The sequence below is a fragment of the Gracilinanus agilis genome, chromosome 3 (genome assembly GCF_016433145.1).
Source record: "Gracilinanus agilis isolate LMUSP501 chromosome 3, AgileGrace, whole genome shotgun sequence".
Classification (NCBI taxonomy): Eukaryota; Metazoa; Chordata; class Mammalia; order Didelphimorphia; family Didelphidae; genus Gracilinanus; species Gracilinanus agilis.
In genome coordinates, this window is record NC_058132.1 from 353,594,955 (window position 1) to 353,700,700 (window position 105,746).

Below are 105,746 nucleotides of genomic sequence, written 5' to 3' on the forward strand. Positions count from 1 at the left end.
TGAAGGGGAAAGGAGGAGCATGAATCATGTAACCATGTTAAAAATGAATATTAATAAATGTTAATAAAAAATAAAAAATAAAAAAAAGAAAGTACACTGTGACTATTAACCATCTGCTTATTGAATGAAGAAAAAGCCTTTTCATCTGTTGCTGAGCCAGAACTCAGTATCTGTGCAAAAGACCCTATCAAGTCAAACTGAGGGCTCCCTTTCCTTGTTGGTAACTGAGACAAGGACTTCTGTGAGCCTCCTAGTAAGAGGAAAAAGACCTAGGACCTATTCTCCCCACCTTGGCCAAAGAGCACATGGTTGATCCTGTTATGACTATTTTTTCCTGCACGCAGGGGAAATAATATTCAGCCAATAATTAGGCTATGGTGGATTTGAAAGGTTGAAGACCACCAGAGGTTCAGGAACTGGAGCCTCTATACAAGAGTTAGCCAGTACCTTGATGAGCCTGGTGCATCAATGACAGCAATGAGAAACAACCTGCTTAAAAAAATTTTTTTTAAGTTTATTTTATTTTATTTCCATGAAGAATATTTTTCTTTATTTATATGTACTCCCTACCAACACTTCATAGACCAAATTAAAAAAAAACTTGAAAAATTAATCCATTGGCATATAGCCAGCAAAACAAATCCAAAAATGTACATCTCTTTATGCATTTTGAGTCCATCAACTTTCTGCCAGGAGGTGAGTGATGTGTTTTATCTTTATTCTTTTGAATATATTATCTTTCATTACATTGATCAGATATCTAAAATCTTTTAAAGTATTTTTTTCTCTATAACATTGTTATCATGATATAACATATAAAGGCAGCTAGATGGTACAGAGGATAGAGTGTAGGACTTCAGTTAGAAAGACTTAAATTGAAATCTTGCTTCAGATACTCCTCTCTGCGTGATCCTGGGCAAGTTATTTAACCTCTGTGTGCCTCAATTTCCTCATCTGAAAAAATGAAGAGAAATCAATATTACCTACTTCAGAGGAGTGTTGTGAGACTTGAATGAGTTAACACTCATAAAGTACTTTTCATTCCTTAAAGTACAATATAAATGCTCTGTTATTAAATTGTTCTCCTAATTCTGCTTACTTCACTCTATATCAGTTCTTAAAGGTCTTCCTAGTTTCCTCAAAAATCATATCTGATCATTTCTTATAGCACAGTAATAGTTTTTTTACGTTAATATATCACAATTTGTTTAGCTATTCCCCAGCAGGAGGAAGAAAACTAAGGAAAGTCCCCTTAGTTTTCCATTTTTGATTAACACAAAAAGAGCTTCTTTAAGTATTTTTATAGACACATAATTTCTTTTCCTCTTTCTTTGGTTTCTTTAGGCTATAGGCCCTAGAAGTAATACTACTGGGTCATATAGTACACTCAGTTTGGTAATTCAGTTACCTTTTAGGCATAGATACGAATTAATTTCCAGAGTGCCTGGACCAATAAACAGTAAACTAGTATGCATGTTTTATCTCATCCCCTCTAATATTATTTTTTGTCCTTTTTTATCAATTTTAGCTGTCTGATTGGTATGAGTGCTTTAATTTACACTTAATTTCACTTGCATTTCTGTAATTGATAGTAATTTAGATAATTTTTCATATAATTATTGATAACATCTTCCTTTTACAAACTCACTATTCACATTTTTCACCATTTATCTATTGGGGAATCACTCTTAGTTGTATAAATTTGAATCAGTATCTTATATAGCTTGGATAGGAGATCTTTATCAGTATAATTTGCTGCAAAGTTTTTTTCCCTAGTTTCCCATTTCTCTTCTAATTTTTTTTTTTTTAAACCCTTGTACTTCGGTGTATTGTCTTATAGATGGAAGCTTAGTAAGGGTGGGCAATGGGAGTCAAGTGACTTGCCCAGGGTCACACAGCTGGAAAGTGGCTGAGGCCAGGTTTGAACCTAGGACCTCCTGTCTCTAGGCCTGACTCTCACTCCACTGAGCTACCCAGCTGCCCCTCTCTTCTAATTTTTTTTATTAGTTTTGCTTTAAATTTTACATAGTTAAATTATTTTTACCCTATGGAATCTTCTCTATTACTTGTTTAGGCATGAATTCTTCTCTTATCTGAACTTTTCCTTTAGCCATAGGTCCAAAAGGTAGTTTCTTTATTGCTCTGCTAATTGTTCAAGAAGGGAACTTTTATATTAGGTCATTTATCCATCTGTTTGACCCAGGCCAGCTTCTGTTCAACCTGAGACCCTTGCAAGTAAAGGAGAAACTCCCTCCATGGATTATGCCATCTTGAGAAGTAAATTTGATTGGGTGAATGTTTTGAAATAATCACTTTACATTTGAGCCCATTCTTGATTGGGGAGGTGTTTTAATACTTTGATTCTTGCTTTATTCTTCAGTTAAATCTGTCTTTCTCTTCTTACTTCCTAACTTGGAGGCTGGATTCTATTTACTTTACTATGTTGCTTTTCAGGACTGGGAAAAGTTCAAAAGAACAAATATTGATGTTAAAATATTTCTTTGTCTATGATGTATTGGTTTGCTAAAAGAAGTTAAGAGAGTGAATAAAATCATGAAATTAAATGTGACCCTGATCTTCTGGACCTTCCAAATGATAAAAACCTCCTTCTCTATATCTCTTTTTGAACTTCTTTCAGCTCACTTTTGTATATTTTTCAAACTGTTTCATTGGCTCTTTTCTTTCTTCCTCATCTTTTATCAGTGTCATTACTTATCTACTTCTCCTCCCCCCCAACAATTCTATTTTTGAGATGGTGGATTTGATAGAGAATTACTATAAAGTTTGATAAAATTTAGAAAATATGCTACAATGTAAATTTTTTATATAGTTATCACAAGTTTTGATAGTAATAGGAATAAAGTATAAGAGAATTTAAATATAAATTTGAGAAAGATTTCATGACAATGAACCATTGATTTTGCTGAATGACCTTGCCTCTTTGTGTTTAGAATCAGAGATCTCTGAAAAACAATTACATTTTAATTAAATCACAATTTAATTTTAATTTCAAAAATAGGCATAAAATAATCAATTCCAAGAGTCCTTTTCAACTTTACCTTCTGTAGAACTTTAAATGTACTCCAACTGGATTAGACCACCAAGATAACCGAAAACCAGTGGTGGAGAAGTACTGGAGCCAGTCAAGTTCCAAAATAGACCTTCAGGACCTTTTCTATGCTCTCCATATCTGAAAGGTCCTGACTCAATTTTCTCTGGCAACCACAAGATCATAGCCCACCCTAAAATAGAAGATGAGGGCTAAGCAGTAATACTAAAGTCTATTGTTGCTAAAGAAATCAATATAATATATTTGGAAGCCAAACATATGTTTCCCTGAGAGAGTTGTGACAATGTATAATGGATGTGCCTTGGGAAGACTTAAGCATGTGTAGACATTCTTTAACTAGTTAATGGTCTGCTAACCACATGATTAGGAAAACCTCTTTGACAGGCTGCAGTGGTAAAATAGGAACTGAGAGCACCTTCAAAAAAGGCTTTAATCAGCCTTATCAATCCATTGTTTTTTAAAATTTAATTCTTAATTTTAATTTTTTTAAATCCTTGCTTTCCTCCTTAGAAATCAATACTGTGTATTGGTTCTAAGGTAGAAGAATTGTAATGGTAGGGAATGGGGGTTAAGTGACTTGCCCAGGGTCACACAGTTAGAAAGTGTCTGGGGTCAGATTTGAACGTAGGACCTCCCATCTCTAGGCCTGGCTCTTAACTCACTGAGCCACCCAGCTGCCCCCAATCCATTTTTTTTTTTGTTCCTGTTCCATCTTGCTGTAATTCTTTGACTCTATCACTGAGTGTCTGATGAGAGACACTTAGGAGAAAGACTTTGGACCTCTCTCCCCTACCCTATCTCCACCACTCCTCAAGGCCAAGTAAAAATGGGCTTCCTTGGTTCTTTGCCTACCTCAGAATTTGCTATTTTCCATTTTACTTGAAGAATATTAATCTGGAGGCTTTGATCTTGTGAGTTTTGAACGGTCAGGAAATCTAGCTTCTGGTCCTCTGATTCCTAGTTAGTTAATCCAGGTTGCAGTTAATTGAGCATCATGAGCTGAGGAGTAAAGAGTGACCTTTGGGACCCTATCCAGTGGTAGCAGAGAGAGATCTTCATCTGGCAGTTATGTCACATCTGGATGGGAACTTGGTGGCATGGATAAGCTAAGTTAAGCCCGCTCTCCACAGAGTTTGAGGTGGGATAGAGGAGAATATACCCCTGAAGTGTTAGGGATGGAATGTCTGTACATTTGTTTTTTCTTCACTTTTGAAGTAAATATTCCTTTTAAAAATATTAATTGTTGTTAAATGTTAAGTAGAACTGGACTGCTAACAGTAGGGGTTGTGGGGTGGGCAGTTAGAAATATCCAAGAGGGGTTCTGGGGATGGCAGCAGAGGAGATAACCTTCAAACGTCTCTAAGAATCCCAAGGGAGTGAAAACAAGTCAGGAACCCTGACTCGAAAAGAGTTAGCAAGAATATACTCACTAGCAGTGAACAGGGAGAGGATGCAGAATAATCCTTTAAAAAATTTACTGGCATAGAACTAAGCAAAATGGGGACCAGCTTGGGGTTGAGAGCACAACATGTGAATCTACACAGGGAAGGAAACTTAAAGACTTTATAACCACACTTTGAATACCTGAAAACTCCATTCTCAATGGCTTGAAGAAAATGTAAGGAATTTAAATTAATGTTTGGACTAAATGTATGAGGATTCTAAGATAATACTTTGGTCACTGATTTTAAAATTAATACAGCTCAAGTCAAAATGACTTTTAGCAGCTTTTATTTACAAAGAGGTGGAGAGAGTGAAAGTAGAGAAATGTAAAAGAGGGTAGAGTAAGAAGTCTAGTTTATCACCCTAAATGTTGTTCCTGTTTCCAGCTCAACCCACACAGGGCTCGTTAACCCCTCCATTGAAGAACATGGTGAATTAAGCAAGGATTCAACCCACGCAGCCTTCTCCAAGAAGAGGAAGCCTCTCCAGAAGCCAGGAAAGGAGGGTCAGCTTTTCACTCACCAGGAGAAGATCCAAAGGGAGAAGATCTAGGAACAGTCTTACTAGAAGCAGTCTAAGAGCCAGAATCTTAGGTCCAAGTGCAGCCAAAGACCAAAGTCCCAAGAAGTCCCAAAGGAGAAGATCCTCCAACCCAAAAATTCAGGATGAAGACCTCTTGCATACAGGAAGTTCATCATCTTTTATAGTCCTTTTTTTACATCCTTTCCTGTCCCTTCTTCCACTTTATGGGAACCAATTGCAATCTTTAAATATGCTTAGCGGGGTCAGCTGGGTAGCTCAGTGGATTGAGAGCCAGGCCTAGAGACAAGAGGTCCTAGGTTCAAATCTGGCCTCAGACATTTCCCAGCTGCGTAATCCTGGGCAAGTCACTTGACCCCCATTGCCTACCCTTACCACTCTTCTGCCTTGGAGCCAATACACAGTATTGACTCCAAGATGGAAGGTAAGGGTTAATAAAAAACAAACAAATAAATAAATATGCTTAGAACTGTCCAGGAGGGCAGTGTTTGTAGGTTCCACTTTTCATCCTATAAGGATATAAACTCTTATCAAAGGATTCCTGAGTTTCTACCTGATTGAGTTGAAAAGGTAGAGTTTTCTAAGTGGCTTTTGAACTCCCCCACCTAGTGCCAGTAGGGGTGTTCAAGTTTTGGTTGATTAATTCAAAAATAGGCAAGGGGAGAGTCAGTTCCAACTTCACAGAATCCATTATCATAAATAAAGCCAAATGCATTACTTCCAAAGCCTCAAGATAATATTTTGACAACTTTCATAGATAAATATTTAGAAGGTAAAACACATATCTTACAGAATGCTTGGCTTTCTGGTTCTTTTTTCCCTGCCCAAGGTTCTTTGGTTAGTGAACTCAAATAATTAGGGTAGTGGCAATAGTTCCTTAGGGGGTCTGATGTCAGGAAGATCTTTGCCTGTGTAAGAGTACATATAATCTCAAAGCAATCCTTCACAGCAACATGATCCAGACTTTCTACAGATTAATAATTTTAGGGGTAAATACACTCCAAAGTAAAGAAATTAAAATAAAATCAAAAGCAACCTAATTTCTTCTTAGATAAATTAGGCAATGCTAAAATCTGGCCTCAGTCACTTACTAGCTATGTGACAATGGAAAAGTCACATAACCCTTATTTGCCTCAGTTCCTCATCTGTAAAATGAGGACACACTGGAGAAGGAAATGGCAAAGCATTCTAGTACCTTTGCAAGAAAACCCCATGGAGATATGATTGGGGATGCTGACTTTAAACAATCACTCTATTGCAAATAGTAATAATATGGAAATAGGTTTTGAACAATGATGGCTCAGAGTAATTGCTCATGGGATCTAGGAGGGAGGAAGAGGGAGAGGAGGGAAAGAACATGAATCATGTAAGCATGGAAAAATTTCTAAATTAATTAATTAAATTAAAAAAAAAAAAAAAAGAAAACCTCATGGACAATATTGTCCATGCGGTCAAATAGAGTCTGACACAAATGAATGACTGAATGATAACAAATGCAAGAGGCCCTTTTATTTGATGTGTAAAGGAAAGCTTCAAAGGGAAGGTCATGTGACTTATTAATGGGTGATACTCAAGAAAGCTGTAGGTACAGATAAGAGAAGGAGTCTAGGACAGCCTGACAATCCCTTCTTTAGAACCAGTTATCTCTTCTCTAATTCTTTCCCTGCCAACTCCTCCTTTCTGTCCTACTTCTTCTCAGGTGCTGTTCAGGCACCATTTCTGCCAGGAAATTTTCTATTGTGTTTCCATTTGTTAGTGTTCTCTTTTGCTCCTGAAATGAGCTATTTATCTATATAGATCTTTGATCTCCCAAGGAGAATGGAAAAGCAGAAACAATTTTTGCCTTGGTATTGCAAGTGCCTTACACAGAGTAGGCAATTAAAAATGCTTCATTAGTCAAATTAAATCATATGCAGTAAGAGATACAAAGATAAATATTACACTCCTTTGTAAGGAAGGGAGGAAGTTTGGAAGAGAAAACTCTTTGAAGGGTTCATGGGTAGGGAGCACCTTAACTGGTCCTTAAAGGGTGACCAGGATTTTAACAGACAGCAACTGAGGGGTCAGGGGAATCTTGGGAGAAAGTGCATGCAGTTTATTGGACACTGTGAAAACAAGAGGAGAAAGGAGCAAATGGCAAGTGGTTATACCATTGTTACCAATTACCAAGTGGTTATATATACCAAGGTGTTAAGGGAAATCATGGAAGATGATATGAATTTTTTAGGCACAGCAACTCTCATATGATCTATTAAATTACAGAGGGTTTGTGATTGAATCATTGTGAGATTTTATCACTGTGTAATTTCCTTACATTCACAAACTTACAAAACCTTAAAGGATTGAAATAAAATTTTATGTCAGCTTCTTCTAAGTCGTAATATTTTTATGTGTCCAAATGAAATTTCTTAAAGATCATTCTTATTAAATTAAGTTAATCTTATTAAAGATACAGAGAAGTCTCAAAATGTGATTTGAGAACTCCTCAGGGTCCCCAAGACACTTTCAGGGAGTCCACAAGATCAAAACTATTGTCATAAACATAAAAAACAAACAAAAAATTTTTAAATTGTGCTGGCCTTCTTCTTGGCTTTATTCACTTTTCTTAGTGATATTAAAATATTCTTTTTGAGGATTTCTGTTAGTTTTGCTGCTTTTTGCATTTCAATTGCCCTCTTATTTTGACCTTTTTTCTCACCCATCTTCCTTGAATCTCTTTTCCTGTTTTTCCATTAACTATCACTATTTTTAGTCTCATACATCAGAATGATAACATTTCTCATGTTCAAAGCTGGTACAGGCCAGTACAAAGAAGAATTTAAGTAACTAGTCAGGATGAATCATAGAGTAACAGCTGCCTTACTATTAACAAACTGTATCATGTGCTATATTTGTGATAAAACAACTAACAATCTGAGGTATGATATTTCATGGTGTCATGGCTCAATTAAACCTTTATTCCAATCTAGGTCATACCTACTTTCAAAAAACTCAGTTTTTGTCACCCGAGAAAAGGTAGGAGGAAAGGCAGGGGGGATGCCTTGGTCCTATTAGTGGAATCTATTTCTGAAATCTATTTAATACACCCTGTTCAGGGCCCCTGTTTGGAACATACTTTCAGAACATGTGTTCTGAACACCTGGCCCTGTTTCTAACCTTTGTCGAGTCATTGCTTATGCTTATAAAATCAGTAGGGCCTAAGACCTCAGTGGCTCAGACCAAATGGGATGTGTGTCTTTAGACCCTGGCGTTTGTAACCTACAACACTTAAAAATAAATCCAGTATTGTTCAAAAAATCCCCCCCAAAACCTCAGTTTTCAAGGACATGCAAAGTCCATATAGTTATTAAAGATGCAAAATTCTAAAAAAAGACTTAAGAGAAAAACAAATGAATGAATTGAATTGAAATAGACCTAAATCAAAGTCATCAGTGACAATATCATGCAAAGAAATAATTTAACTTTTATAAAGCAAAGCAGGGTCAGGTGAGCAAAATCTAGGAATTGGAACAATATACAAGAAATAGCCAGGTACCAATCAAAATACAACCTAAATCAAGGAATTTTAACAGACTGAACATGCTTTTAAAATCTGAGAACAAACCACAAAAACAAATTGCTTTGAAGAACTAGAAACGATTGCATTTTCATGTACCCCAAGGGTGACAAATTGTCATAAAATATATGTGTTGTAGGATATTGCTTCTGCTGTAGAATCCAGGTTAACAGAGAGATTCAGTCAAGAAGGCACTGACCCATTCAGGGAAGAAATGACAGACTGGAATACAATTAATAAGTGGATAATAATAAAATCCTGGCAAAAGCTGATAGGTGTAATATACTTCTAAAGCTATTGATTGAACTAATCTATACAATTGTAGGAGTTAAATTAATGTTCAATATTTCAAGTATTATTTTTTAAAGTTTATAATCTAACAAAATAGAACCAAGTGACTAAGTTTTTCTACCTGCTCAAAAAGTCTGCTCCACCAAAGCCTCAATAGGAAGGCAAAAGACAGAGAGATGAACCTCCACTCAATTTATAACCTGTCTACATCAGCACGTAACAACAGGAAGTGAGTGGGGTTCTGGGAATCATAGTTTTGCTGGGGATCGAAGTTTTTAGTGTAACAGATTTTAATTACACAATTCTCCCTGAGATCCTTTGGAAGACTAGTCTCCCCAATGGATCTTGTAAACATAACCAACTTATAAATTACAATAATTTGGGGATAAAAGGGAAAGGGAACAAAACCAATGATTGCTAGGCACATTGACAAAAAGCCAATTAGGGGGCAGTCCCCTTCAGCACAAGAGTATACATACAAAATAAATGTTTTCCATAGTAAAGGTTATCAGGGAGTGAATAAGTCTGCTGTGCCTATGTTAGGTAATGCTCCATCTTGAAGCTGATTGTTGGTTGAAAGTGAAAGTGCATGCGGGGAGGCTTTTCCTATTATCTCTGGCCAACAACATCATAGAGAGTTAAAATATATCTCGAACATTAGAGAAGCTTTTCCTCCATCAAGTACATGGTGGCACAAACAAATCAAATTACTCCATCTCATAAAGCCATCAACAAATAACCCCTGGTAAAAGGAGGACTCCAGTGGTGACTTGAGGGAGAGATTCCACTTTGACCTCTCTCTCTCACCCTACCCCCACAGTGCAGGAGTCTCTTTTTACACAATCCTCCACAGTTCAAACTGCCTATTCACGTCTCAGAGGTGGATTTTGAATCTGTCTTGATCCTATTACTCCAGAGCTTTTGTTTTAAACTTAGATTCTGCTCTCCAGTTGACAAAAGCTCAAAGGGAATGAATAAATTTTCAGATAAAGAAATCAAAGCTATCAATAATCACATGAAAAAATGTTCAAAGAGCCTCTTGATTAGAGAAATGCAAATTAAAACAACTCTGAGGTACCACATCATATCTATCAGATTGGCCAATTTGACAGTAAAGGAAAATAATAAATGTTGGAGGGGATTGACAAAACTGAGACACTCTAATGCACTGTTTTTTGTTTTTTTTTAAAACCCTTGCCTTCTTTCTTAGAGTCAATACTGTGTATTGGCTCCAAGGCAGAAGAGTGGTAAGGTCTAGGCAATGGGGGTCAAGTGACTTGCTCAGGATTACATAGCTGGGAAGTGACTGAGGCCAGATTTGAACCTAGGACCTCTTGCCTCTAGGCCTGGCTCTCAATCCACTGAGCTACCCAGCTGCTCGCAGACACTAATGCATTGTTGGTGGAGTTGTGAACTGATCCAACCATTCTGGAAAGCAATTTGGAACTATGCCCAAAGACTATAAAACAATATATGTATAGCTTTTGATCCAGTAATACCACTGTATCCCAAAGAGATAAAAAAAATGGGAAAGGGCCTACTTGTACGAAAATATTTATAGCTTTGTGGTGGCAAAGAATTGGAAATTCAAAGGATGTCCATCAATTGGGTAATGGATAGTGATGGAAAACTATTGTGCTATAAGGAACACTGAACAGGATAATTTTATTTCATTTCATTATTTATTTATTTAAAAAAATTTTATTTTGAATATTTTCCTATAGTTACATGTTTCATGGTCTTTCCCTCTCCCCAAACTCCCCTAATCCCCCTTAGCCGATGCACAATTCCACTGGGTTTTACATGTATCATTGATTAAGACCTAATGCCATATTATTGGTAGTTGGACTAGAGTTATTGTCTAGTGCCATCAGCCCATGTGTTCAAGCAGTTGTTTTTCCTGTGTTTCTCCTCCCACAGTTCTTCCTCTGAATGTGGCTAGTTTTCTTTCTCATAAGTCCCTCAGCCTTGCTCTGGATTCTTGCATTGCTGCTAGTAGAGAAGTCTGTTATGTTCGATTTTACCACAGTGTATCAGTCTCTGTTTACAAAGTTCTCCTGGATCTGCTCCTTTCACTCTGCATCAATTCCTGGAGGTCATTCCATGAACAGGATAATTTTAGAAAGAGCAGGAAAGCCCTATGGGAACTGATGCAGAGTGAAATAAGCAGAACCAGGAAACCATTTTACACTATAACAGAAATATTGTGGAATGATCAGTTGTGATAGATTTTGCTAACAGTAATGCAGTGGTCCAGGACAATTCTGAGGAACTTAGGACAAAGAATGGTATCTACCTCCAGAGAAAGAACTGTCAGAATTGGAATGTAGATGAAAGCATGTGATTTTTTACTTATTTGGGTTTCTGGTTTTATATTATTCTCTTACAAAAATGAACAATATGAAAATGTTTTACATAATAATAACCCAGATTAAATTGCTTGCCAGCGCTAGGAAAGGGAAGGGAGATAATTTGGATATAACTTTGGAAAACTTAGTGGAAATTTATTACATGTAATTAAAAAATATCTTCATAATAAAAAATAAATTTACATTTTGGCTTAGTATCCATTCTAAGGGTTAGGCAATGGGGGTTAAATGACTTACCCAGGGTCATACAGCTAAGAAGTGTCTGAGGTCACATTTGAAACCAGGTCCTCTCAACTCCAAGCCAGGTTCTCACTGTGCTACCTAGCTGCCTGATTCTTGGTTTTTTAAAAAAACTCAGTATTCATACCACTTACAAGCCTGGTTGGAGGAGGCAATATGTCAAATTCATAGCAATATATACTAGGAAATATGGCAAGTTAGTGGCAAAAAAAAAAAAAGTAGGTTCAAAATGGTGCTTGCATGAGCACATTCTTCTTCTGTGTCAAGCGTTTTTGGAATTAGTTGGAGACTCCTTTGTTATAAAGATGGGATTTCTGTGTCTATGATTTTGCATGTTCAACAGTTAAAGGATTAATTCCACTTTTAAAAACCATAACTGGATGGCAGGATAGGTCCCAAAATAAAGGAATTATCACATTCTCTCTTACACTAAAAAGGACTACCTTTAAAATTAATGATCTAAAGCAAAACAAAGATCCTATGCTTGCATATAGTTTATTTTTTTCAATAGGTTTTTATGTCATCCAGTGTTAAAGATAGCTCAATATTGGATTATTTAGTTTAAGTCTTTTACACAGGAAATTGAATCCTATAGTGGTGAAATGACTTTGATCAGTGACTTAATTGGAGGTAGGACTTGAGCCTTGGTTGACTCTAATCCTAATGCAACATTTTATCTCTATAACCACAATCTTCCCTTCAGACATTCACTAAAGAACTACTCCAGGGCTTCAGGATGATACTAGGACTCTGGCAGGTCCTACCCAGTTAGAAAGGCTTTACATGGACTGACCATGTGTCATTTCATGAACAAGTTTCTAAGATTTATTAATAGGTTGGTTAAAAGTGGTTAATTTTTTAGCCATAGCAGCTCTTGAAGAAAATTCCAAGTCACACAGTGAAGTTGCAATACACTATTGGATAAGGTATCCACAATGATTTAAATTCCCTATCTTTTTTAAAATTTATGAGGCCAGGGCATGTTTGTAATGAAAAACTCATCCTAACCTTAATTTGATCTCATATTCTTGGCAGTTTCTTGCTTAATTCTAACCTTTTTGAGAAGGAATGATTTTTTATTTTATTTTTTTAAACCCTTAACTTCTGTGTATTGGCGCCTTGGTGGAAGAGTGGTAAGGGTGGGCAATGGGGGTCAAGTGACTTGCCCAGGGTCACACAGCTGGAAAGTGTCTGAGGCCAGATTTGAACCTAGGACCTCCCGTCTCCAGTCCTGGCTCTCAATCCACTAAGCTACCCAGCTGCCCCCAGAAGGAATGATTTTAATGGACACTAGGGGTTTCTTAGCTAGTATAAGAAAACCAGCTTTCCCAAAATTTTTTTAATCTTACTTTTCTTAAAATCTAAATTTATATTTTTTCAACATATATTTTATTTTGTCCCATTTTCCCTTCTCCAAAGAAAAATAAAATCTTTGCAACAGAAATGCATGATTGAGCAAAAAATTATATCCATTAGCCATATCCGAAAACATGCACTAATGCACTTTGACCATATCATCTTTTAAGAACCCCCACCTTAGAATCAATACAAAATACCGATTCCAAGGCAGAAGTGGTAAGTTAGGCAATGGGAGTTAAGTGACTTGCTCAGGGTCACACACCTAGGCAATGTCTGAAGTTAGATTTGAACCTAGGACTTCCCATCTCTAGGCCTGGCTCTCAATCCACTGATCCATCTAGCTCTCCCTAATCCTATCTAGATTTGAACCAGGATCGGATCTTCCACTTTCAGGTCTGGCACCCTATCCATTGTGCTATCTAGCTGCCCTGAATCACCCCTCTTCCTGGAGATGGAGATTTAGGATACTTCTTCATAAAGTCATCTGTAATCATGGTTGGTAATTATTTTGAATAGTTCCTAAGTCCTTTGACAGTATTGTTTTATAATGTTTGCTGCTGTTATAGAAATTGTTCTCCCAGTTGTGCTCTTTCCCAGTAGCAGTTCATCATACAAAAGTCTTCTAAGGCTTCTTTGAAACTTGTCATTACTTACAGTAATTATAAAGCCTTTCTCCATTGGATGGGTGACCGTTTAATTTCTAGTTCTTCACTACTACAAAGAGCTGCTATATATATTTTGTACATATGGAAGGAACCACTTTCTCCTCCTTTAACTTCTAGGATACAGGGTAGCAATGATCTCCCTGAATCAAATGGCATGCAGAATAATTTTTTGGGACATTGTTTAGAATTACAGGACCAATTCAGAGCTTCACCAACATGGGTAGTGGCCAGTTTTTTCAAAGCCCCTCCAAAATGTGTCACTTTTTGGCCAATGTTTTTCAATCTGATGGATTTATTGTTTTAATTTTAATTTCTCTAATATTTAGTCAGCTGAAGAAGCATGCTCCACCCCCCCCCAAGCCTTTCATAATGTGAATTTACTTTAGAAATTGCCTGTTTATATTTATTCATTTATCAAACAGGGAATTTTCTTGTTTTCTAAAAAAAAAAAAAAAAAAAAAAAAGCTAAGGAAGGTGAAAAAGAATAGAACCACCATTGGGCTTGAACTTAATTAGTTAAATAACTAAAGCACTTTAAGGCTTGCAGAGTGATTTGTAAGTATTTTTCTTATAACTGGCAGGTGATATCTTCATTTAATACATGAGGAAACTGGGGCAGATAGAAGTTAAGTAACTTACCCAAAGTCAAAGCTATCAAGCATCTGAAGCAGCATTTGAGCTGCTCTTTGACTCTAGAGGTGCAGCCTTCTGTCCACAGTGCTACCTTGTTGCTTACATTTACCTAGATCTAATTTCTATTTCTAACTCTGAAGCCTTGGACAAAAACAAAACATTTTAGGACTGCTGTATATGTAGAATTTGTAAAATGAGGGTGCTAGAGCATATGATCTGTAAGATCCCTCCTGGCTCTAAGAGCACCTGATTCTAAAGGTGACTCTTCCCTTACAAGTCAATTTTTTGTACTGTTTTGTAAAAATCTTTCTTTTCCTGAGAATTACTACTGACCCTTCTGATCTGATCTTTTCAGGTTCCTTATATTGTTGAAGAAATCATTTTCTGCCTTAAGTCACAGAAGTAATTCATACTCTAACCTATTTCATCAAAACTTTATTTTGGGGGAATGGATGCTTTCTTTTAGCAGTTTTAGATCGATATGCTCTCACTCTATGGCAATGCATTATCTAATGTCCTCAGAGCCTTTTCAAAGCAGTAAGAGATCAAGTTCCAGGCCTTTTATGTAATTTCCCATGTTTACTTCTAAGTAAACTAAAGTCCTTAAAAGACTCCTTTTTTACTTGCCTCATAGGTCTTCTGCTGTACTTGTAAAGATTTAGTGATTGTTTACATTTTCCTGTTAGGACAGAATACTGGGAACAGCAAATGGTAAGACTTGAGAATGTCTAGGTCTGTGTTGGTGAACCAATGGCACATGTGCTGGGGAGGGGAGGGGTGTTGGGGAGAGGAGGGGAGGGGGGCAGCGGCATGTGGACAACACCACTCAAGAGCCCTCTCTGTGGTAATATGCCCACTGTCACCCCAGCACAGTTTCCCAGAATTCCTTATTAGAAAGCCAGAGGTATGTGGAGCAGGGCTGCTCCCCTCCTCCTTTCCACACAGTTTGGACACCCAGTTTCTAAAAGGTTCACCATTACTGCTCTAGATGACATTTCTTTAAAATCACAAGAAACAGATTTTTTTTTTTTTTTGGAGGGGGAGAAGGCAGTCATTTTGGGACTCTAGGGATCACTGTTCAAATATTTTACTATAAGTCACAAGCTGTGTTCTCATTTCCTGACAACAAAAGAGTTCACCTGTAAAGTATTCCCAAAAGTATCGTTAGAAATTGGCTATAAATTTAAATATAATTTGTATAGTAGTATTTTAAGAAATCTGGTCATAAAAAGAGGAAAACTCAGGATTACTTTAAATCCACTTTTTATTCTCTCATAGATGAACAATTTTACACAACTTGTAACATAAAGGTAATGAAATCTCAAGGAGAAAAAAAGCAGTATTTCTGCCTCTTACTCATTCCTGAGATGGGGAAGAAATTTTTTAATGGGCACAATGTGAGTTTAACACTGGAAAAAAACACAAATTAAACTGGTTGAACTGGCTCCATTTGGGCCAGGTATAGCACAATAAATATAGAACTGCATTACTTTTTTTTTTTTAAAGATTGTTTTAAGTTTACCACACCCCTATGAAAAGAAAGAAGATAGTCCCCTAATCTGAAATTCTACAACACATGGTACAATAGTGAAGGGGCACCAACAGTGAAGGAGCATAGTTTCTCTACAAACTTCTCACACTCATACATCAACATTCTGAAAAGGAGATGCATACACTGGAAATTCAGATAACAATAAAATCTTGGTTACTCTTCCTCAGACCATTTATTACTGGCACAATCTCAGTTTGCCTGTTGGTTTGTGGTAGAATACAGAAGAATTTTGGAAATCTGGAAAATCCCTTTGAATTTGGTCTTAGGGCCAATGGGTAGGAGGTCACATTGGAAGCAAACTAATTAAGTGACACCATGAGGTCTCCAGCTCAATAACAATCCAATGAATATTTCTCTTATCTGGTAGTAGTATGTTGAAAAGGTTTCAAAAAAAGATTCATGGGAAGAACAATTTTCTTGAGTGGCAGGCCACCACAAGAACATGTATTGTAATGGATAAACAAAACTGCAAGTATAACTTCAACTGACCACACCTCCTCCTCCTTTGTAGGCTGACAAAAGAATACTGTCTGAAAATCAAACAATCTATCATGGCATAAAATAAGTTTCTTTATCTGGGCTATTACATCTTTCTGAGTTAGTTTCTCACTTCCAGAACTCCTCCCCCTTTCCTTCTAACATCTATTAATTGTGAAGCATTGATGCCAGAACTTCTGGCAAGTGACAGTTAATGGGAAAGTGCTGCTCCCAAGGGTTGCTCTGGAGTCTTTCTTCCTTATGTATGAGCACATTTTAAAATGTACACTAAGAGACAGAATGAAATGATTTTTTTCATATGACTCTTAGTTTCTCTGTGGAGTAGGATGTAAAGGCCACTGTCACCAACACCTTCAGGGATTAGCATCAAACACAAGAATCTACTATCCCAATCAGCCCTACAAAATGATGAAGGGGAACCTTTGATCATGTTGCTATGGCTACAAACAGACAATCTGGGTAATCTCTTGTGCCAGTAATGGGAAAAACCAGAGCCAGCATCACCAACCACAAGAAGGGAAATGCTCTTGGAAGAGGTATTTTTCACAAACTAGTAAACAGGATACTTAAATTATTTTTTTAAATTTTAACTTTTAAAATTCTTACCTTCTGTCTTAGGATCAATACTGAATATTGGTTCCAAGGCAGAAAATTGGTAAGGGCTAGGCAATGGGAGTTAAGTGACTTGCCCAGGGTCACTCAGCTAGGAAGTGTCTGAGGTCACATTTGTACCCAGTCTCTCCCATCTCTAGGCCTGGCTCTCAATCCACTGAGCCACCTAGCTGTCCCTTCCCCACCCAAAACATGCATACAATGTGGCAGACAGGTAATCGTTTCAAAGAACATGATTCTTGGGGCTGGAGCACATTTTTATAATCAAACTTTTCCTTAATGGTCCCAAGTAGTTATTGAGTCACCATTCTCCCTGCATCTCATTACTTGTACATACTCCACATAACTTGGAAAAGCCTACCTAGGTCTCTAAAATGGTTGTCAAGGAAAGAAAGGGAGCAAGAGTGGGGATATGTCCCTAGTGATCATTTGAAGCACTTAAAAAAAAATTCACCAGCAGTTCAGTACAATAATTCTCAATATAACATATTAACCTTTGGAAACACAGTGTGTTTCAAAGTATGATGTTAATATTAAGCTGGCAATCTGGCTCCCCTCACCCTTTTTGGTACTGCTTTAAATATTTTGCTGAGCCCCCAAACTGCCATTCAAAGCACTTACCCTACTTCAGGCACAACTAGAAACAGTATAATTCTCCACACTTTTTAAAAAATATTCCTGATTTTTATTAGAAGCAACCCATAATTGGAACAATGTTAATCAATCGCATTCCTAAAAAAGAAACCACTAATTTCCTGCATAGTAGGCAGCTAGCAAAATGCTAAGCTGCAAACACCCTCACCACAGAGAATGGTGAGTCATTTCATAGACTGAGTCCTTCTCAAAGACACAAGGGCAAGGCCTTTCATGCCAAAACAATTGCTTTAAAAAGGTACCCGTATTACTCCTGTTTGTAACCCGGGGAAAAGGAAAACTAGGAGAAAGAGGGAAAGTCATCCTCTATCCAAGTAATGTTAGTGTAGCTATTCCCACTTTGTACCAGAGATGGTCACATTCACCATATAGTCAACAACACTTCAGACAAAGAATCAGGGAGACCCATCAAACACTGAAACCACGGAATGTTCATTTTATGTAAGACCTACCAAATATGAACAGGAAAACAAGTGATTATATATATATATATATATACACACACACACACACACCCACACACCCTACACATACACACACAAATGTCCTGGTCTCAATGCACAATGAGGAAGCAAAGGGAAAGAGATGTTGAATTTAAGAGAAAAGAAGACATGAGCTGGCTGAAGGAGAGGAAGATAATCACAGTTCTAATCTTCCAGACTTCGGAATGCATTCTGCATGTCTTCAAAAAGCTGAGCATATTCACTCTTGATTTTGGCTTCACCCTCTTTCACTGGGTCCTGAAATCAAGATATAAGAATTTAAACAACTTTGGAAAAGTTATAAGCATTTAATAAAACTCTGAATGAAGTCAGTAAGCGTCATAAAATTATTATCCTTGGTGCTTTTCAAGAAGGTTGTGAAAGAGACACAAAAGAAATATGTTCTAACCAAAAGATAGAAAAACACCTTATTTTTGTCATGGCTTCTGACTATATACACGCAATGATTATGTCTTATTTTCAACAATACTTCAAAGTACTGATAACAATGGATGCAGCAAATAAGAGTGCCAATCTACATCCATCAAAAAAGTAATAATAAATTTAAGGATAATTCCCTAGCTTAGCACTCAAGGCTCCCCACAATCTGATACCACTCTTCCTTTCTAGATTTATTTCATACTACTTCACTTTATATACTCCATGTTCTGGCCAAAGAGCACCCTCATACAGTTCCTGTACTTGCTTATTTCTTTATCTGTTGAATGAGTGGGCAATTCATCCCTTAATCTTCAATTTCAATGTTACCTCTTCTAAAAAATGTGTTCTCTACTCCCTGCTCTCTCCCAAACCCATCCAGGCTCTCTGGCCTCATGTCTCCTTCCCTCCCCATTAAACCAGTATTTGCTGATCACCCACTCTGAGTAAGGCACTAAGTAGAACACAAAGATAAATATAGGATAACACTTGTCCTCTAGGAAGTTACAGTCTAATGGAGTAAATAAGATACATCCCCATAGCATTTTACATCTTTCATACATATACTATACATTATTTTACAACACTGTTATTTTCGGCATGATTCTGTCCACAGTAGGCACTTAATAATCAGCTGATACCAGGAAGCCACTATCATTCAAAAATATAAGTTAATTATAATGCAACAGTCAACAACAACAACAAAAGATTTCTTAGTAAAGAATACTGGGAAAACTCTCCAGAATGCCATATAATGTACCTTGAATTTCATGGAGGTAAGTCTGTAGAGAATTTCCCCCATATTTTCTCGGATAATGGCCCATGTGATTTTATTATCACTCTGGGCAGTCGTTTCAATAGCTCTTCGTGCCAAATCATAAAAAGCGATCATGTTGGAGAGTATGCCCACAGTCTTATAGAATGGGCAGAACCTAGGGTAAATGGAATAACACGATTAAGAGAACTAGCTCCAAAGATGTTGGGCTTAAATTTAGTTTAATATGAAACTTAATTCAAATGGCATCACAAAGTTAGTTTCATCATTTAAATCTCTAGAATAGTAAACACTGTATATTTTTAAACATCAAGGTGTTGGGAGATAAGATGAAGGAGGAAAAAGAAAAAGAAGGGGTTTTTGAGGGAGGTTTTGTTATCATAAGAAACTCAGATGAATCAATTTCTTTGTCTTCTCTATTGCATAGTAGCACCACATTTGCAGATATTTATTTTTCACAGCTAGAGTCAGATAGGAGGAAAGAGAATAGTACTTGCAAACATTTAATTACTCTCTGGGGGCTTGTTTTAGTGCTCTGCAGTTTAAGAAGTAACTCAAATGATAATAAATGAGAGATAAGGACTCCCTTGAGATAGTTGGACAAGGCTTAATGAATAACAAAGCAGCAGCCCAGACCTTTTAAAAATAACACAAGCTTGCTATAGACGAGTATGTGCTAGCTGCTTCAAAAAGGCAACTTTTATAATTCTAAAACACCATATAAATATATGGCTGACAAAAACTTTGTGGGATGACATTAACAAGATATATAGGTGCAGCTAAGTGGCTCAGTGGATTGAGAGCCAGGCAGTCTCAGGTCTGAATCTGCTCTCAGACACTTCATAGCTGTGTGACTGGTCAAGTAACCTAACCTCAATTGTGTACCCCTTACTGCTCTTCTGCCTTGGAACCATAACTTAGTATTGATTCTAAAACAGAAGGTTAAGAGTTTAAAAAAAACAAACAAACAACCCCAAGCCCCTCACCCCGACTCCCACAAAATACATAGGAAAAGAAGGCCATATCTCTAGGTTATCTATACTGGTGAAGGGAGAACACCATAGTAGTTAACATGAAGTGTTCATATCACCCACCTACCCTAACATCCATGGGTCACATATTTATGTACGCCCCCTCCAGCATGCTTTCCTTTAGACACATTGCCACTGATCATTCATTGACTGAAGAAAAGTATCTCACAGTACTAAATTTACATGAAAACAAAACAAAACAAAACAAAAAAACAAACAAACAAAAAAAAACAACCACTAAAGAAATCACCCTGGCTTACCTGTCATAAGACGAATATCCATTTTGCTGCAGGAAATCATCTTTGAGAAGTTTTGCTACCTCCAGAGTAATTTTATCCCCTTCTGCTAAAGAAGCCTACAAAATATCAGGCCCACAACACTTTAAATTGTAGAACAGACAATAGTAATCAAAGACATCATTTTAGTTGGATTTTCACAACATATGTAGTTAGGAACTCAATAAAGGTGTTGAGATTGCATTTAAAAAGACAGTTCAGGACTGCTTTATGCTTCTTGCATTTTGGCACACTTACTTATTAAGTAAACAGTGTTTGGACCTGAAATTTTTTATCTATCTTAGAAATATCCCCAGAGTTCCAAATTATGGTAGTCTGAAAAGTAACAATAGTAGTCTCCAACTAGAAGGGAAAAAAAAGGTTGCTGGTTCATTGTGAACATGGGTAGTGTGATAATTAGATTAAATCTAAAGATGGGCAGGGTAAATTTAATCTAATTATCACAACTTACCCAACCAAAACCCCTTTTTATCCATTACATTAGTATCAGGAAGAAAATAGGGTCTTTAGTGGAAGGGAAACCAGTATTTTTTTCTTTTTTGAAGTATTTTCATATATAGCATTATTTCCTTAACTGTAAAAGCTGATCCTTATTAACCTATACAAGGTTAATAAATTAGTACTTCTCTTAATTGCTTATTCCAAAGAACATTCCTGAAAGCTGTTATCAGTTGCAGCTTCTACACAGTAATGGCTGTTTACACACTAGAGTTTTCTTAATCAACTTTGTTCTTCATTCTTTCAATAAAAACTTATCAAGAGAAGTTTTGGTTTATTTTTATTCTGAACTAAAATAAAAAAACTCTAAATAAAATAAGCATTTCCATACACAAAATAGAAGACAAATGTACATGAATTTGTGAACTTCTATTATGTACAGCTGGCTTTATAATAAACTAATAAGTAATTTTCAAAATTCCTCATGTTTATGTTTAATTTCCCTTTGGTCTTTCTTCTTTGAGTACTTAAAAAAAAAGGATTCAATGACCCTCTTTCCTTTTGGCATTCTTATTGCTAGTCCCCTCTCTCACTTCTCCTTTCCCACAAACAGAAAAAAAAACTAAAACTCCCCACCAAAAACCCAACAACAAAAAAATCAATAGATGAAACAAAGGAAAAAACTCCTTTCTTCCTCCCCAAAACTGGGGGTGGAAAAAAGAAAAACATCTGAAAAAAATATATAAGGCCAAGTAAAACAAATCCCCCAAATAACCCTATCAGAAAATAAGACTTCTTTTTCTCCAACAAATTTGATTTCCAGATTTGTGTTTACCCTTGCTCTCAAGAATGGTGATATTTACAGAAGGCCTGAAAGCATGACTCAGATCAGCATGATATTAATTCCTAGACTGTAAAAAATATGGGCGTTTAAAATCTGTTTCAAGGGGGCAGCTGGGTAGCTCAATGGATTGAGAGCCAGACCTAGAGATGGGAGGTCCTAGGTTCAAATCTGGCCTCAGACACTTTCTAGCTGTGTGACCCTGGGCAAGTCACTTGACCCCCATTGCCTACCCTTACTACTCTTCTGGCCTTGGAGTCAAAACACAGTATTGACTCCAAGATGGAAGGTAAAGCCCTAAAAAATAAATAAACAAATGTTTCAAACATGTCATCCTACTATCTTAAAGAGTGATAAGCATTCAATAATAATATGCTAAATTAATAAGTGAACTGGCATGTGGAAATTTGTAGCAAGTAATTGATGAATGAGATGACATACATATATAAAGTCCCACCTATCTTAATAACAATAACTCTCACCCATTTTCTAAAATGTAGATGTTAATAACGAACCTTCCCCACAAGCTGTACAATTTCTGCCAGATCCTCTTCTTCCTGTAGGATCTCCTTGGCCTTGGTCCTCAGAGGAACAAATTCAGCAAAGTGCTTGTCATAGTACTCATCCAAGGCGCGTGTATACTTGCTATAGCTGATCAGCCAGTTTACTGAAGGGAAGTGCTTACGCTGGGCTAATTTCTTATCTAAGCCCCAGAACACCTGTCCAAAAGAACAAACCATGTTGAAGAGTTCTCTATTTAAAAAGACATAAAAATCAATTTATTCATATGTACTACATCCCATCCTACATTAATGGTTGTGTTGTGAACTGTAAATTGTATAGTAAAGTCATATTTCTATAACATTATCACTTGGCTCTCTAAAAAATTCAACATAGTCCAAAACAACAATAAAGTCCCATTTGATAAGAGTAGCCAATTCTCCAAGGATGAATCCTTGCAAACATTTTGTATATATACAGAAAATACTGACATAAAGGCCTTTAAGCAACAGATACAAATTTTAAAACACATATTTTGTGAAAACAATTATGTTCCTTCCTAGCTTTTCTCTGCCATTCACAGTAGACACAAAGAATAAGGGAAAAAATAGGCCATATATTGGTTCAAATATAGAAAGACTATTATGCTACAATGCATCTCATGTGCCCAGGTTTAATCAAGAATATTAGCGCTATTCAATATAAAGAATGCTTCTGAAATGTAGTTGGAATAAAATTTGTTATTCACTAATGTTCAGACCTTATAGCTTAATTTGATTAACACCTTTAAAGTTAATAGCTCAAAGAAAATTCCAATTCTACCAAAGAACATACCTGAACAATACCAAGAGTGGCAGATGTAACAGGGTCAGAGAAGTCACCACCAGGGGGAGAAACACTAAGAAAAAAACAGAAAAACAAATTATTACAAACACCCAAGAAGATTCACACACACTTTGAGGCAGAAACATGGAAACTACTAGGATTATGTCTTTATAAGATCTATATCAAAATATGCATACTAGCTTTATTTCTGGAAAATTAGGAACAGTTTCTATGTCCAATGATTAGAGAACAGATAAATCTCTATCACTCTAATGGAAGATTATTGCACCATAAAAATGACAAATAAGAAGGCACATAGAAACATAGATTGAATAATAGAATGAAAACAATATACACTACAACCCAAAACAAAATCTGATAAAAGATGAAAAGGCCTAGAGCAATTAAGATTTCATGGTAATTATTTTGACAAGACCATACATATGAATAGTGTGTATTTCCTTTTAGCAACGGGCAAACTGGTTTTATATGTGACTGTATTTCTTATTTGACATATTTTTACTGACATGAGTGTGTGTGTATGTATGCATTTTTAAGAGAAAACAATTACCTGAAAAATGCATTAAAAATTGATATCATTTGAACAGATATCAATAATCATATTTTGTGGGTTTTTTCCCCCTGAGGGCATCCATGAAAAGATTAAAGATCACCTACTATTTTTTAAGTATGAGATGATTATTTTATTGTTGATTTTCAAGATGCTTGAGGAGATAAAAGGGAAGTCAATGTCACCGTTCTTACCATAAAGATGAAGGATTTAAGGTATTAAATAATTAAAGAAGGACTTGGCTACATGGCACGTCAGTGGTAAAACTTGGAAAAAAAGCTATAGGCTTACATTTGTTTCCCTTTATGATAATATGGCTTTGCTTTAACACTTATAATTTCTCTAAGTTAATTTTAGAATACCTGATGTAATAAGTGGCAACTAGGTGGCACAGAACACTAGGTTCAGAGTCAGGAAGATATGAGTTCAAATTAGCCTCACATATGTATAAGGTGTGTGACCCTGGGCAAGTCACTTGACATTTGTTGGCCTCAGTTTCCACAACTGTAAAATGGGGACAACAGTACCTTCCCATCAGGTTCTTGTTGAAGATAAAATGAGGGAATATTGTAAAGCACTTAGCAAAGTGCCTGGCACATAAGTAGGGGCTTAATAAATACTTATTTCCTTCTTACTCTCTCCCTGTCCAAATCATTCTGCAATGGTTAGGGAAAAAATTACAAGGTGTTCCAGCATTTTGTGCAGCACCCAGCAAGAGACTGTGCTCTCTAGTAGTTTTTTTTTTTTAACCCTTAACTTCTGTGTATTAGTTCCTTGGTGGAAGATTTGTAAGGGTAGGTAATGGGGGTCAAGTGACTTGCCCAGGGTCACCCAGCTGGGAAGTGTCTGAGGCCGAATTTGAACCTAGGACCTCCTGTCTCTAGGCCTGGCTCTCATTCCACTGAGCAACCCAGCTGCCCTCTCTAGTAGTTTTAAAAGACAAAAAGTACTTAAACAATCAGTGAATTCAAAATAATTCTATAAAATCAATTGTGAAATTAAATGAAACATACAATGTTATAGACATTTAGTGAAAAGGGGAAATGAAGAATTTCTCCCATAAGGGCTAGGCAATGAAGGTTAAGGGACTTGCCCAGGGTCATACAGCTAGGAAGTATCTGAGGCTAGATTTGAATCTAGGACCTTTCATCTCTAGGCCTGGCTCTCAATCCATTGAGCCACCTAGCTGCACCCCCTCTTATGGGTTTTTGAGCAGTAAAAGGTGTTGTTGTTTATGGGAATTAAAGTCTAACAAAAAGTTCAGAGGCTCATAAATTCAAAATTCAAATCAGCAAGCTCTTTTGTTTCCAATTTCGCATTGACATTTAGTAAAATAAAGTACCTCTTTCCTGAATATATTAATACCAACATTAGAGACATGTTGAAGGTTTAAGGAAATTTAAGAGAAATCTTCAAATAAAAGCTGGAAGGTAGAAACCAAGTACTTCAGTGGTATAAACAAGTTTTTTAAATAGGTTAGACATACTTTCATACATTGGTCTCCATGACTTTAGATATAGGCTCTTTAGCTACCAAGAGAAAGTATTTTATTCTACCATTTTCTACTTTAAATTAAGACAAAGGTCAAAACAGAATGAAATCAACACCGAATAGGACACTATTGATACCCAATGGTAAAGACTAATATTTTAAGCAAAACCAAGATCTGACAAATTTAGTACATTTTAATTTCAACAATCAGTAGGCATGGTATGTCCAAATTCAAACAACAGTCCCCAAACTCCCAAGTCAGTAATAAGACATAGTGTTTAATGGAATGACTATGGGGCAGCAGGGTCAGGCTCAGTGGATTGGGAGCCAGGTCTAGAGATGGGACATCCTAGGTTCAAATCTGGCTTCAGATACTTCCTAGTTGTATGACCCTGGGCAAGTCACTTAACTCCCATTGCCTATCCCTGTTATTCTGCCTTGGAACTAATACTTAGCATTGATTTTAGGACAGAAAGTAAGGGTTAAAAAACCAAAAATGACAAAAAAAAAAAAGCCCCTTCGTTTGAAAACATAGATTTTGTATACTTACGCTCCTACAATGCTGACACTCCCTTCCCTTTCTGGATTTCCAAGACATTTTACTCGGCCAGCTCTTTCATAGAAAGAAGCCAAACGAGCACCAAGATATGCAGGATAACCACTATCTGCAAAAATCAGAAAGAGGGTCAGTCTTTTAAAATACAGAAGCATATACACCAAGTGCTTGCACTGAATAAAAAGGCAACATGGTGACTTACCAGCAGGCATTTCAGCTAAGCGCCCTGAGATTTCTCTAAGGGCTTCAGCCCATCGAGAGGTAGAGTCAGCCATCATACTGACATTATAGCCCATGTCACGGAAATATTCAGACAGAGTAATTCCTGGATTTAGGGGAAGAAGGGGATAAAAAGTTACAAGACTAATGAAATGACACCCAAGTTCATTTATCCAAAAACCACAAAAAATTTAAAGTAATAAATATAGATTAAGAACATGGTATTCTTCCACATTCTTTCTACTAATTCAATGAAAGCCTGAAATGATTTTTATTTAGGAAGGAAACAAGGATTTATTAAGTATCTATGATGTGTTAGGGACTTATCCGGTTAGCAAACATCTCATTTGATCCTCACAATAACTCTGTGAGGGAGGTGCTATTATTATCGTTATTTACAGTTGAGGAAAGGGAGGTGGCAGACTTGCCCAGGGTCACATAGCTAGGAAGTGCCTGAAGGGAGATCTGAATTTCAGGCCTTCTAGCCTCTGGGCCAAAAGCTCTATTCTCTGGACCAGGTAGCTCAATAGACTATCAACATTTTTTTTTTCTTTTGATAACTGTTAAATATCTCTGGCTTTTTCATCTAGGTGATTCTACTAGGTAATAGTTACCAACTTTTCTGAGTCTTAGTTTTCCCATCAGTGAAACAGGGATCATAAAAAAAATGTCTGTAGAGTATTTAAAAACTGATAGTACTTTCACAGACATTATCTTACTGGACATTCAAAACCACTCTCTACCTTATACAGAGAGCAGAGCAGATCCACATCAGCCAAGTGGGACCTGTCCAGTTAAATGATGCCATTCCTGAGGTCACATAGCAGGTGAATTTCAGGGCTAGCTCCTTGAAATATATAACCCAATGATCCTTTTATTACCACAATATTGATAAATGTAATATTCCCAGTGGCAGCTAGGTGGTGCGGAAGGGAGATCCTGGGTTCAAATCTGCCCTATACAGCTAACTAACAAATGGTCCTCTGAGAAATTTAAGGCAAGATTGCTCTAAAAACCAATCAGTAGGTGTTGCAGAGTTTGAATCTAATTACCAGCTGCGTGACCTTGGGCAAGTCACTTAACTCAAGTTTCCTCAACTGCAAAACAGGAATGATAATAATAATATCTACCTTCTGTGATTTTTATGAGGATCAAATGAGATAATATTTGTGAAACACTTAATGCCTGGCACATGGTAGAGACTATAGAAATCCTTTTCCTTTTCTGCCGGCAGTCTCTCAGGAGAGGGTTTTACATGAAATGATACCAATTACAGTATAATTTAAATCTCCTCTGCCTTCAGAGAGCATCTGAGAAACCACTTTTCCCTGGGGAAAGGGCTCAAAGAAAATCTGTAAAATAGTTAAATAAGATTATTATTTCCATTTTACAAATGAGGAAACGGAGGCACAGTTAATTGTGCTGGCAAACAAATTTCAATTTTGTTTCATTTCCAAAATAAACATGAAGAACGTACACAAAAAATTCCAAATTACTTATTTCTCGGATACTATTTCAATATTAAAACTGGAGAGGAATGAAAACATCTACCACCAAGTATTAATACAATTTCCCCCCAAAATATTAAATTATGTTTGTTAGTCTAGAAAAATCAGAAGTCAATCAATGGTTGAATACCAAACGATTACATAAAAGTAAAAATACAAGGCAGTCACTAAAAAAAAAAAAAAAAAAGGTTATTTGAACATGAACCAAAGATTTCAGCTATGAACATTTAAAATACATTAATATTCTAACAGTGTGTATGCCAAATTAGATGCTTTCAGAAAAATAACAATCACAAATATTTTGGGGGAGATTTCAATGTTAAACTCAAAATGATAAAAAGTGCTAGTTAACCTGTTATTTATATCTCTTCTAATTGGTCACCGTATTCATATTTATTTTGATAGCTTTTAGAATAGCAAATATGCCTTTTGGTTACCAAATGTATTGTCAAAAAAATTCCCATATGTTAACCTCAGAAATCCTGTTTTAAACGATTAACACTTCAAAAAAAAGGTGATTATCAAATTGGTGAGAATCATTACATTTGGCTTTGATAACTTGTGACCAACGTTTGTCTGACATGTGCATGTCCATATGCCAAAAATGTTAGTAAGCAGAACCAGGTAGAGGGGAAAATGTGAAATGCTCAATTGCATAAATTACAAAATAAACACATATGCTGATAATAGACTTTAGATATAGAGGGATCTAAGGATGAAAGAAAAATAATACAGAAGCAAAGCTTAAGGTCTAGCACTAACTAAATCTTTTGAGAAGAGATAAGAATGTGTTATTGGACTCACCAGTGTAAATAGAAGCTTCTCTAGCAGCCACAGGCATGTTGGAAGTATTGGCCACCAATGCAGTTCTCTTCATTATAGACTCCACCCTCCCATCAACTTCCATTGTTAACTAAAAAGAAAGAATCCAGTTAGAGATCTCCTAATTTCTAAGACAGGTAGCTAGGTTTCCCAGTAGATAGAGTTGCTGGGTCTGAAATCAGGAAGACCTGATTTCAAATGCAGCTTTAGATACTAACTGTATGACTGATGGGGGCAAGTCACTTAACCCTGTCTGCCTCAGTTTCCTCATCTGAAAAATGAGTTGAATAAAGAAATGGCAGATCACTTCAGTATCTTTGCCAAGAAATGGGGTCACACAACAGTCAGACACAACTGAAAATGACAACAGTTTCTAAATCAGATTGAGTCATCCCACTCATCCACTGAAACAGGTTTTAATTTCTTAGAAAACTTCATACATATTTGTCACTGATTTAAACCAATATACATATTGATTCTAAGACAGAAGATATGGGTTTAAAAAAGAGACAAAAAACAAAGCAAAAGAAACAAACAAAAAAAATATCCACAACCCCAACCAGTAGCCCTATGAATCAACAGAGGAGTGTTTAGTAATTATTAAATATCCTTCAGATTATTAATGAGATGATAGCAGTGGCCGTTCTGGCAGACCATGTAAAAAGATACTGAATCAAATCCTTCATTGATCATTCAGGATCACAATGGAGAATGAAGAACAATGTCAGGTATGTGGCTGGCACAATCCAGTAGTATGAGGTAGTTTAGCCCTTGGAAAGCTAAAAGAACTTAAGTCATAGCAGCCTTAACTTTCTACATAGTCTGACAAAATGGCCACTGACAATATCTCATTAACAATTTGATAGTTACTAAACATCCTGGTTTAAATGGAAATCAAGAAAACATTTTACAGGTTTGCCTTACAACAGGACTATAGATCTCTCAAGATTCAACACCCTATCTCTTTCACTAGCCTCTCCCCTCTGATCTGAGGGTTGTAAAGTACAAGAGTAAACTCCTCCCAAAGCCTTCCTTTAGAGAAGGTTCACTACTTTCCAAGGGAACTCTCCATATTCAATCGGCAACTCTGCTTGGTTTTTAGACCACTGAACATCCCCTTTCCATACTCCCTCCGCCCAGTTTCTTTTTGGTTTTTGTCTTTCCCATTCTGTTGTAAAAAGGGAATGGTAGAGCAGGGACTGTGTTTCTTTAAGAACACTAAATTTCAACTTTGCAAGTAAAAAATTTGTACTTCTATTCTTTTATCTTTTTCCTAAATACTGAAAATCATTACAAACTCCAGTGTTTGCTAAAATTATAAGAAATATCCATAATCTTTCCCTTGGACTTATTTGTTAAGTGGAAATTTTTCACTTCCCTGAAAGCCAAGAGGTCTTCTCTAGTCTCTGGTGTCTTAGTAGCTACAGTTTTCCATTAATCATGACTAATGATCACCAGTGGGGTTTCTCCCCATTATGGAGTGATGCTCTGTCTTGTGTATACTAACCTCTGGGAAGTCTCTGAGTACTTCAGACATTTCATTTCCTCTTTCTCCACAACCCACATAGATGATCACATCACTATTGGAATACTTAGATAAAGACTGGGATATCACAGTTTTTCCACAGCCAAAAGCGCCAGGGATAGCAGTAGTTCCTCCTTGTACACATCTGGAAAAAGAAAAGTTTCTAGATTATTCATTTTCTAGTGAATAGAAAAACCATACATTGCAAGCTCTAGATGAGTCTGAATCCCATTTGTGAAATTTAATGGCTGTAAAACTATTAATGAGATATTTTTACCATTCTCAGTCTTAGTTTCCTAATCAGGCACCACCATCATTTACATTCTCAGGCCCATGTGAGGATCACAAGAGAATACATGTAAAGCATTCAGAAAACTTAAAACTGCTATCTGAGGGACAATTTTTTTTTCTAATAAGGGCACATGGATAACCCATGGAAAGGTTACACAAACAGATCCAACAGAGCATGCTTACGGGAAAAGTGCATCAAGGACTCTCTGGCCAGTTAACAGAGGGTGATTGGCTGGCAGCTTTTCAGTGACAGGACGCACTTGACGGACTGGCCACACTTGGACCATGGTGAACTTCTCTTTTACGTCCTCAAATTCAAGCTCCAAGACAATATCCTATAAGAGGGCAACAAAATTTGCTATCATATTGAGTGTTTAGGGCATGCTTTATCACAAATGATACATTATAACATTTAATCTGATACACCTCGATAAGAACCACAATCAATTTGAATTATATTAAACTGTCTTGTTTTTTAAACATTTCATCCTTGTTAGGGATTAATACCATTACATAATTAGATATATGAGAGTAGAACAAGGTCTACTGGATTCCTACAGGAGTAGAGCTTCAAGAAGGCAAAATTTAGGAGGAAAAACGAACTCCAAAAATTTCTCTCGTCTCTCAATCAAGCCAAATAAGAATATACTCTGTAGCCCTTATTCTCAACACCAAACCTGTTAAAAAGTCCTAAGTAAAATGAAAATGACAAGAATTCTTGTGAAGCCTATGAAGCATTAAGTGTTAATTAAGGAATTGAAAAGGTAAACACAACATAGGGATAAAATTAACTTCCTCTGAAAGATACTTACTGAGGTATCGTAGTTTCCAGGTGGAGCAATGTATGACACTGTACCTCGGCTGCGTGGTGGCAACATGATTTTGTGGTCGATGAGGGAATTTTCATGTACTACTCCATAAATATCGCCCCCGGTGATATGACTGCCAACCTGGAAAACAAAAAATTGTTTTATTAATTTTAAAACGAATCAGTTCACCTCCACTGGCATAAGTCTGGGGTCTTGACTAGTTTGTAAGTATATCACTGCTATTATTAGAAGCACAGAAACATTCAAAATATGCTTTGTGGTATATGTGGGATTATACTCTAATAATACATCTCCTAGTGTCATTTTGTTCACTATGTATGATATGACCTCTTCCCCCTTTATGAACTTCTTTGCAGAAACATTACAAGATTTCGGTCACCAAGCCACAACATACCCGGAAGTTTTTAGAAGGTGTGAAATCCCATTTGATATCTTTACTAAGGGCAGATATATTGACTCCTCTAGGAATGTAGATGCTTTGAGTTTGTGTGCTGATGTCTTTTAAGGGCCTCTGAATTCCATCAAAAATGGATCCCATTATGCCAGGTCCAAGCTCTACTGAGAGAGGTTTGCCAGTTCGGAGTACTGGATCACCAACAGATACACCAGCTAGAAACAGTAAGCTAAGGAAAAACTTAATATGAAAGTTAAAAGAGTTTACAGAGGGATAGCTGGGTAGCTCAGTGGAGTGAGAGTCAGGCCTAGAGACAGGAGGTCCTAGGTTCAAACCCGGCCTCAGACACTTCCCAGCTGTGTGACCCTAGGCAAGTCACTTGACCCCCATTGCCCACCCTTACCAATCTTCCACCTATGAGACAATACACCGAAGTACAAGGGTTTAAAAAAAAAAAAAGAGTTTACAGAACTAAAGTACAACAGCTGCAATACATGTATGTGTGTATATATATATATGCATATAGGTAATATACGTACATATTATGAAATGCTGAAGTACCCTATTACAGAAGAAACAAAACTACAAATAAAGGACATGTACTTTAAAGTTTAATAATAGTGCCTGAAGTAAAGTTTGGTCCTTGGCAATAAGTTCAAAACTCACAAACTAAAGTTATACTTAGGAATCTTAAGAATTGAGAAATGATTCGTAAGAGGAAAGAGATGAAAACCACAGAAAAACGGAGGTAAAAAAAATTCAAAAACTGATGCTAAAATTCACAGACTATTTTCTATGGTATGTTTTCTAAATCAGCATGTTTTGAGCTATAGTTTCCTAAAAATCCCCCAAATTTATTGTTGTTTGGCCATGTCTCAATCTTTATGCTCCTTTGGTATTTTCTTGGCAAAGATTCTGTAATATTTTGCTATTCCCTTCTCTAGCACATCTTATGGATGAGGAAACTGGGGCAAAAAGAGTTAAGTGGATTGGCCAGAATCTGAGACCAGATTCAAATTAAGATCTTCCTGACTTCTTAGGCTGAAAAAGAAAATTAGCCACATTCAGAGGAAGAATGGTGGGAGGAGAAACACAGAAGAAAAACAACTGCTTGAACACATGGGCTGATAGGGATATTATTGGGGATGAAGACACTAAACGATAACTCTAGTCCAATTATCAATAATATGGAATTAGGTCTTGATCAATGATACATGTAAAACCCAGTGGAACTGTGCGTCAGCTAAGGGGTTGGGGGCTAAGGGGGTTTGGGGAGAGGGAAAGAACATGAAACATGTAACTATGGGAAAATACTCAAAAAAAAAAAAAATCTTCCTGACTCCAGGCCCAGCACTCACCACCCAACTTCACTACTATTTTCAAGGCTTTTATTAAGTTTCTTAGAAGCACATGGCTACAAAGAAAAACCAAACAAAAGCAGGTCATGACCTTAAGGATGTTCTATTCTAATTATGGGGCTACAACACACAAACACATAAACATGTATTTGATCATTTGAAGAATAAGAGAACAAGGCTTTCTATGGGAGGGAGCATGCAAGCTGACCCTTGAAGGAATCATTTTTAAAAGGAAATACTGTGACTTTTATTTCTTCTAAATCCATCACCTTTAGCAATTAACAGAATCATTGGTAAACTTTAAGACAATTAGAGTGATATGGCTAGAAGCCAGATTACAAGGGGCAATAGATTAAATGGAAAAGGGAGACATCTAATCTCATCTTAAAAAAAATTTTTTTTAAACCCTTTCCTTCCATCTTAGAATCAATACTATATATTTGTTCCAAGGCAGAAGAGCTGCAAGATTTAGGTAAGGGGGTTAAGTGACTTTCTCAGGTCACACAGCAAGGCCAGATTTGAACTCAGAATATCCCATCTCTAGACCTGACTGAGCCAATTAGCAGCCTCCTCCCCACATCTAATCTCATTATAAATGGAGTCAGAAGATGTAAAGAAGTTGAGAGTTAAATTTTCACATGACTAGGATAATAGTAGGAAGTAGTACAGATGAATGAAGTTTTTCCATAGGGGCCAAAATGGAAGGGAGAGTAAGCTTCCTCTTCTGGAGGGTACAGTCCTCCCCAAGATTCACTGAATGCTGTCCTACAACTTGCTGAATAGTCCTAGGGAGGCCTGGGCATATTTGTCTCACAGAACTCTGTGGAAAAATGGGCTACGTTGTACTGACAGGGGAACCATCCTCTGTGATGGTCCCTATTTCCACAAGACTTTTTATGCTGTCATTGCCTGCCACTAACCGTCCTCCAAACTACTCCTTACTCCACTGTTTTCTGTGTTACCATGCCGTTCTTTCTGTAAGGAGGTTCCAGGTGAAATTTTAGTTACTGATGATTTAAAGCAATGAGGAAACCATTTCATGGTCAATCCAGCCCAAAGTATTCATGATGGGCTTAAGCAAACAGGCCACCATTTTTATACCAACATCCTTGCAGAAGACGAGAAAAATGATAAAGGATCTTGTTCAAATTAAGTCCATCTATATCTTGATACTCAATGACTTGAAAAAGTGGTCTTACAGACAACCAGGTACCTCCAATATGTTCTGCAGCACCACAGTGTGTTAAAGCACAATATTCAACAACAAATTTTGTATACTTCCATATAACTTTATTAAAGAATAATGCAAAAATCTGGATTTGTCTTTATAGTTAAGTATACAAATTGGCAAAAATAATTAAGCCTCTTTTTTAGTTTGAAAATTACAAACATATTATACTGAAATGTAAAAAATATGGTTCTCAAAGGTTATAGCAAACATTTCCCAAAGCTACAGTTTCCATGCAATGTTTCATCCATTGAATTAAAAACAATGAACCATAGGTCTTTCCTCAGAGAAATCAATATTATCATGGTGTATTACTATACTAACATTAATGTGGTAGTTATTAGTTTGACTGTTTTCCTTAACAAAGTCATCATGCCACATCTAGGTTTAGTATATGACTTAAAACCAAGTTTTTTCATTTTAATAAATAGGCAATTCTTACGAAATCTTTCTGGAGAAGATGGTAACCATTCTTTTTAGTAGGTTTTCCCTTTTCTCTTAGCAGTTTGTTTTTTCTCTGTTTTTTCCAATCTATTTTGCTACATGTTAGTGAGGGGGATGTGTATGTATTTTAAAATATCATGCCTCTGTTTTATAAATTAAAATCTGTAAAAAGTCACATTTGTTGCTTCTGCCTTTGGCATAAAATTATTGATATTGTGAAAAGAGCAGTGTTTTTCTATTAATGAAAAGGATACATGTTTCTTCATACACCTGGATAGTAGCCATTTCACCTTCCAATCGAATAATCTCTCCAACAAGTTCACTGTGGCTCACTCTTACAAGTTCATACATAGCTGCGCCAGCCATGTTATTGGCAGTGACCACTGTTAATAAAAGAAAAACAACTGTTAGAGACTTTTATTTAAAATTAAAATATTTGAAGAATACTCAATAATTATAGTTAAAGCCAAAGTTAAACATGATATAACATAACTTTCTTCCTTGTGTCTAAAGAAGTAAAGTTGCAACTGTGGACCAAGGAGCATTTATAATAATTGGACATAAAAAACTCACTGTCAGGGGCATTGAGGAAAGGGGCAAATACATTTGTTTAAAAGATCTCTTAGATCAGTGATTCCCAAAGTGGGTGCTGCAGCGATTCCAGAGAGGCGGTGATGGCCACAGGTGCATTTATCTTTCCTATTAATTACTATTAAAATTTAAAAAAAGTTTAATTTCCAGGGGGCTAAGTAATATTTTTTCTGGAAAAGGGGTGGTAGGCCAAAAAAGTTTGGGAACCACTGTCTTAGATAATGTATATGAGAGTACTCTGAAAAGTAAAAAGTAAATGATACCAATTATATACACATAATTAATATTATTAGAGTAAATATCTGGCAATGGTTGAGAAAAAGATATTCTACTTAGTGGAATGGAATTATACACAAGCACTGCCAATTTAAAAAAAATTAAAATATGATAAAAATAGAAATTCAAGCTATTCCACAGTGCTCTAGTTGGTGGGATGTTGGACAACATTTGATATGAAATACGTCCTTCTGATTAAAACAGTACCTCATCATATTAACCTTATGAGTTCCTGGGCAAAGTTTGAATCTGCCATTTAAGATACACAGGCAAGACAACACTGCCAAGTAAACCAAATTGACAGATTGGTTGTTTTGTTTGTGTGGGAAGAGGTGCAGGGGAAGTGAAAGACCTACTTTTCCAGATCTAAATTGAAGTCTGATGCATTTGGTGAAAACGACATAATAATTAATATTCAATAAGGAATTATGGTGAAGCCTAGGTTTAATACAAGTATTATTAAGTAACTATCAGGGGAAGATACTATTAGTTATGAAGACAATCAGAGCTGCTATTCATCAGTCCAAATAGCAAATGAGAAATCAAAAATTAAACATCAGCCTCTATTAACCTGGACACTAACACTCTCATTGCAATGAACAAGAAGCTTTTTTTTTTTAAAGTATAAGCCAAACCCCCCAATTTTGACAAAGATTAAAAATTGAGAACTGCATGTGAACACAAGAACTTGTTAGATAGTTTGTTTTTTAAGTGTATATTAAAATTTATGAGGTGGTCCTTTTCTGAACTTTTGGTGTCTTTTCCCCCCTCATCTTAATCACTACCCATTAATTCATTCCACCAATAAAATCTGCTCCCCTCTCAACAAATCAGTAATGTCAAACAACAACAACAAAAAATCAACACATTGGCCATTATCTAAAATGTATAGGAGAGGGGGCAGCTGGGTGGCTCAGTGGATTGAGAACCAGGCCCAGAGACTGGAGGTCCTGGGTTCAAGTCTGACCTCAAACACTTCCTAGCTGTGTGACTCTGGGCAAGTCACTTAACCCCCATTGCCATACCAAACCCTTATCATTCTTCTGCCTTAGAACCAATACCCAGTATTGATTCTAAGATAGAAGGTAAGGGCTTAAAAAAAAAATAAATTAAAAAATGAGTTTATGTACTCATACGAGAACATGAAAAACTTTAAAGTCAATCCTTTACCTTGTTAGGAAATAAGGGAAAGGGAAGAGATGGTAAATTTTCCAGTTTAGCTCAAACATTGCTTGTTATATATATAGTACTGGACCTAATAACATCTGTTTTCAGATCTAGCTAGAAATGATTGTCAGAGATCAAAGGAACTTTTGAGAACATCTGGTACAATTCCCTCATATAAAAGAGAAAAATGACGCCCAAGAAAGTTAAATGACTTGCCCAAGATCATGGAGGGTCACAACTAAGGGTCGGAAATGAGATTTGAATCTGGGTCCTTTGCCTAATCAAGCTGGTGTGCTCTTCTTCCCACTGTGTTCCCACTCAACTACCTAGTTATTTTTTTCCTGTCTTTTATAGTTCAAAAGGCATTTCTGCTTGATACAGAAAACAGAAACAAAATATGAAAAGAATGGCTATTTTCTTTCTACTGTCTGGTATCATTTTTCAATCAATCTCCTTCTTCCCAGGAATCCTATCCTTCATTTCTTTCTATACACAGGACAATCCAGCTATACTGGCCTCATGTGTTATCCCTCAAACACATTATTTTTCCCACTCCCTGCCCCAGATGCTAGTGCCATCAATTCATGGGGGGAAGGGGCTGCTGATTCCAGTGATGGAGTATTTATTATATTATTTTCTATTTTCCTCAAATTATTTCATTATCTCCTGAGATCTCTTGGTCGAACTAAATCTTCTTTCTTTTTTCTTTTAATAAAATCTTTACTATCTATCTTGGAACTGATGCTAGGCAGAAGAGCAGTAAGGGCTAGATAATTAAGGGCAAGTGACTTGTCTAAAGTCACAAAGCTAGAATTTGTCTGAGGCGAAATTTGAACCCAAGACCTCCTGTCTCCAGGCTTGGCTCTCTATATGCTGAGCCACCTAGCTGTCCTTCTACTTTTACTTTCTTTAAAGTATCCAAAAAGTCAAATAGATATTATATCTCTGGTGCTGTTTCATCATGTGAATAATGGCATTTTTTGTTTCCGTTTGTAATCGGTGCATCCTAAAATTTTTATCAGAACACTTTTTTCAATTTGCCCAATGTCTTCCTAATGAATTGTTAATAGAAATGTTTCTTTGGCAACATTTCTATAGCTTTTCAGGGGGAGGCAAGAGGGTTGCAAGGAGCTGGATGTATAGGATTTGCTAAGCACAAAGTATTAGGGAAAGCAAGTCAGGCAGTGGAAACAATAACTGAGCAACACTGTGTATGTATAAGGAAGAGTAGGAGGAACTGAGCCTTACTGGAACAAAAATTCATGTTAGAAGTATAATAGTCAGTTTAAAACCTTGTTTAAAATCCTGTTAAAAAAATTATTTCCGTTAAGACAGAGTTAGCTTAAGGCTATTTTGAAAGGTCTTTGACAGTAGAAGTTTTTTCTCTTTGGCACAAAGAATGGTACATTGCATTAGGGACTGAAAAATTAGGTTTGTTGTGAATTAAACAGGCCGGCAGATCTTTTGAGCTTGGGAGCATAATTAGTGTCCCTTTGTGGCCTGATCTTGAAATCTAGAAATGGAAACTAAAACCTGCCTTTTAATTAATGAAAATAGACCAGGACCAATAAATATATTGCACCTGTGGCTGAGAGAGACACCTTGGTCTTGAGATGCTTTAATGACAAACAAACAAGCACAAAGACTAAAGACAGTGTTAGAGGGTTTTTAATTCTAAGCTAAAAAAAGGAATATATTGGTAAGCCACTATTTCAACAGCAAGGCAGTCAACAGTTTCTCATGGTAACCTTGTGGAAAAAACTGAGAGATGTAGGTCATATAATACTGCAGCTAGTTTGACTTTTGTTAAATATATTGGGGAAAATGTAAAAGTTCTACATTTTAGAATACTGGCTTCAAAGTGGAGACCATGGGGCAGTGAGTTTTAGCTGATTAACTCAATATAACCCAACAATATGAGTTGCTTCCTCCAAAGTCCTGGGGCAACTAGATGGCATAATGGACAGACTTCCCTGGAGTTAGGGAGACCTCAGTTCAAATTCAGCTTCAGACAGTGTGAGACTACAAAAGCAAGTAAGTCACTCTACTTTAAAACAAAACAAAACAACCCTTTACCCTCCATCTTAGAATCAATACTGTGTATTGGTTCCAAGGCAGAAGAGCAGCCAGGGCTAGACAATGGAGGCTGAGTGACTTGCCCAGTTTTACATAGCTAGGATGTGTCTGAGGTGAGATTTGAACCCAGGACCTCCAGTCTCTAGGCTTGGCTCTCAATCCACTGAGCTACCTAGGTAGCCTCAGTCACTTTACTTTTGCTTTGGTTTCCTACTCTGTAAAATGGGGATAAAACTTGTGAGGATCAAATGAGATAATATTTGTAAAACACTTAGCATGGCATTGTGGTACAGGGCAGGTGCTAGACAGATGTCAGTTAAGATCCATTATAGTATTTTGAAAGACAGGTAGCAGCTGTATCATCTTTTTCTAAAAGAGTATCTCTACCACATGCCAGAGATGGGACTTTTCCTATACAAAATGGAAAGCTAGGATGTCAGCTTTGGAAAGAGTTGCCATGTAATCACTCTAAAATGGATGCAAAAGAATTAGAGAACCAAAAGAATTCCTGTTTCCATCTAGTTATAAGATCTATCCTCTAAAGATTGTCTTATTCTTTATTATCTGTATCCCTAGCATATAGCCGAGTACCTGAAAGTGCCCAGTAAACGCTTGCTGATCATTGGCCATTTAAGTCTTGTGAAGAGGCATCTTTCTTTCTCATTCTCTACTGTGGATACTGAGTTACAACTTGATCAATTAATCTGAGCAATATTTGCCACTAAATGGAGGAAATGAAGTAGGGTAGAAGAAAATGTCAAATCTCTATATTTAAAAACTTCTCAAACTCACAAAGCCTTATTTCTAATTGATGTGATGACTGACTCTTAATTTTGAAGGTTCAAATTTTTATCGAACATCTATTACAAATAAAACTTTGTGAGGAAAAAAACTTAACCTGTTTTCTATCCTCAAGGAGTTTTCAACTTTGTTGTGAAGACAAGACTTATATGATCAAATAGTTAAATAGTTAAAAGACTTCAAAAACAATTAAAACACTTAAAGACAATAGAAAAAGGTTACATAATTAATGCTATAAAAGTTGAAAGGAATGAGAGATCAGCGAAGGCAAGGGGTGGTCATGTTTACCAACAAAGTAAACATATGGAATGGTTCTTAAAAGGCATACAGGATTTGGATAGGTAGAGAAGATGTCAAATGGTGGTGGTGATAAAGTAGCCCATGCATTTATATAAGAACTGTCACCACTGAAAGGAAAGAGCAGCACTTACCAGGTCCTGAGACTCCATACACATAGCCAAATGCACTTTCATGGTCTTCATCAATGATTTTGGGTAGTTGGGAGAAATCCATCTTGTTTATTCACCTACATAAAACAAAATAACAAACAAGTAGGATTTGGCACTGAAAGACTCTAGAGATATCACCCAGGCCATATTTTACAGATGAGGAAACTAAGGCTAATAGTGGTAGAACCATTTGTCCAAGGCCACCAGAGATGTAAGGCACAGACTGAAGAGTTGAATCTAGGCACCCTCACCCCAAATTCAATCTTTTTTTGTCAGAGCACTGCTATCTTGTATAATCAATATTTATCTGCAGATTCCCTCTTTCAAATTTAAAGACAAATTAGGGCTCTTAAAAGTTACAAATTGCTTATTTTCTGATGTAAACTTTTTTTTTTTTTTTTTTTTTTTTTTTTTTTAAACCCTTACCTTCTGTCTTGGAGCCAATACTGTGTATTGGCTCCAAGGCAGAAGAGTGGTTTTGTCTATATCATTGTAATTTCTCAGTCATATCCTACTTGATGCTAATCAGCTATGAAACAAATTACTGAACCTCTTTCAGTCTCAAGTTTCCTAAACCATAAAATAGGGATAACAATAGCATTTACCTCACGGGGCTCTTGTGAGGGACAAATGAGATAATATAGATAAATGTTAGATTCCTAACATAACAGTCCCATTGAGGATGCTAACTTGACTGATTAAGCAAACAGACCAATTCAAACATTCTATACCTATAGTTTCCCTACTTTTCTATCAGAAGACTATGTTATTTCATCCTCCCTTCTCCAGGGTCATAGGTTAATTTGAGTTCAACTACCTTTCAGTATTGGATTCACACCATTACCTATGATAGCCATAGTTGTTTTCTTTGAATAGGTCTCCACACCCTTGTTTCTCTGATTTCTTCATTGTCACTTTTATATTGACAAATATTTTATTAAACTAGATATGGACCAATATCTCATACTCTATATAAAGTTAAGGTCAAAATGGATACATGATTTAGACATAAAGGGTGATACTGTAGGTAAATTAGAGGAGCATAAAATAATAGTTTACCTGTTTTTAAAGTCAATTATATATTAATTAATCATTAATTAAGTCAAATATATAAGAATTCAAGCCATTCCCCAATTGATGAATGGTCAAAGGATACGAAGTTGTTTTCAGATGAAAAAAAATCAAAGTAATCAATAATCATATGAAAAAATATTCCAAATCACTTTAGAGAAATGCATATTAAAACAACTCTGATGTACCATCTCATGCCTATCAGATTGGCTAATATGTTGATGGAGTTGTGAACTGATCCAACCACTCTGGAACTATGCCCAAAGGGCTTTAAAACAGTGATCCCGACAATCCAGTAATAAAGCTATTTCTGAAAAAGGAGAAAAGATCTACTTGTACAAAAATAATTATAGCGGCCCTTTTTGTGGTGGCAAAGAATTGGAATTAAAGGGCTTTTCATTAATTGTGGAATGGCTGAACAAACTGTGGTATATGATGGTGATGGAATACTATTGTGCTGAAAGGGATGATGAACTGGAGGAATTCCATGTGAACTGGAACGATCTCCAGGAATTGATGCAGAGTATCATTGTACACAGAGACTGATACACTGTGGCACAATCGAACATAATAGACTTTTCTACGAGCAGCAATGCAATGATACAGGACAACTGTACTGTAAGAAATGATGAACAGTATGATTTCAGAGAGAGCTTGTAAGACCTACATGAATTGATGCAAAATGAAACAAGCAGAACCAGAAAAACATTGTACCCAATAACAGCAATATTGTGGAATAATCAACTGTGACAGACTTAGGTACTCAGTAAAACAATGATTCAGGATAATTCTGAAAGACTTATGATAAAGAATGACAATGACCTCCAGAGAAAGAACTTTTGGGAGTCAGAAAGCAGATCAAAGCATACACATTTTTTACTTTAGTTTATGTGGATTTTTATTGTTTTAATATAGTTTTACATTTTCATATTTCTACAAAAATGAACAATAAGGAAATACATTTTGCATGATGGTATGTGTACTGCCCAGATCAGACTGCTTGGACCATGTAACTTCAGAAAACTTATGTGGAAAATTGTTTTTACATACAATTGGTAAAACAAAGTATCTTTATTATCAAAAAAATTCTACTACAAATTTATTTAAGCAACCTCGGTTAATTAACACATTACTTTGTTGTCAACTTTTCCCATTTCAAAGGGATGTTGTGAATATTTTGTTATACATGGGATTCTTCTATGACCAAATGTTTTTAAATGAACATATTTAATGTTAACAATAACTTTAGTAATGGATACACAGCATTTTGTAGTAAGTTCATTATTACCCAGGAAAGTATTCAAAGCAGACTCCAACCTGAAATTTACCTAAAATATTTACTGTAGGGATAGTGGTTGCCCATGTGACTTCACTGACAAGGAAATTCCTGGGAGGAAAGCAGGTCAGCAACTTTTCTGCCTCTGGTATTGAGAAATTAAGTGATTTCCAGGGGTTATAGAAGCAGTCTGTGTCAGAAGCTGGACTTGAAACATGTCCTCATGGAGCAAGGTTGTCCCTAAAATAAGAATGCTTCATACAATTTTACTACACTCTGCTGATGCGCCTCATTATTTGTACAGAACCATACTTAATGCCATGGAGACCCTAAAGTACATTACAAAGTCCCAATCCTTAGGAAATAATGGTTGAGACTTGGGAAAACCTCAATTGGCCCCTGGGTTTATCCATCAGCCCTAAAGCAATCTGATTAGCCCCAAGGCTGTTCTACCAGCAGTTAGGCTATTGTAACACTACTTCAAATAAAATTCTTTTTTTACTTCTGGATTGAATAGAGTTTGAATGTCTCATTCTTTAAGTGAGACCCTGCTATAAACTTGGGTTTCTCCCACACTTGTTTCCATCTCTAGCTTAGACTATTCTGATAGTTCCAAATAAGTTTTTGTAGTTCCATTCTCTTCCTTTTTCAGTCCATCTCCCATATAAGTGCCAAATTTATATTACCCTAACCAGTTGCTGGGCTTAGTTTTGACTAAATTCCATAGTTGGGCTCAAAAGCCAGTATCCTCTTAGTTCTGGTTCAGTGTTGGGATGAAATAAGGCACTTGTCAAATAATTCCTAATTATATTTTAGTATGGTTCCCCCTACAATAAAGTGTTATCTGCAAAGATTTTGACAGGTTACAAGGCTGGTCCATAATATACTAAGAGTGACCACAGTAAGAGGAGAACTTAAATTCAGGTCTGCCAGACTCCAAGGCCAGCTCTCAATTCATGACATGAGGATGCCTTACAAAAATCATATTGGTCAAGCTATCTATAGTGATATGAAAAAATGCTCTAAAAGCACTACTGATTAGAGTAATGCAAATTAAAACAACTCTGAGGTGCCAATATGACAAAAAAGGGAAATGACAATGTTGAAGAGAATGTAGGAAAACTAGGTCACTAATGTGCTGTAATATAATTATGAACTGATTCAATCATTCTGAAGAACAGTTGGGAACTATGTCCAAAGAGGGATAAAACTATGCATACCCTTTGACCTGGCAAAACCCACTACTCTCTCTCAAAGAGATAAAAACAAAAAAGAAAGCTATATTTACAAAAATATTTATAACAGCTTTTGGAGGGGGAGTAAGGAATTGGAAAATGAGGGGATACTCATCAACTGAGGAAAAGCTGAACAAATTGCAGTATATGATTATGATGGAATACTTTGTGCTATAAGAAATTGTTGACATGGAATTTGAAAGCCCCAAACTTGTAGCCTAGTGGGATCTGATGAACCCCAAGTTTTAGGACAAGTGTATAAATTGGAGACCCCTAAGCTTGTAGTTGTCCTATGTTCCCCGGAGAATCTACAATGAAAGGAATCTCAGGCTAGCAGTTTCAGACTGAATAATGGACCCTAAGATAAAAGACAATCCCCTTCTGGTGGAGCTAGGAATATGCTAAATATCCTTTTGTTTTGGATAAGTCTTCCCCAAAGTATCAGAGACCCTTTCCCAGGAAAGACCCACACCAGGGCAGGGACCACCCTTTTAGTATCCAAGTAGGTAGTCCATTTCTTTACACCCTAGCCTCTGGCTATGATTCCTTTTCCAAGCTTGATTGTATCCAGCCAGTATAGTTGGAACACTCCCATTTCCTAGTAGCTATGGTAAGGTCAATCATCCTTCCCAGCCCTTGGATCTCCCCCAAATGGTATATAGGGTCCCCAATTTCTTTTGTTCCTTGGTGTCATCTAGCATGGTGGCACCCCCAGGGGCCAGGGACCAGAGCATTGAGCAGCTCTGTGTAGAGGCCTATCTCAGCCCTGTTACCCCTTTCCTTAATTAAAGAGTGGGTTTTCTGACTAATAGTTCTGTGTTTTTTGATGCTTTCAAAAAAAACTTGGAAAGACTTACACAAACTAATGCAGAATGAAATGAGAACATTGTATACAGTAATAGCAATGGTGTAAAATGATTAATTGTATATGACTTATCAGCAATAAAATGATCCAAGACAATTCTGAAAGATTAATGATGAAAAATGCTATGGACCTTCAGAAAAAGAACTGATGGAGTCTGACTGCAGGTCAACAAATACTTTTTAAAACATTTTTTCCCCTGGGTTCAAAAAAAATTTTTGGCCTGTTTTTTTTTTTTTAACAACATGACTTCTATGGAAATGTTTGCATGATTGTACGTATATAACCTATATAAAATTGCTTGCTGTCTCAGGGAGAGAATTTAGAACTTGAAATTAAAAAAAAAATGTTAAAAACAGTTTCTACATGTAATTGGGGAAAAAATATTCAAATTAAAATAAACCAGAAAACTCATGTTGTTGAATTAACTTATTTGCTTTCATTTCTGTGTAACCCTTTCTATTTTCAGGGCAGTAGTGAGTTAGAATGGTTAGAATACTGGTTAAAATGCTTTTTTTAGTAGTAGTCATCCAATTGGCCTTTTCTAAATTCAATAATACGGCCTGCCAATAAGGTGAGGATTTGGGATAGAGAAAAGAGAGACAAGGGATCATGAGAAAGAAAAACTGCTAGGCTCATGATAATTCCCATAAACTCTTCAATCATGGGTATGGGAAAGGAAGTCATCTCATTCAAATAATCTCCTTTGCATCTTTCTTCTTTTTCTGAATGGTTCAGGTTGTGGCTCAACACTCTCAATTTATTTAGATGTGACAATTCACAAAGCAATCTTGAAATTTAGCTCTGCAGGACCTTGGGATTCTGCCTATGTCCTAACAGTATTAGACCTCAAAAAACAAACAAAAAGTCTCAAACTACTGGTGCTCTTCTGAGTCAGATGATGACATGACAAAACAAAACAGAAAGATTAAATTCAGGATTCATAAATTGCTAAAGCAACAATACAGTGCTTCAATATAGTCAACAACATTGGAAAACCTATAGAGTAGAAAAACACTGTTATGTGTTAAGTTCCTTAAATCTTACATAGGAACAAATTCCAAAGATGTCACTGTAAATCTACTCTGAATCAATCATTCAATATTATTAAGTATTTGTAAGTTCCTGTTAGGTGCCAAAAGTTTTTTGAGGAGAGAAAAAAGAACATTTATATAAATATATACAAAATACATACCATGTACTTTTGTGGGGGAGATGGTGAGAGGGACTAGAAGATGTAGTGGCCTCAGACACATAAATGTGACCCAAAAAAAGTCACTTAATCTTGTAATCACAAAAGTTAAACTTTAGTTGTTTTGCAGTACACAAGACAGAAACAACTCCTACCTTGTTTAGGAGGAAAAACATGGATTCAGTCTTTAAAAATAAAAAAATTGACAACAAAGGAACCTAGGGTCCACTTAGTCACAAGTTATTGTTATGCTCCCATTTTTTGCTTCTGATAAAGTTGCAAAAGTCTGCTGCAGAAGGGAAAATTCAGCAACACTCAGGATCACCTGATCTAGTGAGTCATCAGTCTCTCCCTCACAAAAACTGAGAAAACTCTGCAATGACAAATCAGAAACAGAAGTCTACTTTATTTCCATTTCGCTATGTCTGTTCCAGACACCATGTATTCTCTAACTCAGCTGTCTCAAACTCAAAAAGAGAAAAAGTCACACCATACCTCAGGAAACAACAAATTAACATTATCCCTGTTAAAACATTTCTGAATTACATTTTAATCTAGTCTGGGAGTTTTGTGGCTTGCTGATTTGATTTGTGGAACAGATTCTTTCTAGATATATTCTCTTTTACTGGTGAATTCTGTAGGACAAAAACACTGGCATAGTATAATGGAAAGATCACATTGGACTTGGAATTACCAAAGGATAAGGACCTCACTGATCTGCTTACCAGAACATCATTTATACTCTTGGAGAAGCTTCAGCCATTTTTGAAAAGTGGATAGTGAATAGGGAGTTTTCAGATAAAGAAATCAAAACTATCTATAAGCACATGAAGAAGTGTTCTAAATCTCTAATAATTAGAGAAATGCAAATCAAAACAACTCTTGAGGTACACCACCTCACACCTAGCAGATTGGCCAGTATGACAGCAAAGGAAAGTAATAAATGGAGGGGATGTGGCAAAATTGGAACACCAAAGCATAGGAAGGCAACTTGGAACTATGCCCAAAGGGCTTCTGGGGGCAGCTGGGTAGCTTAGTGGATTGAGAGCCAGGCCTAGAGAGGTCCTAGGTTCAAATCTGGCCTCAGACACTTCCCAGCTATGTGACCCTGGGCAAGTCACTTAACCCACTGCCTAGCCCATACCATTCTTCTGCCTTGGAACCAATACACAGTATTGATTCTAAGATGGAAGGTAAGGGTTATTTAAAAAAAAAAAAAAAGACTGCATGCCTTTTGATCCAGCCATACCATTGCTGGGTTTGTACTCCAAAGAGATAATAGGGAAAAATACTTGCACAAAAATATTTATAGCTACATTCTTTGTAGTGGCAAAAAACTAGAAAACAAGGGGATGCCCATCAATTGGGGAATGGTTGAACAAATTGTGGTATCTGCTATTGTACTGAAAGGAATAATGAACTGGAGGAATTTCACGTGAACTGGAATGATCTCCAGGAATTAATACTGAGTGAAAGGAGCAGAACCAGGAGAACTGATACACTGTGGGTAAAATTGAATGTAATGGACTTCTGTACTAGCAGCAATGCAATGATCCAGGATGATTCTGGGGAATTTATGAGAAAGAAGGCTACCCACATCCAGAGGAAGAACTATGGGAGCAGAAATGGCAGAATTAAAACATATGATTGATCACATGGTTCAATAGGGATATGATTGGGGATGTTGACTCTAAATGATCACTTTATTGAAAATATTAATAATGTGGAATTGCTTGTTGGCTCTGGGAGTGGGGAGGAAGAAGGAGAGGGAAAAAACATGAATCATGTAGCCAGGGGAAAATACTCTAATTAAATTAATTAAATAAACTTTAAAAAATTAAATAGCAATGTATAGGGAGGGAGATAATTTAAACTATTCTCCCTTTTATTTGTTTTTCCTGTGTCTAATATGTAGACAAAAAATGGATAAGATTGTGGCGAGGACTTCAAGAGAAATTCTGTTTGTAAATACATAAGGAATTAAAAAATAAAATGTGGATAGCCCCTTTAGTAGCAATTTCACAGTTTGTAGTGAGGATGGAAAGTAACACTATAAGTTGCTTGGAAAACTTTAATGTCATATGAATTTCAGATATTAAAACAATGTTTGAAACAAATATCTCTTTGTTGTTATTTAGTCAGTTCAGTTATGCCCAACTCTTCTCATGACCCCATTTGGGGTTTTCTTGGTAGAAATACTGTATCAGTTTGCCATTTACTTCTCTAGCTCATTTTACACATGAGAAAATGGAGGCAAATATGGTTAAGTGACTTGCCTAGGGTCACATAGCTAGGAAGTGTCTGAGACGACATTTGAACTCAGGTCTCTCTGACTCCAGGACCACAGTTCTACCTACCCTAACACCATGTTGACCCTCAACAGTCCCTAATACATTATCTATTCACCCACAAAATCCTTAATCCAATATAAAGTAGTTAAGTAATTTGGTATATTTAAAATTAATATTGCTTTTAAAGAACCTTCTCTTTAAGAGTTTGAAGAGATCCTAAGTCAGTCAATAAATATCAAGTGTCTAATATGTACTAGGCATTTTGCTAAGAGTTGAGGATACAAAGGAAGGCAAGAGAGTCTCTACTCTCAAGGAACTCATGACATTAAAAAGTTGAAGAAGGTATGGGGGAGAAGAGGCCAATAAAGAAAACTCTGGCCTGGTGGGAAATGATGAGATGGCTGCCCAGTGTGCCCTTCTTAAATGGAGGATCTGGGAGGCCCTTTCTAGATGTCTACCCTCTTCCTCTTCAATCAGAGGAAGGGACAGGCCCCAGGAGCAGAGGGTTTCAGAGTTCATGAAATTGTGCAGGGAAATGGGTTACTGCTTGGAGAAAATGATGAAATCAGGAGGTCAGCCCTATGAGAAACGAAAGGGGAAGAAGTGCAATTTCTATGGAAAGAATGCTGGATTGAGGTTGGAGGATGGGGCTCAAATCCTACCTCTGTTCCTTAATACCTATTAAACTGTCAGGTAGAAGAAAAGACTTGACTTTTTTCTTTTTGGCCTCAGCAGGCAAATTTAGGTTTTATCAGGGTGGGGCGGGGTATAGAAATCAGACAAAAAACTAACCACTGCAGTTAGTCCAAGTGGAGGCCCAGCTAGGGTTTAAATGGCATTACTCTGGGAGGAACAATCAGGATAGTTTTGTGGTTTTCTAAATTTAATTCAATTTAAGTATTTATTTAAGCACAAATATGTGTTAAGATGGCTAAAGGCAGCTAAGTGGTGCCCAGAATAGAGTGTTTGGACCTGGAGTCAGGAAGACTCATCTTCCTGAGTTAGAATGTGGCTGCAGACACTTACTAGCTATGTGACGCCTGGGCAAGTTATTGTTTGCCTCAGTTTCCTCATCTGTAAAATAAACTGGAGAAGGAAATGACAAACCACTCCAGTGTCTTTGCCAAGAAAACTGTAAATGGGATCACAAAGAATCGGACATGACCAAGCTACAACAAATATGCCAGACACTCACTGTGTTAGGTACTTGAGATATAAAATTTAAAAATTAAAAAATTCCTGTCCCAAAGCAGCAGATATTCTGTTAAGCCAGGTGGATGGGCAGACAAAAAGATATAAAAATAAATGTTAGGGTATGGTACACTCTGTGTATGTGTGTGTGTGTGTGTGTGTGTACACGTGTGTGCATGTGCACATAGGATAGCAATTTGAAGCTCAGGAAAGGTGTCTTTAAGGAAGCAGTGCTTGAAGAAACCAGGGGCTAGGAGTGATGCTGGTGAGAAGAGAGCATATTCCAGGCACACAGGATGGTCACTAGAAAGGCCTGGAGGCCAGAAGTGCTGGAACAGTAGGCAGGGAAGCCAGCCTGGAATGTGAAGAAAGATATGATAGAGCCTTATTGTGAAGAGCTTTAAATGCCAGAAATGATTAGCAAGGGCACAGTAAGTATAGGTCATCTATAAAACCAAAGATAACATTTACAAGGAGAATGTTTCAAACCAACTATTCAATGAATTGTACTGAAACAAAAGGGATCCTCCCATTGAATAAAACTGTTATCTAATATCTGGAAGGATGGCATTTACAAAGCTCCCCCCCACCCCATAATTTATGTGCTGTTTCTTAACAATTCACATACCATGTAAGCAGCAATGTAAGAGAAATTTTGTTGTTATTCAGTCATTTCAGTTGTGTCCAACTCTGAAGGATTCTATTTGCTTTTTTTTTTTTTTTTTTTGGTAAAAGTATTGGAGTAGTTTGCCATTTCCTTCTCCAGCTCATTTTATGGATAAGGAAACTGAGGCAAACAAGGTTAAATAAATTGCCCAGGGTCACACAGCTATTACTAAGTGTCTGAGGCCACATCTGAACTCCAAAGGATGAATGAGTCTACTCCAGGTCCAGGTACTCTATTCTGGGCACCACTTAGCTGCCTGTAGTCATCTAACACATATTTGTGCTTAAACAAATACTTGTTGAATTGAATTAAATTCAGAGCCACCTAGCTGCCAGTAAGAGAAATTAAGCTCTAAGGAAAGGCCTAGCCCTAGATTCAAACCTGCTTCCACTCCTCCCAACCCCCACTTACAAGTTATATGACAGTGAGTCACTTGGCTAATGAGTCTGTCAGTTTCCTCTTCTATAAAAGGAGGATAACAATACTATTATTTAACAAGGGTGCTGCCAGGTTGAAATGAAGCAATGTATAGAAAGTATTTGGCAATCTTTAAAACAGTATGTAAATTTTATTTTACTAAATTACTTCGGTATAACTAAAAATAATTAAACCTACATTGTAAATCACACTTGAACTTTTAAATAATGCTAAAACTAGAAAAATCTAGATTAATTCTGTGGGGACTCAGAACAATCTGTGAACAACTTGTTCAAAACAAAATAATTTTTTAGGAAATGTCTTCAGGGGCAGCTAGGTGATCCAGGCTTAAAGATGTGATTGTCTGGTTTCAAATCTGGCCTCAGAAATTCCTAGCTGTGGGAGCCTGAGCAAGTCACTTCAACCCAATTGCCTTGCCCTTGCCACTCTTCTGCCTTAGATTTGATACTAAGAGAGAAGGTCAGGGGAAAAAAAAAAAAAAAAAGGAAACATCTGCAGATATAGCCTAGCATAGAAATACATCAAATGCAACATGAAATTTTTTATAAAAGGGTTTTTGCACTGGCTAGCAGTGATCTAAATTACTTATGAGCAGTTTTTGCTTACTAAGATTGTGAACTTAATTATAACTGTCATTTACATCATACTGTTGTAGAGAAGGTAGGACTCCCACTACACTAACCATAACAAAGAAGAAGGGTTGTAGTACTAAAAGTCAATGAATGACAACAGTTTTTCCTGGTAAAACTTATGTACACACTGGTAAAAATTTTCAAAACTTGCTTATCATTTGACTTTACTCGTCTATGTGTGCCTGATATATTAGAAAGGAGCATTGATTTTGGAGTTAATTTGTTGGCCTTGCTGTTTGCTTCACTATTTGATCAAGGAAGTCCATTTCTTTACACATAAAAAGATATGATGGTGGTATGAATTCAGATAAAATTGCTCTCTTCCTCTCTCTCCCTCCATAACTTCTCTCTTCCCTCTCCCCCCCCTTCATCTCCCAATTACAGTTTAATCTGGATCAGGCATCACTTGTAAGTTTTATGGACCTTGATTTTGAGGCCTCTAGATAAGAAGACCTATAAAATCTCTTCTAATGCTAAATCTCTGAGCTTATTAAGGCAACAGTTGAAAAACAGGATGTATCATCAGCAACTTATGACTGGATACAGAAATTACCAAGTCATTCAAATGGTGTATTTCCAAACTCTTAACTTAACTTCCTTTTCCAACAGCTATAAGCATTCAGAATCTGGAAGACCCCATTTGCTGTCTTCTTGGCAAAGATCTTGGAGTGGTTGGCCATTTCCTTCTTCAGCTTATTTTATGGATGAGGAAACTGAGGCAAAAACAGCCAAGTGACTTGCCTAGGGTCACACAACTAGTTAGTGTTAGGCTGGAATTGAACTCACCATGAAGTCTTCCTGATTCCAGGCCCAGTACTATACTCGCTATGGTTCCTCAATAGCCTCATATATGTAAATTAGTAATTTAAAATACAAACATATGTATTTCAATTAAGATGCATATCAATTATCTGAGGGGAATATAAGCAGGAATGAACAAAAATGGTATCTTATTACAAATAGCTCAAAATGCTTTTTAGATATTTAAAATTCTTAGGAGGTAAAGATGATGAACACATCTTTCCCTTTAAGGGAAAACTGGTTAGAAAAGTGATCTCCCAAGATTACTTAATGATTATCAATTGGGTATAGAGAAATTCAAATTGGACTCTGAGCCAGGAGATCTAGGTTCTAACTCTTTAGGATCTGTTAAGACAGTGCTACCTGCATTTCATTTTATAGCATGTCTTGTGGTCTCGACTTTCCTTCTTACATGTTTAAAGCTCTAATTTTGCTCTTTAAGAATTCTGTAATTTCAAATATTATCCTTCAGTTTGAGCAGTATACTTCAATATATGTACACATATATTCTTATTCCCTTGTTGCCTTGGTAAAAATTGAGTTTATTAACCCTCTCCAATGGAATCTGAACATTTCACATATAGAATGCCAAGGGGGAGGGAAGGGAGAAACCTCTGATGCCTTTGATCCTTAGCTTGAAACAATAACCTAAAGCCAGTCTTCAGCCATTTCTCAGATAGTTTAAGACAATGTTGTCAAAGTGGAGGGAAGCTGACATTTCTATGTAGTAGTAAAGTATTATATTTTTATTTATTTTGTTTAAACATTTACCTAATACATTTTAGGTTCAAGCCACACTCAATAATAAAGAGAATCCTCTAATTAGGTTATTTGGATTCTTTACCAAATGCACCCTCCTACCCAAATCCTCTTGATAAAAGGAGAGTAAAAAGTTTTGTAAGTCATCACTATGACAAACATTTATTGAAGAATTCAATTAACTATTGTTAAGTTATGGATTATGCTACCTGGCCCATATATAAAGGTATTTTCTATAAGTAACTGAATCTGATAAGCACTTATTAAGCTCCCACTATGTGCCAGGAGTCACACCAAGGAGTTGTGAATACACATACCAAAAAAAAAAGTAATAACCTCTACATTCTAGCAAATTCTGATTTACTGACTTGATTTTTGAGAATTATTTAGTTATCTAAAAAGCTGATTTATAGCAATGCTGACAATTATTTATTTATTTATTTACTTTTTTTTTTTTTTTTTAAACCCTTGTACTTTGGTGTATTGTCTCATAGGTAGAAGATTGGTAAGGGTGGGCAATGGGGGTCAAGTGACTTGCCCAGGGTCACACAGCTGGGAAGTGGCTGAGGCCAGGTTTGAACCTAGGACCTCCTGTCTCTAGGCCTGACTCTCACTCCACTGAGCTACCCAGCTGCCCCTTGACAATTATTTAGTAAGTGGATGTGATGTAGAGATTATATTTTAACTTTCTACAGATATTCAAACTCTACTTGGATTGCCTCTCCTAAATAAAATAGATAGGGGTAGGGTGGGGTGGACTTGTGATTTCAATGGCAAAGTGAATTCTCAGATAAGGAAACTCCCTCAGCCAAAATGGGACTTTGCAACTTTTAGCCTTGAGAGTATCTGTCTTCCAGACCACTGAGAGCTTAAGTATTTGCCACAAGTAATATGTGTCAGAAGATGGCTTGAATTTAAGTCTTTTTAGCTTTGAGCCTGTCTCTTTATGGCACACAGTTCTAAATATATGTAGTGAAAGATTAACTTAAAGGTCTGTTCATCCAATTGCCTGGTCTTAACGTCAATTGGGATCTTTTATTCACTTAAGTTTTTTTTTTTCTTTATGGCTAACTGAATAATCAAAAAAAAGTAGGCTGGTTCACATTTGTGAAAAGCAATGAAATGTTCCCAGAGATGATCTGTGAGCAGCCAGCAGCTTAAAGATAACATGGAGGAAATGTATCAATGACAAAAGTGTGCTAGTCACATGAGGAGAGGAGAGCTGCCTCAGAAGGGGTGAACTGGCCCAGAGACTGAAATGGAACAGTCAAACTTCCCCATGACATTCTGTAGTGGGATTGGACTGTTTCTGCAGTACTTCTAGCCAGGTAGAAAAACCCAGTCTCTCCTGTACCCTCTCCTCAAAAAGAAATAAGAAAGTTTACTGGGTATTTCAGTACTCTTTATTACCTTACCTTTGAGACTGCTACAAATAAGAGGTAAAGTCAATATTGTTTAAGAAGAAATGCTTGAAAAAAAAGTTTTTTATTGTAAAAGGATACTTAAGAAAACTAGTTTAAGTACAATACAAAAAAAGGACTCTGCCTCCAAAAAATCTTCAATGCAAGAAGAAACCACTCAGTCTTAAGATCCTTAGAGATAGATTTCATTGAATTAACTAAAGCTATTAATTCTCATCACAATTTTTCAAATAAAACCATTGTATCAGAATAAATTAATGTTTACTGACCTTCCATAGGTAATATCATAAGTAGTAATCTATAAGAAATTATTTAATAATTCAACTTTTACATTTCTTAATTTTGTAATGCTTTTTAAAAAAGGATGAAATAATTAATTTTAAATAATTGCTGATTTCTCTTTCTTCTAAATATATTCTTATTTGAAACTATACTTAATTAGAGGGAAACAAATCCATGATCCAATTTTAAGTTTACAGAAATTTTACTTACTCAAAGCTTCACACTTCCTGATGTTAATCCAGTCATATGATCAGAAGTCAGGTGACTGAGGCCAAACTTGTGCAAAGTCTCTATACCTTAAGGGCAAAAACCATTTCTCAAAGGCTTACTAGAGTTAACAAATTAATAAGAAAATTATTTGGCATTTGTTTCAATTTCTTCTGGTATTTTAAATGTTAATATCCTACTAACCTAAGATTGTACTTTATATACAAAACTATGTAGAGAATCCATGTAATTATCTAGAGTTTTTTTGAATTCTGCATGTTTGAAGTAACCAAATAACTGGAAAAAAAATTAAACAGATCATTTAAGTGCCTATTGAGACTATAGTCTATAAGGCTTAGTGGAAAGGCTGACCCTGAAATCTGAAAGACCTGAATTTATTAAGTCCAGCTTTTTATGCATTATCCAATCTACAAGTATTTAATACTAATCTATTATGTGCCAGCCTCTGTGGCTACAAAGACAATAAATGAAACAATACCTACTTGCCAAAAGCTTACATTCTTGACATGAAACTGAACAGGGTGAGGGTATATATTACTTCAGGTTCCCAGGCAAATAATTTTCTAAGACAAGTTAAAGAATTCCCTAAATTGTTTGAGACCATAAGTCTAGACCCAAAGAAACAAAACCTAATTTGCTAATCTCGACAGAAATTATAATTGATATTTGTTGTGTGAACCTGTCATGCCATGAGGAATTCTGTTTGTAAACTCTTGGATCTTATAGAGTGGTAGTTTTCCGATGTCTCAACTTTGGGGTGTCAGGTGAGTTTGTCTAAGAGATCAGAGTTGGAGATAGTTTTTGGAGTCAACTCCAGATGAGATTGAAAACTCAGAGAATTTGAGGAAATTCTGGAAATATGGTTGCAGAGAAGAAAGCTTGGCAGAGAATAGATTAGCTAGCAATGGGGCAAAGTAAAGAAAAAGGTTTTCAGAGAATTTAATTCAACCCCTCAATTTTCCCAGGAGGAAAATCAAGCTCACTGAGGAAATACTATCTGTATACAGCAATATGAAAGAATTAGTGGTAGAATTCACATCAGAACTCCTAATATCCAGTTCAAAGCTCTATCCATTCCCTCTGAATTTGTAATAACCAGGAGATTACTATAGAAGTTTACATTGATTTCACCACTTTATGCTATTCTTATGAAAAAGGTAGGCAGATAAGGCTTAGATAATAATACAATTAGGTAGATTTAGAACTGATTAAAGGGTTTGCCTGATTTATCTTTAATTCTTCAAGGTCACCTCTATCGGGGGTTCTAGAGAGTATCACAGTCTGTCAACATACCTTTTCATACCCACAGAGATACATAGGGTGACGGCTCAACAAATCTGCAGATGAGAGAATGCTAGGGGCAGCTATACCCAAAAGACAAATAAAGGATCTAGGTAGCTTAGAACTCTGTTGATTCTAATAAATAAAATTTGTCAGGGATAATGTAGTATTACATTTGGCTCAAGGACACCCTCTGTCCCCCTTTCTTAAAGTATAGGATGGTTCCTAGCTCTAAGACTTTGGGTAAGTCATTCAATCCCATTGCTTAGCCCTTAAAGCAATTCTGTTTTGGAATTAATACTTAGAATTGGGTTTAAGTTGGAAGGTAAAGGTTTAAAAAAAAACAAAGCCAAGTATAGAATGGGTGAAGCATGGTTAGACAGTGGTTTGTCTGAAGATTTTTTTTTAATGTATCACAAATATTTGTCAACAGTGTGATATCACAGCCAAAAACAACTTCTGTATTTATAGGATGTTTCTGGGAATAGCCCTGGTCAGACAGACTACATGGGAACTGTTGTATTCGGTTCTGGGTAACAGTTTAAGGAGGACAATAAGCTGGAGGGAGTACATCTATAGGAGAGTAACCATGATAGGTGAAGGGAAAGCACAGAAAGAAACTGGGGATGATTAACCTGGACTAGAATCAAGGAGAGAAAGGACATGTTAATACAAATACTTGAAGGGCTGTCAAGCCGAAGAGTGGATTTGATTCATGCTGTCCATACAAGGCAGAACTAAAAGTAATGGATAGAATGGGTAGAAGGGCAAGTTTTAGCTTAATGCCATGGAAAACTTCCTCACAATTATAGTTAAATGCTGCTATCTATGGAAGCTGGGTGATAAAGAGCACAGAATGCTGGACTTACTATCCAGCAGACCTGACTTCAAATCATGCCTCAGGTGCTTAACCCCACTCTTCCTCCCAGGGCTCTAGCTTCCTCATCAGTAAAATGTAAGTAAAAACAGCACCTACCTTCTTATAGAAGGGATGAGGATCAAATGAGGCAATCTTAGTAAAGGACTTTGTAAATCTTAAAGCAATATAAATGTTAGCTATTGTTATAAAGATAATTAATCTTTGGACTCTCAAGAGTTTTCAATGGGGCTAGCACACAAGTCATTTAGCAAATGCTTACTGAATGAACTATAGCTTAATATCTAATGAATTAACACTGCCTGTGCTATTCTATTAGCAATCTGAAGCAGCGGAGATTAAGAGTTTGAGCTGAAAGGGGCCTAGGAATTTAAAACTGTTAATAAATTGTATTTCAACAATAAGTGTCCTTCATTAAATTCTAAGCATTTCATATCCTCAGAAACATTTTTTCTGAAAAGGGGTTTCTATAGGCTTCACCAAACTGCCCTGGTCACAAGAAAGCTTAAGCAGTTCTAACCTGTTCTAACCCCTGCAATTTCTGGCAAAGGCAAATGAAGATTCCTCATTCTATTACTCATTTCTTTAGCTACTAACAGGGCAGTCTAGTGTTACAGGCAGATAGCTAGAAGAATTAATTAAAAGATATGCACAGACAGGGAGAGAGCCCGGAATTTTAATTTCTTTAGTATTATAGGGAACCCAATCCAATGAGGACACTCCCTTCAAGAAAGAAGGTCCACACATTTCCTATAATTTGAAGTCTAGGGGGTTTAGGGGACTGAGAGGTGAAGTGACTTGCCCAGGGCAAGTGATGGGTTCCTTATGTGTCAGAGGTATCTCTACTACTCCTAGTTGCCTCTCAGTATGCACTGTGATTGCTTAAAAACATTAATGTAATTATACCCTTTGCTGAAAAAGAAACAGGTTTGAAATACAACATAACATCCAATATTTCCAATTAATCTTTATTCATATCAATGGGATTACAATATAGTCACACCACCTGCCCATTTGGTACAGCTCTTGTCCTTTTCCACTGCAAATTCAATACAGAGAGTTCATCCAATGTAGTGTGGGTTGCTCATGAAATGAAAGACGCCAACAGAGTCTAGTAGCTACCTTAGGTTGTCTCCTGATGTCGATATTTGTTCATCTTTCTTCTGGTCATATGTTTTTTCCAAAGAGAGCTTTTACCCTACTTTTCCTGGGTTTTAATTCCTCATTTATAACTTGTTGCAGCCTAATCATATCTACCAGATGACTCTCCAAAGATAATCTGAATAATTTTCAATTGTTTTCTTTAATAAACTGCAAGATTAACTTGATGAAGAGATAGGTCCTTTAAAGCCCTAAGTCCTACATGATCATTTTAGGAATAAAATGAATAAACAAAGCACAATTCAAAGCAATTAATGATAGTAATATAATTAACATTTACCAAACCTCTAAGATACCAGAATAAAAATAGCTGACATTTTACATAGTACTTTTAAGCTTTGCAAGAGCTTTACACTGATTATCTCATTTGGTCATAAGACCACCTTGTGAGGTAGGGAGCTAAAACACAAATGCTCTGCATTTAAAGCATAACTTCTATCTCACACTATTCCCTATCATTAGAAAGGCTGAATGGTACAATGGAAAGAGACCTGTATTGGTATGGAAGATATGGGTTCAAGTCTAATAACATAGTATCTGTGTGACCAGACCTCTGCAGCTCCAGACAATTCTCTAGAGACTGTCAGTTACAAATGAGTTGCCAATTTGCAATTGTGGGAAGGGTTTTCATAGCAGGTGTTCCACTCATTTTTCACCAGGTTGCTCTCTGGAGCAGTTAGACAGTACACTAAGTTCAAATCCAGCCACAGATATTTACTATCTGTGTGACCCTGGGCAAGTCCTTTACCCTCAGTTTCCTCAATAGTAAAAGCAGCTACCTCTTAAGAGTTGCTATGAGGAAGAAATGAGGTATCTGTAAATACTTAGCACAGAAAGTGCCCTGCACAGAGAAAGTGCTATATAAATGCACAGAAACAGTCTGTGCCCAAGAGCTTAGGAGCTGAGAGCAACTTGCTTGGATTTGGCATTGGGAAGGGCCTTTGGGTTCAATATTCTTGCAGATACTTTCTAGCAGTGTGACCTGGGCAAATCATGCCACCTCTCAGGCTCAGTTTTTCCCTCTGTAAGATGGCGATAACAACTGCCCCTACACTTCATGCCATTGTGCATAAATACCGAGATAAAATAAGTGTCATGCAAACTTTAAAACTGTTAGACAAGCATCAGCTATTACGATGATTATATTTTTGGGGGGAGATATGACATAATCATGGAAGTTATTATACAACATACACTTAACATTCATATAGGTTTTATCCCCTCAGTAAACTCTCTTCTTTTCTGTGTGTTATGAATGTGTGTATGTAGGCTGGGATCATTACCTTTCTTTTATAGATGGGAAAATAGGAGATAAAAGAGGCTGAGGGACCCAAGCTAGAAGAGCTAGTTTAGAACCAGAAGATGTCTTAAAGGCCATTAAGTCAAAGCCTTTCAATTCACAGGTGATTTTGCTAATTTCCTGGGTCACCTGGTTGGTAAGGATCTGAGAGAGGATTCAAACAGGGGGCCTGTCCTTCACAAAGGACAAAGAGTGTCTACCACGACCTCGACCTCCCTCTGAGTACCCAAGTTTCTTCCTATGTAAAACTGAGGTTAAGTTAGGTTATCTTCAAGGTTCTCTTTTAACTTGCACATTTTATAATTCTCTAAGTACAGCAATTGCTATAGCCAAAATCAGGGGTTGGCAACCTTTTTGGCCGTGAGAGCCATAAACACCACATTTTTTAAAATGTAATTTCGTGAGAGCCGTACAGTGCTCACAGTGCACGCTCCTGAAACAGCGCCTGAAAAAAAATTGACTTTATGGCTCCTGCAGAAGAGCCATACGTTGCCAACCCCTGGCCAAAATGCTTCCCGGGGACATGGGGCAGAAATTGGAGTTAGATGAATTTGGGAAGAAGGAACACATCTGAGACACAAAGAACTGAGAAAGCACTAGCTCACGGGTACAGCCTGAGCATGGGATAAGTGAAGAGACCAGCCCATTAGTAAAGAAGTTACATACTGGAAAATATAAGGGAATGACATTAGATCAGTTGTCTGTGGGGCAAATTATAGGGCCTGGAAATCCAGGTAGCTAAATATGCTTAGGGAAATAAAAAGAACAATGGATTCGAAGTTTAAAGCCAAGCTCTGCCTTTTACTACCTGTGACCCAGGCAAATTACTTAATCTTTCTCATTTCATCTATAAAATGGGTATAATACTTGTAGTTACTTGACAAGATTGTTTTAAGGATCAAATATTGTACAAAAACATTACTCACCTGTAAAACACCAATTAAATGCAAACTATTGTTTTAGAGATTCTTGAAAGAGCAAAATAATGAAAGTAATGTTAAGAAGATGGTTTCAGGGGACAGCTGGTTAGCTCATTTTGAGGATTGAGAGCCAGGCCTAGAGACGGGAGGTCCTAGGTTCAAATCAAATCTCAGACACTTCCCAGCTGTGTGACCCTGGGCAAGTCACTTGACCCACATTGCCTAGCCCATACTACTCTTTTGCCTTGGAGCCAATACACAGTACTGACTCCAAGATGGAAGGTAAGGGTTTAAAAAAAAAAAAAAAAAGAGTGGTTTCATAAAAGTCATGACTACAATATTGTAAAATTGTGGTCATTTAAAAATATTTTATAATGTGAATAATTCAAATCAACAAAAATTTCAAGTTCCTATGTCTGTGATGGCAAACTTATGGCACATGTGCCAGAAGGGGCATCAGAGTCCTTTCTGTGGGCACACTGTTGTCACAGCACAGAGTTCACCAGAGTTTGTTACTAGAAAGTCAGAGGGACACAGGGCCAGGTTGCTCCCCTTGCCCTCTCCACAGGCACCTGAGGACATTGCTTCTAAAAGGATTGCCATCACTGTCCTATAACATCCAATACACTGTGTTATTCTTAGGGGAATATGAAGATTTTTAAAAGATAGTTCCCAGGGGGCAGCTAGGTGGCTCAGTGGATTGAGAGCCAGACCCAGACATGGGAGGTCCTGGGTTCAAATATGGATTTACACTTCCTAGCTGTGTGACCCTGAGCAAGTCATTTAACCTCCACTGCCTAGCCCTTAACACTCTTCTGTCTTGGAATCAATACATAGTATTGATTCTAAGATGCATGATAAGGGTTTTAATAATAATTAAAAAAATTTACACTTTTAAGGAGTTTACACTTTCTTGGGAGTAGTGGTAGAGAACTTTGACATAAAAGCATAATATAAAATAGGGAGGTCCAGAGAGGCAAAAATAGGCATCTAAACAAGAGGTTCTAGACAAATCAGAAAGGATCATGAAGTGTCTGTCTATTGATTTTACTTAATGTTATCCATCAAAGTTTTGTTAAAATAAAAAAGGGCCCTCTTCCTAAGGCTTAGGACTAATTTTGAAACTTTCTTTTAATTAGAAATGAATGACTCTAAACTAGGAAATATATTCCAAAGAGAAAAGATTTAACACAAAAAAAGAGCATTAGAGTTACTTATTTAAAAACATGTTTACAGAAAAGATTAATTATTAATCATACTTCATTTGAACATAATTTTCAAAGTTGTGCCAACTAATATGATATATCTATAACAGTATACTCCCCTCTGACTCCGAGGCCAGAAATCCTGAATAGATGTCTTGGGCACATTACAAGATCCAATATAGAACTAGGAGAAACCTTAAAGGTGTTAAACTCTTTGGGGCAAAATGTAATTGAGAAACTTTCAACAAAATAGGCAACACAGATAGGGATTTGCCTAAAGTCGTTTGCCCAGATCTACAGATTCCAAACTCAAGTCTTTTATTCTACTATGTTCCAGTGATTTCTCAAAGGCTCTTCTCTCTACCAAAAGTGGGAATATTCTTTTCCACTTGATTCTTAAACCTGTGTAAGGGGTAAATTTCATTATCGCACCTATCAGTTGCCTTAAAGGTTCGGCTATGCCAATTCTTCTACAAAGTCCTCCCGGGGGCTCATGGGTGCTAGAATCTCCCCACTCCAATATATTATTTTGTCTCTTATTATATATTTCCTTATCTGTATACCCGCTGTTTTCCCCAGAAGAATTGTAAACTTGAGTGCAGGCTATTCCTTTAATTTTTGCCTAGCATAGAAAGTGCTTAATAAATGCTTGTTTAATTGAATAAAGGAAGGTATGGGGGCAGCTGGGTGGATTGGTGGATAAGAAAGCCAGGCCTGGAACTTGGAGATCCTGGCTTCAAATCTAACCTGAGACACTTCCTAGCTGTGTGACCCATGGCAAGTCACTTAACACCCCCCATTACCTAGCCCTTACTGCTCTTCTGCCATGTAACTAATACTTAGTATTGATTCTAAGAAAGAAGGAAAGAGTTATAGAAAAAAATAATTAAGGAAGTTAATCGACACTAAAAAGAAAAATACTAAAAATCATTCTTTTATTGGAATAAATTACTAATACTTTTCTCAGGAATATGGTGAAACATAAACATGTGATAGTTCAGTTTAAACTAAATTCAACAATTTTCCAATTCTCCCTCTCCCCATCCTAAGCCCATACAGACTAATCCTTTTTCAGGAAATGGAAAAATCTACTTCAGTTCAAGTAGTGCATTTTCGTTATTTCTACCTCATACAGTAGTTGTGAGTATAAAAATGAGAATATTTGAAAACACCTTACAAGATAATTTCTTGAGGAAAGAGACCAAATTTAGTATGAACTTTGTACTTTCCTTACCACACAATATTAGAGCTTAGTTTACCTAGTACCTTCTTTACTCCAAAAATTGAAGACTTCTGTAAAATGTCCAGTTAGTATTTATCAAAATTAACCTAGTTATCCAGAAAACTTGTTTTGATATTCCTCAGATTACTTTTGCTTTGGAGTTCCTAGACACCCTCCCTCCCCCCAGTGGGTTTAATTCCAAATTCTTCCATGATCCAGTGTCCAAAGCAAAGATAAACCTATTGGAGGTTGAGAGCCACAATCTCCCCCTGGAGAGGCCCATTTTTCAGTTTCAAAGAACACTAAAATGCTATCATCAAATACACATTGGTATTGTCTGATATTAATACATTATTTAAAACTCTGCAAAAAGTTTGATACACTATATTTAATTTGATCACAAAATGTAGTGGTCTCTATTTTATAGATGTAGTGCATAGAAGTTAAAGTGAATTGTCCAAGATCAAAGTTAAGCATGGCTGGGTTCAAACTCAAACTCTTGATTTTAAGTCCCATATGCTCTTTTCACTGTTTATCAAATACTAAACAAATGGTTTGATAATTTGAATATTTTTACTGAGAAGCATATTCTTGTTTAATATATATAAAATTTTTTAAACTTTCCAAATAGTATTCCTGCCCCGTCTCAAACAGCAGCATTGATTTTCACAATGTTTCTATTAAGCTCAATAGCCAAATCAATATTTGACAGTATTCTTAGTTAATACCAAACAGTTAAACACTCAGAAGATTGTTCTTATGGTTCCAATCTAGTATATTTTAGGATTTTTTTCCTAAAATACTTTCAGGTTCAAGCTCATATATTTGTGGGCTAATAGCTGGTATACACTCATTGGTAGTTTATTCTCCAATTATATGTTCGTTTTAATTGACTACTATATACTTTTTGTACCTATTATAAAAGAGTATCATGATTACTATTATTGTTCGAAATAACAAAATTGGATTATCTTATACAGTTAATTTTGCATAAATGCATTTGGAGAATTCATTTAGTTTAGTTTAGGACATAGTTCCATCCCAGTTAATTTACCACAAGGAAAAACCTGTTTCTATAGTTCAGGAGTTCCACACCCCCAATTCCAATCAATTGTTTTAGAAAACAAGTTACTTATTACAAGGTGAGAAAAGGTGAATGGCTCAAGCCAACAATGCAAGAAAATCAAGTTTAACCACCCCTGAGTCAGCACAGCACTACCTTACCTATGAAATCTTTAGCAATTAATGTTAATTCTAATACTTCATGCCTAATCCATTACACAAGCTTTTTTTCTTGGCACTTACTGTGTGACTGTGGGCATGTCTCAATTATCTCATCTGTAAATTGAGGCGGCAGAAAATAAGGGACATTCTAACACTAATTCAAGAAGAATTAGACCTAAAAGACAAACTTAAAATCTGGCCTCAGAAAACTGCCAAACTGTATTACAATTACTCTGAAGAATTTCACTGGAAGAGATTTTTGGTGTGTGCATACATGTGCTTATTTAAATGCTTCTAATAAAACTCTTTATCAGTTAGAACACACCTTTTGGTCAGCAGCACAAAACCCTATGTAGCTGTACTTAAGGGAAAGTTTAGGTATGTATATCCTTGGGGTATAGGGATGATATACCCTCAAGTCACATAAATACTGATCTACAAAAATAGTTGTATGGCTGGGAGTGGTGGTGGACATCTGCAATCTCTGCTAGCCTGGAGGCCGAGTACAGTGGATCGTTAATTCAAGAGTTCTCAGCAGCAGTGGGCTAATAATGCTGACTAGGGGATCTGCTTAAGTTCCACATTAATAATGGTGAGCCCTCTAAGAGAGGGGTTGCCTGTGGGGTTAAAGGCACTCAGTTTGGAAAAGTCTCAATTTAAAGTTTCTACTGATCAGAGGGAAGTAGGATTGGGCCTATGAGTGGCCCCAGCACTTGCAGGCTGGTAGAGGTGGTCCAGTGTTTAAAAACAAACAATAAAATTTAAATTAAAATAGATGGTTGCATAAAGAACCCTGGCAGTATGCTTTCATGCGCTAGGGTGATGGTTGGCATTGGCAAATAAAATCAGTTCCTCTTGGATATGTGGCACAAGATTTCAAAGAGAAGTTAATGATGCATTAATAATATCTTTTCCAGTAAAAGATTCTCATTTTCTCATATCAGATACTTGGGGGGGAAGAAGTAGAAGGTAAGTGAATGAGTTCTGTTAATAGTCAACTCTGGAAAGTAACTAGTTAACTTTCTGGTGCCTAATATTTCACCTGAATTTAAACAATCATTTATTAAGTACCTACTACGTGCAAGATAATTCTCCAAAGTTCTAAGTTGCAGAACAGATGCTTATCTGCTTGGAGAAAGCAGGGGATTTCTTCAAGTTCCCCACACCAATGAAATCACAGGGACTGATTTAAGGAAAAGCCTAAGGCCTTGTATAGACACAAGGAAAAAACAAAAAACAAAAAACAACCTCATAGGCCCTCACCTTCAAGGAAATTAGCTTTCTACTGGTGTAAAAAAGGAATGAGGGAAAAGGTAGCACCAGAGCTGTCTCCTATAAAGCCAGGATTCTAGGGTAGAGATGAAGCTTATTCCAGGCATAGGGAATGGCTTGTAAGAATGAATGTTCAAGTGATGACTTCAATTTACTGAGTTTAGTACAATTTGGGGGTGTTACGGAAATCAAATGGAAGGACTCTTCTCTACTGCTATATTTCTTACACAAAAATCCTTTTCCTTATTTCTCTATCCTAATTAAATTCAACACAACAAATGTTATATATAATCCCAATGACATCAGCCAGATAGAAATGGCTTTTCCTGGTCATACTGCTTTTGTCTCATTCACTCTGGACGGCCTCCGACCTTTCAGAAACTTTGAGGAAATTATCCTTATTTGTTGCAGACTCAAGTGAAGTGGTTTTTTTGTCCTCTATTTAGAGGTCAGGAGAGACTCTCTAATTGGTAGGTTCAATCTCTTGCACATACCAGAAGAATCCTTTTCATACCTGTGGGAAGTTTGGTTATAGAAGTCAAGGCACTAATTTTACTTGCCAGTGCAGGTTATCTGGCTGAAAGGGAGCTTGCCATAATGAATGGAGGGCTGATGTTAAGAGTGAAGAACACCTGTCCAAGTCATTCTGCGATCATATAACTGGTTGTGTGGCCACAGTCAAGTCACTTAATCTTTTGGAGCCCCAGGCAATTCTAAAACTCCACCTATATTAGCTTCACTTGGTAATGTCCTCAGGTCCCACAGATTTAATTATCATCCCTATGCCCAAGATTCTATTTAACCATACCTAACCTCTTCACTGACCTCCAGTCTAAATTCTCCAATTGCCTTACAGACATCTTGAACTGAATGTTCAGTAGACTTCTTAAATCTAACATCTAAAACCAAATTCATCATTTCCTCCCTAAACACTCCCTCTCTTCCCCACTTCCCTATTGCAGCAACCCCATCCTCCCAGGTCCCCAGAGGTTCACAACCTTGTCACTCTGGCCATTCCTCATATCCAAGCTATTGCCAAAGGTGTTGATTTTACCTTTTCAATATTTTTCCAATATGGCCCCTCCTGTCCTCTGACTACCATCAATCTAGTGCAGGACTAACTTCTAACATTTTAGGTCTGGACAAATGCAATATCCTGATGGTGCATCTCTGCCACCAGTCTTTCCCCATTCCAATCAATCCTCCATTCATTCAGTTGCCAAGTGCAGGTTGATCATACCATTGCCAAAGTCAAAACTTCAGTGATTTTCAATCACCTCAGATATCAAATACCAAATCTTGTTTAACATTCAAACCCCTTAGTAACGGCCTCCCCTCCCCCCCAGTCTCCAGCCTTCTTACACTTATATTCCCAGACACATGCACTCTCTGATCCAGTGACACTTGCAGTTCTTCAAAGGAAACACTCCATTGGCTCTCCCATGCTTTGGCTGCTCAAATACCTGGAATGCTTGATCTCATCTCAGCCTCCTGATTTTCTTCAAGAAGTCCCAAATAAAATTCCACCATCTACAAGAAGTCTTTCTCTGATCCTCTTAACTTTAGTACCTATATTGGGTAAATTATTTTCTATTTATCTTGTATGTAACTTGTTTCTACATATTTGTTTGCTTGTTGTCTCCTCCACTGGGTTGTGAGCTCCTAGAGGGCAAGAGATTGTCTCTTTGTAGTCCCAGAGTTCGGCTCTGTGCCTGGTGCTTAATAAATGCTTACTCTGAGCTGCTTACTTTTGTTTTTCCTCTCTAGGAATTCCTCACAGTGAGATTACAGGTGTGATCTAATAATGTGTCAGGTACACACTCAGAAAACATAAAAGTGTTGGAAGTTAGGGGTGAGGGGGATCAAGTCTGACCTTTCAACTTTTTGGCAAGACCTGATTATTCAACATGGCAAGTTTTTACTTCTTTTGGCTTTAATTTTTCAGAAGTATTTTTTATTTTTAAAAACCCTTCTGTCTTAGAATTGAGACAGAGGAGGAGTAAGGTTATGAAACTGGGGTGAAGTGACTTGTCCAGAGTCACACAGCTAGGAAATGTCTGAGGCCAGATTTGAATCCAGGACCTCCTATCTCCAGACTTCGATCTCTATCCACTGAGCCACCTAGCTTGCTACCCTCCCCCTCCTCCAAAATCCCGCAACTAGTCACCCATGGATAGATGCTCCATTTAGTTCTATAAGCTATAACAAAAGCACACAGCTTCCTAGAGTGACCAGAAAGTAGGAGTCCTTGATCTAACCTCCAAATATACATATATACTGGCTCACAGGCTCTGTTCCAGATAGTACCGCTCTGGTTTCTTCTTCTTGAGATTCTTGTGATCTTTTTTTAATACAGAAGATGTTGCCTAGAATGAACTCTTGTCACTTGTGCAATTCACAATAAAAACACCACTCAAAAGGTGACCCATGTAGACAAGAAAACAAAACCATTTGGTAGAGATAAATATTTCCTTAACAAAAGTGATCTATTAAAAATGATATTCAGGGGGCAGCTGGGTAGCTCAGTGGAGTGAGAATCAGGCCTAGAGACAGGAGGTCCTAGGTTCAAATCCAAACTCAGCCACTTCCCAGCTGTGTGACCCTGGGCAAGTCACTTGACCCCCATTGCCCACCCTTACCACTCTTCCATCTATGAGACAATACACCGAAGTACAAGGGTTTAAAAAAAAAATGATATTCAGTCCTAACTGTGTGACCCAGGGCAAGTCACTTAACCTTCATTGCCTACTCTCACTATTCTTTTGCCTTGGAACCAATACACAGTATTGATGCTAAGATGGAAGATAAGGGTTTAAAAAAATGAAATTCAGGTTGAGCCAAACCAAAGGGTTATATTTTCTCTCTCTTTTCAATTTTTTGCACATCTGTTCTTAAATAATATTGGTTAGATCATTTCATAATCAAGATTATATGACAGATTTTACAGCTATATCACACCATATTAAGATAAATGAATTGGGTTCTAAATTTCAAAATCGAATTATTAACTTTCTAGCACAATCTCAGGGATGGAGAGGGGGGAAATTCAAGGTACTAAATTTGCTATATTTCATGGTCATAGTTTATCCTCAAACTAAAACACACCCATGGCTAAGGGGGCACTGTTTGGGGAATAACATTCCAAAAGAAGTAGCAGTACTACCGTCAACATTCCTGGTTATTCAGAAATGAAGGCTGCATGTATTTTGTAAATAAAATGCTTTGAATTTCTGTAGATTTACAAAATACCAACCCTGATAATCTCACCGGGTCACCCGGAATTTACAGCTAGGAAATCCAAAAGAACTGTGACTAGGGTTATATACAAATTACCAAAAAAAAAAAAGTAAAACCATAGGCCCGGATTCCTTTAAATGCTAATGGTTAGAAGCAGCTATAAAGGTCTGGATCAAATGGGGAGGGCTTAGAGGTTGGAGAGGGAAAAAAACGTTAAAATGTCCAGCAACTTAAAAAAACCTAACACATCAGAAAGGTGTGATAGGAAGGAAGCAACATAAACATATAACCACATTTGATTTATACTCTTAAGTCTTGCCCCAGCGAATTAGTATTACCTTCCCTTTCAGATCCGAGATAAATCTATGGCAATTCATTTTCCCATGGGTTAACATGGGCCTCCTACAGACCAAGATGCTGCAATACCATATTCTTCAACTCCTCCCCATCCCATCTGGACTGACGCATCACTACCTCCTACTTAAGGATGCAGTTTAATATATATACACATAAAAACGTATATTACATATACACACATAGATATACAAATACACACATATGCAAATATAAATTAAGCCCTCGTTTTCTAGGCTGGGAAATAAAAGGTTTGAATTTCCAATGACTTCACGTTCTGCCTTTCCCCTCTGTTCTTAATGACTAAAAATACCGAAATATTCTTCCTCCTTTTCGATACAAGTTTAAAACCCGTTCATTATAGAGAAATCCCACTAAGAACAACCTCGAAGGCGAGGACCGAGTCTCTCTCTTAGCTAGGTGACTCCCCCCACCCTACCCCACCCCCCAACGGCCGTAAAGCCCCAGCCCGGCTAGGAGCGCGCTGACAGGGCCGAGAGGCAGATCCAGACCCATTCTTCCAAGCCTTGGAGAGTTCCTAACGAAGTCATAACGGTTGGCCGAGTACGCCTCCGCCCCCGGGGAGAGCCTGAATACGTGACCGTTCCGAGCAGATCTGCAGCGGACATGGAAGAAAGACTCGCTGCGCGACTAAGGGATGGTAAGCCCTTCACAAGTGCGAAAATGACATCTCCCTCCGCTGCCAACCCGGCCGGGGCCGCGCTCGACACGCCCGTCCACCCGCTCTCCCTCCACCCGGTGCTCACCTACCGCGTTGCGAGCTGCGGAGGACTGAGCAGGCGGCTGGGGTGAGAGGAAGCCCTTCAGCTCTGTCACTGCAGACCTCCGAAACGCTAGCAGCAGCAGAAGGGGAGGGGCCTCACGAGTCATATGATCCCTCTAAGCCCTGCCCCTTCTTTTCCAAATCGCCTCCTCAGGCGCATTGCATTTTGGGAATTTCTTTTGAGATCATTTAAGAAACTCACTTCCTTGCTACTTGGTCGTTTTAGTTGTTTTTAGCCGTCCGGAAAGACACAGCCCGTAAGGAAAGGAAAACAACCCCTTTCCATTTATAGGGTGTGTGCGGGAGGGATGGGGTCAAAGGGTATTGCCAAGGAAATGACGTTTCTCTTTGATAAACGGAAATGGCGGTGGGGATTCCATCCCGCGGATCTGGTTTTAAGATCCCCCAATCCTTAGGGTTGCACAGACCACGTGACCGAAAAGATTCGCTAGGGCTGGGGGCAGGCAAAATCTGAATGCAAGGTTTTTATTAACTTTTAGAAAGGGACCTCGTTATTTCGCGTTAATGAAGAATTTCGAGTTACCAAGAAAGGGTAGCTGTAAATAGGTCGTTCGGATTGATAGTAAAGTTCGAAGGTCACCTTATAAAGAGGCGGAATAATCCAAACGTCCGGGAAAAGCAGGGGTGGGCTAGATAGATCCAGTCTCAGAAGGAACAGAAAGAAGGAAAGGTAAAGGGTGGGGCAGAGAGATCCGGATTCCACCTCTCAGACCGCAGCGGACCAGTCCAATGAAAGGAATCAGAAGGGGAAGGAGGGATGATTACAGATGGTACAATCCAGGAGGCGGACGGTTTCCTGAGGGACCTGGACTGGGGCGGGGAGAGGAAGAAGAGCGAGCTAGAGGAGGCGGGAGCAGCGAGGCTGCGTGCGCGCCGGCGCGCGGAGGGGGCGGGGTGAAAGGTCACGGCGGCGCGGCGGCGGGTCTTGGCTGGCTGGCGGGCAGGCGGGCTGGAGCGCTGCGAGCGGCCCCGTGTGCACATGTGGAGGAGCGGCGGTAGCCCCAGCCCCAGGGCAGCGGCCTGAGACGCCCCTGAAGGCCGCGGCAGTCCCTAGCGAATCGTGCCCGGCCTCCAGCCCCGAGGCGGTGGCGGCGACGACGGCTGAGGAGGCGGAGGCCGGTGTGTGGAGTAGGGTCGCTCCCGGGCTCGGGGCGCGGCGGCGACGGCGGCGGGATCGGCGGTAAAGACGGCCACGGCAGGCGGGGAAGATGAAAGGGTGAGGCAGGGGCGCCCAGGCTGCTCGTGGGGGGATGGCGAGGAGGAGAGAGGCGAGTGCGAGATGTGCCTCGCTCTGCCTCCGGGTCGAGGAAGGCAGCCTCGATGGCGGGGAAGGAGGGAAGACGGCCTGGCCCCGGTGCCCAGAGGGGCTTCGGGCACGGGGCGAGGGGAGACGAGAGGCCGAGGCGGGAAGCGGGGCCTGGGCCTGGGACAAGATAGGGTCTCGGGGCGTGCTGTTGGGGCTCTCCGGGAAGAGGGGTCGCAGGCTGCTTTGTAGGAGGGAGGGAGCGAGTCAGTGAGTCGTGGCCGCTCTCTCGTCGGTTCGGTGCGGGCCAGGGACAGCTGGCGTTGGCTTCTCGTGTGTGTCCTACACCGGACAGCCGAGAGGCAGTTGTGAGCAATGGCCCACTGGGTAAAGAACTTGAGCAGGAAGGGGAGCTCGTGGTTCGACCGGAGATTCTGGTGTCCGAGGCCAGCCGGGGGAGGGGGGGGGGCGGGGGGATGAGAGCCCGGGAGGCCGGAGGGAGGAGTGCCAAGTACTTGAGGAAGTGGAGCGGGCGCTTCAGTAGGTGGAGCTCTTACCTCTCGCAGTTTGACCACTCTTTACCTAACGCAGGGCCAGGGGGCACCGGCTTTGTCTGATCGTGAACCAAAGTTCGAACTCGGCCTTTTTCAAGCGTCTGGCTAGGGTGGCTTCAGTAGTTGCAGTTGGACAAGATGTTTCAAATTTTGTGGTCCTGATTTAAATGTTGCTGTAGTTATTTTAAAAAAAAATTACATGGCATGGGGTCCATTCTAAGAAGAAGCCGAATTTTTTAAAATTTTGAATGAAGTTCTTCCTTGGAAGTAAAATCCCAGAGTAGACTTTACTAAAGTGAAAGTTCGTGTTCATTTTTTGATTAAAGGTTGTGGACCTGTGCTTTCTGAATCGTAGTCTAAGCAGACTGGTCCAAATCTATGATTAAGATGCGGCACCAACTTTTTAGCAGATTGTTGAAATTGGCCTTTCCGGAGTTATCAGAAAGTTCACTGATTTAATTTAGCTTCAGTTTTGCTACACTTAACTTTTTTCTTTATAAACATTCTAACTCTGAAATTAGTTATGATGGTAATTTGTTGATTCCTAATCAACTTTTATAACAAAGTTAAACATTTTGTCCTTATGCAGAAACTTTTCCGAGGATGTTTAATACAATTTCTGCCTCTGCCTCCTGCTGTTTGTCCATATTATCAGCATACGGTCAAATGAAAAGATCCTATGTTAAGCATTTTTCAAGCCTTAAAGACGTTATGATTAATCTGGCAACTTCATTCTTGACAGTTAAATTTACCTGCACTTTTATTGGTGCCGTGAAAATTTAACAAAAAGACATTGAAGTAGGGGCAGCGGGGTAGCTCAGTGGAGTGAGAGTCAGGCCTAGAGACAGGAGGTCCTAGGTTCAAACCCAGCCTCAGCCACTTCCTAGCTGTGTGACCCTGAGCAAGTCACTTGACCCCCATTGCCCACCCTTACCAATCTTCCACCTATGAGACAATACACTGAAGTACAAGGGTTAAAAAAAAAAAAAAGAAAAAGACATTGAAGTGAGATAGTACTATTAATGTCTTTTATCACAATAGGTGGTTTTTGTTTGTTTTGTTTAAAGAACCTGAAACCACCAATTAGCATGAAAAGTATGGGGAAAGATAGTGAACTCCGTATATGGCACTTCCGTGGCATAAGAACTATGTATGTTTCTCAGTCTTGTTTTGAATATTATCATAGATTTAGAACTGGAACAGATCTTAGAGGCCTTTTAGTCCAATTCTCCTGTTTTTTTTAGGTGACAAACAAGCCCTCGGGAGGCTGATTTGCCAAATTTCACACAAATAGTAAGTGACAGAAACAGGATTTGAATTCTTCATTCAAATACTTCATTCCCTATATTATTCCTTGCCTTCTCTCCATTTAGTATCATAGACTTATCCCTGGAAAAGGAGCTTAAAAAATCATCTAGTGCAGGAGTGCTTAACTTTTTTTGTATTCTGGATACCTTTGTCAGTTTGATGAAGCCTATGTACTCTTTCAAAATCATGTTTGTTGCCTAAATTCATAACTGACAAAATTTCAGTTAAGAGTTTAGTAAAAGTAAAGATTTTTTTTATCTATCAAAGTTCACAGGACCTCCAAAATTGATCCATCCACTTTGGGACCTAGCTTAAGAACCTGTAATCTAGTCCAACTCTGGTCCCTGGTTGATTCTTTTCAGCTTTTAGTCTTCTCTTTTAGTATGTGCATGTGAATATTCTTTTTCCCATTAGACTAAACTCTTAGATTACAGTTTTGTATTTGTATGTCCAACCCTAACACATCAGTTCCCTAGTGGATGGAGTAGGTACTTAATGAATGCTTGTTGATTGATGGAATTCAATTCAACAAGTGTTTGTTAAGCCCTTTTGATACTGGGCTGGGTGTTGGGGATAGGGATTACAGAGTCAAAAATTAAACATTTTCTGCTCTTAAGGAGTTCTCTTGGGAAGAAGGGTACATATGCCAAGGTAAGTGCAAATAATTTAGCACCCATAGGAAGGACCTCTTGTAGGAGATAGAACTTGAAACTGACGCCCATGGAGGTTAAGTGACTTGCCCAAAGTTATACAAGTAGTGACATCGGTGGGATGTGAACCAAAGGCCTTTGACACTAAATCCAGTATCAAAAAGTACTCTTTCAGTTGTACCATGCTGCCTTTTAGGAACTAAGCCGACACTTTATAGAGTGAGACTTTATTCTTGATATCTGGTTCATCTGAACTTTAATAAAAGTGTCTGGAAAGTTTCTGTTAAGTAATTACATGGACATTCTTCAAGATTCTTTAGATTGTGCTTAGTCCTGATAAGTATATATAATATACTATGTACAACTTTCTAATATCTTCCTTTCCCTTCCTTTTCACCTAAGCCTTGTTTTAGCAACCTGTCACCCAATCTCAGGTCAGAAGAAATGCTGAATACTACCTGCTCAACTATGTTGCAAACCTACTTTATTGTAAAGTTGTGCCTAACTCTTCATGACCTAATAAAGGTTTTCCTGGCAATGACACTGGGATTGGTTTGCCATTTCCTTCTCCATTGAATCAAGGCAAATAGATTAAGTGACTTGCCTAAGAGCACACAGTTCAGTGAGGTACTGAGGCTGGATTTGAACAAATCTTCCTGGCTCTAGACCCAAGTTCTATGTCCAATGAGCCACCTGATTATCAGTTGCCCTTTCCTTCTCCAGCTCATTTTACAGTTGAGGATACTGAGGCATACCGGGTTATTTGAGTTGCCCAGGGTTGTACAGCTAGTATCTGAGGCCAAATTTGAATTCAAGCCCACCTGACTCCAAGGCTAGTACTCTACCCATTGTTATCACCTAAGTGCTCCAAACCAGCTGTAACCAGTAGCATAATAGTTTGTACATAAAGCTCTTACTGGCTTTTTTTGGTCAGGTCTAGGCCAGTACTTCACTTCAGGGACTCTCAAACCTAATTATAGTTGTCTATCAGTATCAGTGTTAGTATATTCATGAAGTAAGAGTAAACATCTATATTGCACTCCTTACCCAGTTTTGCTCATGGGAACTCAGGAATTTTTGTGAGGAATACCCATAAAACTGGGAAAAAGAAGTAATATTTATTGGAAAAGGGCCCCAAACTAACCTTATGTTTTATACCCAAACTAATGATTAGGGAAGCAGGTTTCTAAAAAAATCCTGCTTTTAAAAAGATGATTTGTTTTGCTCTGGATACAGTAAGAGAAATGAATATCTTTTTATACTGTGGAGTGTGTTTTTCTATTTGTATCTAAACTTTCTAAGTCTTGATTGATCACACATGTTAAAGCCAGTGGAAATTCGTGTTGGATATGGGGGGGGGGTGAAGGGGAAAGTAAAAACAAGAATCATGTAACCATGGAAATTTTTCTAAAAAAATAAAATATTAAACTTTCTGTCTTTAATACTGTCTGAAACTTAAATAAGGAGAAATCTTATTCTCACTTCAACACACTTTCTCTTGAAGCAACCTTAATGCTATCAGAGACTTTTCCAAGTAGAACATACTTTGCTTTTAGTAGAGCCAAAAGAGTTCAATTAAAGAGTAGGGATTCTTCACTATGTTACTCATTCTTTTCTCCCTTAATCTTTTGGGGGTAGGCTTGAGATGCAAACTGATCATTATTCCCTAAATGATAGCACCCATGCCTCATCCCACCCCTACTGCAAGCAATGCCCTGTTGGGGTGGGGGGCAGGTCAGGCTCCCAGCCTGGGGGGGGGGGCAGAGTGAGGGGGAAGGTGGCTCAGAGATCAGGTAACTGACCTCTTCCATGAGTTCAGGGCAGGCCCTGGGCTTTCAGCCCAGGACGGGGTGGGAGAAGCTGCCTCCTGCAGCCACGGGGGCAACCAGACTCCCCAGAGTCAGGCTGAAGGGGAGGGAGCTATTGCCAGGCTTCCATCTGTAGGGAGGGGCACCCCCTGACCCCCTTGTTCAGGGGGTGGCGTTGCCTATTGGGCTGCAACCCACATGGGGGTGAGAGCAGGGGGCAGGGTCACCCCCAGACTAGGAGCTGCAGAGAAGGAAGTGGCAATCTCTTAGGGGACAGGCAGGTTGGGTGTCAGGAGAGGAGATCCTCCTGTGGCCCCTAGTCCCAGAGAGGGGAAGGAAAAAGGGAGAGGAGTGCCCTAGTGCTCTGCTCTGGGCAGGGTGATTGGGGTGTGGGGAGATGGAATGGAGAGGGGAAAGGGAGCAACCTGGGGGATGGGCAGCTGCCTAGCTGTGTGCCCACAGAGCCCTCTCTGCATGCCATAGGTTCACCATCATGTCTATACATCATGTTCCTGTACTTCAATGTCTATTTTGTAAAACGTTTGTAAACATTTGCTGAGGAAAGAAAGGCTAGATTGAGAGTTCATTTGACATTGGTAAATTATAATGAAAATCTGATTTAATGATAAACTTATTAGAACATAGTTGCCATTTTCTTTTCCTTTTTTTAAACCTCTACTTTCTGTATAAGTAACAACTCTTTAAGAAGGGCAAAGGTTAGGCAAATAGGGTTAAGTGATTTGCCATGGGTTACATGGCTAGGCAGCGTTTGAGGTCAAATTTGAACCCAGATCCTCCTGACTCCAGGGCTGATGTTCTTTCTATTCACTGTGCAACCTAGCTGTCTTATAGCTGCCATTTTCTAACTCCACCCCAAATAGCAAATACAGAAATGTAGCAGGGAATACATGTCCTCATCTCCACATTGCTGTTGTTAACCTTGTCAAGTCAGATCCTAGAAAGACATACTGAAATATACTGCTTAGTTCAGTGCAGATAATTCCTAAATATATAGTGATATCATTGTAATCTTCATGTGCCAAGGCTTTGTTTTCTACAATGAGGTTCAAGAAAGTGTTTTGTGAAAGAGGTATTCCTCCCTCCCCACCTTTAGGGGAAACACTTTGAAATAAATATATTTGAGGAAAGGATGTACAAAAAGGTCATGCCTAATATTTTTTTATCCCTAATACTTTACTTTCTCCTCCATTTACTGAGAGAAGAGAATAAATTGTTCAATATTTAGCACTCATCTAATTGAGATGTATTAGTCTGGTATTTATATTTTTTTCCCTTGCACACACTTAAGATTTCTGTTTCTAGTATTCATAGATAAACACAGCTATCTGGACTTCTTTTCTTTGTCTACTCAGGCTCAAAATGTATTTCAGTATGGTGGGCTATTGATCCTGACTATCATTCTTAGGAAATTATTTTGAGAGTGAGGTAAACAGGAGATATAGATATAGTAGGGAAGGGGAGGGCACTAACATTTCTTTTAATTTTTATTATAACTTATTGGAATCTTAAGAATAGTATTCTGTCATGAGCTCTAAAACTGTATGTGGGAAAAAATGTTAAAAGCAAGTTAAAGTAACAATTTCCACATTTTTAAAAAAAATCTTGAATCGTTTTCATGTAGACTGTATGAAACTGGGCAGATAAAGAAAATTCACATTATTAGTTAAAGCTGAGAAAAAGTTTTATTAGCCATATATGTTCTTTGTTAGAGAGCTAATTTTCTTGGCTCATTCAGCTTTAGCTTTTATGACCATAGTTGGTGGAGAGAAGCAAAGGTCCTTTCAGTTAATTACAAAGTATATATGGAGAATATAATTTCTTGGATATTAATAAGAAAATTTACTTGTTCGTTTTTTTTACCCAATTTTAGTGTATTGAAATTATTTGTATTCCTTTGGGATAATTTTTTAATGGAGGGGGTTACTTTTATTTGCTAAATGGTACCTCAAGGTTTGGCTGATGGAAAAATTATAGGTGCTGAACACTGAGTAAGTCATTGCCACCATGATTTTGCTCTTTCTGCTGCCTGAAGAAGACATGATGGTTTAAAATATCTTAGGAGACACAGTGTATGGTCAAAATCAGGTCACATAGTTCAACTGACTGAATCAAACTCAACCTAGGGAGATGGGAAAAGAAAGATAACTATTACTTCAGGGTACATATACATAACTAATTTAGGTCACACTGTTAACACTGACAAATGGTAATAGTCTTACTATTATGTAGTGTTCTACTTTATGGTATAGCTTATTTTCTGGACAACATACACCATCGAGTTTTACCATAGGATCATAGAGAGCTGGAAGAGACCTCAAAGGCCTATATCTAGTCCAACTTCCTCCTTTTACATATGAGGAAACTGAAGCCCAAAAAAGTGACTTTTCCCACAATTTCTCAGCTTAGTCAGAGGCATAATTTGAGCCCAAATACTCCCACTACAAATCTACTGGCTTTTCTGCTTTACTGTACCTCTTCATACTTTTTGTTAGTGTTAAAATGACTACTTATTTTGTTTTCCTCTTGAAATTAATCTCAAGCAAGGAACTATATTATGGATAAACAGAAGTAAGGAAAGTTCTGTGTTTCCCTGATAATAAGAATTGTGGATTGATCAGAGCCAAAAAAGCAGACATGCCAGGGCATTTTTTTCTTTTTGTTACCTATGACAAGTGTTATCATACCATAAATACTTAAAAATATATTTCTATAATAATTAACCTTAAAAATTACACATATAAGCTCTAAATGAAGAAACTTGATCTTAACACCTTTGAGAGAATTAGTTGCAGAGTATCATCCTTTTTAAAAAGAACAGCTTATTTTTGCTGAGAGTTCCTGAAAGGATGATATTTTAAGGAAGATAAAGTAATTAAACAGTTAACTTCATATTTAATGTATTGTCTAAGTTGGGGAATTCCATCAAATAGGATTGGAGTAAGAATCTCAGATTAGTAGCAGCGGATAAAGACTGAAATCAGATTAGGAATTAAAAATAATTTATTTTCCCCAACCTCCAGTGAGTTAAAAAAAGGGAGGAGAAAGATGAGGAAGTTGAGAAAATATTATCCAGGCAAATAGACTTGTTAATAAAAGGATCTCAGACCTCTTCTACAAAAATTTAAAATTTCTCCCAAGTCTTTCAGGAAAAGCTGTATTTAAATACAAAAAAAGTATGCCTGTTGACTGGCTTTTCTCAGATAGAAATGTCATTAACTGAAGTGTATATTCAAGAAAAGCCCGAGACATTTAAAATTAGATGCAGAGATATTCCTTTGATATTATTACTCTTTAAGTTTTATAGTGTTAAATTTTTCTTAGTTCAACTTGGAACTAAAATTTTGTTTAAAAAATTTACTTTTTCTGCTTTGTATTTTTCCAGTGTATGATAAAATGATAAAATCTACTTATTGCTTTTCTAAAAATCTAAATAGGTTTGCACAATTGTAATTTAAACACTAAAATTGCATTGCTTTCATATGGTGTTTTAGTCTGTGTCTCATTTTAGGTTCACTTAGGTGAACCACAACAGACTTGAGTCTAGCCATATCTGGCTCCACCTCCTGACAGGCCAGTCCGGGCAGAGCCCCAGGATGTGCCCCAGGGGGCCTTCAGCCCCTGCCCCATATTCCAGTGCCTTTTGCTTCCATCCTCCTTCCACATGGGTTTATGGCTCTCCTGGCCAAAAAGGTTGCCAACCCCTGGTCTATAATGTTACATATAAGCCATTATAAAGAATGTACTTTGAGTTTAATCTTTGTTTAGACTCAGTATTTATAAATCAGTATTTGCAATAGAGAGTAATGTAGTTGAACATTTACAAAGTAGTAAAGATAATCTTATTGATATATAAGATGTATCTTATCAAGTACAACACTGATCTATAACTCTTGAGTTGAGCTCTTAAGATCCTTGCATCTAAAATAATCTACTTTTTGCACTTAAAAACCTCTAATTTCTGTAGAGTGTCAAACATGCTGCCATTCTGCCCACAACTCTCAAGTGTAGTCTGAACCTATCTGATTTTTATGTGTTGAGGTAGGAATTAAAAAAAAAAAGAAAATATTAATATGGAGTTTCTTTTCTAAGTCAGTATGTAGCCTGCAGTAGTTGATTTTTTTAGGCTATAAAAATTATTTCTTGAAATAAGAGACTGGGTTAGAACTGTTCTAAACACTTATTATAATTTTATGTATCCTAATGCTGGCATAAATCATTAGAATGCTCCCATATTTAGGAATACCAGGAGAATTTTATTCCTTTTTGAGTCACAAAATTTCCAGTGCTAGGGGGCAGCTGGGTGGCTCAGGGGATTGAAAGCCAGGCCTAGAGACAGAGGTCCTGGGTTCAAATGTGGCCTCAGGCACTTTATTAGTGGTATGACCCTGGGCAAGTCACTTAACCCTCATTGCCCAGCCCTTTCTGCTCTTCTGCCTTGGAACCAATACAGAGTATTGATTCTTAAGACTGAAGGTAAGAGTTTTAAAAAAAATTTTCAGTGCTAATTGAGCTAGACTATTAAGTTTCATCTACCAGCAGGTGGCATCTGATATTTTACCTTTCAAAGATTCTTAGATTTGAGGATTGTTATTACTTTAAAAGTAGTTAATTGATTGCTTAGGAAAGATTTAGTTTGTAGATCATAAGTAAACTTCTTACATAGCTTTGTGCCCTTTTCTCTGCTTCTGTATATAATACACTAAATTTCTCTGAATCAGAATTTAGCTTTTTTCTAGCCTATATACTTTTTATATTCCTATAAGGTAAGAATGTTAGGAAAGAGGACTTATTACAAGTAATAGCAATTAAATTCTTAATTTAACCATAAATAAAACACTTTAAAAAGACCTACTTCAGGCCACTACCTTCTTTCTTAACTGTCAGTGTGGGAACACTTTAAAATGCCCAAGTATGTTCTGGGATTTAAAAGGTCTAAGAGCATTGAGCAATTACTTATGTGTGAAATTATGGACACATGAAAATGCTAGTTGGGTGAATCTCATAAACCCAAGAAATAAAATACTTTTCAGAGAGTTCTGAGACATAAAAGAAATTTAAAAATACCTCATCAGAAAATGGAGTAAGTGGTATTAGTCTCCATGTAGAAATAATTCTTGCACCCTCTATAGAGTACAGGTGTGTTGATCTTTCTAGCTAGTAGGTTATTTATACAGGAAATCTGGTCCTTCCTGCTGTGTAGGCAAGAATACTACCCCATGTCTTCCTAGCTTTGTGCATTTTATTCCTCTCATGAATGATTACAGAGCTAATTTAGGAGTTTACAGTATTCTGTGAAAATTGGAAAAGAAACATTATCATTGGTTAGTAGTTATTCTGTTTTGATGAAGTACATTATTATTCCTCAAACATCTGTTTTCCTGTGCTCTTTTAGAAATATTAGAAATTTATAAATATCCCCAATTGATAAATGAGCAAAAGACAGGAACAGTTTTTGGATGAAGAAATCAAAGCCATATATAGGTATTTGAAAAAAAATGCTCTAGTTCACTACTGATTAAATTCCAACTAAAACAATTCTGAGAAATCATCACATTTATTATCCATTTGGCTAAAGTGATGTGTTAAGAAGGGGATAAGGAAAAATGGGGATACTAACACTATCTAAAACTGAACTGATCCAACTATTTTGGAGAGCAATTTGGAATTATGTCCAAACGATATCTATCAATTGGGGAATGGCTTAACAAATTATGGCATATGGTTGCAATGGAATACTACTGCACCAGTGAGCAGATTCATTTTTTTAAAACTTAGAAGTTTTTTATGACATAATGAGTATGAACATATGAGTAGAACCAAGAGAATATATACAGCTACAGATTTAATATATGAAGAATAATTTCTGAATATTCAACTTCAGAGAATGAGCTGAAAATGAAACAGGAAAGAATCTATTTCTTTTTGCTGGATGATGCCTTCTGTGGTGTGGGGAGCAGGGAAAGGACTGAGATATCTGGAAATAAATTTTATTAATACAATTTTTAAAAAACTCAAGAAATATGACAATTGATTCCTTAATGCCCTCACAGTTGTCTTCTCCATCATAGAGCACTCTGTGTATACTTGGATTAGTCCAATTGCTCTTTCAGGTTTTCTTGAGTGTCATTTGTCCTTTCTTATAGATAGGCATAAGAGCCTTGGGAATGATGGCACCCCCAGACCACTGGTCTTGCTTTCATCTCAACCCTCACAGTCATCATCTGGGGAGTTGGCTCCTGTGGAGAAGGGGCCAGCCATCCCCACCAACTGCCACCTAACTGCCACCCAACTGCCACACATGAGACAGCTGAAGCTACAGGGCAACTTGAGAGAGACTGGAGGCAGCAAGTATCAGGCAAGTCACACTACCACAACCACCTAGACTGCTATCTCCTTCCTCTGGGAGCCTGATGGAAACATCGCAGGACCCTGAACCCAAGAGGCTTGGAAATACTAATGCTTCCAGTTCAGCCATCATCCTGGGAAGCAACCCCTGGGGAGATGCAGCCTGGCAACTGTGCCTGTAGGTGCTCTTGCCACAGCTACCGAAGACCCAGAAAAGAAAGTTTTTGTCACCAAAGTCCTTGGCACTATTAAATGGTTCAACATCAGAAACTGATGTTATTTTATCAGTGGAAATGACATTAAAGAAGAGGCATTACCATCTGCTTTGCAGCTGTATCCTAAGATCCATGGGATCTTTACATCTGACTTGCAACTTAAACCTTCCATCTGTGTTGTCTCCCTCATTAGAATGTGAGTTCCTTGAGTGCAGGGACTAGTCTTACTTTTCTATTTGTATCCTCAGCACTTATCTCAGTGCTTTACTTATTTATTGATAGCATATTAGGGATTGTGATGTTAAAGTCCATATATGGTAGTGGAAAGATGTTACTGACATTTTTAAAGTGTCTCTTTTCCTTCTGGTCTGTCTTCATGTCCTCTTACTGCTGATCTTAGTTGTCTCTAATCAAATTTTCTACAACTATGTTTTTCCCTTCAAAGAATATTATTTTGAGGTGATATTATTATCTTCCACTGTTATCTTCTGTGAGATTCTACAAACAGGCTTGAATCCTAAGCTAGCATTACCTTTGGCTTTCAGATCTATCCTTTGCAAGGATTGAGATGTTTCTAGACTTTTTTTTTTTTTGGTCTTCTCACCAGGGTGAATAATTTATCAGTTAAACTTTTTAGGAAATGATGATAGTCTTTTTTCATCATATCTTTATTCATTTTCCATTTTTTTCCAGTAGAAGTTTATTTAAAATGCTTCAGTTCTATGCCATATCTGTTTTGTTCTCACCCCTCCCCCCCTTAGTTTGATATTATTTGACTTTGATTTTAACAAACTAGCAGTGTACATGGATAAACACAAACCTGGAGCTAAATAAGTGACTGGCTCTTTCTTCAATAGCCAGTCACTTTGGTCTTGAGATAGTGTCAGTTTGTTTTTGTTTTTTTAAACAATGTTATTTTATTGAACCTTTCTTGACTGTCCTCTTGAAGAATGAAAATATTCATTATGAAAAAGTATGCAGTTTCTTTATAGTTGCAAGTGTTTGGACTTTTTTCCTAGGCTGTTATTTTTGGCCATTCTTCCTTATGCCCACTTTTAGCATTTACCTTACTGAGAATTAAAGCATTTGTCAATTTTTGTTTGGAGTGTCTTAATGAATTCTATTTCTTTGTCTCCTGTCTGCAACAAATGCTTGGTCATTAGCTAGGCTTATCTTCATGGTGCTATACTTCAGTATGAGGTTGCAAAGTATCCCATGAAATGATGTTTCTTGTTGCCTTTCAAAGCACCTTCAAATCTAGTGTAACTGACTTACATGTTTCTCCATAGAAAGTGGGCAAACTTTACATTTAGCTACAACTTTTCTCATAGCACAGTTGTGACATGATTCAGATCCTACAATAATGCTCTCTTGGTCAGTGATCAAGATCATCCTAGATTTGTAGTACCAACAGTTAAGATGATGTTTAAAGATGGACAAAAAACTGATGCTTTCTTGAGCATTCTCTGGCCCTTTTCTATCATTTAGCCAGTCACTATAGAATTGGACCTTGGTTACCCAGGAGTAAGAGCCATTTTATAGTTTTAAAATGTTTGTTGCAAGGGTTGTCATGGCCTAAGAATTTATTACTTGGTGTCTTGCCTTGTGTTGATGAATCTTTCTGTTCTGATCTAAACTAGTCCTTGATAGAGAGATCATTTGTTGCTACATGTACTAAAACCTTTCTGGAATGGTAAAACCCAACAGAGTTTGCACTTGACCTACAATAGCCTTAGAAAATTCAATCACCTCTATCCTATGAGCCATCAGAGTAGGGCTTTGTGAAGCATTCAGATATCACAGTTACACACCTATGCTAAATAAATAGCTTTGGGGAAATGATGGGCCTGAATCCAACAGACTCTTCTTAGTGTAAGAGTCAGATTTCTGACTAGATTATATCTACTGTTCATAATTCCAGCAGAACAGAAAGAGGAGAGGGACAGTGGGAGGCAACCCACACATTCTAATCTTTCTACATTTATTTCTCTGTGGGGATAGTGATATTTTTAACTCCTTGGACTTTTACCCTTTACAGCAAATTTAAACACAATTTGGTAATCCTAATCTAAGAGTTGATCTATTTTTGGTTTGAGATTGATGTCAATGTTCTAAAGAGTCTTCTGTTTATTTTCACAAATGTCTTCAAAGAAGATTTAAAGTAATTTGCCAGTATAATCTATAAGGCTTTGTGCATTATTTTGGATTCCTAGCAATTTCAAAATAGAAAGCATAGCCAATGAATTTTTTTGATTGATTATTGCCAGTTAATGTTTTCTTAAGATTATTTTCAAACATTTCATTTACTTTCTTGTTTGTGCCTTTAATGTAGTATGATCTCTTTTGCTAAGGTATATTTACAAGTTGATGATACTGCTCTGCTATATTTAAAATACCCATGGGCTTAAATTTGAGCCAAGTGATCAGGTCAGAAGTATCTATTTCAATCAGACTTCACTCTAAGGGAACTATATTTGAAGTTGAATTTTGCTGACAAGATTCCATGTAATACTCATGTCTAAACAACCTCTGGTATTCTAGTGATGATAAGTCTTTATTGTCTGCTTTGTACAGATTCTATTTTATACAGTTAAACATTGTCCTGCTTTCAGGGTTACTTTGGCCTTTTTTTGCTCAACTTCATGACAAGCCTCTATTGATGTTTTAATCACTACCTGTCAAGTTGTAAATTAGAATACTCTTTAATTATAAATTAAACTTTCTCCATTCCCAAATATCTCAATAGAAAAGGAGAATAGCTAGTTCTCTTTTGTAATATTTCATGTACTTAAAATCTGGTTATATTTGTAATGATTGACCTAACAACTAGACTATGACTTTGCTTTATTTCTTTTGAATAATAATGGTGATAAGAAAGCCATGGATACAAAGCAATGTATTTATTGTCAGAAGAGACCTAGGTTTAGATGCTAGCTTAGCTCCGTGGCCATGAATAAGTCACATAACCCCTTTGAGGTTGTTTTCCTCCTGTTGTAAAAAGCTTGATATATACAGGTCACTTGGTATTACAAGTCTTAAGACTATATAAGGGCAGTTAGGTGGCAGTGTGTAGAGCACCAGCTTGAAGTAAAGAGGACCTGGGTTTGGATCAGGTTTCAGCAAAAACAGCCAAGATTAGAAGGAAAGTAGAAAGCTGGGAGGAAAATTTTTGCAGGTATCTTTGATTAAAGGATTAATTTGTCGTATATATAAAAGTTAAATAAAAGTCGTTCTCCAGTTGCTAAATGGTCAAAGGATACAAACAGGCAGTTTTAAGATGAAGAAATCAAAGCTATCTAGAGTCATGAAAAAAATGCTCTTAATTAAAGAAATGCAAATTAAAGCAACTCTGAGGTACCACTTTATACCTATCAGATTGGCTAATATGACAGAAAAGGAAAATGAGATGTTGGAAGGTTTATGGGAAAATTGGGACACAACACAATCTTAGTGAAGTTGTAATCTGATTCAACCATTTTGCTCTAAAATATTTTTGTAAAGATATGGTTTTATCAATTACATGTAATGCAATATTCCACATAAGTTGGCTGAAGTTATATGATCCAAATTGTCTCCCTCCGTTTCTTCCTGCCTCTTTCCTGGGCTTGTAAACAATTTGATCTGGGTTATACATGTATCATTGTATAAAACATTTCCATATTGTTCATTTTTGTAAGAATATTCATATGAAACCCAAACCCTAAAATAAAAACTCATAGACTACAGTGAAAAATCGTATGCTTTTTTCTGCATTCTGACTCCAACAGTTCATTCGCTGGAGGTGGATAGCATTCTTTGTCATGAGACCTTCAAATTGGCCTGTGATCCAACCATTCTGGAGAACAATTTGGAACTAGGATAAAAGGACTCTTAACATTGTGCATACCTTTTGACCCATCAATACTATTACTAGGTCTGTATCCCAAAGAGATTTTTTTTAAAAGGGAAAAGGACTCATTTGTACAAAAATATTTATTGCAGCTCTTTTTGTGGTAGGAAAGAATTGAAAATTGAGCAGTCGCCATCAATCGAGGAACGGCTGAACAAGTTGTGGTTTATGGTAGTTATGGAATACTATTGTGTTATAAGAAATGGCAAGCAGGGTGATTTCAGAAAAATCTGGAAAGGCTTAACATGAACTAATGCAAAGTGAAGTAAGCAGAACCCTAACATAAACAGTTACAGCAATATTTCTTGCTGAACAACTGTGAATGACTTGATGATTATTCTCAGCAGTAGTGATTTAAGAAAATCCCAAAGACTCATGAAAAATGCCATCAACCTTTCGAGAAAGAATTGGAGTCTGAATGCAGACTGAAACATACTATTTTTTTTTCTTTTTGCATTTGATATTTCTACCAAGTAACTAATATGGGAAAATATTTTATATAATTACATGTGTAAAATCTATATCTGATTGCTTCCCCTCAGGGAGAGGGAAAGGGCAGTGAGGGAGGGAGAGAATCAGAAGAAGGGAGAGAATTTGGAACTCAAAACTTAAAAAATTAAAAAAAATTTTTTTTAATAGGAGGGGAAAATGAAATACTTTTTAAAAAATCTGGCTTAAGACACTTCCTAGCATTGTGACCCCGGGCAAGTCACTTAACCCTGTTTGCCTAAGTAAGAATTGGCTCTTGTGGAAAATTAGTTGGGGAAGGTAGAAAGATGAACACAATAGGATTTTGTGACGGTGTATTCCTCACAGTGATATGAGGCAACATTTTGTTGTGGTATGCCTGTACATAATAACAAAGTCATCCTACTTTAGAGTGACCCTTGGTTTGTCAAAGAATGTACCAGATCACAAGCTCTAGCAGAATCCACTGCCCCAGAAAAGCTTTGAGTATAGTCCTGGCAACAGTTTTTCTGCTTTTAAAAAACTGGCTTGGCTAGTGTGGAGAGACTTGGTACTAGTTGATAGATCATTTGATGATTTATTTTTGGCAATGGTACCCTCAAATTTTTCTCATTCTATGCAACTATTTATTTGCAATGATGAGTTGAATGAATATATATATATATATATGTATATATAAAACTAGCTTTGAATGCTGAGGCTTAATGAAGCTTCTTATTAAATGAAATTAGTCTTATAATGAATTTAATATCATATGATGTTATTTTGAAGGCTTTTTGAATTGCTACTTCAAGAAAGGTCCCCAGGCCCAATCCTTCCTGCCTTATCCTTAGCCAGTAATCAAAAACTATAATTATATTCAAGTAAAAAGTAATTTGTTTGGGGATGAGGTGTAGAGAAAAATAAAACAGGTTTAAAGTTTGACCCGCAATCTTTATCTATCTATCTATCTATCTATCTATCTATCTATCTATCTATCTATCTATCTATCTATCTATCTATCTATCTATCTATCTATTCCCTTACCTTCTGTCTTGGAGACAATACTGAGTATTGGCTCCAAGGCAGAAGAGTGGTAAGGGTAGGCAATGGGGGTCAAGTGACTTGCCCAGGATCACACAGCTGGGAAGTGTCTGAGGCCAGATTTGAACCTAGGACCTCTGGTCTCTAGGTCTGGCTCTCAATTCACTGAGCTACCCAGCTGCCCTCTTGATTTATAATTTTAAGAGAAATGAGCATATACAATTGGATTAAATATATGTAGCTGATTTTTAATGTGTGGTTTTTGTAATTCTTATTTGTTGTTTGAGATATGATCATAGTCTAAGACCTAAAAAAAGACTCAGGAAGTTGTCTAGCTCAAAACTCTTAATTGCCACCTTTTACTACCAATCAGGAAAATCAGGCACAGAAGTTGTGGATTTTCTACATTTATTAAGCACATAGATAACTTCCACTTAATTTTGCAACCCCATTTATTCAACATTACCTAATATTCACAGCCATTGAAAGATTATGAGCACAGGAGTGACACAGGAACCTGTGTAAGGCAGATTTAATTTAGGGTACCATGAAGGGGTGGAGATAGGAGAGGACAAAAGTGTAAAAGACCTTTTAAATTATTGCAGTAATACAGGAGAGTTGTAATGAGAGCTTATCTGTTTTGTTGAGAATTTAAGAATAGGAGTTATTTTAAAAGTAAAATACATAGGTTTCTACAGTTAAATAATGAAGTATAAAGGATATACTAAGATCAAGATGCTAATATCAAGGTTTGGGAAGATTGAGTAAGTGGTGATACCACTGAAATCAAATTCTGGGGGAAAATGCTTATTTTTAGAAGTGTTAGATAGAGTAGCTGGGTAGCACAGTTGTTAGAGCACCAGGCCTGGAGTCTGGAGGATCTGGGCCCAAATGTGGTCTCAGACACTACGTAGCTGTATGACCCCATGCAAGTCACTTAATCCCAGTAACCAAGCTCTTACTGTTCTTTTGACTTAGAATAGATACTTGGTATTAATTCTAGGACAGAAAAGTAAGGGTTTAAGAAAAAAAGAAAAGTCTTAGACCATTGAGTTTTGCACATTTTTTTAAAAAGCAAAATTTGTTCATTTGGAATCCATTCAGGATTTTTTGAAGAGCTAAAATTTGTCAATGTTTTGTTTTTCTTTGAAAGATCAGCTTGCTGTGGAATTTGAAATATCTTCCTGTCCACTTTTTCGTAATGCTATTTATTAGCATTTGAGAAGTAAAGATGAAGAAAGGCAATTTTTGATAATAAAAAAATATAAAATCTTTGAGTGGAATAGACCTTAGAGGTCATCTAATCCAACCTCCTTCCCAATTCAAGAATTAATTTTACAGCATTCTATGTTCATCTGTTCTGTGATTCCAGTGGCTGAGCCATCTGTAGTCAGTTCAATTTCTTGTTGGGCAATTTTTTGTTTGATTTTCATCAAGTGGTTATGTTTACTCCTGAATTTACTGCCCACTGGTACTCTAGATATCCAAGTTCACTGATCCAGAAGCCCTTGAAGAATTTTCATGTTATCACATTTTGGGTAAAGAATTTATTATTGTCTATTATTTTTTCATATTTTAAAACAATATATAGGGCAGCTAGGTTGGTACAGTAGATAGAATGCTGGGGCATGGAGTCAGGGAGACCTGAGTTCAAACATGGCCTCAGACACTTACTGGCTATGACCCTAGTTAAGTCACTTAACCTTATTTGCCTCAGTTTCTTTATTTTTAAAATGAGTTGGAGAAGGAAATGGCAAACCACTCTAGTTTTTTTTTTTGTGAAGAGTGTGGGACTCAACTGAATGCCTGAACAGCAAAAAAACAAAACAAAACAGTATTTCAGCAATATTCCTTCTCCAGGGCCTACCACTTAGTGGCTGCAGTGTAACAAATTTTATTTGCCTATAGCAACCCTCAAAGATGCTTATTATTTATTAAATTTTAGGAGGAGTATGATCTACACCAAATCCTTCCCAGCTTAGATTTTTGTGTTCATTTGTTTGCTGAAAGTTGCAGCTTTATATTCATTAAACTCCCCTCTGTTTTCAGTTAATGTTAAGTATGTCCTGTTATAGTGGTAACTTTGTGAAATAGATGAATATTTGGTTGTTTTTTTGTCTTAGATTTAAAATTAGACTAAAAATTGTTTCACCGAATGCAAAATGTTACCAGGCTGTTTTCTGGAACAATATTTGCTTTTTATAATAACAACAATTATACTTGACTATGAGGCCTTTATTACTTAACCATGACTATTTGTAAAAAGTTTGTTAGGGGGCAGCTGGGTAGCTCAGTGGATTGAGAGCCAGACCTAGAGACCAGAGGTCCTAGGTTCAAATCTGGCCTCAGACACTTCCCAGCTGTGTGACCCTGGGCAAGTCACTTGACACCCATTGCCTAGTCTTTACTACTCTTCTGCCTTGTAGCCAATACACAGTATTGACTCCAAGATGGAAGGTAAGGGTTAAAAAAAAGTTTGATAAATCTTATTCTTATGGAGGAATATAGGAATGTAAATTCATTATTCATATGGAATTCACTACTTTTTGGTAAATATTAAATCGGTACTAGTAGTTGTCATTTGTGGGGGTATTGAGCACATTTTGGTTTGTTCCAGTAGCCGGATCGAGCTGGGAGACGTGACACCACACAATATTAAGCAGCTGAAGAGGTTAAACCAGGTCATCTTTCCAGTCAGCTACAATGACAAGTTCTACAAGGATGTGCTGGAGGTTGGCGAACTAGCAAAACTTGGTATGAAGCATATGTTTTGTTGATGTTTTTTACATTGAAATCTTAGAATGTGCACTTTGATACAAAATAGAATCCATTGTATTTAAGTTTGACAAAGATTCACTTTGGTAACAACTAAGAGGTGCAGCGTTGTTTAGTAGGTAATGAGAACCTTGGAATTAGGAAGAATCCTTGTGTTTACCAAATGTGTCATCATGGACATGTCAGTCATTCACACAGAAATTCCCTACAATAGGAGGAAATCATGGGTTCTAACCAAGAAAATCAAATCTCTACTGATATGGAAGGGGTTAATGAAGATTTGCTTATTGTATCTGTTGAGCTTCAAACCTTCTTTGTATCCTTTCTTGCAGCTTATTTCAATGATATTGCAGTGGGTGCAGTATGCTGTAGAGTGGATCATTCACAGAATCAGAAGAGACTTTACATCATGACACTAGGATGTCTGGCACCTTACCGAAGGCTAGGAATAGGTAATATATAGATATTTTTTCATTCTTCTGAAAGATACTTGAACAGAATTGCCTTCTTTTGGCTATCTCGTCTTGGTATGGGGGTACAATGGTATTTGCAAATATATTTTTTCTCCCCCTCTAGACAAATTATCAAACAGAATGCTGACCTGTGTTGTAGTCCAGAGTGAAATATAACCAGTATTGTTAACATAAAACTTTTAAGGTTTAATATTTTGTATTATGCTCTTAAAATTCACATTCATAGGATCTCATTTTGAAATCATTGCTTTAATTGGTCAGGTGGTGGTTATGAATTTCATTCATTCTTAGTGGAAACTTTGCTATTGGAGAATGGCTATAACACCTCAGACATCAGTTAGGCTTATGCTACTTTTTTCTCCTTTTTCTTTTTTTGTGTGATTTCTCCATTAGGAAGGAGTGTACCAGTTCTTTAATATACTTAGTCCCCCTGGACATAAATCTAAGATCCTGAAATAGAAATGTCTGTGGCATTTTTCTTATTAAATGTAGGTGTTTATCTTATCAGTTTTATTAGAAGATGTTTTTATACCTGTATTGTAGAAAAACTGGGTAGCCATTATTGAGTTCTTGGACTCAAGTTTAAATACGGTTCAGGGTTTGGGGAATTATTAGCTAAAATGTGATTAATTTTAATTAACGTCAAGATTGGAACTCAAATCTGTGAACTCTTAAAATCTGTTTGCAGTAACTATTAGTCTCACTTCCATTTACCCAAAGTGAAAATGTTTGCTGTGTATTGGAGGAGAGTACAGGGGTTAAAATTGTGATTTTTGTTATAATAGATTTTAAATTGTATTTTGCTTATTTACAGGAACTAAAATGTTGAATCATGTCTTAAACATCTGTGAAAAAGATGGCACTTTTGACAACATCTATCTGTAAGTAAACTACTAATGTATCCTTGTTTAAAGAACTACTACCATGTTGGAAATAGTAGTTTAGTATTTATGTAATAACTTTTCGTATCTCAAAAGTTCTCTTACATCTGTTATCTTATTATTCCTGTTTAATAGATGAGAGAACTGAGACAATGGAAAAGTTCCTTAATAGGCCGTGTTGGAGTTTCGTGTGTGTGTGTGTGTGTGTGTGTGTGTGTGTGTGTGTGTGTGTGTGTACACGTTTCATTCAAGATTGCCAATGACCTTGAAATATTAATGATCGAAAAGATTTGGGGATATTTAGGTAGTAAGAATAAATATTTGAGCTTGAGGACTCAGTTTACTTCTTTTTCCAGCTTCCAATGTTCTTCCTCTAATGAAGTTACATTATTGGATTGTAGTCTTTGTGAACCACTAGTTCTGCTCTTTTCCATGGCTGAACTTTAAAAAACAATTGTATTGGTACTTTTGAAAGAAAATAATACTATTACTTCTTAGTACCCTTCCTTTGTTAATGAATTAGTTTTTTTATATTGCCTTTTTTTTCCCCAGAATATATTACTCTACCATCCCCTACAAGGCATTTCTTATAAAAAATGTTTTTAAAAGGCAGCCTTTTTGAAGACTAAATTACAAGCAGTTTAGGCAAAACTAAGCAAAATATTTGCCAAATCTGGTATTGTATACAGTGTCCTACACTTAAAAGTTCGTAGCCTCTGCAAAGAAGGGAGAGATGTATATTTTGTTTTTTCTTTGCACATATATTGTTGTTACTATATATATTGTTTTCCTGGTTCTGCTTAATGTTACTACATCAGCTTATATAAATTCATCCCAGAATCCTGAATTTATTATCATTTCTTATAATTTAGTAGTATTCCATTACATTTCTGTACTATTTAATGATCCCTCTGCCATTTGGGTAGCTTTTGTTTCTAGTTGGTACTACAAAAGACACTGCTATGGATATTTTGCTGCCCATTGCATGTCCTTTTCTCCTTTTTTGACCTCCTTAGGTTATATGCCTAGCAGTGAGAACTCTGGGACATTATGCAGACTTTTTTGCCATAATTCCAAAATGCTTTCCACTATGGTTGGTCAAATCTACAGCTCCACTAATACCCTGTTGTAGATTAGTATTCTGTTGTACTCAGTGCCAACGTTGAATTCTCGGCCCCCTTCTTAATCTGAAATTTTCTCTAGGGTTGACTGCAGAATAGAGAGGTTATGTTGCACCTGTGATGGTGGTAAGTGCAGATTCACCATTATTCTTACTAAAACATGTAAAGTGATGTCTTAGTAATGGTGAGTTATTTGCAAGATTATGGTTACATGCCAGTTTTTGTTTTTACCTATTTGACTTTGAGACGTTTTTATAGATATCTGTGGGCTAGCAGATAGTACTTACTGTTCATGGAATCTGTGTCTGTGGGTGTTTTTCATGATATCTTTTTCTTCTTCAGGCATGTCCAGATCAGCAATGAGTCAGCAATTGACTTCTACAGGAAATTTGGCTTTGAGATCATTGAGACGAAGAAAAACTATTACAAGAGGATAGAGCCAGCGGATGCTCATGTGCTGCAGAAAAACCTCAAAGTTCCTTCTCTTGGCCAGAATGCAGATGTGCAAAAGACCGACAACTGAACAAATTAGGAATGAACTTTCTTGCACTTGCTTGTCGCCAAATAAAAGAGAGGCCCTTTGATTTCTCTCCCCTCCCCCTTTTAGAAGCTTTTTTTCCCCCTCTTCCTTAACCATATTTCTCTTCCTCTCCTTTGCTCCCGTCCCTCCAAAATTTTAATACTTCTTCCAAGGACTGTAAAATTAATCATGTTTGGGTTTTTTGTTTGTTCTTTTTATTTTTATTTTTTTTGTGAGGGTGGGGTGGGGTAAAGGGTGGAAGAGGTGTCTTATCTCTTTAGTTTTACAGTTGGAGGGGATAGGTGGTCCTAAAAAAATTGGATGTCATAATTTCAGATTTACTTTTGAGTGATTTATGTCCTGCTTTCACATTGAAGGGCAGATATTAACAAATTGTTTGTGTATTCTCTTTTCTCCTCCACCCCCCAAAAAATAGCAATATCTTGTCCTCTAATTCACAGACAAGTTTTGTGTGTTTGTGGTGTTTGGGATTTAAAAAAAATCTGTGGGATACTTAAATCCCCTGAAACATTGCCTTGCACTCCACCTTTCAACCCTTCTGAGATATTTCTCAGGAGTTTGGAGCATTGTTAACCCTGTAAGAAATATTAAGCTTGATCTCTTTTTTTTTTTTTTTTTTTTAAGCAAACTATTTCCCCCTGATCCTTGAAAGGGGGTGAAAAGTGTTATGTCCTTTTGGTCTCAGTATTTTTGAGTTAAGCTTCTCTGCTTTTGCTGATGAGTGGACCAGTTGTCTTGCAGGCTTATCTTACCTGCTGCTGATTGTTAATAGTGGTATTATTTTGGTGTGTGTGGGCTGGTAAGATGTTAATGAGATCCTTACATCCCAGCTAGTGCTATGTTCCTTTATTGATCTGAAAGGTTTGGTGTGTCTTAACTTACTCCTGTTTTCTGCAAACACCTTGTCTGCTTTTGGAATTCTTAATAGTGGTCAGTCCCAGCCTTGCGAGTGGACACCCTTATATAAATCAATCCTCCTAAATTAATCTGGATGCAGGTACTTGGGCTTTTAAGGAGACTGCTTATCTTTGTATTCAAAGCATCTGAAGTGAGGCTTAGATGGGCTTATGCATGATGATTTGTGCATTTGTCAGCTGGTGCCTGTCCCCCTTCCCCCACCCCCCCAATTCAGCTGATGCAGACTCCTAAACCTGTGGCCACTGGAATTTGAGGTACAGGGCAAAGAATGTGCACAAATTATTGTTCTGAGAATTATATCAAAGGGATCTTATGTTTCCCCATAACCTACCAAGAAACATCCCAAATTTGCTTACACCATGTGCCTGCCTTGTTTTTGTTACGGGACATTAGGAAATGGAGGTGTTAAACATGTTTCTACTCTTGAAAATTGTTCTCCCAGAAGGTGTTAAATAATGCAAATGTCACTGTGACTGCCTCTGCCCACTGAACTAGATTTATGCCATATCATTTTATGGTGTGTAAAAAGAGGGAATTGACTGGTTGACTAATACATTATTTCTGTTCTAACCAAGAGCTCTAGGAAAGAAGTCCTTAAAAGTTAGAAATGCACATGATTTCATGCTTCCCTCTCATGATCCTACCCCTTATATATTTTAATTTTAGAGTTGCCAATGTTGATGCCTAATAATGCAAATGTTATTTAGACTCTTGGAGATATAATACATAGGATTTGAACTGTCTGTCCTTTGTTTTTAAGGATGCAGTTGAATTATATTTTTGTCCTTTTATGTAAAGTTTTTACACATTTGAAGATGTGACAAGATTCTGCAGGTCCTTTGTCACACATTTCATAGCCATCTTACTTTTCAAGAGAGACTGTATGAAATCATAACTTTCTTCATCTAGGATCATCTTGGGTGCCATAATAAAATGCTACCAAAAAGGGAGGTCCTTAATGAGTGTAGTGATTCTAGCCATTGACCACATTGGATATCTACAAATTGATTCCTGATCCACAGGCTGCAGCAATTTAAAGTGAAGCTGTGCATAGAAGAGGCCCTAATTTTCATATGTACTTGAAATTCAGATTATGATTACTAAGAAAACAGAATGTTTTGAGTTTTTGGAAAAAAAGACATCTAGAAGGGAGAATTTCAGGTTTTTTTGTAAGCTTCCAGAATTTGGTATAGTTTGTAATGTGTATGTGGCTAATCTGAGATCACTTCCCATTTCTAAAACCATTTATAATTAGCCACCATTATTTGTATGAGCCCCTAAAAGTGGTTATTGAAAACCTGTATCAAAGAGTAGCTGTCTCACTGTGAATCACAAGTACATATTATATAAGGGGGAAGAAAAAAAAAACCAATATAGGTAAGTAATCTCTTGTAGGGACACATTGTTTGTGGTCTCCATCCCCTGGCCCTCTTCTTTCAACAGAAAGTTTCATCTGAAATCTCTTACAGAAAACTTTGAGGGAAAGTAATGTTTGTGGGACTGGTCTTGATATCAAAATTGCCCCCTGAGGAAGAAGGGAATATGAGAGCAAAAAGAAAGTGAAAAATGGTTCTTGTATCTCAGTGAAGTCAACAGGAAAGTGAAATACAGTGTCCAGGATAGAATAGTTATTTGGGCATGTACTAAAGTTTTGTTACCTCTAGTGTTTTAGGAAAGGAGGAATCTCATTAATTTTGGAAAACCACAAGAGAAAACATCCATTAGTGCTACACCAGTTGAAAATATAGATAGGATCATAATCAACAAAGTTTCCAGGGGGAAAGAGCATGCAAAGAAAATCTATGCAAATAATATTTATCCAGATAGAGGTTGTCTGTGGGGAAGGTTCTCAAAAATTTCCCAGCAGTTTGGTCACCAGTTGAAACATTGAAGAATATGTTGTCCATACACAGAAATACCAGGAAACTGTGCTGCAGGGCAGTGGGAAAGAAAAGCTCCCTCATTTTTGGGGAGGGAATAACTTTTTAAAAATACTTAAGTGGCTGAGTTTACTTGGTGCAGTTAAGGATTAAAACCTGTCAATTTTAACATGACATTGCTGTTACATCTGAAATAAACTTAAGTGATGTTTTGTTCTGGTAGTGCCCTGTGGTGTCTGGTAAACTAAACTGAAAATCTTCCACTATACAATCTGGGCCCATTCAGTGTTTTTGTAACCAGTTTCCTGACTTTGTTATTCCTTTAAAATTTCAACTATAGAAACTATTCATTTTAAATGAACCAGGTTTGATTGTGAACTCATAATTGAGATTTATTTTTACAATATTTATATATGTATGTACATATATAAAACTTTAATGTTGGGTGGGAGTGACAACAAATGGAAACATTTAGATAAACATTAAACTATGTACAAACATTGCTACATAATTTTTTTTTTTTTAATCAAGAATGTTTTTGGTGATTTCCCCCTTCAGAGCTCAAACCACAAAATTTAGGTAGGTCAGAATAAATCTACTCTGAGGCATGTTTTGCTATACATGACTTCTCTCCTTTTCAACTATGCCACTTTTTATTTTTCATTTTTAAAACTCTTACCTTCTGTCTTCGAATAGACACTAAGTATCTAGTTCTAAGGTAGAAGAGCAGTAAGGATTACGCAATGAGGATTAAGTGATTTGCCTAGGGTCGTATCTGAGGTAAAATTTGAACCCAGGACCTCCCTTCAGACCTGCTTATGTCCCCTAAGCCACCTCTAGCTGCCCCCATGTGCCACTTTTTTTTTTTTTTAAACCCTTACCTTCCATCTTGGAGTCAATACTGTGTATTGGCTCCAAGGCAGAAGAATGGTAAGGGTAGGCAACTGGGGTCAAGTGACTTGCCTAGGGTCACACAGCTGGGAAGTGCCTGAGGCCAGATTTGAACCTAGGACCTCCCATCTGTAGGCCTGATTCTCAATCCACTGAGCTACCCAGCTGCTCCCTCCGTGCGCCATTTTTAAGTGTGCATGTCATGCAGTTCCAGTGAACGAAACAATTTAAGCATGTTGTCTTAAAGTTTTATTCTATTCTAAAAAGTATTTGGCCATTTTTAGGTGGACCCCTTGCCTAATACTTGCTGTGCCTTTGAACTGCAAATCTAACTGAATTCAAATTAGTCATGCTTTGAATATAAATGAATCTTGAAAATATTCAGGTTAGGGGGGAGAAAGGGAAATTCATGCACTATCATGAGTGTCAATGTTTTCATTATGTGGAATTTCAAACCTTAGATGACAAGCAAAAAAAACAAACCTCAATGTTATTCTTTTAAAAAGTCAAAAAAGGTACTCTTAGGTCTATCAAAACTTCGGTTTTATTCCATACTTAAAGCTGGGCCTCTCCTGGAATGAATAAATGTGAAGATGTCATTTTTCTTGCTGCTTTAAAGATACTTAACAATACCTAATTTCAAAAGCACAGTCCCTCCTACTTAGTTTTGGGAGAATCTTATAACCTAGTGTAATATTGAAGTCATTCTGTAGAGGCTCTTGGCAGGTTAATTGCTGTGTTTTTAAAAAGGAGCTCTCAGTATAATTTGTTAAATGTCTACTGTGTCATAGGCGTTAGTAGGGACACAAAGACAAAAGCCAGCCCTTGCTCTCAAATAGCTCACTAGGAAATCCTCATAGGAGATAAATAACAGATCAATCGACTTGCTATCCCAATTTTTAACCTGGGAAATACTTATTTTAAATAACCTTGGTCTTTTTTAACTTGGTTATGGACAAACTTCTTCAGGTGATTTTTGGGACTTGTTTTGCAGAAATTTTGTAGGGTAACATGTTAATTTGGTAACTCTTAAAAACCAGTAAAAACTTCATCTAATTTTACCATAGTGGAGATTGGTATTTTAATTTCATTTAGGGATTTGCATTCAGTTCCCTCATATAAGAGCACTATGTAAATTGAGCTTTTTTTGTTTTAAACCCATGTCGTCTGTCCAGACAAGGTATTGATTTTAAGGCAGAGGAATGGTAAGGTCTAGACCAGTGATGGGCAAACTACAGTACGGGGGTCAGATGTGGCCCCCTGAAATGTTCTATCCTGCTACTCAACATTCCTAATCTGACAAATACAATGAGTAGGATGCAATACAATGAAACTTTGAAAGAATTGCCTTAGAAGCAGACTGACAGATGAGCATTTCCTTTCCTTTGGCCCCCTCTTTAAAAAGTTTGCCCATCACTGGTCTAGGCAATAGGGTTAGGTATTTACCTAGGGTCACACAGCTGAGACGAATGTGGAGGCCAGATTTGAAACCAGGTCCTTCAGACCCCTAGCCTGCCACTATCCAATGTGCTGCCTAGCTGCTCCTTGAGGTATTTCAAGAATGTTTGGATGTCTGAGCTGGGCTGTAAGGTAGTAAATATAAGAAGTTGGCTCAGGGATATAGTGCATTCTCAGGGACAAGACATTTATCGTTTTAAGTCCTTTAACAAGTAGGTAGAAAGTTGGGTTTTTATTCACAGAATTTGGATTAGGTACTTAAATCCCATATTGCTGACACTTCATTTCCTAGATCTGTGCCTACATTTAACTTTCACTTTCAGGTTTACTAAGCAAGATCTGAACTTAATATTAATTTTGTACCACAAGAGAATGTAAAATACCAATTAGTGTCTTCCTAAACCCAGAAGAAAACTGCAGGTTCAGCTCTCATAATAGCCATGTCTTAGGTTTCCTAATATAAATTTGTGCTTTTTTCAGACCAGTGGTCCCCCCCCCCCTTTAAAGAACATGTAAAATAAGTATGGTCATTAAAATATAAATGGATCTGGCAGGGGTCCTGGAGGTAATCAAAATGTAGGAAGTGATCTGAGATCAGTCTAGACCTGACAATGGATTTTATATTGTCTAAAAGAGCTGTGACTTGCCTATGGCCACACAGCAAGTAAGAGGCAGGTTTTTTTTTTCTGGTTTTTAATCCAGCAAGTTTAGCTTGATAAATTGTCACTTTTATGATTCTGTGAAATACCAATGTAGCCATGTAAAAAATAATGGACAGTGTAAAACAGCGAGAGGTTAAGAGGAAGCTATTGGGGTACTGAGGAATAAGACATAATTGACCAAAAGTATGACCAATTTGTCACTCAGTATCTGAATCTGGCAAAGACAGTTAAAAAGGATTGCTTATGCTTTTTTATCCTGTTTGTGGCTGTGGCTTAAAATGATTATGCTTTTAAGTCTAAAACATCTGGCTATGACTATATTAAAGACTGACATGCTAGGAAAATCTGATTCACAAAATTTGTTTGAAAACATTGCCTCTTTGAAATGTGTGTCTTATACAAACAAAATTCACTTGAAGTTCTGTAGTGACTGAAGTGATTCTTACTCTCGAGTGATTTAGGAGTACAGAATGAATTGAAAACAAGCTGTTGGTACTGAAAACCCTCAAGTATCAGGTGATGGGGACCATAAATCACATTTTGATGGAAACTTAATTGTTAGGCTTAGGACACTTGAACACAGGATGAAATGTTTGCCAGTATGCTTAATCTTGAGTTGTGACTAGTCTTCAACTTTTTTTTTGAAAACCCATATCTTCTGTCTTAAGTGGGTAAGATGGTAAGACGACTGGGGTTGAGAAATTTGTAAAGGGTTACACAGCTAGGAAATGTCTGAGGTTAGATTTGAACATAGGACCTCTTCTCCAGGCCTGGCTCTATCTATTGAGCCACTACCTGCCCCTGGGCTTAGTTTTAGAATATTTTAATAATAGCAAAAATCTTCAATGTTCAAAAGTAATTTGAATATTATCACATGGGGGATGGTAGAGATTGCACTTTATTCCCAAAGTAGGGTTGAAACCTAAAGAAACTGAAGATTATATATATATATATATGCAGTTGAAAACCATGGCTATAACTCCCAATTCTTCGTTTTTGATCCTTCAGTTATTTGGTACATAACACCACAAATTAAGGCTTTGAACTGATCTCTTTCTGAGTCTATAAATCTATAAACCCCAAGAGTATAAAACTAGCAAAAACACTCCCAAATCTCAGTTAATTGCTGATTTTAAACAACAGTTGTTGACCCCCCTGGAATTCTGGGTGAGGCTATCCCTGTACCTTTGCAGGGATTCCATGCTTTGCATCTGCACACAACACAGTTGAACATAATGATTTCCACAGGATCTCTTCGATCCTATTGTAGAATTTAATCCACAATACACTAAATTCAGCTTGCTAGCAATTTGCTAAGGTAACCTGTGATGAAGCTATAAGGAAGGAGCATATTATATAAACATACATATATATGTACATAAAATGTTTTGAATATGCCAAGAACATAATTTGGCATTGAAAATTAGGTGATTTTCATTATTGTTCAGTTATGTCCAACTTCACGTCCCTTGCAAAGTGCCCAATATGTCCACAAACATAACAAGATTGTTGCCTCTGATTCCTCATATTTGCATTGCCACTGATCATATTATTCCTCTTCTCTGCTGCCCTTAATGCTGCCACTGCCTTAATCTCATTTATCTCCTTTTCATTAGCTCGAGAATTTGCCTTCCTTAACTGCTTTCTAAGGCTTTCAATGATGGTATCTACCATCAATCAACCCCAGGTGGGACCTGAAGGGATACCATCCATTGACTTGAAGGATCCTGCCTGGGCACTGTTATGAATGAGGGAGGTGTTACATCATCTAGCTAGGTGGCAAGCCTCGTTGATCTTGCACAAGCCACATATCTGGACTCCACTGCTGTCACACAATTTCCAGTAGTAGTATTCAGTTTACCCTCTCCCTCTCCATCTGCCCATTTATTATAATATGGAGTTTTCTTGGCAAAGATACTGGAGTGGTTTGCCATTTCATTCTTGAGTAGATGGGTAAACGGGTTAAACGACTTGCCCAGGATCACACAGCTAGTGCATGGGGTCAACTAGTTTCCTTCAAGACAGACAAGTGACTTGCCCAAGGGCACAAAGCAGCAAGTGAGTGTCTGAAGTGACATTTGAACTGGTTTTCCTGACTCCAGGACCAGTGCTCTATCCACTGAGCCATCCAACTGCCATATTTTTACTTTTTTTTTTTTTAAACCCTTACCTTCTGCCTTAGAATCCTTACTGTGTATTGGTTCCAAGGCAGAAGAGAGGCAAGGGCTAGGGAACTGGGGTTAAGTGACTTGCCCAGGGTACAGCTAGGAAGAGGCCAGATTTTAACCCAGGACCTCCTGATTCTAGGCCTGGCTTTATCCATGGAAACCTCTAGTTGCTTCCTGCCCCTCACCCCCCCATTTTCAGTACTGTTCATCAAAGTGATGGATCTCTTTCTAAGAACTGATAGCATATCTGTTACTTTTGATTTTTAATTAACATCACTATGAAGTCAACTTAATAGGCATTCCTTAAGTGCTTACTGTATCCAAGCACTGTTGGGCACAGACACTACTTCCTAACCCTGAGAAAACAGATTCACAGCAATGGATGTTAAAAGTGGATTAGAGGCTGACTTGCTCATGATGGATCCTACAACAAAACCTCAACTAAAGAACATTGCTTGACTCCAATGTCATATGTTTCTGTCACAACCTGCCATTCTCTTAAATTTTTTTCTTTAGATCACTATAGTGTTAATGTTGAATTGTATAATTCAATGTTACTTAAGCCCTAGATAGCTTCTGTGTAAGTTGGAATATTATTTGAAGCAGTGAGTTACCTAATATTAAATTACCTTTAAATGTTGTGAATCGTGAGGGGTGGTCTGGCTGGTGCTGGGCCTCCTACACTAGGACTAATAGCTATGCTGGTTATGTGGAGCCCTAGGAAGGAGCTGTGGAGAGGATGATCCTATAACTTACCTCTTCAGAGTAAAAAGGAAACAAAGACTCTTAGATGTGAAAAGAATTATTAAAGAATTTTACTTTACTTCATTTTAAGAGACAAACTGGCCCAGAGAAGTGGAGACATGACTGAGGCCTCACAGCTGGGGTTAGCTGAGAATTAGGACTAGCACTGTTATATTGAAACTCTGGGAGCTGGGAGTCTCACTGTTGATTGACAGGTGAAGACCGATGGACATCAGAATGTTTCCAGAGGCCATGAGGACAGGGGAGAAAGCAGTTGGCCAGGGGGTTATAAATACCCTGGCAGCCCTGGGTTTTGGGTCCTTTCATTTCCCTTGAACCTGAGATCTGTGGACTCTGGTCTATTGGGATTTGTGACTTGCTTGGTTCAACCTTGCAAGAACTCTTGTCTTGTACCTGATTAACATTGCCAACCTGTACCCAGACCATCAATCTTCTTATTCTACTGTCCTCTAGATATTTAGGAAATCAATCATCTGTAGCTATCTAGGTCTCCCAGGGCCCAGGAAAGATCCGGGAAGTGGGCAGGAGAAGAAGTGGGTGGAAAGGGGTGGTACCTGAAAGCTGTATAGGCATAACATCTGGCAAGAAGAAGAAGCTGAAAGACATCAAACAGCAGCTTGCTTGCTCTGGTTTGGCTGTGGCCAGGCTGAGCCAGAGAAGCTAAACAAGCCAGAATCACTCACCTGCCTACAGCTCTGAAGGATTACTATTATCAACATTAGTTTAGGGTTTCCCAATTCCTCTTCCTATTTCCTAATATTCCTTCTTTGCTAGAAATATAGATAAAGCTATTCAAGTACCTTCCTGGAGTGGATGTGTCATCACTTCTCTGGGAAGGGAGCAATGCAGTCAGATAAACGTGTCCAAGGCTAATAGAGCCCAATAACCATCATTAATCAACCCCAGGAGGGATCTGAAGGGATACCATCTACTGACCTGAAGGATCCTGCCTGGGCACTGTTATAAAGGAGGGAGGTGGTACAACTAGCTAGGTGGCAAGACTCAGGTGATCTTGCTCTATCCACATACCTGAACTATCACTGCTGTCACCCAATTAGCAGTGGTAGTAGTCAGTCTACCCCTCTCTCTATCAGCCCATTTATTTTATAACAGGATCCAGGTGCCTGCAATAATGATCGGGGCACTGTAAAAACCTGGCTTCCCCATCTGTTATGCGAAGTAAGATTTTACAGGTGTGCAGTAATTTTTTTTAAAAAAGCTTTTAAAAATTGGCAATCTACATAATGTATAGTCTGTATTGTGAACCTGAAAAGCCACATTGGTGAATAAAGAACTAGCCTTACGTCCTGGAAGACAAGGTTTTAAGGTCCACCCTAAAGGTATCCTGGCTGACTTTGGGCAAGTCACCTGCATTGGGAGAGGCGTTTTCCTTGACCAATGAAATCCGTAGTAATAGTTCCTATTTCTACAATGAATGTAGTTGTAAGAAGAGGATACTAAAGGCACTGCTATTCACAGATTGTCTTGCAGGAAATACTTTGGAAACCTCAACACTTTACAAAAGCAAATTGTAGCTTCCTCGTTCCCCAATACTTGAATAAAGCACTTCATGTCTCTTATCTCATTTCAACTTAAAGACCTTTGAGATTTAGCACTCAATTATGTATTAATACTGAAACTGAGGTGAAGTGACTGTCACAGAGTCACACAGGATAAGGACTCTTACCCTTGACTCAAGTTGAACATTCTGGTAGGAGAGCACTAATAGAAGCTGATCCTCTGCTAATACTGGGTACTATGTTAAACAATAGCTCAAAGCGTTTTTTTTTTGTTTTTTTTTTTTTTTAACAGACCTGGGATTTTATTGGTTAAAGGAATCTATCACTATATTCAAATTCTGGCTGTGAAACACATCTTTGTGGCAAGTAACTTCACTTACCTGGTTCCTCATTTATTTAGAAGGAAAAAGGCAATTGGTTTTAATGACCTTTGAGGTCCCTTCCTCTTTAAATTAGTGATTATATGTAGAATAATTTCAAAGGAATGGCAGACTGCCTATGCCAATGCATTAAAGCTGGGAAAGGGATAAGATAAGACCAAGATCATTAGACTGAAGCAGTGAGAACGAGAATACAGCTAGAAAGGTATATTTCAACTAAAGTGCAATGGACCTTTGACACTGGATATAAAAGACTTTTCCCCTGAACAAGTGGGAGCCGTGGATTAATACTCTTGGAACAATGTGAAAGATAGTTGGGAAGGGTGAGAGATTCAACTGGGAAACACTAGTTAGAAGACAATTACAGCAGAACAGGGCAAAAGGTGACTTCAATGGGTTAAGAGGATGGAGTTTTTTTGTTTTTTTTTCATTCAATGAGCTTTTATTAAGCATATGCTATGTGCAATTGCTAATATTAGACAATGGAGATTCAGATGTAAAAAATGAAACATTTCTTGTCCTCAAGGAGTTAGATAGAATACCCATTTATCTGTAGGATAGAGGCTTTGAGGCTCACTCTCCCAACCTACAGTTGGACAAGATGGTTCATTCTGCAAAGAGGCTGGCTACTACACCCCTCTGGATTCAGGTGAAACCCTGATAGGTTAGAGGGAGGTGTCTAATACTGCCCACAATCCTCTGAGATGAGGTAAATTAGATGTAAAAATGTGTACAAGGCATGATTTTGGGTATGGAATGTAAGGATAATTACAATCCAGACATCCTCTTACAAGAAGAGGCAGGGGGAAGTGCATATATTTGTAATGCATTTTTTTTAGGTTTGTAAAGTATAGGATTTGCTTTTTTATTTGATATTAAGCATTGCAGTGATTTCCCCTTTACAGATGAGAAATTTGTAAAAAGACTGATAGGTTAGTGAGTTGGCTCTCTGGCTTAGCAAGCAGCAATTGGAGGTTCAAATCTTCAGTCATTTAACCCATATCTATTAAACCCTACAATATGCTAGGCTGTAGAACTACAAATACAAAGAACTGATCCCTACGGGCCATAAGGATGATAGTCTTCCTCTACCTATATGCTGCAATGATCCATCTATTCATATTCAATGAGTATTATCCATTGCTTAGCAATACAATAAACTACATATACGTATGGACAAGGGAGAGAGACTAAATCTGTGATTTTATTGGTTTAGAGAATTTCCAGGTGAAGAAACTCCCTCTCTCAATATTGGTTGACACTTCCCAAAATGGAATCATTGAAGGCTTCTCAGAGCAAGAGAGGTTAAGAAGTTCCTGCAAGGGAGCAGCTGGGTGGCTTAGTGAATTAAGAGTCAGGTCTAGAGACTGGAGGTCCTAGGTTCAAATATGACCTCAGACACTGCCTAGCTGAGTGACCCTGAGTAAGTCACCAAACCCCCATTGCCTAGCCCTTACTGCTTTATTGATTCCAAGATGGAAGGTAAGGGTAAAAAAAGTTCCTGCACGTTTTCTGTAACTTAAAAGCTTTAGGAGACAGCTAGGTAGCAATGGATAAGCACAGGCCTGAGAGAACTAAATTGAAATCTGAACTCAGGCTTAATAGCTTATGTGACCTTGGGTAAGTTGCTTAACCCTGTTTGCCTCAGTTTACTCTCATCTGTAAAAAGGGCTGGAGAAGGTAATGATAAACTACTTCAGCATCCCTGCCAAGGAAAATTCAGAAGAGTTGGACCTGACTGAACAAAAATAAAGCTTTAGAGTAGCCTAAGGCTGTGAGAGATTAAGTGATTTGCCAAGGGTCACCTAGTCAATATGCTAGAGTCCAGACTTGAAGCTAGGTGTTCCAGATTCTAGGCCCTGAGAAACTATACATACACCTCTGCCCCCACTCAACCAACAATGCACCCTATGCTCACTGGTTATACTCACTGGATAGGCAGACAGATGGTTGTAGCTTCTGATATACACGTATATATGTGTGCATATATATAATACATATTCCAGTTTTTTAAAAGTTCGGCATGTCCGTTCTATGGGTGGCCTTGGTGCCAGCTCTGGCTGGGCAATTTTCTTGTGCCAGCTCTGGCTGGGGCAATTTTCTTGCTTCAGGACCCAGATAAGCTATCTCTGCTCCCCGCTATCCATCAAGTCTCGCAGGAGGCTCATTGTTCGAACTCCATTTCCGCGGCGATGCCTCCCCAGGACAATGACAGCGGCAGCAGTTGAATGCCAGCAGCAGCACCATCAAAAACAGAGATTTTCCCAGTAGTCTTTTCTTTTCCGGGCGGAGATGAAAGGTAGCAAACAGCCTCTGCCTTTAATCCTGACCAATTTCACAAAAACATTTCCCAACACCTCGTCCCTAACGGTAACTTCACCTTCACCTGCTCCCTGGTCCTCTAGGCCATTTTCATTACTGAATACATTACTATATTGTGCATAAGGGGATTTAAAAAGGCGGGGTGTGTGTGGGGGGTGGATAGAGGAAACCCGACAAGTTTCTTACACGACCTCCTTTGAGCGTCCCCTTTAAGGTATTTGGTCCCACCTCTTCCTCGTTGGCCCGCTGGGTCCGCTTCCTGCCAATCAACCTGTCTTTAGAATATTTCCTGTGTACTGCAACTCAACTTGAACGTCCCCGCCTCTTCGCCTCACTCATTGGGCCAGCCTGGGTCCGTTGACTCCTCAGCCTTCCCTCCACCTCCTCCTAAGGGTGTCTTAGCCTTCCATTGGCTGGTGTAGCTGACTCCCTGCCGGGGGGTTGGTGGACTTCGTGGCGGGGGCGGGAAGTCGGAACATCATGGTAGGCTCTGCGCGTGCCGAGCGGTTGCCGTGGGAGGGGGAGGGGGAAAGAGGGAGGGGGGAAGGGGGAGGGGG

General features: G+C 37.5%; 2 protein-coding genes across 5 annotated transcripts; one reads left to right on the forward strand and one right to left on the reverse strand.

The window, feature by feature from the left end:
* Window positions 1-16,963: 16,963 nt before the first annotated feature.
* ATP6V1A (ATPase H+ transporting V1 subunit A) lies at window positions 16,964-40,606 on the reverse strand. Its single transcript, XM_044666773.1, has 14 exons — window positions 39,689-40,606; window positions 34,601-34,729; window positions 31,317-31,531; window positions 30,905-31,042; window positions 30,276-30,427; window positions 29,784-29,946; window positions 28,259-28,367; window positions 25,930-26,052; window positions 25,722-25,836; window positions 23,119-23,182; window positions 22,299-22,502; window positions 20,469-20,563; window positions 19,163-19,334; window positions 16,964-18,222 (listed from the first exon to the last, which is right to left on the reverse strand). The coding sequence occupies exons 1-14, from the start codon at window positions 39,768-39,770 to the stop codon at window positions 18,130-18,132; spliced, it is 1,854 nt and encodes a 617-aa protein (XP_044522708.1). The 5' UTR covers window positions 39,771-40,606; the 3' UTR covers window positions 16,964-18,129.
* Window positions 40,607-69,851: 29,245 nt separating this feature from the next.
* Window positions 69,852-95,534, forward strand: NAA50 (N-alpha-acetyltransferase 50, NatE catalytic subunit). Of its 4 annotated transcripts, none has more exons than XM_044670089.1 (5): window positions 69,852-70,126; window positions 89,052-89,188; window positions 89,542-89,661; window positions 90,497-90,563; window positions 92,027-95,534. In XM_044670089.1, exons 1-5 carry the CDS (start codon window positions 70,119-70,121, stop codon window positions 92,205-92,207), a joined length of 513 nt encoding a protein of 170 aa, XP_044526024.1. In that variant the 5' UTR covers window positions 69,852-70,118; the 3' UTR covers window positions 92,208-95,534. The 4 variants fall into 4 exon arrangements, with proteins under 4 accessions (XP_044526024.1, XP_044526025.1, XP_044526026.1 ...); XM_044670090.1 differs by having other exon boundaries at window positions 89,055-89,188; XM_044670091.1 differs by lacking the exon at window positions 69,852-70,126 and adding an exon at window positions 86,982-86,989.
* Window positions 95,535-105,746: the final 10,212 nt, after the last annotated feature.

Coding starts and splice junctions, on each gene's coding strand:
- ATP6V1A (XM_044666773.1), bottom strand. CDS start 39,770: ATGGATTTCTCCCAACTACCCAAAATCATTGATGAAGACCATGAAAGT. Junction 34,730..39,688: donor GTATGGAGTCTCAGGACCTG/GTAAGTGCTGCT, acceptor TTTTATTAACAG/TGGTCACTGCCAATAACATG. Junction 19,335..20,468: donor GGATATTCGTCTTATGACAG/GTAAGCCAGGGT, acceptor CATTTACCCTAG/GTTCTGCCCATTCTATAAGA.
- NAA50 (XM_044670089.1), top strand. Junction 89,662..90,496: donor TTACCGAAGGCTAGGAATAG/GTAATATATAGA, acceptor GCTTATTTACAG/GAACTAAAATGTTGAATCAT. Junction 90,564..92,026: donor ACTTTTGACAACATCTATCT/GTAAGTAAACTA, acceptor TTTCTTCTTCAG/GCATGTCCAGATCAGCAATG.